The following is a 121,896-nucleotide window of genomic DNA, read 5'->3' as shown; positions in this document are numbered from 1 at the left end:
AGTCACATTTGGATCAGATTAAAAGAGCAGCTTAAAGTCAATTCATCCAGACAGTTTAAACATCACTCATGTTTAAGGGCTACAAATACCTAAAGTTGATCTGCAATGCAACATGTCTAACACTAGAGGGACACCTCTTCCTATATTATTTCGGCTTGTCAAACTGTGGTCCACAAAGCCTCTGCAGCTGGGGTGTGGATAATACAGGAACAATTGTTTTGTTTTAATAAACAAACAACTGACTTTTTTGTTTTACTAAAATTCACTGTGGAGTTTGGGTGGGTGTTTTGCTTAAACTGTTCAAATAAATACAGGTTTTAAATCTTTTTAAGCTTTTTAAATGATTAATCCTGGAAAAGGTTCAAGAATCACTGAATTAGTCAGGGGTGCTGAAGGAGAATTCTTTATTGTCTTTATTATTCTGCTCTTTTGTGACTAATTTGACTATTTAAAAAAGGGAAATAGTCTTTTGCACTATACCGACAGTCACATATAAATTAATCCCAATGACTCGATGACCAGCGAGAATTTCTAAAGTAATTATGAAACAGCTTACTGGAAACTTTGTGAAGTAGAGTTTCTTGAACAGATCTTGATTCTGCCATAAAAACAATGCTGCCCCAGGTGGTAAAGGCAATCTTAAAGAAGAAGTACAAAATTAATTCAGATAATTGTATGAAAAAGTCCGATTCATGAAAGCTTCTATATAGCAACACAGATAAATTACCTAGATAAATTAATGATTTATTGTTTAAACTCAGAGAGTCAGTGTATCCAACGTTAAAGGGCAGTAAAGGGCTCGTCCTACAATAAAACTCAGCGTTTGTTTAAAAGGAGACAGGAAAGACCCAGTTCTTGAGCAAATGGCCCAATTTCCCAGGTTTTAAACTAAACAACCCTCTGCATGGGTTTATTCACTACAAGCAGAACATTTAAATTTATGCAACAATCCTGTAACAAACAAATTCCATTATGGTGTCTAAAGAATTTACATTTTACAGATTTTTAATAACATTTTAAACAACAGTAAGTCAGCCAATCACATAGTAGAAACTCAGAGGATTTAGGCATGCAGACATGGTCAGCACAATCTGCCGAAATTCAAAGAGAGTCTTAAAATAGTGAAGAAAAGTGGCTTTGAATGTGGCATGGTTGTTGCTGCCAACATGGCTCTGCTGCAACATTTAGATGGATGGGTGGAAATTTAGTTTAAACAACAAGCACAAAAGCGTGGATCCATCCTGTTGTGTATCAATGATTCAGGTCGACGCTGATGGTGTAATGATGTTAGGGATCTTTTCTTGGCACACTTTGAACCCTTTAGTACCATTTGAGCATTATTTAAATGTCACAGCCTACCTGAGTACTTATGCTGACTGTGTCCGTCCCATTATCGCCACAGTCTAACCATTTTCTGATGGCTGATGCAGGATAACGTGCTGCATCACAAAGCTTAAATTATCTCAAACTGATTTAGTATGCATGACAATAAGTTCAATGTACTCAAATGGCCTCCACAGTCACCAGATCTCAGTACGATAGAGCACTTTTAGTATTTGTTGGAATGGGATATATGGATGTGCAGCCAACAAATCAGCAGCAACTGTGAGATGCTATCGTACCAATATGGACTAAAATCTCTGAGGAATGTTTCCAGGACATTACTGAATCGATGCCATGAAGAATGAAGAGTTAAGGCAGTTTTTAATGCAGACGGGGGGGGGGGGGGGGGGGGGGGTACAACCCAGTAACACAAGGTGTACCTAATATAGTGAGCAGTGAGAGTGCATTCCATGTCAACTCATGTGAGTTCTAAATCTAAAGGCCTGATTCTTCGAAGACGTAGTCTAAATCTGATTAATGTATTCTATTAAGCTACTTTTAAATTGTTATTGACGAAAAAAGGGGGGGTTTTTGCCTCTAATTTTGGGTTCATGTTACCAAATCATGGTGGATGCAGTCACCATGCATGATTAAAATGTGTAAGGAGGCTAAAAAGAAACCTGCAGCCACTTTGTTTATTTAATCTGTTCATGTTTTTGGTGGCTAAGAGCTGTAACACATCTCTTAGCCACATCACACATTTCACAGACTCTCCCTCCTGTCTGTAAGCTTACTCTGTAAATATTCACACAACTTTATGAAGCTGTTTGAGTTTTGGCTGGCACAGACTTTCTGGATACAACAAGCAAGTACAATAGCACAGCTGTTCCTGTCTGAGTGTAGCTCTGCCTATCATTATCTCAGGATGCACTGTAGCATGGAGTCCTTGGAAGTCCCCCTTAGCACTGAGTCAATACCAGCAATTACAAAGAACAAGGGAGTGAAGTGATAACAGATAGGTAGAAGTCTGGAAGATACGCCTGCAAAGCGAGTCATAGCTTCCTGATGAAGTCCACTTAACACAGGTAACTCTCTTTCACGAACATGCGCATGTACACCCTGCCTTCCCAACTCCAGCAATAGAAGTGAGTGCTATTTATAGTCATATGCTTGTTTTTCAAAAGTGAATAATTACCCTTAATGACTAAAAGATTCAAAGTCCACATTTCACTTGTGTACAAAGAGCAAATATATAATATCTTTAATGTCCGTGTCCAAGAGGCCCAGAAGAAAGAAAGATGAAGCGATAACTAAGCCACTCACGTTGCTGTGAACATATGCACCTGGCTTACCTCACCACAATATTTCCCAGGCTTCTTGGCTTCACCTCCTGCATGTTATCATCGATCACTGTGACTAGAGGAAAGGGAAAAGAGTGCATTTCAAATTCAGAGGTGGTTCTATCCCCCCGCTGGCAAACTGGAAGCGCAAAAAGCTTAAACGTAAGACAGGGAATTACAATCAGAAGACACACTTTTGCCCTGATATCCCTCACGCTGTAATCGTGGGGGTAACACACTGAATACAAAGAGGTCATTTCTTACCATTGTAACCTGGAACCGGTTTGCCAGCTTGGCCTGCAGGTGGCGTGAGTGAGTTTCCCAGACCGATACAACTGGAAGTAATAGCTGAGCCAGTTTCTAACAGGATACAAAGAAACACAAGGATTCATGAAAAATTCATTAGTGAGGCACAAAGTTTTAGCCAAACCACAAGAGTTCTGGATATGTGGTGTAATGTAACTGTTTTACTGTCCTATATGAAAACCCTTTCATGGGGCACTGATCAAAAGAGTCCGTGTGGCGTTGTGTTGCCTCTGTGAGCAGCGTTAACCTACATTGAACTAAAGTATGACAGCTCCTATGGGCTCTCCCCGACTCCACCACACAACTATGCTCCATTAACGGCAAAGACTTGCCTGGCAGGCCTGTTAGCCCACCCACCGAAGGAATAACAGAATCAATCCAGCTCAGTGGGGAAGATTACATCAGAAATCACACAGCAGCAGGCAAGCCCAGCATCTTTGCAGAAATAGTCCTCCCTTTTAAGTTGGTGGTTGAACATCAGTCTCCCGGCATAAATACGAGAACAAAGTCCGCCTTCGTGTCTTCATTCTCACTGGCAGAGAATTTGCTTAAGTTCAGCTCGTGTTTCAGTAAAAATGCACACAACAGGTAACAGACAACACAGTTATTTCTATCATTTTCATCCGTCCATGTAAATGTTTTTTATTTTTATTTTATCTCTTTATACATGCTGTTTGCACAAAGGGCAAGAATAATCTTACAGAAGTTTAAGGAACTTATTATATTTTCTCTTTTTCCCCCCGGTCATACAGGCAGACACACACACACTTAGAGTTTTGGAAAATGTTCTACATAGTTTTTTCATACACTTCCAACTGCAAATCTGTTTGTGAGGGGCAGCCAATCAGAACAAAGTTTGCTAGTGCTATAGTCACACAAGGGAATATAGTGGCTGGAGACTGCAGCGTGACCATTTGCGATCAGGACAGTAATTTAACGACAAAATTACATTAGCACTCGGAAATCTTGCACAATACTTCCATTTGAGTCAAGTCCAATTTTTCCATGAAGCAGACTGCAGATGAGTTGCACTCATCAGTACCGACTGCACAGACTGATTGTAATGTGTTGGGAATCTGCCAGCATTTATAAATAAGATGGAGATTATTTGCAAACCCTCCCTAATCTCGAACCGCAACCTGTGCAGTCACCACGCTATTGAAAGTGATTGCCCAGGAGCTTTTGGGTGCTGCATGCTCAACATCTTGGTGACCAATCACCAGCCAACCAACAATTTTGCCTAGCCACAAGGAGGTTGGCTTTCTACATCGATTGAGCAGCTAAAAGGAAAGGACCTCAAACCGCTTCGTCTGACAGTGGATGGAGCTGCGGACAGTACCAAAGCCCAGTATTATTTAAACAGTTAATCAAGCAAAGCTACTCTAGTAGAGTCCAAGAATATATTAGGTCCCATTTAAATTTGGCATTTTAGTGCCAACCAGAGCCTGGGCTTATTGGACCACTTTACAAATAAGGGGTTGCTAAAATGCCTCATATTTCCCATGACGAATATGTAAATGGTTGCACAAGCTGCTTCACAAGGTAATGAGCCTACTCTATAGGAAGTGCACGTGGTATAAATATGATGCTTGTATCATACATATTTGATGGTCGTTAACATGCAAATGAATGCAGACAGGTACTGTAAAACCAAATCGGATCATGTCTTGAGCGGGGGAGGAGGGTAGAGCTGGTGGCAGAAATGTCTCGTCTTCTGAGGGAGCAAAAGGAAAATGGCAAAATATTCAAATCTGCAGGCCCGCTATGCAAATGACAAAATCAGACACACCCCCTCATTAAAGCCAGAGGGAAAACTACATTAACAGAGGACTTCGCATGGGTTACACATAGGGCTGCTCGATTATGGCAAAAATGATAATCACGATTATTTTCACTGAAATTGAGATCTCGATTATTTGACGATATTTATTTAACCCTTTAAGACCTACTATAGAACCAAGTCCACCAGAGCTTATATTATTTTTTTACATGTTGTAGTGCCATTTGTGGGAGTATTTCAAGTTGCTAAATAACTGTTATAGCCCATATTTTAATAATATGTATGCATTAAGTCCATAGTAACTACATTAATTGCAAAAAAGTGCAATAAACTACAAAAAAATTGAAAATCGTTTTTGTTTTGTTTACATATATTTCTACTTGGAGAAATTTAAGAGGTTTATCCCTCAAAACTTTAAATACAAAAAAGTTGCAAAAAATAGTTTACAACAACAGGAAACTTATTGTGAGTGTCTTCATAGTTTTATTTTGGAGATACAGCAATTTTTATATACTGCAGGAAAAACAAAAAAAAACAATCCTATGATGCAAATTTGCAAAGAAAACAGCAGGTGCATCAAAATAAACTATTTCCAGCAGTGCAATTCGAGTTCTAAGCATCCCAGAAACTATTCAGAAAAGTCAAATATGACCAGTATAGGCTTTTAAGGCCTACAAGTAAAAAACTACATTTCCGCGAAAATGACGTCACTTCCGGTTTCGGCCAGGAAATGGCGGACATGCGACAGTTCGCGCTGACGTCTGTTTCACTGTGCGAAGTGTTACGAACAGCTGATCGGATCGGCAAAGCCTGTTTCTGGAATATTATGTTTTTGTTCCTGCAAGCGCTTTTTATGCAATTTTTGCAAAGCTTTATGTGGAAGGAAACCGTGACCGAGGACAAGCTGATGGCATCAGATGTAAGTACAACTCCTCCGGTTTCATATGCAAAACAAATTATTGCGCTAGCTTACACGGTTCAGGTTCTACAGGGATTTAAAAATAGTTACGCAAAACGGAGCGTGCTGCTCTGACTGGCTTTAAAGGGTTAACAATGACTTTAAAAAATAATATAAAATAGTGTGCAACACCACTGAAGTTTTTTTTACCTCTTTTCAACCAGCGGCAGTCACTCTCCTCTCCAAATAACTTCTGCTTAGCTTTCCGAGCTTCCCTCGGGTCCTCTTAATCAGCGGTCTCCAACCTTTTTTGCGCCACGGATGGTTTATGCCCGACAATATTTTCATGGACCGGCCTTTAAGGTGTCGCGGATAAATGAGGGAGTGGCTAATAATCGGCTCAGTCATTTTTAATGATCGTTGAAAGCCCAGATCGTAATCGTGATTAAAATTAGATTAATTGAGCAGCCCTAGTTACACACCTGTGTGAATGAACATGAAAGACTGGGCGGGAGCGGGAACCTCTTCGCCAAAATGACTTTACATCCAGAGGTAATGGTGCCCTGTGGTGTTTTCTTGTAAACAAGCAAAATTCTGTTTACATTCAGCACATCTCATCAAAATGCACCGTGTGACTCTATGACATGTGAACAACAAGACTGAGCATGCAAAAGCTGCATTCATGTTCATGTTTACATGACACCAGTCACATAACCTTGGCTAGGGTCCTGCAGCAAGTCTTACATTACAGTCAGCTGTTCATCGTTGGAATAATGTGAATCATCTCACAAGACGTTCAGAGAGATAGAAGTAAATATGTTGGCATGCACATCCCCAAAGATCTCAATTGGTCTGCCATCACCTGCTCCCCCCTAAAGACAATACAATGCCTGCATTTCCTACGGAGACTGAGAGCCACCAATCCTTACCACTGCAGCTTTACCAGATCACTGCAAGGTCTGGGTTCGCAAGGTCAGCAGAAAAGAAAACCTTACATGTGGTTTTACAAGTGTCCACAAACCCCATCAACTCCAAACACAGGCTGTTGACCCTAATTGCTTCAGATGGAAGCTTCTGCAGCTCATCTGAATCCCTGAACCCGTTTTTTCACATCACAACGTAGCTCTAGAAGATCTTGGGGGAATGTTGAAACATGACACACTGGCATGGATCAGGACAAAAGTAGCTCTGTATCTTTCTGAGATGTGAATTTGATCTAGTATATAATAAAGTTCCCTCTGCTACTAATCGAAACAGGTGCAGGCAGACAGAGCCGCTTCCAACATCCAGCACAGCAGGTTTCAAAGGGAGGAGGCTGCAGTTGGTTGAGAGGGGGGGATTAAGTTAGCAAATTATGATGGAGCAAAGGAGGGGGAGGGTGTCGGGGGATCTTTGGCGGAACACATAACACAACCCCTGTGGCCTCTGAACTGGCAACCTCGCTCATCAGTGACAAGTTAGCCACTCTCTGCAGGGTTCAAAACCCATCACTGACAGCGGGTAACAGCACTCACTGCCAATGATTTATTTTTTTTAAGTATTACACCTTACAGGGGGGGATTCAGGTTGACCCACCTGGTAACTGATTTTAACGTGTTAGCATTTATAAATCAGATGGCAGTTATTTAAACACCTTTCCCAACATGTCTGAGAGTGACTGCTGTCATCGTTTGGAGACAACGACGGCACAATAGAGAACAGCTACAATAGTGTGATGAGACATCACCTGTTGACCAGTCAACCCCATTTGATTTCTCTTCAGTTCTGCTGACCGTTACACCTTGCACTGCAAAATCCACACACTTTTAATCGGACTAAGAGATGAGAGTATGCACCATTTGGTGTTTCAAGATCCGTGCTGATACTCTTCTAATGCTCTAATGTTTTATGTCATTTAGTATGTTGTGAAAAACAGAAGTTAACTTTTCTGTGCAAAATAAATAAATAATTGAACAGAAACGCAGAATTATTACAAAGTTAGATGATAAAAAACAGCTGATCGCATGTAATCATAATAGATTCCAATAATATTCTTTTCGCTTTGAATATTAAACCAATACTGACAATCAGCCAATATCAGAATTTCAGTCTGAACCAGGAGGATGCAGTAAGGGTCGTTTACAAGCTCTACTGGATTGCACGTCGATTAGGGCTCGACACAGCTACTGAACCATGTCAGCTTGAGTGGAGTGTTTAAACCTGGCTGTTTACAGCAGGAGCCAGAGCTCGCTGGCGGCGATCCAGGCACAGCCAGTAAATTCAACACTCAAATGAAAAGAGACATTATAATTGGACCTCAGCATTAAACAAGCCATACAGGAAATCAGAAGTGGCTGTGCCGCTTTCAGCCGTGAAATCAAAGATTTATAAAGCAAAGATTTCTCAATAATTGCTTCCATCACTAAAACACGGGTGCTTGTATTTCCACGTGAGGCAAGATGAGAAATTTTCCAACAGCTGATTCAGAGCTTTACTAAAATCTCCAAGGTTTTCTTCATCCTTCAGATCTCAGTGGTCTGCTATATGTGAAAAAACCCTTCTGAAACCTTGACCGGAGCACTTTGACTTACAAAAGCTGGATATATTTTGAGGATACTGCATGCTACTCCAGACGCTAAACTGTTTCACCTAACATTACTCACACTCATTTTTCAACCCATTAATATCTGATGCAATAGGAAAGAAAGATATACTTCCTTTCAAAGTACAAAAGCTGCAATCAAGTAAGTGTTGTGGATGTACTTACAATGTATTTTTTATGACTACCCTGATAAAATCATCTAGGTCGAATTGCTAGAGCACCAACTTCTTCACACTTTGTGCTCCTCTCTGAAGCTGGGAAGGAGGATGTGTACTCACTATTGTGAATGAAGTTGGGCCGATAGTATCTTTGCTTTGCAGTAGACACTGTATGTAATTAAAACTTTGCTTTGGTCTGCAGACAACATAAGACAAAGGTTTTAATTCCATGCTTTATCATCTATTTGACTCCAAATACACCATGATGTACAAAACGAACACCGTGTTTTATTTAATGGCTGAAACTAGCAACTGAAACTGTAAAACTCATTTCAAATGTGTTTACTGAGGTGTTACATGAGCCTTAGTGTGCCTGCACTAATATCCAGTTATGTTTTTTCTTTTTTTTCCTGTCATCCTTATTAACCTGCTCCCTGCATGCGTATAAACCCAGAGAAACATGGAGGCTCTCTCTTAAGTTTCCAAGCACGTCCACATTAGTTTCACTTTTCAGAAACAGAAGTTGCGTCTACTGTTACAGTATGTACAGTCTGCAGGGTTAAAAGCACAGGCAGATGTGTCTGTGTGACGGCAACAAGTGAAATTATAAATGTTCAAATTATAAATGTTCAAATAACCCACCACCAGTGCAGAAGGACAACTCTCTTCCTCCACCAGTGAGGAAGAGAGTGCAGACAGGGTGGAGACAAGTGTCAAGGGGGGGATTTGTGACGGTGGGTGTGGAAGGATAGTAGAGAGACCTGCGACGTACAGCTTGAGACAGTGGCACTGACAGAAAGACAGGAGGTGGAGCTGAAGATGTTCAAGCTTTCATTGAGAGTTAACAGACGGGACAAGATTTGAAATGAGTATATCAGCGGGACGGCTCAGGGTGAGCGGTCCGGAGACACAGTTAGAGGAGAGGCAGGGCTGAGGTGCTTTGGACTTGTGCAGAGAAAGGATGCTGAAGATGGAGCTGCCAGGCAGGATGGTAAGTGGAATGGTTCTTATATCGTGCTTTTCTACTCTAACTCAGCACTCAAAGCATGTTGAGCACATTTTCTTAACTACAAGGTTAATTCAGCCAATCACACACATTCTATACCTAAACACTTTGTTTAACATTCACACTTCAATGGATGCATCAGGGGAAACTCTGGGTATTATGTATGGGTAGTGTGTTGTCCAGGGATAATTCGGCATGCAGACTAGCGGTGCTGGGAAGTGAACCACCAACCTTCCTACTTCCCGAGTACCAAGAAAAGAGGAAGTTCATGGATGCAGTTAAGGACTGCATTCAGAGGGCTAGTGTGACAGAAGAGGATGCTAAGTATAGGGCAAGATGGAGGCAGATGATCTGCTATGGCGACCCCTAAAAGGAAACACACGAACAGAGACGAAGAGCAACACAGCACCAGTAGGTTTCTGTAAGTTTTGGGAGCTAAAATACTTTCCTGAGAACTTTTTTTGTGGAGAAACACAGAGTTCTTTCAAAGGTTTTCAGTCCCCAGGGAAAGTTCCTGAGGTGTGGAAACACAACACAGCAAAAGATATCCACTTACACCTCTATACCCTGTGGCTCACCCAAACAAAAATGATTAAAACATCTATCCTGCTTACCTAAAAAAATATTTTTGACAGCCTGACATTTTCACAGCATGCATCACATTCGAGGCGTTTTATTGAATACTTCAGGAGACAGCCATTACCCCAAAAACTTGACTGCACGCACGCACGCACGCACGCACGCACGCACGCACGCACGCACGCACGCACGCACCTTCAAAAGGGTCACCATTTCATCCCGTAAGGTAACATGTCCAAAATGTTCGGCTCAAGACATCTTTATTGAGCTCAAACTGACAAAATACTGGCATTGCTATTATTCTAGTCACATTGTGCGGGGGAGTTTAAATATGCTGCATTCGAAAGGTAGACAGCATGGGCTGAGGCTGAGTAAATGCTAGAAGAAGTTAAAACATCTGGGGGCTGGAGCTGAGCACACGCACACATACACATACATACATACTGATACTGCTGGGCTGTCTATGTGCTTGTCTGACACAGCTTGGCATCAGTCTATCTCAGCTCCCACCTCAGTCTTTTCCTTTTCACTATCCCTCTGTACACAAACAAATCAATCTTCTTTCGACCTGTTGGAGATGAGCTCCGCCAGTGAGAGAGCCATTTTCAGTGTGATGAATGGGCTGAGGGAGGGGGAGGGATGCTGGAGGACACGTTGGTAGAGCGGAATGGGAGATTTGGTGGCGCCATTTCAGCTGAGAAGGTGCAATCGAAGTGCCGAGCTCATTACCAGCAGCTTGGAGAGAAACTGCTGTTCAGGAAAAACAAAGATGATCCTGCACTCCGTTTCGTCTCTGTAACTACTCGAGTGGCATATTAGTTTGCAAAAACAAAGGATATAACACCCTTCTCCATGCTTCTACTCTGTCTTTAGGGCTTACATGGAAAACAGGCAACAAGGACTTGAGTGAAACAAAAGGATGGGTGGCAGTGTCTAGTCTGATGTTACAATATGAAACCTGAAAACCCAGGGGAGACCAAAACACTCGTAACTCAAGTGCAATCTTGTAGCATTAATGAAAATAGATGAAATGCTGATTTAATAAATCTAAAATAAAACTACATGGGAGGTGAGTATACCTCAGAGGGGGCAACTGTTGGCAGGAAAACCGCTCTAAAAAGTCTCCCTATACACCATCTGCTCAGCAGCAAATGACAGCACAGGCAAAGGTGAGTAAATATAGTGGGGCATGTGAACACACTTCTACAGGGGGGAAAAAATGCAAAACAAAAAAAAACAAAAAAAAAAAAACACACTCATTTAAAATTTAAAATTTGGCTACTCTCTTTGTAATTGTTCTCACTACTTTAGATCACTTCCATAGAAAGCATAAAAAATGAAAACAGTTTCTAGATCACAAAAACTGAAAGTGTAGAAGTGTCTTAAGCCTGCCTATTTTAATGACCAGCAGGGGGCGCCGGCACAGGGCTACAATGACTACTATTGGAAAATGGCGATCAGCTTCCTCACTCTCTGGACTCAGTTAACACCTTCCTGAGTGTTTTATGGGCTTGTCATTTCAGGTTATATTGAAAAAACTTTAAGCTACCTTTAATTACTCTTTACTGTAATTATGTTCATTATTAGTGTCAGAAAGTTACATTATCTCAGGGTATTCTCGTTGACTGGTAGCTTGTCAATGACAAGTCGACAACCAGGAAGGAGCAGCAGCAGATGGCTACTCCTCCCTCGGCCTGGTTCCACCACAGGTTTCTTCCTGTTAAAAGGGAGTTTTTCCATCCCACTGTCGCAAAGAGCTTGCTCAAAAGGAGTATTTTGATTGTTGGGTTATTGTAGGGTCTATACCTTAAATTATAAGGCATCTTGAGGCAACTGTTGTTGTGATTTGGCACTATGTAAATAAAACTGAATTGAAATTGTTCTGCTCTAGAGTCCATCCAGAAGAGGACAGACTCACTGGAGAGGCAGCTGAATATTATTACTCTGTTATTTATTCATTACAAACTACTTTTCAAAAATATATGTATTTACAGAGAAAAACCTTATGAATGCCATCAAATCTTTTGAAACTCATGTGCCAACACCACCCGGCATAATTAGAACCTCAATCTCAAGAAAACACAGCACACTGAAAGAGATCCACCATGCATTAGAAATACACAAGTTTGCTTCTTATTTATTTATTTATTAATTGGAAGATTTACAGAACTTTGCTTGGGTCTCCATCAATTTGAGGTGCAGAGTTAATAAGAAAGCGAATAGTAATCTTCAAATAAACTGTGACAACCATTATTAGTCATTATTATTCTCTTTCAATGCCCTAAAAGTTCCCAAAAGGATTATATAAATCAGGTAAAAAGCTTACATATTTGCTGATATACTGTGATGGTAAAATCAAGTTTGAGGGAAGCCAATTAACTGCACTTGTGACTTCAGATGCACCTGATGCCAATTAACCTTCTTCATTATAAATGCTAAACTTAGATACTGGCACAAGTAAACAATAAAACAGTGAAAAGTAATTAAGTAACAGTATGTTCCTTCATTTGTCAGACATTTGTGAAAGGTATGTAAGGAGATCAAATCTTACTTACAGCCCTACAGCAGCAGCTGTAACATGTAAATAAGCACTGCATGAGTCATGTGCAGTAAACAGCAATCCTGAGAGACAAAGCTCAGAGAGTGCTTTCTGTACAACAACACATATGCACAGTCATATTTGAAGTTGTCCTGTTCCTGTGTTGTTGCTGGGGTAACTTAGTTGAGAGCTTAAAAAAAGGCGACCCAAGGTCAATGTAAAAGAGGCTGATGTGTAGGAGCATGAGAACAGAGAGAAAGAAAATAGATTGCAAGCTCCTTCGCCAGACAATGAAATACGCCCTTTTTTCCCCACATCGTTTTTCTTCATAATAAATGTTTCAGCTCTTCCTACACAAAGTCAAGAATCTATCTACCTTGTAAAAAAACGGTTGTGAAAGAGAAACACCATGAAATTTCACGAATAATGCTTTTGAGGGAGACTGCAGAGATGCACGCGCTGATACGAAATGGGTGCAGTTGTAAAAGACGTGGCAGCATTTGCTCTCAGAACGAGTGCAAAACAAGTCTTGCTACAAAGCGGTGGGATTAGTTCTGCTGTGGTGGACAGTGCAGACTTTACTGGTCAGACACACCATCACTGGCAACTGAAGAGTAAAGTACAGGCAGTTAGCATAGGCTTTGTTAGCTAAGCCTTTTGGGTTGAGCTGAAAGTTGAAATTATAGGTGAATGAAGAAAAGTTAAGAAAGGAAGCAAAATGCATGAGGAAGAGCATGCTGCAGGAGCTGCAAAAGCTTGCTGAGCTGCATACAAAAGACATGCATGAAAACCAGGATGAGAAATTGCAAACAGCATGCACACATCTCATTTACAGCTCTTCAAGGGGCAATTTCATCTCATCAGCTAAAAACACTGCCTCCCTTATCACTTCTCAGACAGCGCGGCTCGTTCGCTCAGAGCTAAGTTTATGCATACAAATGCACTACTTAACTTGCTAATGAAAGACCCCCATCTTGTGCCTTAAAAACCTCAGCAGACAACAATGCTTTGGAATGAATGCCAAGCGAATTCCCGGGTTGGAGAGCTGATGACAGCGGCTTCCGGTAAACAACGAGGTAACACAAACGTGGCACCTCAGCTCTCTGAGATGTAATTACAGGAGCCACGACATCTGCGCTACTGTCTCTGCTGCACTGTAATGAGACCAAGTGAGCGACAGTGGGAAGGGGGGGGGGGGGGGGGGGGGCTTGCTTGTTGTTGAATGACATGAGGTACAAAGCTAAGGCTTTCCATGCTTTTCCCAAAGGAGGGCAAGAGCAGGATGACATGATTCAGGAACAATTTACTGAAAAGAAATGTATTCTTATTTAGGATACAAGAAGACACTGAGGGACTGGCCTATCTGCAAGAGGTATGGGGAGGAATATCAACCGTGTGAGGCAAAGGGATGGCGCTGTTTTGCAATTCCAGTTTTCATCGGGCTGGCCAAAATGAAGCGTCACAGATGTAGCGCTCCATGGATTTTACAAGTAAAGCTAATTTTCTCAAATGTGGCATAGCAAAAGCTTTAAATAATTACCAAAATATATGTTGTGCTTTAAAGAGCAATTGGGAACTATGTAGAAAAATGGCTGTAATTCTTAAACAGTTTTAATATTTTTGTTAAATCCAGTGAATTAAGGCTGAAAGTCTGCACACATCATGAGTCTGATTTAACATTCTTGATGATGTGCAGAGGCAATGTTGAAAAACACTTCTGCAGTGCTGAAGTCAGTTTTCAGATCCCTGCCACCAATTAGCCAATCCAAAGCTGAAGTGTGGAACACTCGAGGGAAATGTGTTGAAGGAAGAACTTTGGATTGATCCATTAATAAATCCCCAAAGCTTTGAAACTGTGCGTCATGCAAATTCAAATTCAAATTTTATTTGTCACGTACACAGTCATACACAGTACGATATGTAGTGAAATGCTTGGACAACTGCTCGTGACCTAAAGAAAACAAAAAAGGAAAAGGCTATGAATAAGATAGGAAATAAATATGAAAAATTAAAAAGGGTAAATTTAACTAGGAAGGAATAAAATATAAATTAAGGTTAAAAATGAAATAACTGTACAACACAAATTAGAATGAAGGGTAAATTTAACTGGGAAAGAATAAGATAAAATATATAAATTAAAGTTGAAAATAAAATAACTGTACAACAAAATACACAATACACAATATAGAACTATATAAGAATGTATGAAGAAATCTAAATATAAATAAATATATACACAATAACAGCAGCTAGGGCTGCTCGATTATGGCAAAAATGATAATCACGATTATTTTCACTGAAATTGAGATCACGATTATTTGACGATATTTATTTAACCCTTTAAGACCTACTATAGAACCAAGTCCACCAGAGCTTATATTATTTATTTTTTTTTACATGCTGTAGTGCCATTTGTGGGAGCATTTCAAGTTGCTATACATCAATACAACTGTTATAGCCCATATTTTAATAATATGTATGCATTAAGTCCATAGTAATTACATAAATTGCAAAAAAGTGCAATAAACTACAAAAAAAAATTGAAAATCGCTTTTGTTTTGTTTACATATATTTCTACTTGGAGAAGTTTAAGAGGTTTATCCCTCAAAACTTTACAATAAAGTTGCAAAAAATAGTTTCCCACCACAGGAAATTTATTTTGAGTGTCTTCATAGTTTTATTTTGGAGATACAGCAATTTTTATATACTGCAGGAAAAACAAAAAATCCTATGATGCAAATTTGCAAAGAAAACAGCAGGTGCATCATTTTACTGTGGGAAGTGTTACGAACAGCTGATAGGAACGGCAAAGCGTGTTTCTGGAATATTATGTTTTTGTTCCTGCAAGCGCTTTTTATGCAGTTTTTGCAAAGCTATATGTGGAAGGAAACCGTGACCGAGGACAAGCTGATGGCATAAGATGTAAGCACAACTCCTCCGGTTTCATATGCAAAACAAATTATTGCGCTAGCTTACACGGTTCAGGTTCTACAGGGATTTAAAAATAGTTACGCAAAACGGAGCGTGCTGCTCTGACCGGCTTTAAAGGGTTAACAATGACTTTAAAAAAATAATATAAAATAGTGTGCAACACCACTGAAGTTTTTTTTTTTTAACTCTCTTTTCAACCAACGGCAGTCACTCTCCAAATAACTTCTGCTTAGCTTTCCGAGCTTCCCTCGGGTCCTCTTAATCAGCGGTCTCCAACCTTTTTTGCGCCACGGACGGTTTATGCCCGACAATATTTTCACAGACCGGCCTTTAAGGTGTCGCGGATAAATGAGGGAGGGGCTAATAATCGGCTCAGTCATTTTTAATGATCGTTGAAAGCCCAGATTGTAATCGTGATTAAAATTCGATTAATTGAGCGGCCCTAACAGCAGCTGTACAAGTATTAACCGGAAATGAAGAATATAGTGACCAGTGTTGTGCAAAAACAATGTCCAGAATGTCCAGTGTGTGTGTAAGAACCATATGTGTGGGTCAGTACTGTGTGGTGGTGTGATTGAGAGACCGTATCGCCTGCGGGAAGAAGCTCCTCCTCAGTCTCTCTGTGTTGGTCTTCAGGGAGCGGAATCGCTTTCCTGACCTCAACAGAGAGAACAGTCTGTTGTTGGGAGGCTGAGGTCCTTCACGATCTTCCTGGCCTTGGTCCAGCACCGCCTGCTGTAGATTGAGTGCAGGTCAGGGAGCTCGGAGCGGATGGTGCGCTCAGCTGATCGCACAACCCTCTGTAGAGCTCGTCTGTCCTGCATGGTGCTGTTCCCGAACCAGGTTAAGATGTTTCCCGCCAGGATGCTCTCTATGGTGCACGAGTAAAAGTTCCTGAGCACCTTGGAGGGCAGTTGGAAGTCTCTCAAGCGTCTGAGGTGGTAGAGACGCTGTCGGGCCTTTTCACCACGGTGTTGATGTGACAGGACCATGACAGGTCCTGCGTGATGTGAACTCCGAGGTATTTGAAGCTGTCCACTCTCTCCACTGGGCACTCGTTGATGACGGGGGTCTGGTAGTTCCTCTCCTGCTTAGTGCTGAAGTCCACTATCAGCTCCTTTGTCTTACTGACGTTTAGAAGGAGGTTGTTCCTCTAGCACCAGTTCTCTAGATTCCTAATCTCCTTCAGGTAGGCCGTCTCGTTGTTATCAGAGATCAGGCCCACCACGACGGTGTCGTCAGCAAACTTGATGATGGTGGTGGAGCTGGTAGTGGCCACACAGTCATATGTGTACAAAGAGTACAGCAGGGGGCTCAGAACACACCCCTGGGGGGCTCCAGTGCTGAGAGTGGTGGAGGCTGAGACATGTCCGCCCATCCTTACTGCCTGTGGTCTGCCAGTTAGGAAGTTGGAGATCCACTGACACATAGATGAGCTGAGTCCCAGATGCTCCAGCTTGGTGGTGAGTGTGGAGGGAATTATGGTGTTAAATGCAGAGCTGTAGTCTATGAAGAGCATTTTAACATAATTCCCCCTTCTAGTGTCCAAGTGAGTGAGTGATGTGTGGAGGAGATGAGAGATGGCATCGTCTGTGGAACGATTTGGACGGTAAGCGAACTGTAGTGGGTCCAGTGTGTCTGGTAGTGAAGAAATGATGAAGTCTCTGACCAGGCGTTCAAAGCACTTCATCACTACTGAGGTGAGGGCTACAGGGCGATAGTCATTGAGAGAAGCAGGGTGGGGTTTCTTCGGGACAGGAACAATGATGGACTCTTTGAAGCATGTGGGGATCACCGACTGAGATAAAGAGATGTTGAATATCTCAGTGAACACAGGAGCTAGCTGGTATGCGCAGTCTCTGAGGATACGACCTGGGATGCCGTCTGGTCCTGCTGCTTTCCTGGTGTTCACTCTTTTGAAGGCTCTCCTTACTTCATGCTCGGAGATGACGAGCACGTTTCCGGTGCTGGCAGTATCTTCCTGTCTGCAGCCATTACCGCCGCTAACACTAGCATTGTTGGAGACCTTAGCTGCAGCCTCGAAGCGAGCATAGAAAGTGTTCAGCTCGTCTGCCGGAGTCACGGCCGCGTTCGTCATACCGGTTGTTGGTGCTTTATAGTCCGTTATTGTCCTTAGTCCCCGCCACAGGCTCCTAGAGTCACTCTGTTGGAGTTGTGACTCTAGTTTCCTCCCGTAGCGCTGCTTCGCCTCTTTCACCGCCCTCCGCACGTTATATGACGCGGCTTTGTACGGGTCCATGTCCCCCGTCATGAGTCCCGTGTTGTAGGCAGCGGTGCGGGATCTCAGAGCGTTGCGGATGGTTTTATCCACCCACGGCTTCGTCGGAGCTGTTTCTGAACATGCCCCAGTCTGCGTCATCGAGTGCGTCCTGTAACGCGGCCACCGATTGATCCGTCCAGCGCGCGACCTTCCTCTGAACCGGAACTTCCTGTTTCAGCCTTTGTTTGTATTTTGGCATGAGGAAGATGGCGGCGTGATCAGATTTGCCAAACGGAGGGCGGGATTGTGCCTTGTAGCCGTCCTTGACCGTAGTGTAGCAGTGGTCCAGTGTCCTTTCACCCCTGGTGGGGCAGGTGATGTGTTGATAAAAGTTCGGCGCTGCGCGTTTGAGGTTGGCGCTATTAAAGTCCCCCGTCACAATAAGCGCAGCGTCCCGGTGTTGTGTCTGGTGCTGTGTGAGTGCCTCATGCAGCTCGCATAAGGCGGTGACCGTGTCCGCTTGTGGTGGAATATAAACGGCACTTACAATGGCCGATGTAAATTCCCGAGGTAGATAAAAAGGACGACACATGATGGGCACGGCCAAAGTGTAGTGGAGGGGGGGGGAAAAAAAAAAACTGTTTAAACTTCATTTTGGACCAAATTTCCAAATGTTCAGATTTTACTGATGGTTGTATACATGCATTTTTACTGTTAATAACCACTGATATTAAAGGTATTACTCTCTTCCTATCATTTAAGACAGAAGATTCAAAGTAACCACCTAAATAATTGTGGTTAATTGTCTTAATTTCTCATTTCCCCGCCATATTAACTTGGGCCCATGAGTTAATAATCTCATCATCTGCTCTATTCCAGGATAAACCCCTTCAGATGCACCATCTCATTTACATGTGGTGCTCAAAACTGACTAATCTGTGGCTATGCAATAACATCTCCCACCAGGGTCGTGAGAAGAACTTGCAAGAAATTAATAAGAGCACAGATATTGGTTTAGCCTGGCTATTAAAACATATTAAAGACAAGCTTTTGCATAATTTATGGAAACTTATGAATCTATGTGAACACCCCATATGTGATTGTTAAACATCCAACTCAAAAACTTTGGACATAGCTACAGTCAAATGTCCTGCAATTTAAGAAAACACCAGCAAATAGACCATGCAAAACAAACAAACACACAAACAAAAACAAAAAAAATGGGAAAAAAATGATGTAAATAGAAAAAAAATGTTGCCAAAAAAAAAAAAAAAAAGCCAGGTATCACCAACTCACTCAATGAATGTCAAATCTTCTACAAAGCAGTGAAGAAAACTTGTTAAAATAATTGTAGTAAAACATTCAACACCCCAAGCTATCATTCTATTATATTCTCATACCATTTCAAACCTATTACAGGCTAATGCATGGGTGTCAAACAGAGCCCACTGGTCAGAACTGGCCAGTCAGGTGCAATGGCTTTGTACAAAAGTGTGAACATTTCAAAGGAGGATGAGGGGTCTTTTTTTTCCTCTTACTGTCTTCTTACTGAAAAACACATTACCGACAGCCTGCCTTACTACTAGGCAGCAGCAACATGGTTAACGGAACCGGCATGGTTCAATTCAATTAAATTTCATGGTTGTGTGTTGGTCCTTTGCAGAGCCTGCGCACAGCTTTGCAGACTGTCATCTAGGCGTTTACCGTCGCTAGCATGTAACAACCAACCAGTCTGTGGACCACTCTTGCTTTTGCTGTTGCTGCTTCCACTGCAGAGAAGACCAGAGTTATAACATAAAAAAGAGCAGAAGTGAAACTGAATGTTTAAAACAATGAAAACTGTCCACTGGGGCCACCGTCCAAGTGTCTCAGGCTGCTTTTTTCATCCCTGATGCTTTTTTTTTTTTTTTTTTTTTTTTTTTTAAATAAATGTCATCTCAGGCTGTTCTGCAAGTGGATCGCTCACTAAATGTGAACTATGAACTACTGATATGTTCTTAACAGTAAAAGGTTATTATTCAGAGGTTTTACTGGTCCAGCCTACGTGATATTTAACTGAGTTGTATACAGACCATAAACATAAATGAGTAATATGTGCCACAAAAAGGTTACAAACCACTCTAATAATAAAATATCCATGAAGACTCTCAGATATCCTGATTTAAATTAACACAGCAGAGTAAAATATCCCTGTTGAACCGTTAGGTAAAGATTCTTTATTAACCTTTGATCCAGCCGAGCACTCTTTCTCTTTTCCAACAGCAAGTGCTGGCATGCTAAAAGCTTATTTTATTATGCGTTTTCAATAAGGTTGCCTAAAACTGCCCTTCGCTATCTTACTGAGAAGAGGAGGATGTTTAGAGTCCACTGCTGTGCCAGCAAAGCATTCGGCAAAAGCCGTGGGGAGACATTTCTCAATTCTACAAATTTATTTGACATGACAGATACTTTGAGGAGGTCCAGTTCACTTTTGAGATAATTTCATTCTGTTTGCGAAAGCATCTGCCGTCTGTCAGACTGAGTCGAAGAAACAAAGACAAACAGAGAGAGAAAGCCAGACAGAGTCAGGACAATCTAAAAACACCACTACTGTGGGTCCATCCGTCACCACTCACTGGTGAAGCAGCCAAAACCTGCCAACTGGAAACACATATTTGTTGCCAGGCAACACCAGTGACATCAGCAACCTCCATCATCAACTCCCTCCACCCTCACCAATGGCACTTGGGTCTTAAAATAGCACTTAGATTATTATCAGGCTTCAAAATGGCAGACATTTGCTCATATGAACATAAGGAGAAGTGAGCTGGGGTTGCCAGCCGCGTCAGATGGCCTAAACTATGATATACATTAGGTGGGTGGGGGTGAGTAAGGGGTGTTCATTCATTTTCCAATATCTGTATATATGTGAAAGCAGCATAAAAACAACCAAAATAAAGGTTAGGTGTTAAAAAAAAAAAAAAGCAGCGTGGTGCCATGTCTGGTTGAAACAGGATGAGTCAGCGCATGACAGAGGGAGGCTGAAAAATAATTGAGTCCACTGCAAATGATTCAGAAAACTAATCTCATCTGCACTATAAGTACTCCAGAGAGAAAAGTAATCACAAGGTCAAATTAGTCAAACTCGAGCTTGTTAGCACAATTAGATATTCGCAGCAAAGAAGATTTAAATTTAGTGTTGCATGCAAGTCCGGAGAAAATGTCTGAGATAAAGTCCTGCTTGTAAAAGTTTTTAAATCCAGAGGCCGCAGACGTGTCTTAAACATGCTACATCCAGCATTTTTAAAGCATCATCGGCTTCCAAGGAGCCAGACTTTCTTGTAAAGTGGTCTTGAGCAACAATTCTCCACGCTTACTGACGGGCTTTCAAAGCTTTTCACTGGCTGCTTTTTTACTCGTTTTCAGTCCAGTCCTTGTACCTGACCATTTCACAGGAAGATTTTTTTGTTAAGCCACTTAACACTGACCCATATAACATTTAAACATCAAAAAGGTCTGCCCAAGGCAAGTGTCTTGCCCAAGGACACATCGACCGAGACTGTCGGAGTCGGGGCTCGAACCGGCAACCTTCCGATTACAAGACGAACGCCCAACTCTTGAGCCACGATCGCACCCAACTAAAGGTATAAACCACTGTTGTGTCTACAAATAACAAACAACTTAGCAAAGAACTCATTTTAAATTGTATCTTTAGACCTTTATTGCTAGCAGCCTATCACAAAAATTGACGTTTTCAATTCTTTAGTTGAAACTATGAAAAAATGTCAAAGATAACACAGTCTGACAAGTATAAAATAGTTTTGTGCCAATAAGGTAATTCCCACAGACATATTGGTTGAAAGACTTGGCATTTCTCAACATGGTGTGTAGTGTGTCCATAAAAAACTGAGATTAGATCAGTAGATTAGGTAAGTGGAGGACAAAGAAGTTGCAGTTTTTCAAGACACTGAGAAATTTAGTTCAGCTTTTGGCACAGCCCTCCACAACAGTCACAGTTTCTAATGTGGCCACCTTGGAAAAAGTATGAACCACTTTATTACCCTGAAAAGTATTACTCTCTCCACACAGAAAGGCCCCAGGTGGCTTTGAACCCAGAACCTTCTTGCTGTGATGTAACAGCACAAACCATGAGATCAGCGTATGTACAAATGATCCTTAGAAAAAGGTCCAAATCTAAGGTTCATTGGATAAAGGTTTAAAGGAGTTTGTGCCGATGACCAAGTTGTCCCCTTACTCCAGAGACTGTGATTTTATGAGTGGAACTCACCTAAACCCCAACTGGTCGCGGCAGATGACCACCCCGCCCTGAGGCTGGTTGTGAGGGAGGCTTCTTCCTGTTAAAAGAGAGTTTTTCCTTTCCACTGTTGCCAAAGCACTTGCTCATACGATTACTGGGGTTTTCTCGGTTTTCTTTATATTATTGTAGGCTCTATACCTTTCAATAAAAGGCGTCTTGAGGCAACTGTTGTTGTGATTTGCTGCTATATAAATAAAACTGAAAATGAATTGAAACTTTATCATAGTTAATCAACGTTTCTACTCTTAGCTTTGTGTGATGTCAGCAAGGACTGTCCTTAACCCTTTACTGGCCAAGCATCATTTAGGCCGCCTGGACATATTTGGTAATTTTGGCTGTAAAAGGGCCAAAAATCATATTATAAGTGAATTCTTTTGCCCCTTTTTTCAGAATAACCTCAGCTTTCAATATCTGGGAGTCATTTTACATTATTGTATTGTTGTGACAATGGAACAACAGTTAAAAGTGGAAAAAAATAAAAATCAGACTCTGTTTTTTCAGATTTATAACTAAGTGGAAACTGATATTCAACAGGAACAAAATGTAAAATAACATCAACTTTAAATATGAACTATACTAAATATGTACAATAAAGTTTTGGGGCCTTCTCCACGCCCATCAGTTTGCTCTGTGAGTTATTAATTCTTACATGTGATTGGACCCGTCGCAGTTCGTGCTTCCTAATGATGCACCGTAAAGTTTTGTAAAGCTCGTTTTCTCGTCTTTTAGTCACCATTTGAAATGTCTCTCTTGCCCAAATGGTCGAGGAGTTATGATAGTGCGAAGCGCACCTAAGTGGAATTGGCTTTTCTTTTTCCAGAGCAGTAGCTTGCAAACCCACTACCTTTGTGCTACCGTAATGCACCAAATATCCCTGTAAAGCGCAGCTTCTCTTCTTTCAGTAACTGGGTGAATTTTTTCTCTTGCTCAAATGGTCGATGAGTTACAGTAGTTCGAAGCGCACATGGTCAAACGTAGGCGGGGTCGTTTAAACAATCAGAAGAAGAAGGGGGGGGGGAAAAAAACGCAAAACTAAAACTGCAGGGCTAAGGCCCAAGGCCCAGTACAAGATTTAAAAAAAAATTGAGCCATGACTGACATAAAAAAAAAAAAGAAAAGAAAATTTTTAGATGTGAATCACACAAAGCCGCTGTAGTAGAGCCCATGCAGCTCATTGGGCTCTGCAAAGAGCTAATTTCAGCCAGAGCACAAGTAAGTCGCTTCCATGGTCAAGGATTAGATGAATGGAGAATATTTTGAATGGTTCACAGTTCACTAATGGATTAGAATAATTAAAATGTGGAGCTGGAAATGATAAGCTTCAGGTTATTATGCAGAGAATCTTTGACCTGTAATCTCTCTGTGGTATGTCATGTTACCCCCATCACTATGACACATCAATTTTTCCTCCAGGTCCCTCTGTAGAGCTTGCGAGATCTCTGCTTTCAAAACAGACTGATGCTAGCTCTTTTGTGTGACTGATTACCAATCAGCAGTGGCACATCTTTGGCTGAAAGGCAGGGAGAATCCTCCAGAGACAGATGTGAGAACGAACCGAACCCTGAGCCGTTTTTAATCTTTTCAGTGGTGTGCGGCTGCCACTGCTGATGAACCGCTGAACTGTCAAAGATACTGTCAAAGAAGAAATGAATTGGATGATGCATCTTTTAACAGGAGCTGGAAAACACACATTCTGTTTGATAAATAAAGAATGCTACAGTGATCATACAGCAGCTTTACACTGAGGAGCTTCAGAACAAGACAGCCCCCATCCTGGGAAGGGTTTCAAATGTATGTTATCAGCAAAAAGATACCGTGACAAATATTTAATTTCATTTAACATTGATTAAGGCTTCTCAGTTAAAACAGACTAGAATCAAGTGCTCGTTTCTTAGCTTGCAATGACAAAAATATTGAATTTAATTTACTTTAAATCCAGGTTATGTTGCTCATAAGCCTAAATTCATCCATATTATTCTACTAAACTTTGTCTGCTATTCTCTTCTGCTACTCGTCTCATCATTGCTCGGGGTACCAGTTTTCTCCTCATCGATTACAGCTTTCAACTGCTGAATATTACACTCCAGGATTAGAGGCTTGCAGCTGGGAAGATTTATGAGCAACAAGCACTGACGATTGATTTTGTTCAATTCTATCTGTTTTTCTGGTAACTACAAAAAGAGCACCATGCAAGTAGAGGGACAGATGCATCAATATTTATAGATGAAAGCCAACCCCCACCCACCTACCCACCAAAAGCAAAAACTGTCACCCATTTATTTTGAAGTTGAAAGCCAAATAAGCAAACAGATTTTGCTCTGTAGGTTTTTGACTGTAATGAGTTTCTCAAGGAGTCTGTGTCTTATTTCAGTGATTTATATTTTGGAGTAAATGAGCCTTGAAAACTAAACTGCTTTCCAATGACCAAGTTTCTTCTCTTCTGCTGAAGAAGAAGAAGGAGAGTTGTCAAGGTGCTGGCATTGCTAAAAGTTTGTTGATCGATGACCTGTGTTTATTATGACACTCCCAGATATAGGGCTGTTCGATATAACGCTATATATCGATGACGATATAAAAACGTCTATGTTTCATTTTACGCTATCCTTTGTTTCGTGGTGTCGCAAAATAAACTGTTTACGGCAATATTTGTTCATCGTTTTGATGGTCACTGTAGTGGCTATATTCAAGTTCTCTCTTTCTCTTACATTTAATATAACCACACTACAGACAGACAAGGGCTTGTTTTTATGCGTTGTCGTTAGCAACAACGACGGTAAAACCATCGCGTGTCCGCTTGTTCCACATAAACCTTTCACAATAAAGCTCAAGATCCTGTTGAGACTTTTCAAAATAAACTGAATCACGTGAAAGATGCAGAGTGTTTATGGATGAGAAGCAAAAAAGAGCCGTCAGGTGCTAAAAAATAAACCTTAGACTCAAACGTTAGAACAGGCTTTTCCCCGCAGCACGCCGTGTAATAAATACAAAGAAAACGGCGGCCGTTACAACTTATGTCTAAAAATGTATAGTTTCATGCATCAGTTAAAACACTGGACTCCAGGTACGCGACGCGCAGCTGGAAACACTTCACGCAAGTCAAGCTGCCCGAGATTCACAGAATTTACAGAAAATGTTACATTTTTGTGATTTATATCGTTATCGGACGAGAGATGTCTTAATATCGGGATATGAGATTTTGGTCATATCGCACAGCCCTACCCAGATAGTTCACTCACAAACTCATGCTGGAGGACACCATACAAACTTTTTTTTTTTTTTAAACATCATTTGCTTCTTACTTACACTTGAGAGTTCTGTGCCAACAGAAGTAAACAGTAAGACAGATAAAATAAACCTGTTCACAAATCCATATCCATTATTACAGAATCAAACAGCTACAATTTAATCAAGGCTCATTTGAGCAAGAAAATTAAAAGGGGCCAAGTATGCTTTTTCTAATTTTCTGTCATGTGAAACCCTTACCAGTTTCTCATAAATTATGAGAGCAAGTAGAAACCAGGAGCTGCTGATCAAAAACGCAAGATTGACTGATCATCAGCAAATGTGACCAACTCCATAAGCAGACCTGTTGGAAGTTTGTTCGATTGGAGCATTCAGGTCTGTGTTAACACAATTCAAAATTAGAAAAAGACTTAAAAAATGTCTTTGTGTGTGATTTTTGGAACAAGGTCCTTTGGGCAGACAAGGCAAAAGTCGAGATGTCTGGCCTTAGTGCACAGCACCACAGTCGGAGGAAACCAAACACAGCATATCAGCATAGGCACATCATAGCAACACTCAAGTGCTATGCTGGAGGCATGATGATTTGGGATTGTTTTACAGCCACAGCACTTGGGCACCTTGAGTCATTGAGTCAACTATGAACTCCTCTGCATAAGACTGAATCTAATGTGAGGCCATCTGTCCCACAGCTAAAGCTTGGTAGAAACTGGGTCATGCAGCAAGACAATGTTCCCAAACAGATTAGCAAATCTGTAACAGAATGTCTGAAAAAGAAAAAAAAGGTGTTGCAATAGCCCAGTGAAAGTCCAGACCTGAACCTGACTGAAATGCTGTGGCAGGACCTTAAGAGAGATGTGCATAAATGATTACACGCCAAACTCAATGAACTAAACCAACATTAGGCCAAAGAACGATGCGGATAAAGTCATACAGAAAATTACTGTTCAGTCCTGTGAGAAATGTTTTACATGACTGTACACACTTTTGGATTATTTCAAGTTGAACAAAAAGTTCAGGCTTCAGATTGGACTCTGACAGTTTTCTCTTATCTTTCCAGTGCCATCTCTTTGGTCATCTCAGACACACATCTCTGGATGCAAGCACATTAGTTCAAACCCACTTCTGTTCAAACCTTTTGTTTGCATGAGCCAGACTATCATAAGAAAGGAAGAGGTGCCAGTACAGCTCATTTCTGGTTGGAGACCAACTCGGGGGCACAAACATACATGTACAGTGGAACCTCGACTTACGAATACCCCGTTTCACGAAAAATTCAAGTTACAAAAGGCACTGAACGTCAATATTTCTGCCCGTGTTACGGCAAAATGCCCGAGTAACGAAATCCGCTGGCTCTGATTGGCTGAGCCTACAATGCCCAGAATGCCTTCTGAATCATGTGACAACCCCTTGGCTTCCGTACTTGCCCTTCGCTCTTCCACTTGAATGACGTATTGTTGTTCTAGTTAGCAATTAGCCTATAGCCTATCGTTCAGCATCGCCTCACTCAAAACGCGCAATGGGTGCTTCGACTTACGAAAATTTTTGACTTACGAAAAACCTTTGGGAACGAATTAATTTCGTAAGTCAGGGTTCCACTGTATATTATATTATATTAAATTATATTATATGTATATAGATTACATTATATATGTTGTATCAGGCTATGCAATACCCAAGTGTGTTAATATAATTGTTGGTTTTAATTTCTTCAGAGCAACTGCTGCTCAAATAAAAACTGAAAAGGTGTTCAGCTCAGACAGATAAAAAAATAAAAATAAATCAACTGCAGCCTCAAGACAAAATGACAAACTATGATGATTTAATGCATATGTATGTGATGGCAGTGTCTCTTTAACCCACACGCTTCTAGTCAAACAGTCCCTGGCACACAAAGAGAAAGAGGGTGAGACAGGGAGTGACCCACTCTACCGTGAAAAAGTGGAGAACACATTTGGATTGCAGTGCTGGCCACCAGCTGCCAGTTATTGAGTTTAGCAGGGGGTGAAGAATCCAATGGGATTTACACATCTAGACAGAAATCAAGAGGGCGCCAGAGGTTTTTCTCCAAACCCAATAAATCACCTGGCTCGGATAGCCACGGAGCGTGACAGGATTTTGTTTTGGTGCGTGCATGTGTGTGTGAGGGAGAGAAAAGGAAGTGGGATTTAAACTTGACTGATACAAACACCCTTTATGTTCAAGTGGAATGCAATGCTGTCTCTCAAGCACTAAGGCTACAGAGAGGAAGATGGAAATCAACAGCTCTGCACAACACATATTTGATAGTGGGTGTTTGTTTTGGTTCAACACTCTGCACTGCCAGTCAGAGATGGACCTATAGGTGGAAAGCAATAGGTTCTAATATACAAATAAAAGGGAAAGCAGCTACATAAGATGACAGCAGAATGCTCGTGAGCATCATGCTTGTGTTTGGCAGTGGATTACTGCTACTTCTTCGTTACCCTTCAACTCCCACACTGGCGATATGAACAATAAATGCTCATGCAAAGCTTTATGCAACAAAAATGTGAGTCTATGAGTGTTTAAACTAAGAACAGAAATACCATAGAGAAGGGATCCAGTACCGATGCAGCTCTTGTGCTAATCAATAACCGACAATATATGAAACTGTTGCCCAGTAGTGGGATCGGAAGGTCACCACCCAAGAGAGTACCCATCATTAAACCCAGTCTAGACTGAATGCAGGCTGCCTCCCCAAATCAAGCACGCTATCTGTACTGAGACAAAAAATACAGGCATATTTGAATGCTCCTCTGCCTAACAAAAGCAAAGGTGCCCCTAAAGGTTATCTTAAATTGCAGACAATCAATCACGGTGGTAAACAAAATTTACAGGGTGAGGTTTGGCAAGCAATGCACTGTTTGTATATAGAATGTTTTAAATAATGTAAATATATCTTTATGTGATAGACAAAGCTTCACTACATTATTAAACAGACATACTGTGGATTCCCAGCCAAGGCTTTCATTACTTAAATCCTAAAGTTGCTTTTGCCTTTAGGCAAGATGTTGTTCTACTCTTTATTCACCAGTTACCCATAGCCAGCACAGGCTGAATTACCTGGAAAGTTTGTTGTGAGGAGAGGTGTGTAAAGGCTCAAAATTCTTCTGGCAAGACACGACTGGTTTTTGGAAAGGAACAGCTATTCTGGGGGTGTTCAAAAGGTTTTGAAATGTGGGCATACCAGAATTCAACAATATGGACTCAAACTACAATTTGTGGAATCTATTCTGATCTTGGGCACAGTGGCAGCAGTTTAAGCAGACGTACTCAGACCTCCCAGTCAAAAGACACTGACTAACTGCACTTCTCATTCCATCACTATGGGTTAGCCCATGAACCCTTATGATCTTTTGGTCTCTTCATCATAATAGACCACTACTGAATCCATATCATTGTAATTATGGAAACAAAAAACAACAGCAAAAGGCCTGATATCTTAAACGTTTAATGTACCCCCCATTAGGAAACCCCAAGAACAAATGTGCCTTTTCCAAGTCCCAAAAACATGCTGAGTAGTTGGAGAAACTCCCATGACCTCAGTTTAATAGCTCACAATTCTATGACACAAAATGTAAAGCTCTTTATATTTCAATTCATGCTGGACAACACAATCAACCAAGCAGGCTAATCTGTTCTTAGATTGGAGTGCCCTGCATGTACCAACGCTGAAGGTCAATGGTTTCCCCACAGTTCAGCCACAGTATTTGATCCACAGCCGTTTGGTCTTCAAGAAAAGACCAAATGACGAAGTATAAATAGCAAACACCAACCCTAACTCCTAGAGTAGATATCCAAAATCAGTTGTTCAAAATACAGCATTATCAGCTTACACTGGGTATTGGTGCAGGTCATCCTCCTCTATCTGAAAGAGTCCATTATAGCTAATGTCCTCCTCGTAACAGTTAACGCAATGCTTTTGTTAAACTCCCTGAATAAAAGCTGTAACTCTAAACTTCAGTCAAACCTCATTGTGTGAGGCAAAATTACATCCATCCCAAAAACGTATTTACCTAATTGTAAATCAGAAAATCAGAGCAAGCTTAATTGGTCTCATTTAAGCGAATAGTTCGTGACACTTTTGCTGACAAAACCCATTCTTTTTCAACAGTTTTCCTTCTTTTCAGGACAGTGGAGGTGAAAGCTTGTTTATCTTCAGCATCTTCTCAAATCCCAGAGTTATTAGCCTCATGCTTTAAATGTCAAAGCCATCAACAGTGAATTCCACTTTTTCCTTCCCCTGAAACTCTGAAGCCTACCTACAGTCCTTCTGAGTTGCTCTTTTCCCCACCAAACCACATGCCCTCAATATGACCTTACAGACAGCAGCGATGAGCCCCTTAATCATGAAGTACCTAAAAAAAAACCAACAAACTCCTTCAAATCCAACCTGCCCTTAGACCCTTCTTGTTCATCTTCAGAATTCTGCTACTTTTTTTGGATAACTGATACTCCCCGAGTTCATGCCCTGCTAGTGAACCCAAACACTACAGTTTCTATCTTCAGTCTCTCTTATTTCTCCCCTGTTATCCACTCCTCCTGATGGCTGCTCATATTTATTTTCAAAGCGTTGTTACCTGGTCGCTAAAAGCTTTTAAGAACAACCCACCAACCCTAGGCTACATTTTAGGCACAGCAGTCATTGAAGAGGTAGTGTAGTGATCACTACTCTACCTCTTCAATGACTGCTGACTTTTTGTATTTATTACCACCTGTAATAGAGCTTCTTTTTGACTAACACTTATTTTCTCTGTATTATTGTGCGGTCTTTAACTTATAATATAAAGTGTGTCGATGTCGTTTTGATTTGGAGCTACATAAATAAAACTGAACTGAACTCTGGCATTGATGTAAACTTTTACACTGATATGTATTAAATCAGATCACGTCATGTTGTCAGGAGCACTACACTAACTTTGACTGCTTATGTGTGTGCCAAAAGAGCACTTTAAAGCAGCTATAACTGTAAGTGAAAACATTAGGGCGATACAAAAACATTAGGGCGATCACATCTATCTATGATGTGATTAACCTTGAAAGAATTACCCATCTATGGACCCTTACAGTTTTCCTCAATTTCTTTTCTCTTAGTAGCATTTGCAGCTACAACAGGAAGCTGATTTTTAGGGGGGAAAAACTCCTAAAAAAAAAACCAACCAGACAGTCGCTTTCCCAGCACAATGCAGCATACAGACAGAGTTAGCAGCAAGCTGGCGAACCTAGTTGAAGCATTTAGCAGCTAAAGAGCCAGATATTTCCCTCAGGAGTTAGTGGAGTCAATGGAGACAGGTTTGCCAGGTGGCCAGAAACACTTCAAAGAAATGATAATGTTGCTCCATAACACAAGGATGAGAATACTGCTACCAATGCAGCAATAAACAAAATAAATAAACAATCAAAAATGCAGATCTCAAGTTCATTGAGTCATAATATCATGCTGAGGATGAATAGCTTAAAATAGGGCTTAAACAAATAGAAAATATCAAATATGTCAAGGATCAAGCCACGGGACTTAACAATCATCAAACCATCCTTCAGCAGTCAGATTTTTTGTGCACAGGACTTGAGCTGAATTACATGAAATAAGTGAATAATTAGACTGTCCCTGTAGGGGCCTTATGTTCTAGCTGAAAGCAAGTCTATTCCCACCACCACATGTCTTGCTATTCAATTCAAAGGTGGTATTCAAGTTTTCTTTGAGGAGTTAACAGATTAAAGCAGACGATGTGACCTCGGAGACTGTGGTGGGAGGGTGATGATTTAGCTGTTGCCAAAGCAGCAAAGAAACCGTTTTAGACCTCAGTTTGAGTTAATCTAACCATCTGCGTTATGTTTTCAGTAAAATTGTACCAGTTGTGAAATTCTGGACAACCACTGGTGTTTAAAACAACACTGAAAAACAAAAACACATTTCCAGTTTATTTTGTGTTTCTGCATTTTGCGACTATCATTTCCTCTCCCACTGAGCGATTACAAATATAAAATCTTGACACGACACCATCACACAGTTGCTGCAGATTTCTGTACATGCATGATCCAAATCTGCTGTTTCGCCGCATCCCAAATGTGCTCTATTGGAGTGAGATAAGGTCACTGCGGAGGTCGTTTGAGTACGGTGAAATCATTGTCTGGTTCAAAATACTGTTTGAGATGCGCTGAATTTTGGGATATGGTGTAAGCTGTGATCATAAAGGGACAGACATAGTCAGCATGGTTGTGGTGTTTAAACTATGCTTAATGGGTACTAAGGGCTCAGAGTGCCAAGAATATATCCCACCTGAACTGTTCATACAAGGAAGGAAGGACGGATAGATGGAAGGATGAATGGATGGAAGGATGGATAGAAGGATGGTTGGATGGATCCATGCTTTCATGATGCCAAAACTGTGTCCCTGGTGTACTCTTCCACTTCTAGCCCATTTGCTTTAAGGTTTATCTTCTCCATACCTTAGCTGTGTCGAGTTGACTACCTAACACTTCAAAGAAGCCTGGCCCTTCTCCTCTGGCATCAAAAAGGCGTTTTCACCCAGAGAACTCTTGCTCACTGGATATTTTCTCTTTTCCAGACCAGTCTCAGTAAACCCTAGACATATTCGTGAGGGGAAATCCCAGTAGGTCAGTGGTTTCTAAAATACTTTTTCACCCATCTGGCACTAATAACCATGACATGTTCAAAGTCACTTATATCGCCTTTGTTTCCCATTTTGACGTCTGGTTTGATCTTCAGCAGGTCGCCTTGATCATGCGTACATTCCTAAACCCAATGAATTGCTCCCATGTTAATGGCTAATTAGTTATTTGCATGAACGACAATTTGAATAGGTGTACCTACTGAAATATCCAATCCATGTATGTTTCTATGTTAGGATAGTGATTGGCTCTTCAGTGGTAGGAGTGGGAAAGCTACCATCTTTAGTTTCACAAAACTGCCCCATAGATTCAGGATTGAAAGTGCTCTAATTTGTCAATCCAAACTATGAAGCAGGCTTCTGAATTGATTTATAATGACACAATATTGTGTTGCCTGTTCATTTGAATAATTTATTGAAGTTATAAGACTTACCATTTAGTTGGGGGGGGTTGCACTCAAGGAGTTGTACCTGATGAAGTAGCCACTGAATGCATGCTCTGAGTGGTAAGTTGACCCTCTTAAGGGCATCAACAGCTATTTATCTTGGCTATTTTGTAAAGATAAGGCTACAATACAGTTTGACCCTGAAGCAGACAGAGTAGGAAACATTCTTTGTTGTCAAGGTTGAGTTTTAGTTTACAAAGCGCAAATATGCTCCAAGCTTATTATGTGATATGAGAAACAGTTAATCAAAGGAAAATACACCTGAAGTGTGTGTTCTGTTTTGTGAACATGTTAACGTGCAGAGCTGCAACTGAACAATGCAGCAGTGTATCTGCATCATGTTATAATTAAACTGAAAGCTGAGCATTAAGGCAGGTGACCCTGAGCTATTACACTACGTGACTGTAGTTCTGATTTGGTGTTATATAAATAAATTTGAACTGCCCTATGATAGTACTGCTTAAGTATCAATCTAAAATAATGAAAGCTGAAATTTAATTGTAGAAGCAAATAGACATGAGGAGGTTTAGAAGTTAGATAATATTAATGGACAAACACAGGTAAGTTTAATAGACAGTCATAAGAAATCCAAGAAATCTTTAAAAATAAATAAATAGGTAACAGGTGACTCAGGAGGTAAAGTGGGTTGTCAGCTAATCAAAAGGTTGGTTCGATCCCTGTGTATGTCGAATTATCCTTGGGCAAGACTAAACCCTCTGAAGTCGTTTTTTTCTACTCCAGTTGTGTTTTATTTAACCCTTTCCCCTCATATTTTCTATGCTTTTGCAGTGTTTGTCGATTTGCTACTGCAAGTTTGGCCTCTTGTTATGGTCTCATCATTCAATACTGCCTATTGGATGAACAAATTCAATTAACCACCTGGGAATAGAGCTGAAATAACGATCTGAAAACTTAAAAAAAAAAAAAAAAAAAAAAAAAAAAAAAAAAGTATGGCTAGCAGTTAAGAGTTGGTCTAAATAACAGATAAGCAAAAGAAAATGTTAGCTAAATTTAATACACAATAGTTAAAACCAATAAAGCAAAAAACAAATAATTAGCTTTAGCTCTGATGAGCAGCTGTTACTGTTAGGTAACAATGTAAAATTAACAAATTAAATTGTTAGAAATATACTGAAAGAACACCTGAAATGTCTAGTTAAAGTTCTGTATGTAAAAAAAAAAAGCCAATTAATAGCTAAAAGCACAGTTAGCAGGTGTATTTTTTTTTTATTTAATATTTTTGGCCAAAAGAGTAGGTAAACAAATTAAACTATTGGCTGAATTAAATAGTTAATTAAAATTATTCCTAAAAGGAAAAATAGTCAACATCAAATGTAAAATTGGCTGAATTGAACACATTGGAACATGAAGTTTTGATGAAGCATTAGATAAAAAAAATGTTAGGAACCACTGATCTGTTTTAATAAAAGACAAACACACTGTAAACACTACCACCTTTAAAAAACACCAGATTTTACTATGTACTAAAAAGCACTATCCAATGGATAGTGGACTTTGTCACTTTTGGACAGTGAGGCTCTCAGCAATGACTTAGTTTTCTCCTGTTAAGATACTGGGGACAAAGAGGCAGGTCCTTTTTTCATACTACATTTATAGAGAGCGCTGCTGCCATTACAGCTTCAGACACCCTTGTAGACAGAGTTTCAATGCATTTTTCACGTCTATGGTAACAAATGATATTTCTCAAGCGCATTGACGAGGTGTGCTTGTGCATCTCAGAGTCAATTATCCACAGATGTACGAGGGGTATTTGAGGTTTCTCTGGCATGAAGCTATGCATTTGTAACAAAGTTACATGAGTTTTCTGAAAGGTTTTATTACTTCCATTAAAAAACATTTAAACCTAAAGTTACCACTGACATATCCTTCTGTATTTCACAGGACGGGGCTTTCATCATCTGCTATTATGATTATTGTTTGTTTTTAAGGACCTGAGTTCACGATGCAGGAGGCATAAAATCAACATTTTTTGCTGATAACCCAAAAGACACCCAGTCCAAAATCTTTGAATTCATGAAGGTATGATCAACAATAATCCAAACATTCAAAAAGTACTATGAAACAGAAACAAGAGGACTGTTGGACCAGAGATATACAGCATACTAGTACAACATAACTCTGAACAATGCAATGACAGGACTATTTATATACACAGACACAAATTTGAACACATGAGGAGGTTAAATCCCACACAACGAACAGCAGGTGAACACAAGCAAGAAATCACTGAAATTGGAAAGTAAAACTAAAATGGAACAAACCTACAAAGTGAAACAGGAAATAAAGGAGACCAATCCTAACCCCAAACACGAAGAACTGCACTATTCTCTAAAAAGACAAACTAAACAGAAATCAGGTCACAAGAGAATAACAAGAAGATAATAACAGAAATCCAAATTCAAATATAAGAACTGAAAAGTTGAGCAGGATCCCAAAAAACAAACAAGAAAAAAAAGAAAAAAAGAAAAATAATTTGCTATAAATTTAAAATAAAAAATGAGCCATAATAATCTTTCATAGTCTTAATCTTTATTCTACTAGAATAAAGACAAGACAAGAATCCTAGTTTCCAAGTTATATGGCTTTCTGTCCATTTTAACAAATAAATCATTAAGTTGACCTTGAACACTTTGGTCAATGCAAGCCAAATTTTAACAGATTGTTAACATGACCTCACTCTACACCCCCGTAAAGTTTAATCATTAAAAACAAAACTTTTCGAGCCATCTTATTTACTGACACAGTGATGACATACAGGCACACAATTGCTACCAGAAATATGACGTCCTTGCTGGAAGTAATGATGAAAATAAATAAACCAGAATAAAAGCAGAACCTTACATTGAAAATACACTAGAATAAAAATTCAAAGAACAGACTGAAGCATAATACAAAAGGACATGAGGAACCCAAAAGAACAAACAAAAAAAACACAAGCTACATGAAGCCAAATATAAATACTAAGCTAACAGAAATAAATGATTAGATTTCAACCACAACAACACGGCTCAAAAAAATACATCACAAAGCCCGTCCCAGGCATCGAGACAGGCATTTTGATGGGACAACATACACAGACTATTATGATATGCATGTAAGCCTAGAAAAATCAATCTGGGAACTCATGGATTATAGTTTAATGATTTCAGAGACAGCAGCCAATATTTCAGGGCTTCTAGTAGAGCCAAGACAACCAGATAATGAATAACAGATAGCTGATTAAAGACTGCCTGCACACTGTTTACAACTGCTGACAAATTTCAAGAAGCTGCGATTTCCTCAAATGTTTTGTGATCATTACTCAGATTACAAAAGATCATCTTGGTATCAAAAATCTTCCCTACAGATTCTGACTGTTTATATGCAGGATTGTGTTTATAATGACTGACGATAAGTGAAAAAATAGCTTTCCTTCTTTTTGTGTAGCAAATTAAGCACTCAAGACAGATTTGAACTGACACGTAAACTGTGATTAACAGCCTTCTACACTTAAAGCATTTTGAATTCACTGTATTAGCATCAAAAAGCCAGATTTGATTGGAATGAAAGCTCTTTTTTGGAACAATGACTGCACCACAAAGAAACCCTGTTTTAATGCTGCTTTTATAATGCAGCATGTGTATGATGGCAAATTGTCTTGCTCAAAACCAACGGGAATTGCAGCAATCTTTTACAAATGCGCTTCTGCCAAGGGGAAAAAATGCATTAAGAACAAGGAAGTGTACACGGGAACAGTTGCCTAAATGACTGATTGTGGCAGGGTCACAGCTGAGAGGAGAGATTTCAACAATATGTGAAGCAAAAAAAAAAATACAGCAGAAAAATCATCTCTGACTGCAGAAAGAGCTTTTAAAAAAGGTGCTATGCATTCAGCACAGGGAACAACAGGAGATCGTCGATTCAGCACACAATGCCAGAGTTACTGAATGATTCACTAGGGCCATAGGTCATTCCCACTTAGAACTGCTTTATGATTGTGTGCTAAGTGGTGTTTTCAGACTGCGGAACAGACTGACACAAACCCCCCGTACATTTTTACGCTCTGTGCCAAAGAATTAACAAAATCTCATGAAGCATTTAATCCAAGTTAAACTAATACCATGAAAAATGTTTGTTTTTAACTCGGAGCTACAGACGACCTTCACCTGATCACGCAGAGTGATTTAACACAGGTGAGCTGCAGTCAGTGAGATGCTGTTGCTTGTTATCTATCGTGATTAACACTCGAGCGGGTCGAGTTGAGGGTACAGACTGTGAGCAACAGAGGTGGGAGAGGGCTGTGCATCAGCAGATGGCCAGAGACTAACGAGAGGCTGCGCGGACAACCGTCAGCCATGAGATGCTTTAACAAGTCACTCCTGGCGTTTCAAAGTCCTCTGCCACTGACAGCTGATGGATATAGCTGCTGTTCTCTCACCCAGCAGGTTCGTCAGAGTCCCAAGATAATATGCAATTATCTCTCAGTTTCAGTCCATGTAGCCATCATAATAAGGGCAAAGATCATAGTCTTACAGGCTGAGGCTACGCTAAAAGAAAGAATCCCCAAAAACCTTTGCATGGGGTTCTTAGGCTTAAGGTTTTGGATCAACATTGGGGTTGAAAATGAAAAATAACTACAATCACAATCAAGTTGAAACCTCCAAGGCTGAAAAGTTATTGAGCTCTTCACATTCAACTTAACTCTTCCTTTAGTGCATTTATTAACCTTTTTAGGCCATTTCGTTTTGTGAAATTACCTTCATTGGATTAAATGAGGTTTTTCTCATTTGCTTGCTGTAACATGGTTATTTCACAGCGTTTCACATCCTGTGAAATTACACCAACTGAGAAATGTTGCAAACTGCAGGTCCTCAAAGAGCTATTATAGGTCATGGGACAAAAGGCAAGTACAGCCCGGACAGGTCGCCGGTCTGTTGCAGGACTAGATATGTACTGACAGTCTTTCCCTCTCACATTCTCGCCTCTCCCCAATTTAGTCCTGCCAGTCAACCTAACCATGTCTTTCGATTGTGCCGGAGTACCTGGATATGATCGCTATGTCTCAAAAACAAACAACCAAAAAAACTTTAAATTTTCAAAATGAGTCCATAAAAACCTACTACCATCTTCGGCATACAGTCTTCTGTATCAGACGGTGTATAACATGTCAGAAATAACTGCAGTCACGCAGTAACATCGCTACGCTGCTTTGCTTTGTTTTGCAAATACACATGAGAGAAACAATAAATTCTCACATAAGAAGGAAGAAAGGAATTTTATCTCAATTCCATATCCATCCATTTGTTGCTTTAGCACCAATCCCCACTGATTCAAAAACATTTATTTTGTTGCTCTGTACCTGGTCAGTGGATATTTTTTTCCAATTGTAGCTTGGGGGTCCTGCTGGCGGATAGCACGCATAGCAGTGGGCGCTGTGAACATTGAAGAGACTCCATGTTCAGACAAGACACGGAAGAAGGCCCCGGAGTCTGGAGTCCCTACAGGTTTTCCCTGGAATCACACAGTGCAGCAACAACTTGTTACTTTACAGCTTAATTAAGGCGTGTGTATCATCGGAATTTGAATAATGATAAGTAAACACCAGAGATTACACAGATTATTGTTATTGCCTAAAACCATTCCAGGAATATTTGTGCAAACTCCAAAACATGAATATTTATACAACAGCTGTTTAAAATAACAAGGCACACAGGAAGATTGACTATCCAGGCACATGGGCATGAAAACACAGTTGCACTACAGAAGTACTGTCTGTCTAGAATAAAAGATAAAGACACAAGAAGCCTGCAGGCAAAGGTCTCCAGCAGCAATTTCCACTCTTTTTTATTTTCTCCCTGGTATTCAACTAAGTGAGCTCAACAGTGAGAAGACAACTGCGGAAGAATAAGAATGGATAAAAGGAGCAGTGAGTCCTGGCTGTCATTTTCACTCCAAATAAAGGGTTTGAAGATAGATGGGCTGCTAGAAACAAGAACCATGTGGAGCAACCACCGTGACCGAAGTCAAACACTGATTTAAGGAACGGCCAATTAATTCATCGTCCAATAGCGCTGCTGCATCAAACTGGTGAGGGAATATCAGAGTGCAAATGTAATTGGTGGCCCTATACATAAGAACTACACTGAAAGACGCACGTCCTTCTTGATCCTTTGCTGAAGTATAAAAAGAAACAACTTCAGATTTCAAGCCAAAGAAAAGTGCAGAATCTCAGGAATTGATTTTAGGGACAATCTGGGCCTGGAAAAAAGCGCAGTCATCAATGCACTCTATGTAAACAGAACTCCATGTGATGCTTGCTTGTGACATTCACATGATGCATGCAGGGAGTCCAAAGAAGCCCATAATGAAGCACTAATACAACAGATCCTCTGTTTTAGGAGCTAAGCAAGAACACATGAAATAAGATAAAAAGAAATGCACAGATCATATGATCATGTGATATTACACTGATCATAAAGCCAACACTAATTACAAATTGCTATATGTTAATAAAAACCCTCTGTGTGAGCCATTTCGTCAAGGTTATAATTATATTATTAAAGTTCCTATTTTTCCATGACCAGTCCCTCCCACTGCAACCTTATCTCCCAGTTTCTCTATAATGAAAAGATGTTTTGCAAAAATTTAAGACCAAGAAGACAAGGATGGCTTATCTGCTTTGCAGTTTCTTGCGATCTAGTGGTGTTATTGAGCTTGGTTTTGGTAATGTAGCTCAAGTACAGCAAAAATATTAACCACAATCAATATGGTTAGCACATTTTGTTGTTATTGAACTTGAAAACATCTCCTTTTACAGGAGATTTCCTTGAACCAAAAGAATACATGAAAAAAAAAATAAAGGTAGTGGACAGTGGGTCACACAGGAGTTGGGCCCGGACTAAGGAGTGTGTTTTTGACCGCATAGCGTGTCGTGCAAAGGCAACTGTTAGTTCATGCTGGCCTGTCTAAACTGCAGAAAACCTGTGGGTGCAGAAGAGGCTGAAGATGGAGAGCCAAAGCCAGAGCTTTTTGTCATATTTCGCCAAAAGCAGACCGGGTGAGATCTGGAGACAAATAAAGTCACAGACAACCATTAATGATTCTTAGACAGAAACTATGCGACGTGCATTTCCTCCAGAAAGATCTTGTTGGCTCAAGGCTCTTGTTTAGTTCTCTTGTCTCAAACCGAAATAAACTGACTGAGTTTGAGGTTTTAGGAAAGTGCAAACACAGCCTGCTATAAAGTACAGGAGTGTGCATTGGAAAAAATAAAAAAATAAATGCAAAAGAGTAAATCCTTTTATCCCCAATATCTTGTTTTTCTATAGATGCCGGAAGGCAAAATTCTAAGATGTGATAACTTGCCCAGCCCTTTCATTGGCTGCTTCAATTAATGATGGCATAAACACGAGCATTGACAACCTGCTCTCCCACAACTTCAACACAGGAAATTTAAAGACTCAAGTCCAACAAATGCATCCTGCAAACTAAAAACTCTTTAATACCCGGGTTGGAAGGTGTAGACTATGTGCTGGTGTTCAACTGACTGGTACCAATAACCAAACAATAAAAGGAGCAAAAGTCTGGCACAGTCAGAGCTGCAGCTTCTCTGCAGCAGCTAGAGTCAAATATGGACACAGGTTCACACAGTTCACCACATCTTGAACTTCTTCAGTTTCACTCCACATAAACTGTAGTCTTTAACCAACAGTGGCTGGCTTCAGTTTGTCGAGCCAACAAAGGTGTAACTTATTTAGCTCTGAACATTGTTCATTTAAGGTTTTATTGCACATATTCTGGCACTTCCTGTTGTAATCTAACACCGCAGTAGTTAGTTTGAGATATTAAACTCGGAGGTACGTACCTCATAGAGAACAGTGCCGTTACCGTGTAGCAAAGGACCATAGCAGATATAAGAATGGCCAACCACCCAGCCTAGGTCTGAAGCTGCCCACCAAACCTGCCAAAAAGGGATCAATGTACCGAGTTGTCACAACAAAAATGCATGAAAAATTAAGTAAAAACTCATTTTACTTAAAGGCATAATAAATGTAAACAGAACAGCCAGTTGTATAGTGAAAATGAAATACCGCAAGTTGAGTGTAGGATTATTGTCTATTGTATGTTTAAATGGTAGTCAGAGGTCTTTTCAAGCAGAGAGCAGTCTGTCTCTGTATGCTCTTTGTTCTTAAGCATGGCACCACCTCAGAAGCGGATGCTTTATTGTCTTACTTCTCCGGGACTGAGTCCATAAATATTTGACATGGTCCATTTCAGCATCACAGCATAGCCTGCAGTGTCTCGCACAACACCCTGGGAGGGGGGAGATAAGAAAAACATTAAGACCGGTGGCAGGTACTGCACTAAGCAAAGAAGCATGGGTTTAATATCAATTTTAAACCAGCCACTTGGCGCTGCCTTTCCAAAGGGGATGGCAGCTTGTTTCTAGATGACTGCGTCTCAAACCGGCACCCACCTTTTATTAGTTAATAGCGCTGTCTAAACATTCCTGAGCAAAATAGTGTGTCCTAACATCCTCAGCTATTGAGTGTGCCTTCTCAAAGTTATGGTCTCCCTACAGCAATAACTGAGAAATTCATGGGAAATTGCACAGGAAAAAAAAAAAAAAAAAAAACTGGCAAAAACCGCACTATTAAGCCCAGGAACTAGCCAGCAGGAGGATATTTTATATCATCTGTTGGTCAAAGACAAAGCGATGCTATTTGAAAAGAGCCAGGGCTTTTTTTCCCCTCCATTTGAAATTGCCTGCAGGTAATTCCTCCTGCAAGAGGTTCAGCTCACACTCTGGAAAACTTCTGTCTTATTTATGTCATGTTGGGGGTGTTTAGATTGTGCCTGGACTGTTTTGCAGGCTCAAAGATCAGATGAGTCACACAGCTGCTGCATACAGAATGAGCAGCGTCTAGTCAAACACAGCTAAAAGTAAACCCTGTAACTCATCTGCATGTGAGTGTATGGTTATAGCTGCCAGTACCTTTGGCGTCCCAGTGGTCCCAGATGTATAGAGTACATACAACGGATGGTTGGAGGGCAAAGAGGCACAGTCATGTGGCCTAGCAGTGGCCATCTCTTCATCCCAGTCCAGGCTCAACTCGCGACTCATCGATACCCTTTCCTGAAATATAAAGAAAAATAGAGATGACATACAGTCTTCACCAGATCTAACGTACCTGGCAGCACACCCAGGTATAAATCACATGGATCTGAATGCACTCTGAAAAAGGGGAACTGTGTTAAAAATGGCTGTAATCCCTCAACGTTTAATCCAACTCTTGAATTCAAGCTGATTAACTGCACTTCAAATCATGTCACGACTGTTCGACTTAAAATCCACAGTAGCATTCTAAAGAGGCGAAAACACAAAAACTGTGCCGTCATCCAAGTATTTATGGATCTAACTGCATGCTGCATGCAGCCAAACATATTTTGCCATTTATTTTGATTCTTTCACATCTGCGAAGATAACGCGATTCATTTGCTCGGCGACAGCCTCCTCCTGCTCACTGTGGAAGTTCAGCCGCTGCTAATGACTCGTTTTACGATCGCCGCAGGATGAGACAGTCACTCGCGAAGCAGCCGATCATATCTCCCAGTTATTTATTTGTCACAAAGTGTCACATAGATGAGCTCTCGGAGTGTGAACTATGAGGATCAATTCAACTGACTCCGATGGTTTTGACCATCTTGCTTTATTTGCTTGCCTATGAAGTGAGTCAGTCTCACATGCTGAGTAAATATATATTCCTTTATTTATATTATGTTCCAACTCCCATCTGTCATCGCAATCTGGCAAGCAGCAATCATTTCAGGTCATAGATTATTGCCCCTTACATCTGCTGCCGCTGACATTTCTTCTCATTTCAAACACAGACGTCTCTTTGATACTGCCATTAACATTTAATCACTTTTGGAGGGATAAAGAAATCCTCAAATCTTTTTTTTCCCTCCCCTCCCTTGGCTTCCATAAAAGAGTGTCAAGATGAAGACATCATCAATATCACTCAGACTCTTGAGGCAAAGGCACATCTCCCACAGACATTTTAGCTCTCCTATGCGCATTACTTTTTACTCACTTCACTGAAAGCACAGACAGAGCACCATCTTGGCTGATTTAACAACGCTTACGGAACAGCTACCTCCAGCTTACCGAATGCAATAATTTGCAAAGCAGCTGCAACCATCTAAAGTAGTGGTTCACAGATTTTTATGGCACTGAGCTGCCCGTGAATTTCTTGTATACACATTCCCTGTGTCCGACATGTATATAATCTCCCAAAAATCCAAACGGGCGCTCTTAATTCACCGGATCCTTTCCTGACAGATAAGACCAGACAGGCGCAACAAGATAAAATAAACTGTGCAATGTTCATTTTATTTCACCACAGGGCTAGAGAGCAGTAGCTCAAACAGAGGCACGGATGGTAGCAATTCAGTTCGAGTAAAGAAACGACAATACTCCGCAATCTCCGTTAGAGGAAATGTTAAGTTCACCAAACATAACATTCAGCAGTGTTTAATTGACGTCTGTATAAAAGTGAAGCAGAACCAAACATCTGCTCGCCGTCACCGAGCAGCAGCTGAAAATGGCTCCAGGCTGAAGCCAGCACGGAAATACCTTTGAGTTCGAACCTGGCAACAGCCGAGAAGTGCAGGCTCCACAAAAATCCCTGCCTCCGACCGACACCTTCGATGATTTCAATGAGTCATTAAGTGTGCTGCTGCTTACTGTGGAAAAGGAAAATAACATTTTTGCTATGGTTTTTACCATGTTTGGCCTGTTGTAGATGAGGACTTTCGTGGGCCTGTGAGAGCTCCTCTCCAGGGCCTTCTTCACCAGAGGGATGTACTCCACTCTTCTGCCTGGCTCGATGCCAAATGAGGCTGTAACCAACAGCTTGGGCTGAAAAACAGATCATTTGGGAATTTAGGTTCAAGTGTAACAAGCTTATAGCTCACTCAGGTATGAATCAGTCATTTTTCTGCCTTTCTACCAAACGAGCCATTACAGGTTTAATCTCCTAGTACCTGGCGTCCACATATGTGGACATCACATTTTGGGTTATTTAGACCAAAATACTCAATTTTGCTCTACAAGGGCCTGATGTCCACTTACGAGGACATTATACTGCTACTGTTCTATCAAAATTTTTAACGAATATCCTCATATGTGGCTCTTATTTTTCATAAAAACAAAGGTTTTAAAAAAATAAAAATAAAAAAAAAATCTGGTAATTCTTTGTATTTACGTTCATCGGGCCCCAATATGCCCAAATATCAAAGAGAAATTAAAAATGCATGCCGTGGAAGAGTTCGGGTCTTAGGAGGTTAAGTCTGCTCTGGTGTCCTGTCAAATGTAGTTCACAAACTCAGGGTTCTGCACAAGATCTCAGTGTTCCTACCAATTCTTGGATTTGGAATGTACATGACCAAAACGGTAAAGGACACTTCTCCTATTTGGCAAACACATTTTGGTTCCAGTATTGGTTATATTCTCTTGAAAGCTTCTCTATGTTTCGTTAGGTTATGCAAAATTAATATTTCACAACAAATTTGTTCTGCAAAGCAACAGAATACACGGGGCGATCGTGGCTCAAGAGTTGGGAGTTCGCCTTGTAATCGGAAGGTTGCCGGTTCGAGCCCCGGCTTGGACAGTCTCAGTTGTTGTGTCCTTGGGGAAGACACTTCACCCGTTGCCTACTGGTGGTGGTCAGAGGGCCCGGTGGCACCAGTGTCCTGCAGCCTCGCCTCTGTCAGTGCGCCCCAGGGTGGCTGTGGCTACAGTGTAGCTTGCCATCACCAGTGTGTGAATGGGTGGATGACTGGATATGTAAAGCGCTTTGGGGTCCTTAGGGACTAGTAAAGCGCTATATAAATACAGGCCATTTTTTTACCATTTACATGCTTTATGCTAAACTGCATAAGCATTTATTTCTGTGTTAAAATGTCGTAGTTTACTCTTAATTGTCCCCTAAGAAAGAAAGCAAAGAAAGAAAGCAATGCTCACTGCAGTTCATTCACATTTGTAGTATAAAGACGTCTCTTCCACATTAATTTTTCTATTCTCATATTATTATTATTATTATAAAATCTCACTGGAGACGCCAGGGAAATCATTACCAGTGGTTCTGAAAGGAAAGGCGAGATCTTTGCACTGTAAATGAAAAAAGACACCTTTCTTCTGGCTCTAGTATTTAAGATGTCTTTAAGTATTTTAGCTAATGGCACATAAAAGTCAGAATTGTCCAATTACTGGTATTTGCAGTGATCCGCATCTGCTTACTTCATGTAAATACAGAAAATGAACAAAGACTTAGCCCAACTTCAGCCCGTCCCTGGTTTTTAATGAGTACGGATATAATACAGTTCATGCAGCCCTGTTGCTGAGGCTCAGAAAAAAGATCAATTTTAAGCACAAGGTGAAAAAGCAGCGCTTAACCTTAGCGTGATTGATGCGGACAGACAGCTCTTTAGAGGCGAAGCCGCCAAAAATGAGGCTGTGTGGGGCACCGATCCGTGCACAGGCCAACATGGTGAACATGGCCTGTGGCACCATGGGCATGTAGATGACAACAAGGTCTCCTTTCTGTACCCCATTCTTCACCAAGACTCCTGCTAACCTGGACACCTGGATTGCAGAGACACATGGAGACAAAGCACAGATTTTTTTCTAAGTTTCCAATCTTTTTTTCTTAAATTCCTGCATGAATTATTTTTAAATGTCTGCTCACAACAACCGTAACCAATATGCTAGCACAAAGCAGAGCTGATAACAAGGGTGGAATAGTCTTATGCATGCTGCATATGTTGTTGGATAATTAATGTAGAAAGAAATGCTTAATTTATCCATGGTCCAATTACTAATTAGCTTCAGTTGGAAACAATCTAGAAAGAAAGTCAGTATCTCTTAAATTTCATTAAATGTCATTAAGCCCTTGGGCCAAAAAGACCCTCAAAAAGACCCCCAAATAGTTTTTTTCATTTAAAAAAAGAAAGAAAAAAAGATTGAGTTGTTTTAACAGAATAATTGGTCCAAATGTCAATCGACTCAGTCATTTTCCCTTCTTTCTTCTCTTTTGTTTGCTATCTATATGCTAATTATGGTTCAAACCAGCCGTCATGCTACAAAACTCTTGGCCAACTCTTTGATATTTAATGTCCAGAGAGCATTACAGTTTCTACTTTAACATGCTCATAATCCCATAATTTGTTTCATGCTGCAAAATAATGTCATATCATACTGCCATCTATGTCCATGTGCTGTTCAATTCTGCAAGCTCGGTTTTTATTAAAACTATTTACCTGGTCCTGAAGTTCCCTGAAAGTGATGATCTGTTTAGTTCCGGTCACCGGGCTGTCGTATATGATCGCAGGCTGCTCTGCACGGCCGCCTTCTACGTGTCGATCGACGGCATTGTAGCACATGTTTAGCTTTCCGCCGACAAACCTGACAGAGACATACACCTTCAAACAACAAGTAACGGACACATGAACAGAGACGCATGTCAATACTATAGTTAGCAAACATATTTCAGGTGACCAGTCATGTGCCAGCATCTTTACCAGCATATAATGTGGGTTTTTGCCTGGTTTAGAGCTCATTTTTAAAAAAATAAAAAACCAGCCTGAGCCAAACATATGCAGCTGCTTTTGACAGTTGCACACAGTGAACCAATGTTCTTGATAAGGCAATCGTTTGAGCTCATTCTGGCACTGCGCATATGGATAAAGAGCAGCAGGCAGGTTGAGCAGATGGTGTCTGGGATCTGCTGTTTTGGAAGCCACATAGACATACAGACACGGTGGCCGTGTCCTTCATTTTCACTGCAGCACATTCAGACAGCTCTCTTTTCCTATGATACATGGTATAGCTGACAACTCCACCCACAAAACAAAAGAAAAAAGAAAGGAATTTCAGTTTATACTATTCTCAGTGCAGGCTGCTGTGCCACATGCTGTTTTGTTTTACAGCTACATTTTCTTTTTTCTTTTTCCTGTAAGCATCCTATATTTTACTTTCACATCTTTAACTGTGGATGCAGGTATAATTACCCTTTTTTAATTTATTTATCTTTTGCACATCGTAGGAAACTAACCACATTAATCACCTCACATCCTTTGATAGTTTTAATGGTTTCCAATTTTTTGTTTGTTTAATAAATGCCCTGAACATGTCAGGCCAAACCATAACATCTGTTCTGAAAATATTACTTTTAAATATTTAACAGAAAAAATATTGCTTTTAAAATCTGGGAATTTGACACTTTGTCATATCTAATTGTTGCTAGTTGGCTGCTTGGCCAAAACTAGTGGTGCTCTGAGACAATTTTTTTTTTCTACTAACCCTTTAAGGTGGCAGCAACCTGATGAAACGACTTGTGTTTTATTTCTTTGATAAAAAAAATATATATATTTATCCTACTTTTTGGAGCTTCGGGGGGAGGATAGTACTCAACTTTTGGAGTACTAGTGCAGTCTGGTACTCCATTACAATATCCTCTCCATGCCCCCAACATGCACACATATACAATCATCATCACCTACGTACACACAGTATTGTTTACCCAAACATATATCATACTTCTGACTCTTGACTGACCCTTGATTTCCTAATTATTCCTCAAGCCTCATCTTGGGGACCATCCTTCCTCACTGACATGCCCATTAAGTTAACTGTTCTCACTCTCACAGGGAACCGCCTTAAATGTTCAATCATATTCGTTCCCTCTGTAAAAAGGAAAGAATTGCATTTCAGTAACTCTCAAAAATGGTCCAAGGAAGACACAGTGGTGACCCAGTGACAGCATCATGAGTGGGCAAGGCTCAATGATGCACATGGGAGAAGAACGCTGTAGAATCAAATTGCCAAAAAAAATGTAATGCTAGTTCCCTTCTATGTTGTATTCTGTCACCATAGAAAAGTATCAGAATACACAGTGGATTGCCGTTTTTTTTTTTTAATATATGGCTGCATAAAACCAGTCAGTGTCCCCATGCTTACCCCCCAACCACTGCCGAAACCAAGAAGAAGGGGGACATGAGCATCAGAACTGGACAGCTGGACAACAGACTCTGATGAGTCACAATTTCTTTTACATCATATGGATGGCTGGGTGCTGTGCATTCTTTACCTGGTGAACAGCTGGCAGCAGAATGCACTATGAAAAGAATGCAAACCTACTGAGAGTCCATGCCTCCACATTTCTGTTTCGAAAGGGGGCTCCATAAAAAAAAAAAAAAAAAAAAGGAGGCAGGTGGTCATAATTTAATACCAGACAGATATACATCCCACCAATTAATGCTTTCAAAGTGTTACCATATAGGGGTTCTCCTGGGAACTTCCCTGCTCTAAATACCTGATTCAAATAATCATCTGGGTAGTGAACTTTGCAGCTGTCTGTTAACAGCACCCAGGATAGTGCAATAAGCAAAAATGTGGTTTGTTTTCTGGGGTCAACGCGATTCCATAGACTTTCCATCAACAGCAGAGCCGTTTGAAGTCCACACAGTTCCTGAGCGTCACCCATTGGCTCTCAGCAAAACTACCAATCACAGAAGAAATAGGCGTTCCTCCAGGGATCGCTAACAACTTAATAACCAATCTGACGTTTCCCCTTCCTAAACCAACCACTCACAACAGGACAACCCTCCAGGTTATCCAGTTGTTAATCGTACAGTCACGCGCATAAAAGAGTAAAATGAGGAAGCTATGTGTGCTGGATGAAGAGAAAATAAACCACAATATCGTGGTTTCTATGTGAGTTGTCCAAAAGTTATTCATTACTAAGCAAATAACACCTTCAGGGTAATGAGATTATTGAGGGCGTGTGTCCTCTCTATGGGATATTATCATACATGAGAGAACGCGTTGAGTTCACTCATGAAAGAGGTGGCGGTCACGCACAGGTTGTTTACCACGTTTCATTCCAACTCGCCCACACAACATTTAACACCAGCTGTTCTGCAGTTCACGTGTAGTTCACACTGAAACCTACCAGTTTGGGAACACCGGATCCTCAACGTGCAGAGTTTTACTCCACGGCTCAAACCAGTTTATGTCGCGCCCCACTTCAGCCCAAAACTTTTCAGGGTTGTCCCTGGCCGCCGCGAAGACTCGGCTGTACGCAGCATCAGACGCATGCTTTCTGCAGCACTGCGTGGGGAAGTGCGACTTAAAACTCCCAGATGCTTCACCTGCATTTCGCTTTGCTGCTGCACAGAGAGTCCAAGCAAACCTCCCGAGTGTCTTCTTCCGCAGGACAGGAGCGCAGTTATTCAGGCGCTGGACTGAGTGTTTTACCCTGAGAAGCATTGTTGCTGGGGGCGTTTTTTGAACTTCCACGCTGCTTTCCCGCGTCCCTCTTGTTTTTGTGTGCAGCTTTGGAGCCCGCTTCTAGAGTTCAATGCTAAGCGACGTCATCCGGGCCCGCTTAAAGGCAGAGGACTTCTGCAGAAATTCTTAACAAGTGCCTCAGGGAAGGCTGTGAACTATGAACTGGATGTAGTTGATGCTGCAGGAGGATTTTAAAACACAGTCAGCGTGATTACACAACACATAAGCTCCACCGCAGCTTTCTTAAACCAACTATTTTGGGTGGAAAATAATCCCAAGACATTTTTCTAACTTTAAGCAAGAATTCTGCCGTGCAGTGCAAAGAAGAGAGGAACATTGTTGATAGCAACTGTACCTCCTGTCCACCGGATTTACTTATTTATTTATTTTTGTTTACTTCCAGCATCATTAAATTTTAATTGTCCTCGAGGTAATATCAATACTCCCCCTTGAGTGGAAAAATGCAAATAGCCCCACATCTGCTAAAACTGATCATGGCGTGCATTCATTTGTTTGCTTGTGGGTATTAATGGGAATAATTACTCGTGTAGAGTCATTTAAAAGCCTTAAGAATATTTGCATCTTTCATTAAGCCGATTTTCCAATACAATCACAGCACATGAGCAGCGGCAGCAGCTCTTTGTCCTCTCAGATTGTGCCGCCTCATGCACTTCTTTCCCTATCACTGGTAAATACCCATAATACAGCTGACCCCTTGAAGAAGTGTGCCCCTCGTTAAATAACTCATCCATCTGATATTTCAGATCACCTGTTTATGTTTATATGTGCTGAGCAGTTGAACTGTCCAGTATAGGTGGTGCAATGATAGTTTCGTTATTGGTATCAGAACGATATCAGCATTATAAGATCGATACTTTCTTTAAATCCTGTGTGTTTAGTGTGTAGTCCACTGATGTCTTACATAGATTATTTTTGGTAATGAAAAAATATACCTCAAACGTGCGCTATGAAAAGTATCTGGACCTTCTTGTGTTGACTGTGACTTCTGTTTTATTTATAGCCTCCTACAGCACATTTAAACACAGAGAGATCCTTTAGAGACAGGAACATTTACATTGCTGTTTACATCTCAAAAAGCCCCATGGTATCAGATGGATACTAAAATTTGCACTGTGGCACAACACTACTTTCCACCAGAGGTGGCCAACTTGAGTTGGATTGCAGCTACTGGCTATATGACACTTGTCACCATTTCAGTAAAAGTGGGGGGGAATAAAAAGTTAAATCTTTATCCCAGCTGGCAAAAGATATCAGTAATCAGCAACTGATTGATGCCTTCTTACACCCATCACCTGCACGTCTTATCCTCCAGGTATTTGAGCATAACAGAACTATCATTTTCTTTCTTTTTCAGTTTTAAATTAAGTATTGATTCAAATCTCATCATATTTCAACCATGCTTTCTCCTCTCATGTTATAATTTGTTTGGCCAAAAGGTCTCACTAAATCACAGCAAGGAACTGCCATATATATATATTTTTATATATATATATATATATATATATATATATATATATATATATAAAAAAAAACACCCAGCACGCCCCTGCGGGCGGTTTATCCTTCAAGCTCGGGTCCTCTACCAGAGGCCTGGGAGCTTGAGAGTCCTGCGCAGTATCTTAGCTGTTCCCAGGACTGCGCTCTTCTGGACAGAGATCTCCGATGTTATTCCCGGGATCTGCTGGAGCCACTCGCCTAGCTTGGGAGTCACCGCACCTAGTGCTCCGATTACCACGGGGACCACCGTTACCTTCACCCTCCACATCCTCTCGAGCTCTTCTCTGAGCCCTTGGTATTTCTCCAGCTTCTCGTGTTCCTTCTTCCTGATATTGCTGTCATTCGGAACCGCTACATCGATCACTACGGCCGTCTTCTTCTGTTTGTCTACCACCACTATGTCCGGTTGGTTAGCCACCACCATTTTGTCCGTCTGTATCTGGAAGTCCCACAGGATCTTAGCTCGGTCATTCTCCACCACCCTTGGGGGCATCTCCCATTTTGACCTCGGGACTTCCAGGTTGTACTCAGCACAGATGTTCCTGTACACTATGCCGGCCACTTGGTTATGGCGTTCCATGTATGCCTTGCCTGCTAGCATCTTGCACCCTGCTGTTATGTGCTGGATTGTCTCTGGGGCATCTTTACACAGCCTGCACCTGGGGTCTTGCCTGGTGTGATAGACCCCAGCCTCTATGGATCTTGTGCTCAGAGCTTGTTCTTGTGCTGCCATGATTAGTGCCTCTGTGCTGTCTTTCAGTCCAGCTTTGTCCAGCCACTGGTAGGATTTCTGGATATCAGCCACCTCCTCTATCTGCCGGTGGTACATACCGTGCAGGGGCCTGTCCTTCCATGATGGTTCCTCGTCTCCATCCTCTTTCTTGGGTTTCTGCTGCCTGAGGTATTCACTGAGCACTCGGTCAGTTGGGGCCATCTTCCCAATGTATTCTTGGATGTTCCTTGTCTCATCCTGGACTGTGGTGCTGACACTCACCAGTCCCCGGCCCCCTACTACGCAAGTAACCCCGGCGGAAGGGGCTACATGAATAGGATGAGGGACCTATATATATATATATATATATATATATATATATATATATATATATATACATACATATATATATACATACATATATATATATATATATATATATATATATATATATATATATATATATATATATATATATATATATTAGAGTAGATGGTGTTGGCTGAATATGTATCATTCTCTCTGGCACCTTACGTGCATAGACCACTATCTATTAACCACTTTCACAGGCTAATCAGACCCTAAACTTTTCATAACTTTATATAAGCCCTCCGTCTTGATTTGATGTGATGAGTGTGAATGTTTTAAAGCAGAAATCAGCCGACTGCCCTTCAGAAACCGATGGAGAAATGATTCATCACTCTAGCCCGCAGTGTCAGTTTGAAAATCAAATTCGTTTGAAGATAATGATCGCTGTTTTACATTCTGAATGGGTTTTAGATGCAGTTGTCAGAAAGACTAACGAATGATTTCAGTCAATATCATTCATGGTTTTAAGTGAGTGATACTTCATAGCGGTTTATTAGAGCTGAGTGAATTTACTTTCAGCAATTGCTTCATATACAAAATACTAGAGGCACCCAGTCATTACAGGAAATAAATAAAGGTGAAAGCCATTACCCCTTGTTAATTATGCTCTTAGTGCATTCATGATAAAAGAGGAGATGAGATGAAGTTGGACTGAGGTATATTTCAAGGCTTTGACAAAGCTCAATATACATTGGGATGTATTCATGTTTTCAGTTTGCAGAAAGCATCAGGATGGAATTATGATGCCGTCACACAATCAGCCATTACTACTTGACAAAGTAAATTGGTGCTGTTTCCCTGAAGTCAGTAGTCTGTTAGAGCTTGGGTGCCAAATTTGTTTCTGTCCATGGGCCACCTACAGCTCAGTTTGAACTCTCAAGTGCACCGAGCACTTTATAATGTCCCTTCTTTCTCTTCTGTTTTCATCTTTCTGTCTCTGCAGAGCTGTCCACTGCAGTGGGCTTTTTAATGTGCAGATTATAGCTGACAGGCCATATGTTTCACACTCTGTATTAGAGGTTTAAATCCCATAGTGGTGCTGCCGAAGTGGGTCACAATCAGTGTGACAGGCTTTGTTCGATATAGTATTTGAAGGTGGGGTTCTCTGTGTGCTGGCCTGCCTGACTTCAGAAGGCCAATTACATTCACCTGCCATTTGATTAGTACACTTCATGAGTATCTGGATTCTTTCTGCCTTCAGAACTCTTGTCTTCATGGCATAGATTCAATATGAATAAACATTCATCAAAGATTTCGGTCCAGATAGCATGCCATCAGAAATTGTTTACACTATGATCATCAAGGGATGGAGATGGTCAGCAACAAAACTCAGGTAGGCTGTTATGTTAAAATGAAGCTCAGGTGGTACTAAGCAGCCCAAAGAGTGCTCAGAAAATATCCTCCACACCATCAGACGCAACCAAGAAGCTGAGCTATTGCAGGATGGATCCACGCTTTCTTGTTGTTTGCACCAAATTCTGATCCTACCATCTGAATGATGCAGCAGAAATCAAGGAAGGGGATGTAAGGGGAGAATCCCAGTAGATCAGCAGTTTCTGAAGTACTCCGACCAACGTCTGGTACAAGCTAGCATGCCACATTTAAAGTCACTTTAAATCACCTTTCTTGTCCATGCTTAGTTTGAACCTTGTCTTAACCTTGTCTGCATGCCTAAATGCAATAAGTTGCTGCCATATGATTGGCTTATTAGATATTTGTGTTAATGAGCTGTTGAATAGATGTACCTAATAAAGTGACCATTGAGTGTAAATGTCCCACAACTGTCTTTTTTTCTTAGCAGATATTAACAATAAAGAAGAAAGATGATTTTCTGTCATATGAACGGAAGAACAGCAGATTAACAAACTCTCGGTTATTTCAAAACAAGGATCAGTTTGGTACTCTACTTCCTCCCCCCCGGTTATCCACACATCCAAAGTTTGGCCAAACTTTGAGACCCACTCACAAAAGTGCATCTTGACTTGCCTTAAAACAAAACTTTAACTGTGAGATTCATAGTTTACACAACAGCCTGGAGAAGTGCATGCGCATCTCCATCCTTCACTTGGTTGTTCATACACAGGAAATTAGTTGCATCAACTTGTCTCGTTAAGGAATAAATACAATTTTAAAGAATTATCTGTCACACGTTTTTCAAGATGATGTTTTTTTCATTATCTGCCTGGCACCGTCTGATGGAGCAATATAAGCAACCCAGCTGCTGTGGAAAAGCAGCCTGTCATCCTAACACAAAATATCCAATAAATACTTTATTTTCGAGACGTTATCGCTCAACAGGAAATTTTCATCTTTTTTTTTTCCCACTGTGGCATGCCGGATGGATCACAGTCAGTGCGGCACAAGGATTGGAGTCGATGGTTGACAAATTTAATAATGGCCTGTTTTAATAAGCAGTTGTTACCTGGAAATGAAACCCATGTTATCATTTAGTGAAATACTTGTTTCCCTCACCGTAAAACCACAGTCGGATATATTCGAGCTACTGTTTTATAAAAGCTTTACTCTCTGTGTCAACCAAACAAAATCTAACCTTTATGGATTTTATTAGCCTTTTATCAAAGCCATGTGAGTGATATTGATCTTTTTTACGAATGTGTGGCAGGAAAAGGAATAAGGTTCCAATTTTTCCCCAAATGCCCATATGACCTTACCTGTTGAATTCAATTTGAATGGGTACTGATGGGAATTGAAGATACAAATAGAACTTGCACACTGGCTAATGCGCTGAGCTTTGATCTGCTAGGCAAACAGTCCAGCCGTCTGTATTTGCCCTGTCCACATGGCCTCTTGCATCTCCTTCCGTGGAAGTGGAGGCATTTCAGAAATCAATTCACTTGCAGCTTTGCGGCTTAAAGACCAGTGCAGCATAATCCCAACCTCGTAAAAAAAAAGCAGACCTGTATTCCAGCCCATATAGATGGAAGCCTGTAATCTCGCCGTGCCCTCTTTCTGTGTGCTCTCTAAGCCCTCGCCCTCTCAAACCGTCCTTGCAGCCTACCACTCACCACTATTTTGCATCTGCACACAGCTGTGTGGGACTGTTGGTGGATTGAACTTGCTTTTACTTAAGGACTATGTGTTTGTAAGAAGCGTGCAAGTTTAGAAACTGTTTAATTCAAATGCAGAGGAAGCTGTTAAATATTTAAAAGTGCTGAGAATGGAATTTAAATGATATACAACAGGGGTACGTTAAATTTATTTAATGTTTTAGATATAGCAGCCAATTTGAAGTGAAGTGAGGTAAAGAGGTGTGGTATTTGCCTCCCAGCTGGGTGTGGGCTAAAATATTTAGTGCAATGCATGACAAGATAAATGGGATTTAAGTAAAATATCTGTATTTATGAGCCTAGGTTTTGCTCTGAACAGCTGTGCACATATTAGTATAAGTGCTAGTCATTGCCTCAGGTGTGTATTCATGTTTACAACTTGCATTTGTCATGGCGAAGTCATGTTTTGTGAGCCATGTGACACGTCATGCTGCCTTAGCATCTCTCCAACCTGGGAATCTCTTCTTATTTCTGTTGAGCATGGCTTCTGTCAGCTGTAATGTCTGCCCATATATGAGACACGCCAAAGCAGCAGGCACCATTAGGCAACAGATCTACAGTAAATGAAGAGAACCAGCGGTTTGGCACCATTCTGTGGTAGCACATAAACATGAGGATTAATTCTTAAGCCCTCCAATTTAGGTTCACTACCGTCATTCGGTCCTTATCTGGCTGTATGCAGTGCATGTACCCAGGAGAGAAGATAACAGGCGGTATGCCTCAGTGGTTCACAATGAGCCTTCACGACAAGCTTGGTTGCAATCACCTGATCTCTGAAGTGCAAGGATTATAGCTGTGTAAGTGTTCATGTGTGCACAAAACACACATGTGAGCATCATTGTGAGATTCAGCATGCAATCCAGGTCGAGCTGGTTGACTGCAATATGGTGAAACTTTTCAAATACATTACTGTGACAGATGGAATACCAATTTTGACTGTTTTTCAACATATTATTAGCTTAATGACTAAGGTCCGCCATCCCTCTTCTTTTAAAAGGTATCTTATGTGTCCCATGAGAGCACTAGTCAGGCTACCTCTTGTTTTTATGAGCCTAAACTGAGTAACACTCCTGATGTCAGAATGCAGAGCTCTCTCGATATTCAGGAATATAAAGATCGAGTCAAGTAGACAGCACTGAATAGAAAATCATCTTGTAGTAACGGTGACTAGCTGTTAGTTCCGATTCTAGGGTTGAATCATGGCAAAGGTAACGCCCTTGTATGTGGTGTTTGGTTATTCTCCCCACACCTCCGTGGCCTCCAACTGCTCCAGTTTGTCCAACAATCAAAACATGCTGGGTTAATTTTCTTGTAATTGTGCCCTTGACCAAGGCACAGACTTGAAGTGTGGAGTTGATCCCACGAGCCCACTGCCTCAAACACTAAGGATGGGATAAATGCAGAGAATTGCTTTTCCTACAGGGAAATAAAGGGTCTCTCACTCTGTGAAGGCCATGAGAGGCTCCAGCCTCCCTGCAACCCTGAATAGGATAAGTGGAAGAAGATGGCTATGATAAACTGTAAAAAATAAACATGTTCAGTAATATGTGGACTTAAATCAATTCAAAGAAGAGGTGTGCTCTGGCAGTTTTACATTGTCTGTATTCACAAAGGCAGGTTCTTTAAGAAATGGCTCACCCTGTTTGGTATGCAAGAAGACAGAGTTGTGCACAGAGTCCTGACTGTAACTCTGTGCAACACTTTTGTGGTGAACTGGACTGTCTGGAAGCAGGACCAGTGCTTTTCACAAAACCTTTTGTGCCTACGTAAGAGTAGAACATTGCAATTAAGTTCCCAAACGCTGCTGAAAACCCATCAAGAAAAGGGAACTCTGATATCACAGCTGCGGCCTATATCCTGTTTTTTAAACAATATGTTCAACATTAAAACTTTGAATACAACACGGCCGCATTCTCTGTTGAACTTACCACATTACTCTTTCTCCTGAAAAGCTGGACGTCTTTTATTTATCGATTTCATTCATTGAGATAAGGTTACATTAACTCAGCTTTTCAAATTAAATGTAGCTTGCAAAACGAAATGAAATATATGATTGTCAGACTGCAGCGCTATACGATCAGACTTTTTGCCCCCTGTTAGCCATTAGAAAAACTGCAGAGTATGGCAAAGTTTTCACAAGTCCATCTTTTATATACAGCGCATGATTAATCCAAAGATTGTGTATTAAAGATAAATGTAGGCACTGTGACCTCTCAGAGCCCTGTTGTAAAGCATGAAGGTGCTTTGAAACCAGATGTGAGGAATCCCAAAAGGTTGATTCTGTTCATCTGGACCTAACGTTTTCATCCAGATGAACAGAATCAACCTTTTGGGATTTACTTACCTGGATGATTGAGCATGCATCAAGACATATGTGAGGAATATGTGACACTAAGAGACGTTGCATCCTCATAGGCAAGTGATTTGTAAATCATAGTAAAACATACTATGCTTTAGTCTACCTTTTTAATCTAAATAAGTCCGTAGTTATTCAATTAAACATTATGGTGTATTCAGTGAGGCCCAAAACTAGCATTTGCGACCATAAACTAATCGGGGAAACAGTTTCCTGAGATCATAAATTAAAGCCAAGGTATTGGTGCAACCATAAGAGTCTCCCCCTGCTGGCCATTAGAAAGAGTGCACTTTTAAAGCGCTTCCAACACTTTTTTGTAGACAGTATATTTTTGATCTAATGTAAAGAATTAAAAAAAATTAATGTATTTTTTGGTTTTTATATGTTATCAAATTCCTTTTCATCTTGAAAAATTCAAATGATTTTCTATTTAAAAAAAAAAAAAAAAAAAGCCAAATAAAACGTGAACACTATTTTTCATTAAGAGCGTAAACAGCAGCGCATAAAGTGCAAAACAGATAACAGCACCAGGTGACGGAGATGGATGGAGATAGTCTAATCCTCTCCCAGCCACTCCCAACCTCTCTCTCTCTCTCTCTCCCCCTGTGATGCTGCAGCTCCTGTAGGCTCTTCAGTCTCCAGTAAACAGCAGTCATGGCGACAGTGGTCCAACCGCTCACACTGGATCGAGGTAAGGCGCTCGGAGCTTTGCAGTCTGTGCATGTCACCGGAGAGATTATTTTCCCCCCCCAAAACTTGAGCGAGGATTTGGTTAGATTCTGATGTTTTTTGGTGTGTGTGTCCAGCTCGGATTTCCTACACATCGTCTGCGCGAGTCGCTATTTCAAGGCAATATGAGCTCTGGCTTTTCGAAATAAAAGCCCGTCGGTTCCGTCCGTGTATTTTTCCAGACCGGAGCGCTCAGTTCTTTCGTCAAACTACCGAGGGGGTTTCTGCGAGCACGAACATCTTGAAATTAATACCCTTAAACCACTTACAAGGCGTCCCGTTTAATTTCATCTGTATTATGTAACCCCTTTGGCAACATTGTCCCGTTAAAGCTCGCTTTTTGATCTTCATCTGACGGAGACAATAACGCTCAAATCCTAAAGCGCCTTGACACGAAAAATCTACTTTGTTAGACGGGAGATAACTTCTCAGGCTATCTGAACTGGACAGGTGCAAGACTGGCTGATTGGTTCCCTCATCAGGGTGTAGATGTTGTGTTTTGTACTTGTTGGAAGCGGTGTGCAAACAAACCGCAGTTGAGGGTTAATGTCCTGTGATGTTGCCTATAGCCTGTTTTGTTTTCATCTCAGTTAGCGTTCAGAGCTGTTAGTAATTACAGACTTTGTAACTTAGACACACATTAGTCCCCTGATCTCATTCATAAGATACAATAATAATGCATGCAGGCTGAAAAAATGTTCAGTTTCCCACCTAAAGATGCTGTACAGATATTTAAAATACACTAAGGTCTCTCGTAATATCATAGTAATTCCTCTGGGAGATTTGAGGAAGTACAAAATGTCCTGTACACTTGAGAAGATGCCCTTTACAACTCAACACTTTCATCTTAAAGGAGTCTATTTTTGAGGTCACTTTGAAAAATCCTCCCAGTCGCACATTCAGACCAAATGCAGATCCGCTGGTGAAATGTAATATTGCGCAAGCCTTGCATAGGGAATGGATACCGTCAAATATAGAGAAAGCAGACACCTTAACGCTTTACTCTGTGCCAAGTAAAGCCAGCGTCAGCTCTCCTCCCAAACCACATGAGGGAAGTATATAAATACTCTTTATTAATTATTCTGCAGGGATTAATCTGACTGATGTCACTTGTTATTGGTGATTTAAGTAATTAACCACATTAACATCTACTGCTAAAGTATACTATTTTTTCCCCTTCCGTATGTTCAATTTGTTCTTCAGTGAAATTTAATGTCTGAGGGCAGTGAAGCTTTACAGGTGCACAATCTGCTGGGAAGCTGCAGAAGTGCTGTACACGCAGAGTTAATGAAATGAGCCACAGATTGAATCCAGCAATGAGATAAACAATGCAACCTAAGCTTTTCCCACCCATGTCTCATAGTAGACTATAGATTTATTTTAAAAAAAGGAGGCTCTGCTAAGCTGATAAATAGATTTTTAAACAGCAAGGCAAGGAGCAATGTCCTGCAACTTGATAAATTGTCAGCATTCAGCCATGTCTGATCTTAGTCATTTGCTTGGGCAGTGACTCAGCTGTGACCTTCGTGTGTACACACGGGGCCTGATCCATACCCACAATCTGGAAAATGCAGCTGTAATGGCACAAACAGTAGTAATGATAGTTTCACGCAGGAGCTGTCAGAGCCAGGCAACATTATAGGCTTCCTGTCCTCGGATCCTGCCACTTTGGTGAAAACACTATAATTGCTAATGAAAAGGTGCACTCCTCTCGTTTTTGGGTGGAGGCTTTTGCTGCCGGGTTGCTGAGTTTGTCAAATGCACGCAGGGAGAAAAGGAACAGAGATGTTCATTTCGAGAGCTCCCACTTGGCTTGCAGGGTCACAGCAGGATGAAAAGATATTACATCATTGGCCTTCCTGTTATTGTCAAAGGAAATGACTGTGATAAGCAAGCACCGTAGAGAACAATGGATTTGAACTTCGCTGTATAATTTTTAAAAAAGCCTTTTATTCTCAGTAGATCTGGCATTTATGTAAGTGCAAACTGACACACACCGGAGATGAAAACCTTTCTGTATGAAACAGTGAGAGCAGAGGGCACTGTGACTGAAACTTCCAGAGATAAATTTAAACATCTATTAGGTACGGCTATGTTTCAGGACCCAAATGCAGGACCCAGAGACAATGGAATGAACTAAGTAAGGCAGCTTTATTGCTGTAGCTTGAAAGCTCAAAGAAAAAACAAGGATACAAAAAACCAGAAACTCCCACAAGGTTAAAACTAGAACCAACAGAACAGGAAACAAGGACCGCAAAGATAGCATGAGTGGACGATGCAACAATGAGCAGAGTAAGACTGAGGACTAAAATACACATAGGATAACAAGAGGATGGGCAACAGGTGGCAACATAGCTGGACCTAATGCAGACTAACGGGACAGGGGAAACGAAACTGAGTGCACTATACACTAGAGACGAGACTGTCAAAATAAAACAGGAAGTATGATAAACATGGAGATGAAGACTAATCACACAGGCTTGACTCGGGGACTGGGGAGAAACAGACGTGGGGAGATGACTGACTGAGGAGACAGAAAGGGAACATCAGACACAGAGACAAGAGAAAAACAAACATGAAAACGAGACTAAACACACGAGAAGACTAGACAATGCGGAAAAAACTCGAAAACCACACAGAACCAAAGCATACTTTATACATGACATAAATATAACTATGAACCTAAGAATCACATAGAATATTCAAAAAATAAACTGCATATTGTTCAGAAACTTAGTACCAGTACCATGACAACGCCGGCAAGCTGCATGTTTCCAGTGAAATGCTTACTCGCTGATGGCAGGATAATGCTGGCCACGTTCTCCATTTCAGTTTTGTGTGTTAATCTGTGTTACTTGTTAACTGGTTGTGTTTTTTTGTGTCATATTCATTATTTTATAATGGTCTGCCTGGTCCAGAATTCAGCTCAAAAAACATTGAACTAATAAAGCTCATTTGCTGAATTGTAGTCCTTCCTTTTAATTGCATTAAAGTCCTTCACTTTATAAAAAATGTCTGGAATGCCAGCAGGGTTGACCACTCTGTGTCTAAAACACTGCTTGTGTAGACATCTGTGAGATTACGGCCTCAGTAAACACTTTCCTGATGAGTTTCTGGACTCGGTTACTAATTTCAGGATGTATTGATTAAAACATGAAGTCAGTTTTGTACGATATTGTCATTATTACAGTCAGAGAGGGGGATTGTCTATACTCATTAGCTAATGACTTGTAATTTTAAGTTGCTATCCAGTGAGTATAAAGTGTTCTTAGTTTCACAGTAAGATCCTCTAATCACTGGTTACCTCTTGTTTTAAAACACAAAGATGGTGACGGTGACAAAGGATCCATCACCAATCCATGATGTAATGGCATCTACCGCTAACTTTCATTTAGAGTCTTTAATTGAGCAAAAAGTTGATGGAGATTTTCATCAGTTTAACCAGTGAATGATGTGCAGTAGACGCCTGGCATTATGTAGTTGGTGTTAACAATTGTAGAACAAGGAACGTGGTGTGGAAGTCTCCCCTCAAAAGCCCCCACTGTTTGCAGTTTTCCGAGCTAACAAGTTAACCCCGAACCTGTGGTTGGAAGATTAGATGTTTGTTCCTAGCTCTTCTGCACCACATGCTATGGGATGAAGACACTGATCGGTTCTTTATCCCCACCAGTCTGTTCATTTAGAAGCTGCAAAGCAATCTTTATTCGTCCCTCACTTTGCTGCCATTGTTCATTTCAACCCCAAACGAGTTGGTGATTACGCCTGGGCTTCACGCGCATTTCCACAAACCCAATTGTTGGATATTGCACTGACCATAGCTAGAAGGAAGATTTTAACTCTTTACACTCACTCTAATATCCATGCTGTATCTGTTTTAGTTAGTACAAATTCTCCATTCCCCCGAATACAAAAACATAGATGTAAAATTGTTGAATTTAGCTGCTTGTTACAGAGGTTTAGGGTGGCCGTGGATTAGAAGGTAGATTTAGAGAAGGTCATTTACCGATCAGAAGGTTAGTGGTTCGATCCATGGGTGCTCCTGCCAAAGTATCCTTGGGCAACAATCTGAACTCTGAGTCGTTCCCATTGTGAAAGTTAGATGAGACTAGATTACAAAAGTTAGATAAGATAAGTTAGATGGAAAGTGCTTAGACAGAGAAAAAAGTGTTTGTGTGAATGGGTAATGACACATGTTACACAAAGCATTCTGATTGGTCAAGCAGAGTAGAAAAAGTGCTATTTAGGAACTAGTCCATTTGCCATTTACAGGTTGAAACTGTGTTAGGGGTGAATGCATTGGTTTATCATTGTTAGAAGATTGCGGTTATGTTCCTTATACCTACAGCTGTACAGCATGTACAAGAAAGTGGTTTCTCAGCAGTGCATTTCTTCCTGCGAGGTCGTGATCAGTTCAAATGTCAACAGTAGAAGGAACCCGTTATGAATCATTTTGTTTTTCCTCACTGTGTTGCAGGGACCTTTGGAATAGAACATTCTTTTATACAGTTTATGTCTTCTTGTCTTAGCACAGTGAAATGAATAACTGCAAGATCTGAGAGATCGTTGTGAGTTCATCCATTTGCGGCTAGAACATATTTCCATCACATCCACTCATGCACATGGCTGTGTTTAAGGGATTAAGGAGGTGCTGACAAGCTGACGTCACTTATAGCTGTCTATATTTTAAGTGGCCTCCTGTTAATGCAGAAATAAAGGTTCTCTCAGTAATTGTCTTGGAGGGACATTGCCCAGTAATTACCCAGGATGAAGATGACAATAAGAGTGTGATGTTTTCTGGCTCTGTTTTCGCCACAGGCTCCTGCAGGAGCCATTACCCTTCTAGGAGTGATTTATTTCTTGTGGAATCGCTGCAGTTGGACAAATTAAAGCTTATTCTCTTGGCATGAGGAGAGAACTTGGTTGTCCCATTTTTTTGTATTCAGACTGTGATTTCTTTTGTTTTTATCACTGCCTTTAGCAGCAGAGTTGCCAAGGGCACCCAGGTCAAAGTGGCAGCGGCAGATGGCAAGGGCTTTTCAGGACAACTTACTCCCAGATGCATGACATCTGGATAGCATTTCTCAGGGTACAAAGGTGCGATTCCCGTCAGAGAAAGGTCATTAGAGACTTTTTCTGCCTGTCACCCTCCGAGATGGAAAGCAGCATTTCATTTAGAGTTAGTATTTGAAAAGAGGATCGCAGGTTTAAATCTCAGCGTTGCAGTTTAATAAACGCAGACAGACGCGGACGTGTTTATTTACATTGTTGCAGTTTTGTCAAACTGACACTTTTAATACTGAAAATGGATTAGGCTAAATTTTGTAAACTGCTATAAATGACTAATTATGTCAGGAAATGGGAACAGAGCCCAGTGCAAAAACATCCCCTCAACAGTGTTGTGGAGCGTTGAAGCCTTTATTACGTGTTACTGTGGCTTTGTTCAGCTCTGTGCCTTTTCTCTAATCAACAAATGATGAGGATGACCTTTTTTAGTCACAGCCTGATGTTTTCAGGGTATAATGCCACACAGACAGTGGCAGCTATATAATCATTTTATACCGCAATATTTGTTTTAGATACTTTTTTACATTGTAAAATTTAAAATGAGAAATATTGAACTACTGTTCTAGGAAAGGGATTACATCATGTGTTCTGTTCAATATATAAGTTGCTGGTTTGTCTAGAAGCTGCATTCATCTCCAATCAATACTCCAGATACTTGCTGATTGGTGACAGCATATTGATAAAATATTTCAAGAACTTCAGTCATCCAAAATAACTAGAGCTAGCAGAATTTGCCAAAAGGTAAGACACAGTATTTGTCAGAGAATTAAATCATTCAAATGCTCCAAAAGATGCTAACAACATAGACATGGTTAAGAGGTCCAATGTACACCTCTAGAAATAGCAATGTAAACAAGCAAGCTAGTAGTTAGCTTGCTAACTATTAGCTAGCTAATAGTTAGCTAGCTAATAGCTAGCTATTAGTTAGCTATTAGCTAGCTAATAGTTAGCTCTAGTCATTTTCTAATATTAGGCTGTTAGTTTATATAACCTCAATTCCCAAAAGTTGGGGCTTTATGGATTATAAATAAATACAGAATATCATAGAGTGAAAAATTAGCGATAGAAACCAAAACTGTTCTTTGTACCAGGCGCCTCTAAATGTGTTTATTTATGTTTAAAGTTGGGCATTGTAATAGGGAGTCTGTGGAGATTGACTCACTTATAGAGTTAGCCTAAAGTGGAAGTTAGAGGAACTGCAGTTTTGGTACTTATAATTTTTTTTCTCTTGTTTTCATCTTTGGAGTTCGGCACTTATAACACAATCTATCAACAAATCCTCAGCTGGGATCTCTTACAATGCTATAATCAGTTTCTTCCACTGATTATGTCCCTGTTCAGCAGTTTTCCTTATTCTCCTTCTCTATTTAATTTTAATTAGTTAGAAAGTCAAGAAAGATGAAGCTGAAAGAAAAAGTAATAGTGAAAGTCGATGAATTTACATGCCTGGGGTTAAATTCTCAAAGCAATGGATGGTTCACAAGAGCGGTGAAGAACAAAGTGGAGGCAGGGTGGAGTGGGTGGAGACGAGTGTCAGGGGTAATTTGTGGTAGAAGGATAGCACAAAGATTGAAAGGGAAGGTTTACAAGATGGTAGTGAGACCTGCGATGATGTGTGATTTAAAGATGGTGGCACTATCATAAAGACAGGAGGCGGAGCTGGAGGTGGCAGAGTTAAAGACGTTAAGATTATTATTGGGGGTGATGGGACGGGGAGGATTAAAAATGCATCAGAGGGACAGCTCAGGTTGAGCAGATTGGAGGGAAAGTAAGAGAGGCAAGGCTAAGATGGTGTGGACATGTAAAGAGGAGGGATAGTGGATATACTGGAAAACAGATGTTGAAGATGGAGCTGCCGGGCAGGAGGAAAAGAGAAAGACCACACAGGAGAAGAAGATGCTCAGGTGGAAGTAGATCATCTGCTGTGGTGACCCCTAAAGGGAGCAGCCTGAATAAGAAGAAAGAAAATCAAGAAAGAACAGCTAGATATGGCCAAGACTTTGTATTTGCCTTTGTAAAAAAATTAGTAATTTTCAAGTAGAACTGCTTGGCCAGGCTCAATTATATTCAACTTGATGTAACTTGAGGTAACAAGTTCAGCTACAATCAAGTTATCCATTTTTTTAAACAAATAAAAGCTTCCTTGGTACTTTTATATTATTAAAAATGTTTTTCTTTCAAATATGATTAAAAGCAGACCAAAAGTGAACATCATCACCAGTGACCCAGAGCGATAGGAAATTTCAATGTAAAGTTCAGATCTCAATTATCTCCCAGTCTCTTTGTGAATACAGCTGGCACACTTTGCTCAAAGTTTTCCGGTCACGTTCATGTAGGATCTCGCACTGAGATGTGAAAAGGAATACTACGTGAATCTCTCTGGATAGTGAAAAAGCCTTTGCCTGGGTATTTGAAGTCTGTTTGAAGCGCTAGACTCCCTTGAACTGATGATATCAGAGCATAAAAGCACAGGAAAGACTCGGTAATAAAATCTGTCTTGTGCAGTTGAAAATAATCCACATTTTAGTGGCTTTAATGCTGCAATTAATGTTGTTTTGGTGGGTTTTTTAGAGACCTTCATAAATGTTACTGCACAGAGTGAAAAAATTAGTTCTGAGAAAATTTAGTCTACTTATACTCCTGACAGCTACATAGCTAAAGAAAACTTGGGCTGGATGACTTTGGAGCCTTTGTTCAGTCAGTAACTCCTACAGCAATCAAGGTGGGGGCGAAAGTGTAAGAGAACAAATAATCCTGCCAGCCAAGAATCAAACTTGGGACTCGCTGCTCGGGGCATTTGAGGCCTACCCACTCAGCTATCAGGTCACCCAGAACTCGGCTCGTTTAATTAGTAAGTATCACTAATGAGAATGCCCTCATCCTTCGTATAGCAGAGGGAAATTAACTGCTGACGGGATCTCTCCTGGTGTCATCACTCTTTATAATATGGCAGCAGTACATTACACTGTAACTGCATCTTGATGCTCATTTACTCCGACCAATGTCACTACTCCTCATAGAGATGCTCTGTAATTACAACCCATGGTTTTCCTTTGCACTTCGGGACACCTTCTTGTTTTATTTTTCTGGCAGATAATTAGAGAGAAAGATACTTTTTCTTGTGTCATTATTCATAAGAAAAAATATCCTCATTTAGATACAGCAACATCAACACCCTTTCTTCTTACTTTGGAGAAGAATCTGTCAGAGTACACAGTGAGAATGACTTAATTGCATACCATCTGTTTGCCTCAGAGATATGCTAAATTTGACAGTCTTGCACGTCTCAACGAAGCAGAATTTTCATTGAAATGAGTGTAAAAAATTTTTTTACAGATGTTGAACACATCTGGGCACATTGAACCCCCCCCCCCCAAGCATAAATTTGTGGGGTTTTTTGGTTTGTTTCTTTTCTTAACTTTGGAGTAAAAGTCAGTAAAATCCAGAGTTGAATGGTGGTGAATTGCATTTTTAGGGAAAACACTCATTTGGGCCACGATCCCCGTGAAGTGTAGCGTTAGCAGATGTCTTTAAATGAACGAGAAGGAATGCAGAAATCAAAGGCAAGGGCTCACTGTGCTGATTTAATGTACAGGTAGAAAAGGCAAAGCATGTGGACACAAAGGCGAGAAAAGAGGCATGACGAGGCCGACAGGCAGAAACTAGAAGGCTGAGAGTTGTTGAGCGTGAAGGAAAGGATTGGTTGTCTCCACCAAATGGTTTAGAAGTGGACCAGGAACATGTATGTGCATGTGGGGGGTCAGGCTGATGATGAGAGATGAGTAATAGTTATTAGTTGTTATGTTTTTTTGTTTATTCCATTTTAGTTAATGCAATAGGGAGACATCCTTCGGTCCCCTATGAATCCCAGTTCCTCCCCTTTGTCCAAAGACACTCCTGTTAGGTTAACTGGTGTCTTTAAAATGGCTATAGGTATGAATGGTTGTCTGTCTTTCTGTATTAGTCCTACAACAGACTGATAACCTGTCCAGCGTGTACCTCTCACCCTATGACAGCCGGGATAGGCTCCAGCCTCAGCGCAACCCTGAAATGGATAAACAGAAAAAAAATGAACCAGATGCTAAAGCGGTGATTTTCTGGTCATTGTTTATTTTATTTTTCTGCTATGACTTTTAGTTATTAGACAAAAAACAATTCACAAAGTTCCCACATAAAAAGTCATCGACTCACAGTTTCTATAACCATGTGTGCCAGTGCGTTTTGACTGACAAAGACTAAAGCTTGAGACATTTCATTTACTTTAGTCAGCCTTCTAAGCATAACAGATTGTTTTTTCTTAAGCTTAGTTCTGACTTGATCGATCCACTCATCCTATACCTTTGGCTCTTCAGCTGGGTAAAATACACTTATAGGTTCTAGTCATCTGTTTGCAAACAGGCTTATTGCCTATCTTGACAGCTCTATGGAGACTTTATAGTTGCAAGATTGACTGTGTATGCCTGACGTGTGCACACACACCAGCACCCCCAACTTCAAAGCCCTTCCCTCAGATGTTAGTAAAACACGTTAAATCTGGTAGTTTTCATGTGTGTTGTTATTGTATAACCGTGGTGGTTAGTCAAGGATGGAATTGCATTTCCTATACTACCTCCAGCTGAAGTTTATTCATAGACCTTGCATGTAACAGGAATGCCATGTGGGCGTTGAGCGTATACTTGGTGTTATCTTGAACTATGCTTCATTTGTTTTGTCAGCCTTTTTTGCTCAGTTGCAAGTAAAACATTTGATAATTATGGTCTTTTGCCACTGTTATGTCACTGTTATAATAGAGGTCACTAAGCTGATTTGCCCCCCTCTGTTGCACTATTAGGTAATGTAATATGTCATTTCACTGCACATCTGATTTGGGAGTGATTTCCTGGTGATGTGACGTAACTATGATCCCCTGCGGTCATCTCAGCTGCTTTGTCATGGAAAAAAAAAAAATCACCCTTCAGTGCCTCCTCTCTGTGGGTTTCCTCTGATCCGTCACACAGCTCATCTAACGGGGCCCACTTTCACATTTAGCACACACAGAGCAGTGCACAGTGAAGCGTGACCGTGGGACATTTGTGCTTAAATATGTGTGGTTCATTTGAATCACAGTGGCTGAACTAAAGAAATAAACAAAGCGGGCAATGCGATCTGCAGGACATAATCCATCACACTGGTCCCACTAATTCACAGCACATATCACTGGAAGCATCAAAGAGGAAACGTGCCTGTGCAGTGCGAGCAGACATTTCGTTATCTCTGGTTTGAGGCGTGTGGCTATCATTTACGTTACATTCAGATTTGTATGTCCACCTGCAATTATATCATCTTGTAATGGCAGAAGATGAAGGGCATGGCAAACATGGACTCACAGTATTTCAGTTTTTACTCTCTAGAGCTTACATTGCACAATTTAATTGCATTTAAACTGTGGCAGCTTCTCTGTTTGATGCAGAGCTTCTGAAATTTAAAATACCCCCCCGATTCGAGCTGGAAAGATTATATCAGGAAATGGGAAGGCATCACTTGTGATCAACGAGATGAAAGCACTGGCAGAAATGTCTGCAACATCAATCTTTGAAGTCAAGTTCCGAATGCCTAGTGAAAGTATTTGATGCGGATAAGGAAAATGGTGCTAATGAGCATGTGGAAGTCAATAATGGCAGAGGGGGGGGGGATATCTGGATGGCCCTTGACCTGCATGTAATTAGAAAGAAATGCTCGTAAACCTCTGAGACCGTTGCCCTTGCTGCTTGGAAGTGTACCAAGTCATTATGAGCTATTCAGAATCAGTGTTTTGTTTTTTTTTATATTCAGGCGTACGAGTAACCGTTAGTATTCACCTTGATAAAATATATATATGTGTTAGTGCTGCATGCTTAAGAATGTATTGGCACTTTAAAAAGTGTTATATGGGTATAAACAAACTGCTTTTATACCTGTCGTTAAAGTTTTAAGGCAAAGTTTGCCGTATTTTAAGTAGTAATTCCCACTCCTGTTTTTCAAGGGAGACCTGACCATTGCAAGTTTAGCTGTAGGGAATTAAATTTTGAAAAAAGTTTCAGTGTTTGCAAAACACAAAAAAAGAATGTTTTATTCACCCCAGTGGTTTTTTTGGCAGGGTGGTTGGGCGTATTCGATAACAGGAGAGGTTAAATTGACCATGTGACGTACAAAACGATAAATCTCTCTCAGTAACACAGACTCATGCCAGCCCTGAGAGAGGACAGAAGAATTAAGAACAAAGTTTAATTAAGCGGGCGCAGGCTGGCGTCCAACCAAATCGTCGGCCAAGTACAAAAGGTCACAAACAAGCCGAAGTGTCCAAAAAAGGGCGAGAAGGGGTCCAAAAATAAACAGGGCAGGGCAGAAAACAGGCGTAAAGACCAGAATATCAATTAGAGATCGGACAGGTGACAGATTAAAGGAAAATAAACACCATCAGGTGTCTTGTTTCACCATGTGAGCACTCGGAATAACTTTGTATTGATATGCAGTGACCTTTTCGTGTAAGAGGACAGGAGGAACCTAAGCATGCCAGCACAATGTCCCTGAATGCATAACACCTCACAGCAGGAGTCAAGAATTCAGATTTTAGATAACATCCTGTTTTAAAGACCCGCAACTTCCACATCAGAGTGTTGTTTGTAACTTGGTTCCTCTTTTTTTTTTCCAACTGACTTTTATTTTTGGTTTTGAGTGACAGCCCTGTGTAACTAATGCCATAACCCGAAGTGTCACACACTGCTGCCAAAGGAAACCTTGTGCTTAACCGACACGTGCAAGAAACTTTGACAACGCTTCATTATTCCAGCAATAAGACACGTCCAACTGTTTTTAGTCCTTTTTTTTTTTTTTTTTTTTTTTTTTAAATAAAATCAGAAATATGGTGTTTGGAAACTGTGGGATCCCAACTAAAGCCCAGAGAGCTGCTAGGCTTCTAATACTGTAGCATAAACCCTCCATAAGTGTGTCGACTCAGCATGGACAACACTGAATAAGCGAAGCATTGAAGAAAGCACGAGATCCTCACTGCAGTGTATTTATTTTGCTCAACTGCTAACATGTGTCTCGTTAAATCTGTGTTTAACGCTTCTTAATTAGAGACGCTTCCGCTGTTGTTGTCATTTTATTTCTTATTATTTTCAGTTACATTTTTGTGCCGAATGAGAGAAAGAAGCTGCAGGCATAGGGGCAGTAACAGTAGGGGCTTGGTGTACAGTCCCTCTGGGGATGAGAAGCAGGTGTGAAGGTAAGTGCAGAGCTGAGGTGATTGGAACAGGCGGGAACATGCTGAAGGCTAACGGTGCTTGGACTGGGAGTGATAGAATCTTTAATGTTCGACAGACAAAACACACCAGGAAAAATAGCAAAAATGCAGCTGCTGTCTTTAAATGAAACTCTTGGTTATTAGATTAATGGCTAATTAGCACTTCCCTGAAAATTCACACCACTGTTTGCTCTAAATAAGCCCGTATTAAATGACTGGACTGTCGCTTGCATGCCTTGTTCTCGTGATGGGAACTGACCCCTGCAATTTCAAGAAAATCAATAAAATTCTCAGTGCTTTATTACAGAGTGCTTGAAATAGAAACAGGCAGAGGGGGTAGCCCTGACAGCCAATTGGCTATAGCTCATACCACATGGGCGGAAGTGCTTTGAGGAATGAGTCCCCGATTTGATTTACAGCCAGCTGGATTCTTACCATGTCTCTCCCCTGTTCTCTTTCCCCATAGTTCCTGTCCGTCTAATAACAGCACAATGCCCCCAAATGACCTTTTAAAGAAATAGAAACTGTACATTTCACATTACCTTATATAGTATTCGCAGGGGTCAGAGCTCAGTACTGCTTCTTTTCTTACCTCCCGCTGGCTTGCATGCAGCAAAAGCCTTTCAGTCTGTCATCTGCTTTGCTGAATTGCTCAATATTCCCAGAATTCAATACCAGTGTGTGTGTGTGTGTGTGCTGGTATTACTCATATAGTGGGGACATAAGGAGAATCTGTTAAGTACAAGTTAAACTTGTAGGGATCTGAGTCTCCTTTGGAAGCAAAAACCAAGCCCCCTTTATATGAATCATGAAATTTTAGGTTGAAGACGGAAACTGTTTTCACATGTGAGCTCAGGAAAATGTCAGGACATTTAGGTCAGGGATGTTAAACTCATTTTACATCATAGGCCACATACAGCCCACTTTAATCTTAAGTGGGCCGGACCAGTGAAACTCCCCTTTCTGTCAGTATAAAGGAGTTTAATTATACATTTAATCCTTGAGATATCTTAATATTAGAAAAAGGGGTGCAATTTCGAATGTATGTCTCAGTTTTTTTCAATATGGTAGAGAAATGCTGCTGCGGTAAATGTCAGAAATTTGTCACCAGGACTCTGAAATTGTAAGAAATAAACGTGTCAAATTACAAAAACGTGAATCCATGTGTACAGTGGATGGATACACAGTGTATTCTGTGTATCCGTTGTAAATAATAGAAATTATAAAGGAAGAAAAAAAACTTTTCCTTGGTTTTTTATGTATTACCCAGTTACTTTGGTGTAGCGCAGGGGTGCCCAATCCCGGTCCTCGAGAGCTACTATCCTGCAGCTTTTAGATGCATCCCTACTCCAACACAGCTGAATCAAATGGTTTGATCTCTTCAGCATGCCATCATGTTTGGCAAAGGCCTGATAACAAGCCATTCATTTGATTCAGGTGTGTGGGAACAAGGATGCATCTAAAAGCTGCAGGACGGTAGCTCTCGAGGACCGGGATTGGGCACCCCTGGTGTAGCGTGTGGGAGGTCTTTGTCAGTAAAGATAAAGCTGTAAAACATTACACCTTCCAATGATGTTCAATGGGGTCGGGCTGGAGTCTTCATCAGGACGTGTCTGGCCCCCCGGGCCTTATCTTTGACACCTCAGGTTTAGGTTGTGATACTGTCAGACTTTTTCTTTGTCACATGTTGATACTCTGTGTGGTTTTAGACAGGGGATCTGACTAGAGCTTGCAGGAAGCAGAAAGCAGGATGATTGGGAAGCCAACAAAATGAAGATGGTTCAGTGTGCAAAGCATCATGCATTTGTCTTCTGGCATTCAACTCAATATTAAGCTTAGGGCAATAGTGCATGTGTGTAAATGGCTATGGTTTTTTTTTTTAAGTGGTTTTTTATACCAAAGAAACCTGCATGGAGCTATAATACATAGTTGAGCCTTAAAATGAAGGGGACACAGCCTATTAAGTATAGAATAGTCTAAGTATATATTATTTACTTTACTACATATCACTGCTCAGTGGGTTATTTATGGTTCATTTATACTTAGAATTTCTGACTTTTTGCATTTTGCTAAATTATAATAGAGCACTTCACTCTCAGACTGCTCACAGACGGCTTACTTGTGATTCCTAGAGTTTTTCCTTCCTACTGTTGCCAAGCGCTCGCTTGCTGTCTCATTGTTGGGGTTTCTCTCTACACTGTATATATTATGGCCTTTACCTCACAAAATAAAGGGTCTCGAGGTAACTGTTTTTGTGATTTAGAGCCGTATAAATAAAACTGAATTGAATTGGATTTTCTCAGTCTCTCATATCATTGTGGAGGAATTTTGGTCCCACTCTTCTTTACAGCATTGCTTCAGTTCATTGACGTTCACAGGTCTATGCACAGCTCGATTAAGGGCCTGTCACGTCATTTCATTCAGGCTGAAGTCTGGACTTTGACTGGGCTGTTGCTGCACCTTGATTCTTTTCTTTTTCAGACATTCTGTTGTAGATTTGCTGCTGTGCTTGGGATCATTGTCCTGTTGCATGACCCAGTTAAAACTTTGCCTGTCAGGCAGATGGCTTCACATTTGACTGTAGAACACTTTGGTGTATAGAGGAGTTTGTGGTCGACTCAATGACTGCAAGGTGGCAACATCCTGTGGCTGCAAAACAAGCCCAAACAATCAGTCCTCCAGCACAGCGCTTGACAGTGGATATGAGGTGGCTGTGCCACAGTGCATTATGGGCAAACATCTGTCCAAAGGACATTGTTCTAGACGTGCTGTGCATTGTTCAGATGCAACTGTGTAAACCTAACCTGTCCTGCCATGTTCCTTTTAGAGAGAATAGACTTTCTCCCAGCAACCGTTCTACTGTCATGAACTTTAACATTTAACTTGCTGACTGAGGCCTGTAGAGTCTGCAGTATAGCCTTCGGGATTTTATTTTATTTTATTTTGCAGCCTCTCTAAGCATTACATGGTCTGACCTTGGGGTGATTTTGCTTGGTTCACCATTCCTGGAAAGATTGTGGCATTGGGTTATCACACACCTGAGTGCTCTTGACCAGCAAACTGCCAAAACCTCTGCTTTTATAGAGGTGCTCACACTTGCTGATACTGAATTATTCAAACGCATTTAGTTAGCAGCAGCTGGTTGCTGCTTAACTTTTTAATTGCTATGGAAGCAGTAAAGGCGTACTTATGTTTTCTATTTACATTACTTACCCTTTTTTTTTCTCTCTGTCCGTCTCTGTTACTTGTATCCATGTTTGTGAATCACTGATCTAAATTCTTGATTAATCAACAAAAATCAGCACAATTTGTTGTGTTTGATTGCATTACAGACTTCTGTGTCCCTGTTTTCCCAGTTTTTTCTCTGAACAAGCATATGTGGATACAGCAAAAAACCTAGAGAGTATATTTATGCGTCTGTGTGCTCGATCCCTGGTGGTCAGCATAGATGGAAGTGTGGCCCTGCCATATAACGTCATTAAATATGCAGCGTTTGCTTGTTGATATATCATGACCCTAAACCTGCAACTCAGCTAAACGTCTGTTGCCGCTGGTACGTTGTTTTAAATGAATAACATCAGTCGTTGATATATAATTGTAACCCACTGATAAATCAAGCGGCAGAAACATGTTGCGAGGCTCAAATCTTTTACACAGAAACACTTTTGAGCAGTGTGATATTGACGAAAACAAAGCTAATCACACTTGCTGACAAGAAATAATGTGACCCAGTTTTGAAGTTTATTCTGTAACGGGGCATATTTCAGCTCAATCTATGCTCATCTATTCAGATAAGGCTTTGGCAACTTTCTGATGTGTCCTCGAGAACAGATAAAAAAGACGCCACTCAGTCGCAGATTAAAAGAGACTAATCTCAGAGGCCGCTGGATCATTTATAGCCCTTGAGGCCTTACCAACACTGAGAGACCTACTAAACACAGTGTACACAACATCTACTCCAAGTCTGTCTAGCTGAGGAGAGGGATCCCGCTTCCTTTGTCTTCCTGAGTTTTCCTGCAGTTTAATTTTCTGTTTTTTGCATTTTAGGGATTTTTTTTTTCTTGTCTGAATTTCCTGTCTAATGTTGGAGGATGCTGTTTGCGTCACATTTGTGATATTGAGCAATACGGTTGCATTTTAATTCGGCTCTACGTGATAAATAATTAAATGCGTCTGAAAAAAATATTTGATAGTATTTACAAAACAAACTTTTGTGGTGTTCAGAAGCTAAATGTAATAAAACATGTATTCATTACGTGCTATACTGAAATTATGAATACTTTTTATTGTTTTATCCTTCTGAAGTTTTAACATATTTTGGGGAGTTAAGAGTACTACTAGTTTAAAGATGTGACCTGATTGGCTTAAAGAATGAATTAAATAATCAGTAATTAGTAGACAATGAATATAATCGTTACTTAAATGCCTTATTATGGGGTACTTGCAAAAAATAGCCTGTGTCCCCTTTGGGTTGAAACTAGAGCAGAGGGGGAACTTGAATTGTATGAACTGAAATGTTATTGCCGTCACCCCCTCTTGTGTGGTCACAGGTCTTAGGCATGAATAAAACATGATATTGACACAACAATCTAAGTCCAGTGATTGAGTACCAAATCACCCTTTCTACCTTTGTGAGTCTATTTGGCCTGCCAGTTTCAGAGGGTAAAAAATTAATCATCCAGGCTGTGGAACTTGTTCAGCAGAAGCTAATTAAGAGAAAAGAGCTCAGAAGACCCCAGAGTCACGGCCTCTACCTTAAGGCTTACGGTTTAGTGTAAACGCTTTGTAATGCCTACTCTTTCCAGGAAGTGTTACCTTTGAACAAATGAGTCCTTGACTTGTCACCCCGCTCCTTTATTCTCATGCTCAGAGATAAGCCAATGCAAACGATCCATGGATGGGATTGCTGTTCTATCGTCCTTGCAACTGCTGGCCTTGACTGAGTCTATTTCCATTATCCTGCCCATTGATTTGCTCTAGCGCCTTTGTCACAGCAGTGCTGTTAATGTAATTGAACGGGGCTTCTTTTTTTCCTCTTCCTCTGTCCCCTTGGCATGAGTACCCACACACATATACATATTTACTCACACCCATTCTCTCTCTCTCGCTTCCCAGATGTTGCCAGGGCTATTGAGCTGCTGGAGAAGCTGCAGGAGTCAGGCGATGTTCCCGGTCACAAGCTCCAATCTCTGAAGAAAGTCCTTCAGAGTGAGTTCTGCACAGCCATCAGAGAGGTGAGTCACTGCTGCTCTGTGAACACCAACAAGAATTTAGATTGTTTTTCTTGTGTGGGGCTCCTTTGTCATGACCTTTCCCATCTGTCTTCTGTACTGGACCTTTAGTAGAATTTGTGCATAATATGTTTTTGTAATTTAAAACAAAACAATACAAAAAGATAAAATGTGGGAACAATAAGCTGAACTCAGGCGTGACTTTTGCAATGGCTTTATCCATCTAACTCCATTTCTTATTCCACAGGGCTAATGACCCATAAGAGCTTGAAGCACCAAAGACAAGCATTATGTAGCTTTTCTTGAAAGGGCACATGGGCATTGTTAGGAATACCAGCAGTGCAGAGACCCATACGAATAATCTCAACATCTAAACCACAATGAGACAGGAATGTAATTCACTTTTAGATATACATAAAGGGGATAAATAAATATATTAAAAATAGGTTGTCTGGTTATACCCCACCATCCATCATGTGTCTGTGGATGTTGGTTTCTTGGATAACGTTTTAAAAAGAGCTACCTTTAAAAAAAAATAATTCTCAATACTATTACAAAGACTGACATTCAGCCTAATAATTCAACAATTCATGTTTACGTACTGAGTAATTTTTCTATGGGTTAGGGGTATAAAGGATGTCGAATTCCTGGTTTAATTTGGCTCAAAATGAAAGCTTAGAGGACGTCTTCAGTAAAACTGTCATTTTTTTTCAAGAATGCAAAAACTTGCATACAACACCATCTATTTCTCTTTTTCAAAATTTGCGTTAAACGCAGGCACACTTGCCAGTTTATTTAATATCAATCAGTATCAAACATCTGGTATATATTTGCTGACATTTTCTGCTGTGTAACAGACAGACAGGACCACTATTGGTATTTATTGATGATTGATGATAATGAAAGTTTAAATGAAAATTTAAAAAGTAAAGAAGAGACACCATTCATATGTTTCTACTGTTGACATTGCATAGTTTGCCCACCTGAGGGCACTGCAACTTCCGTTTTGGTAAAGCACGGCCAGCTAATGTGAGCAAAGTCAGGCAGAGAGTATAAGAGTAAACAAATAACTTTACAAAACAAAAGGTTATGGAGTTTTTCTTCCAGCTGTTGCCAACAATGTTTATGTATTTTGCATTTGAAAGAAAAAGATATCGATATTGGAAAATACTGAAATATCGGATTTTGAAATCACTAAATTTCGGTAGGAGGAGTGGTCTTAGAAATTCTGTCACTTGGGCCCTAAGTAGTTCATTTAAAAGAAATGCCACTGCGATTTGTTGGCTTACTTTGAAGATTATCTTGATGTGGTTACTTATAACTTTAAGCGTATTATTATCTGTGGTGCTTGAAAGGCTTGATAGTAGCAAGAGTACTGATTCTGAGTCCTGTAAGCTCCATCAGACCCAAGGAAATAAAAACAGCAGATAGTCACCTTGTGTTTTTCAAATGAATTTGACACCTGACTTGACATCCAAATCTCTAAACAGCTTTTCGCTCAACATATTTCATATCTTGGCCGAAGGTGAGAAGTAACATTACCTGATAGTTTTATATAATGCAGTGGTGCCAAACTGTGCTGTCAGGTCACTGTAAGTGCCTTGAAACTCAAACCCAAAGCCCACAGTAAGCCTGGAGCAACAACAAGAAAATCAGAGAGTGTAACTTTAAGGCATTGCTGAGCTGCATCAATCAACAAATGACTGCAGCATAATGAAAATGTCAGAGCTTATCGCGCTGCCTTATTACAGCTAGAGCTGAACAGCAGAAGTCAGAGGCACAGTGGGTTTTTGACTGCATAACCCCCCCCCCCCCCCCCCCACACACACACACACACACACACACACACACACACACACACACATTTAAATGTTCACAGGGCCAGAAAACATCATGAGCATTTCATTAAGTCTAAGGTTTGATAAGCTCGTTAAACTGAATTTTAATTAAGCGAATCCCTGTTAGGGATTGGTTTCAATCGTATTTTACGGGGATGAAGTAAAATGTGAATCGTGAAACTGAAGTTCTTGTTTTTCTCCTCTTGTTAAAATGCTTTCATTCTCATGCACGCAAAACAACCACCCACTGATCCGTCATCTTGAGATCATTCATCAAGACGGCGGGGGTAAGAAGCAAACAAGAGCGTTCGCTCTACGTGGCGCGGCTGCACAGGCTGATAACAACAGATCTTGTGTGTTTAGTGTTCTGTCTGTTGTGATATACTTTAGCACTACCCAGTGACATGGATTTGTTAAGTAAACAGCAGTTTGAAGAGCAGGGAAGCAGATGACAGAATGGCCTCTGTGCTGCAAGTTAATTGTGAACAAAGTGAACATGTAATTTGTTCTGGAATGAAAGACAATTAGCGGACTTCATCAGTATGTTGGGAAGAGCGCCGCTGTATTTTCTGAAGAGAATTGTGTTGTAAATTAAGTAGACATGCAATAAGATTTTACTGCTGCAGGGCAAAAAATAACCATAATATGTTTTGGAAAATCAGTGATATGGGGAATTGTAAGCCAGCTGCTGTAATTCGCACTTTATAAAACTTACTTTCTCAGCTTGTACTTGTTACTTAGAAGTATATATGGGGTAAACAAAATAATAAAGAAGGTCTTAAAATCTGAAGATAAATAATTGCATAAAATATTTTGTCATTTGTTTAAAAGATGAAGAAAACGATGAGTATGACACTTCTGTATTTAACAGGATCTCACCATTTCTTTTACTTTAACAGAGCATAATTAAATGCCATTTCATGCATTAACTGCCATTAGGGTACTGTGATTGATTTAGAAAAAAAAAAAAAAAAAAAAAGCTGGTCCGATGTATTATAACATACATAATTTATTTAATCAATTTTTTTAAATATAACATAACTTTTGTCAAAGATGCCTCATATTTTCAGACTCTTACAGTTGTCCCATCCACTTTCTGTAACCACCTGTAGGTAAAGCAGCTTTCTTCTGAATGGCTGTGCTTCGTAAGCTGAATGTTTCAGGATCACTTGGGTGGGGCTTCTGTGCTAACATCCAGAGCTGTGTGCATGAGATGACCATGATATTTAGCCTTACTGACATCATACTGATCTAAGAGTAGAAAAAACTGTCTAGATCAAAGTGGTTACAGCACTCTGATGGCTAAGTGTCTACACGTGTTGATAGAATGTACTGTGCAAACACTGTGAGACACCTACCAGTTCTTTATATTTAGCTTACAAGAACGCTGGCTTTGTTCTATTTTTTAAAACGCCCTGGAGCTATAGTTGTTCAGGCTTTCTGAAGCACTTTTAAAGTTTTTATCTACAGCAGATGAACAGTATCTGAAAGTCGTGCCTGATGCATGGCCTGAAAGATGCATCTAGCCCTTCAATTTGTCCTTCTACTGTCAGAAATGGTCTCAGCGGCTACCAGGAAAGAAGAGAAACGGGGAGAAAAGGCTGAGGTATGCCAAAGAACTGGACTGAAAAAATCAGTGTGAACGCGTTTTTTGAAATGTCTGATTCGGATTGATGTCATTATAGACAGAGGAGATCAGGACAGAGTCAGCAGTGAGTGCAACATGGTGGAGGCTCAGTCATGTTGTGGGGCTGTATTTCAGTCAGTGGTGTTGGGGATCTTGGAAAAACTGATGGAATTATGATCCCAAACACACTGCCAACGCAATAAAAACATACCTGGATAGAAAAACACACAATGGGAAACTATCAGTCATTGCCTGGCTTCCCCAGAGCCTGGACTGAACATTTTTGTAGTGTGGGATCATGTAGAAAAGACTTCCAAAGAATGTCCTTCAAGAACCCAGAGGAGCTGTTCCTGAAGATGAATTCAAGATATGACAAGAACACCTGGCTAAGACAGTTCAGGTTGTGTTGAAGACTAAAGGGAGTCATACTGAATATTGGCTCGTTAGACTTGTACAAACTTTGTATTTGCCTTACATACCGCATATCCATCTATGTTTGCACATGTTTTGATAAATCACTGCCACTTTTCCCATTTTATATAACAAAATATAAAGAAATTAGGGGAGGCTGAAGACTTTTGTACTGCACTATATGTGTGACAGAAAATAAGGTAAAGCACGAAAGGTCCCTTTTAGATCAAGGAAACACATCAAAAAGGAGTGTCATGCAGAGTCTGTAGAGGATGATAAAATGTGATATTTGACAAGACATCCAATTTGAACGCCCTTTATAGTCGCAGTTTAATCAGTGAATGCTGGAGATCATTAATTTTTCAGCTTTTGTCTAGACAAATAGAAAAGTAGAAAGTTCGCCAACACCAGCAATGACACCAATGATCAGAAATTAATTCTGATCAAATGTTACGTAAAACCCATGAAAACATGCAACAGAAGGGATGGGGAATAGTCTTCTGTTCTGCTCTGCTCTGGCCAGCTTGGGGAAGCCTGGCACGTCCTGGCACCAACTGCCCGTCTGGCAACCAGCTGACTGATCCCAGTGCCAGTCACTGGAGTGCAATGACAGTGATTCTCAAAAACCTCATAAAAAAAAGAGCGCGGCAGCAGCAGTAGTTGCTGTTTGCCAAGAGCCAAAGATGCGAAGCACTTCACCCACAAAGAGCTGGCTAAACACAGTCACCAGGGAAACCATCAGAGATGCTGTGGGATTAGTGGGCTGCAGCGAGGACGACTGTGGCTTATAGTCAATGACACATTTGGAAAACCGACGCACTACAACAGCATCTCTCTGTAGTGCTGAGCCAGCTGGAGGACCATTTATAAGTGGTGGTTGTTGCATACTGTAGATTATTACCATTATTATGCGGCGCATTAAATGAGGTCATGTAGTGGAATATCACAGCTCTCAACAGCTGTGTCCTCTGATGCTCTGTTTGCATCAGGAGCAGTTAGCAGAGACAATCTTTGAGTGAAAGGGAATCTCAGTGGGAAAGTAGCAGTTAGGCTGGATTTAATGGTCTGAAATACTAACGCTTTTTTTGATATGTTTGTTTGTGACAAGAGAAAGCAGCTACAGCCACAGGGTTCATTTTTTCTGTCTGGTGATGTCTTCTTCTCACACACAGCCTGCCTTTATTTCAGTCTGTCAATAGGTATTGAAAAATGTTTTTTTTTATAATTATTTGAACCAGTAGCTTGTACATAAAGGAAGAATGTAGGCCCTGTAACCCTCTGTAACAGGCCCTGCTACTATCATGACACTTAACTCCTGTGTCCTTGGGCAAGACACTTCAACCGTTGCCTACTGGTGGTGGTCAGAGGGCCTGGTGGCGCCAGTGTCCAGCAGCCTCGCCTCTGTCAGTGTCAGTTTGATTCCATAAAAAGTGACAAAAACATTAGCGTCCGTTGCTCACATGGGAAGAAAACTTCTTTTTACAGTGGAAAAAAACCCATAAACTTCCCAGCAAGCACCGAACCACGTAATTGGAAATTCACTGAGAAACTCGCAGATTCTTCCACTGACCGCTGCAGCACACCTGCACCAGGGCAAACCTCCGCCTACCCCACTCCTGCTTTACAGGTGAAAATAGAGCAACAGGACCGCTGAGTCTTTGACTTTATTTATTTCCTGCTGTGTTTTACTTGCATCTATTTGAAAGAGTGAGTGTAAACACAAAAAATATTTTATTTTATGTGCTGGAATGTGTAGAAAAAAGGTTTAAATGTTAAACTAATTTCTTCAAGTCAGAGAATGTTGCATATAATTAAATTTTTGCTTGATGCATAAAGTTAAAAGATTAAAACTAATAAAACAAGTTTTAAAAAGAGACTTGTCCATTTGATTACATTTTCTATGATGGATTATGCAGAAAAAGTAGAATTGGGCTGAAAGATCTATCGCTTTGTTACCTATTCAGGTTGTAAATCGTGTTTTTAAAAAGTCACTAAGAAATTAATTACTTTTGAAAATAAGTAATCAGTAAAGTAACGGGATTACCTTTTGGGGAAAGTAATCAGTAATTAGTTACTGATTACTTTTTTCAAGTAACTTGACCAACACTGATTACCATTAACTGAAACATTAAAAGCAAACCTGAAAAAAAAAATACAAAATCCCCACTGCTTTAATTTATTTGTCTATTTCTTGTCTTTCTTTGCTTCTTGATTTTTATCTCTAATATCTCAGATGTCTGAATATTACAGAGGAAGAAATAAATCAGTACTTTCAGCCACAAAATGATACCATAATGCAGACAACAAATGCTCATTGTCATGGAATACCTATCTAAAGTGATTGTGAAATCTCGGGAAGTAGCTTTTTACGCTGAAATGGCAGTAATTTCAACTCACTGCTGCTTAAAAGGGAAAAAATATCTTTGTAATTCTAAGAAAAACCCACTGCTTTTTAATCCAAAGGAAAATATACTCAGAATTGGTTTTTAACTAGATCAGTTTTTCACTTTGGAGCTGTTTAAAAATTCCTCTCTGTAATCATATTCTAATTCATTTTCACTCACCATAAAACGCAGGTTAAAATAGCTCAACCCTCGCCTTGTACATTTTGATCACGCTCACCTTGTGGGATTTCATTATCACAGATGACCTTTCTTTCCAGTACAAACTTTATCCTGTAATCTATGATATGATTCCTTTTCTTACACACATATTTGAGTTGGTTCATTTCAGAGACAGGGGAGGGGACACTAATCTTGTCTATGGAGTATAAACCTGACTTCCTACTATATGTCTGCGTCAAGAGAATTTGCAAAACATGAATCAGCCTTGTTAGTGGATGACAAGGTAACTGTCAATATGAAGAATGGACGGCAGGGAAAAGAGCCAGTTCAGCAGTGTTAGAGATAAATGACAACGAGACAGAGTTTGATGAGCTGGTTGTCTTCCCCTCGCCACGTTCATCGATGGTGTGGGGGAGAGTCTTGTGTCGCAGCATTAGTTTCACTGCAACACCCTGAATGAGTTGTCCGGGTCAATCAGCCTTGCAAATGGGAAAGGAAGGACACAAGATGAGATGACTGGAAGAGCTAACCAGCTGGAAATGATGGAAGGGAGTGATGTGCGGGATATTGGGTTAGACGGAGCCACGTGACCAATACAGGAAGTGCAATAAGCAGGCTCAGAGCGGCCACGTTTTTCATCAGCTTTGAAATTGCAGTTGATTTTCCACTTCAGCAGAGATTTTCAGTCAGCATAATTGACTGGGATTTGTGTTGATTCCGTCACAATGCCTCCGACTCCCACATCACATTAAGTTAAAGGATGAAAGGTACATTAAGTCAGTCTGTTCGAGCTCTATATTTTCCCTCGGTGTCATGGTTTGCACCACTGAGACGCTAACTATAATGGTTTTCATCCTTAACAAAACTACATTAACCAGACTAAGACCTCCTTTTTCCCCACCCCCCGTCCACCCTCTCCATCTCTCACTAGACAAAACAAGAAGCCGTGTTCCTAAGAAGCACTGCATCAATATTCCCTGTAGGCATCCCTTCCGAGATGGGCTTTGTGATGCTGGTATTCTTTTAGAAAGAATGTGTTTGTGTCCACTTCACCATTAAAACCAGGAATGTGTGGCAAACTAAGCAGAATGGAGCCATGTAGGGGAGGATGGAGTGGCTGTATTGATGTTGTTGGAAGGACAGTGAAGACATTTGGTTAAAGGAAAGGGGAATTGACAAGATGCCTGCAGGAAAGCTGGCCTTTTTAGAGCAAAGTGCACCCACCACAAGAGGAGGCTGACATTCAAAAGCACAAAGCTGTTAGTCCCATTTTTGGCTCTCTGCAGGGCACTGCAACCAATCAGGTTAAATATGAAGGGAGATATCAACTGTGGATCTTCAGAGCACTGTTATTTAAATATGACGAATAAATAAGCCAGGACATATTATATATTAATATTTTTTTATAGAAAAATCAGTGAACTTGGGAATGGGCTTATATAGTTCAAAGTCAACAAGCTTGTCTTTAGACTGGAGGAAGAAGTCTGAGTACCTGGAGGAAATCCACACAGACACAGGGAGGGCATGCAGACTCCTCATGGAAAGATATTGACCATGTAACAATTGGGCTAACCACTGCAACGCCTTGCTGCTTGTGGTATGGATATATTAGTCATTGTTTATAAGAAAATAAAACATTTAGGGTCAAGATGCCCTGCATGAGCTCTGCTGCTCAACTCGTGAAACAGCAAGGGAGGAACTAGGAAATAATCGAACCATCAGCCAGTTCAGAAGGCTTTTTTAAAATTATCTGTTCAGTCAGAGTGGACACTCAATGTTCCACTGTTCCAAAAAAGAAATTATGCAAATGGTCGTCCTTATTTAATTTAAATCTTCAGCTGATATCCATCCACTTATTTTCCCAAATTACAGCACAGGCTAAATAATTCAGCACTCTTCTTCTCTTTCCTCACACCAGAAGTGTTGTATCTGAAGTTCCCAGAGTTGCAGTTACTTTGGCACACCGTATGTGGTATTGCTATGAACATTAAGCAGTAGAAGTAACAGTGAAAGATGGACATGATTTCGAGTCATATTGGATAAAACATTAAGTCCATTTTGTAAATTTTAGTTACGTAGGAGTCAGAAAAGAGGAAAAACACTTTTCGAGGCTTCAAAATGGCACCTTGGTGTCTATCTTTTATACTGTCGATAGATATTATAGGTGTTTTGCCTGTAAATGACTAGTGGGTGAGCAAAGTGACGTATTTAACTAAAACAAACTCTTAGGTTTTTCCAAAGAAAAGTGGACATTACCCTTATATTGGCCAAAAGAAAAGTTGAATCCAGTTGCTGCTCCTCATTACTTGGATGTGTGTTTCAAACCAGTTCTTGGCATCTACGTCTGCGTATCTTTGAGCACTGGTCCGTGTTAAGTTGATTTTGACATTTTTCCAAACTAGTATTTTGCAATTGTCCTCTGAGTCAGTGTTTCCCATCCACTCTGCCGGCCCACATAGGTGTGGCGTGGAAGATTATCTGGCTCCACCTGATTAATACCCTAAGCGACCGGCGTGAGTAACGGGCAGAACAATTACATTATCCTCCCCTAGAGGGCGGTACAACTACCTGCTCTAATTAAATGGGTTGCCAACCGCCAGTAAAACAGTAGAAGACGCAGAAGAAATTACATCATAGTCATGCTGTGAGTGAGACAACGAAGCCCGTAATAGCAATGGATAAATATTTGAAAAGAAAAAGTAGTCAATCTGACCTGGGTCCTAGAAAAAATACAGACTGGGGAAAAATTATCAGTACGCTTTTTGTGACATTTTTGTTTGATGGTGTGCCGTGTGATTTTTCTAGTGTGAAATATGTGCCGTGGCTCCAAAAGGTTGGGAAACACTGCCCTGAGTAATTTAACTAAAGCTTTCACCACACCACCAGGGGGCAGGATTACCAGAGGGCGTGGCGTGCGTTTTTCCACTCTTGCCTTCTGTTTTTGATTGTTTTCTGTGATTTTATTCTTCTTTGTGTGTGCTGACATTTACCTCGTTTTCTTAAGAGGCTTTGCCTTTTGTCAGGCTACAATTCTAAGCAGAAATAGTGCTTAATGAATTACAAGGGTAAATACTTTACTGCGTTCTCTTGTGGTATAAACTGGTATTACATGAAAGCGCAGCACAACCCTACTTCATCTTCAATCTTCATATCTTGTCAACACAATACACAGATAAATGGATCATATATTCATGGAAGCTGTTTCTTCACATTTAATTACACATAACAATTAAACTATATTACACTCATGAATTTACAATAAGCACTTTAAAAATACTTTTTAAGTGCATTATTTTAGTCAACCCTTCTGAGACTTTATCTGTGAAATAGTTCACTGTTTGTTTGTTTTTTATCCATTGTTGAGGATCAGGGGATCCAAAAGTGAGATGTTGGCCACCCTTATGCTCACCTTGGCCATTTTGATGCATCAGCGATATATACTGAGAGAAACCTGAGAGTTTTTTATTTTCTGGGTATCATTATTTTTCGGCTCACTGCTGTGCCGCCTTCTCAGAATATGCCAAGTATTTCATACGCATTGCAGTGCTATCTGTAACGTCGTGTTTGAATAGGGCCATTACTAAACATTTACATAACAGAGACCATGTTTTAAGGACCAAAATGCTTTACTTTCACAGACAGATAAAGGCCATTTTTCCTACAGACTTCTTGTCTTATAGGTGCTAAGAGAGAGCATTAGAGACTGTTATGGACTGAATAAATAGCTGTAATTAGGACTTGCTGTAGTGTTTTTCTAACAAAGGGATAAAAGAGAGAAATGAAGCTACTGTGTAGTAAGATAGAGGCAAGAAAAACCTTTTGTGGCATTTATAAAGCTGTGCTAAGCCTCAAAAAGTGCAAAGGTGGAAGAAGTCCTCAGGAAAAGGTGTCATTTGGGAGTGGTGTGTGTGTGTGTGGGGGGGGACTGCAGGCTCCTCTTATCAAAATGCATCAGCGGCACCATGAATCTACAAAAACATGTTGCGCTCTGAAGTGCACCCTCAAAAGCTAGTCATTTGGTCTTTGAGATTCATGAGCAAACAAGCCGACAGGAGCTCAGGGATATTTTTTTCCATGCTCTTGAGATCTCTACATACAAATATCTGAAGGTTTGCATCCTATGAGTATACACCCTTTTGACGATACAGAAAAGCAAGGCCCTTGTAATGTTTTTGCAGGGATACGTCAGAGCTGCCTGCCACATTCGCCTCCAACAAGCTGCTCTGCTGCAATGAGAGATGTGACGTCATCCAGGAAGTGGAATCATTATTTTATTTCTGAGCCATAATATCCAACATAGCATACACATTCATTCCAAGTCTGCTTTGCATTGAGAAGCTGTTGTTTTTCTGCTGAGAAACATTCGTCAGTTCCATTAAAACGCAGTCACTTATTCGTTGAGTTAATTGCAGATGCCATAAATGTGAGATTAAAACAGCTAGATGATAGTTAGAGAATCTTTCCACTGAAATCAATGCTGCCATTACGGTATTTAATCGAGTCATTTGCAAAAGCAGGCCTTGTGTTACGGGGTGGCAGTCACACCTCAAGGCAATGTTTGGAAAGTGCACTGGCAAGTTGCTGCTTTCTGAAAAATATCTTACAAACAATGCACACAAACTTGACTGATGTTAAACTCCTGATTTCTCTCTGTGCAGGTAATGGGTATGTCTGGTTCAGACGTTCTCTTTAATGTAAAGAAAAAAGTAGGAGGCAGTGAGCAACATTGCAGGCAGAAAAATGGGACTGTTTGTCATCAGCCAAAAAGATTTCAGTCATTATTTTATGACCTTTATTTTGAGGTCCATATTTTTATTCGTAGACTCTAGCAGGGGCAGCACAATGGTGCGCTGCTTAGATCCGAGAGAAGAAAAACTCCCTAAAATCAAGGATTTAGAGCAGACTGAAGTCTGAGCTTTACTTCAACATATCCCGATCTCATCATCATTAGAAACTATGCCCATCGTTAATATGAGCATACACAGCTGAATTAGTTTACATGTAACATATCCTTGGATTATATTTCTTATTATGTGACAGTAGCACTGGGTCAGATTTCTGACTACTCTATAGCTGCAAAACATACACAAATTAGATCAGGCTGTTTGTTTTAGTGTGTGAATTGGTACTCCTCTAGTATATCTTCAGTTACCGCATGTTACCCACGAGTCAACATTGGCCATGGTCTCCTCTTTTATAGTCTCCGAACAAGTCTGCTTGTAAGGTTTTCTTAAAAGCCACATCTAAACAGGAAAGGTCAGCTGTCTGCACTTATTCTGTCTGCTTCAGCAAATAGAAAACTTTTTTTTTACCCAGATGGACATGCTCACTAACCCGTGTTTTAGCACCGGCTCAGTCCCGGCAGAATCTGTTACTTCTTGTTCTGTTGACTTTTTATGCTGTCTGTAACACCACAATATGCCTCGTTTGTCAACATGAAAGTTTAAAGGAGACAGAGTAAGTAATCCCTGTAACCCCAAAGCTCAGGCTTTAGACAGTTTTCAGACAGAGCCTCTGTTTCAGACAGTTCTGATCTACCTTTTAGGTCAGTGAGAGGGGATATTCCTAATATGGTCATCTCAGGAAAACCGGTCTGGCCAGGTGCACAGAATTCCCACCCATTTGTTGTTCAAACTCTCTGTTAATAAGGGACAGGAAGAAAACTTGCTTAAAGAGAGGGGATTGGGAGCTAAAAGGATGGATGAACTTGGGGTTATTTTGAATCGTGAATCATGCAGACCTACTCTGGTAGAGTCCAGAGTCTCCCCTTTAATATACATTAACGAAAAAAGAACATCTGACTTTTTCTACAGTAACAGAAATTCTTCTCTGTCTGCATGAACGCAAAATTCTCTCTCCCTTATCTGTCTAGCTGCTGATAACACCAGCGTGTTTGCAGAAAGTCATCGTGCCGGATCGTAATAGGATTTTCTGTTACAAGATGTTATTAGATACAAAGGCTTGAGCGAGGCCCTATCACTTGAGGGTTACTTTGAAATACTAGGAGCAATATTACTGCTCATAGATTAGGGATCAGTCTATGCCATGTGCTTCCTGAGAGTTTGCTATTGTACACATGCAAGTGTGCACAGCCTTCTGTGGAAGGAAACCATTATTTGACTATGAAAAGAAGAGTTTGAGCTCATGTGCAAGTTGGTGGATTCAGATTTCAACCACGTGCATCTCTGTCTTCATTTCTTTCAGGTGTACCAGTATATGCACGAAACAATTACAGTGAATGGCTGTCCAGAGTATCAGGCCAGGGCCACGGCTAAGGTAAGAACTGTGTTGGAAATTTGGCTCAGCAATAAAATCATAATATATAATTACTGAAAGCTGTAACTAATGACTCGGGAGCTGTCTTTTAATCACTTTACCCAGTGATTTCATTCTCATCATTTCATTTCATTTGGCCAAAGCTGCCTGAAATCAGCAAACTACATCCTTTGATAATGGCCCTCATTAAGAGTGTGTGGGTCATCAAGCAATGACACACGAGTGCCAGTTTTCCAAGAATAAAACCAAAGCGTCGCTGTTAGTCTCATCTGCTAAAAGACTGTCTAACAGATTCACATTTATGACATTTCATTTCTTTATCTATTGAGAGAGCACACACATAAAAGGCAAACAAGTTTGTGTTTACACGGGATGGGAACAACTAACATATTTTACATCCTTTTTTTCAAACCATTTTCTTTAACTTCAAGTTTACACGTATATTTGACCACAGACAAAATGTGCAGATGGACAGGCAACTAGCTGTAGACCAGAGTTATCTCATTGATATAAATTACGAACATTTTATTAATTTGTTTGTTTGGAAAGGTCTAAGATTCTTCTTTAACCTGATATACACTGACTGGCTACTTTGTTAGGTGCTCATTAATGAAAACATCTAATCAGCCAATCATGGCAACAACTTGGTGTGCTTAGGCATGCTCTAAGCCACCTGCTGCAGTCCAAACAGAGCATCAGAATAGAGACAAAAAGTGATTTAAGTGAGTTTGAAAGTGACATGGTTGTTTTTGATCTGAGCAGTTCATGAACTGCTGAGCTACTGGGATTTTCCCACAAAATCACCCCTCAGGTTTACGGAAAACAGTCCAAAAGAGGGAACGAGAAAAATCCAGTAAGCAGCAGTTCTCTGGGACAAAATGCCTTGTTGATGCCAAAGGTCAGGGGAGAATAGCCAGACTGCTTCAAGCTGACAGGAAAGCAACAGTAACTCAAATACAACAAAAGTATTCAAGTATCTTCCCTTCTATCAATGATTCAGGCTGCTGGTGGTGGTGGAGAATGGTGTGGGGCATATTTAGCACAATTTGGGCCCTGTGGTACCAACTAAACACTGAATAAATGAGTTCATTGTACTCAAACGGCCTCCACACTCACCAGATCTCAATCCAATAGATGTGATGGATGTGACGCAATTGGAGATTCTCACCCTGGATGCGCAGCCGATAAATCTTTATCTGCAACGGCGTGATGCTATCACGTCAATATGGAACAAAATCGCTGAGCAATGTTTCCAGCACCTTGTTGAATCTTTGCAATGAAGACAAAACAGGAGTTTGCATTTCAAGGTAGAGGTGTCAAAAGGTTGAAAATACTGTTGGTCAAAATGCTGTTAGTCAGTTTTTAAATTGCGATTTAAGAACTGACACTATGTTCATGTAGGAAAAAGGTATATGTTAAGGCGTTGTATATGGAGAGTGTTGGCAGTGCTCACCTCAAAAATAATTTGCAGTATAATTAGAGCTGGGCGATATGAGATTTTTTCATATCACGATATGTTTTTTTCATTTCAGGCGATAACGATATCTATCACGATATAAGCCAAATAACTATATTTGTAAGATTTAAATGTGCCGTTGCTCACAAGTAAAATGTGAAATAATCAGCAGCTTGTTTTTATTTAAACATTTATTTCCCATAATAAGTTCAACAGGGTAGATGTACTTAAGGAACATGAGACTTTTTCAGATAAATAAAGGCAAATATTGCAAACTACACAAAAGGCAGCCGCTAAAGCGTTTAAGTTTCAAAATAGAACAAACGAAACAGACTAAACTGTCAATTCCACTTAGAAACAAAATATTAATTCTAAAAATAAATCTTAGTTTGTTTTACAGAAGAACAGACAAAACTGACTAACTTTTGTCAATATCAAATAAACTGAGAACTAAAAGGAAATTCTCAATCTCTCCTTGTTGTATATCTTAGCTTTTCAAACAGTTTTAACAGTTACTTTAGTCTGACAAAAGCCGAATGATGAATTAGCGCTTCCAGTCAGAGACTGAGGCTACGTCCACACGTACACGGGTATTTTTGAAAACGGAGATTTTCCGTTTTCGTTTTAAAAAAGAATCCCGTCCACACATAAAGGCAGAAATGAAGGAAAACGCTGCTATGAACATGCCAAAGCAGCAGGTGGAGCTAGATTCCTAACCGTGCAGAAATGTTGGCCAATCAGAAGTCTAGAAGCCTCGGTGGGAAAAAGTAAACAAAGCTGGGGCATAGAAGCAGAACCGAGTCGTATGTGTGGAGGGACAGTAACTGTGTGTATATGTAAGCATTTAAACACTGCAGAGAGTAGAATTAACAGTAACAGTATTGTAGAAATTCATTTCACCGAAACAATAACGTGGCGCACAGTGTGACGCATGCACCAGTTTATTGTATTTCCAGACTTGTTTTCGGCACAATTTACAGTGCACGCTACTCTGTTTTTTGTCAGACTTGAAATAGCCGAAATACCTTCACACTACGGAGCTTCTATGGCTCTTCCGTTCGACAATCTCCGGCATTGGAACCATCATCTGTTTTCTCTTCGGTCACGCTCGGTTGATTTTTCTAGTCGGCACACTCATTTCCTCCATTACGCGCTGGCTCCATTACCCGCTGGCTGCTTCCCAAACAAACACACGTGCGGCTTGGCACTTGTGCTGTACGTAACAAGTCACGCGACGTGACGCTGCGGCTGTGATTGGTTCGGCTCTGCGCTACTTAATTTGGCTGACCTTTTTTTTCTTTTTCTTTTTTTTTTTTTAAGAGGACAAGAGCGGCGAGGTCTATCGCGATAGCTTAATTTCTCTATCGAGTAAAAGTTATATCGCGATACATATCGTTATCGTTCTATCGCCCAGCTCTAAGTATAATCGATCATTTCTGCGTAGGGACTGTCAGAAGGTGGTGCTGGTGTATTTAAGCGGCTGCTGTAGAGTTGTTGTTTGAGGGAAAATAGCACGACTCATAAGGTCAAACAAAGTTGGAATCAATACTGTCAGAGTACACTTTACCAGAAGAAAGACAGGCATTACAGACCAGAACGAGCTAAATGTTTATCTCAAAGGCTGAAGTAGAAGCTCTTCATCCTTGACTCAACAGTCATCAGTTACTTAATGTCTTTCATTCGAGCTGTAAATCGGTCTTTAATTATGTCTAATAGTCCTCAAGACTCTTCCAATCAGCAGCTGCTGGATTCTCTTCAACTCATTCAACTTATTTCTCTTATGGAAACACAGTTGTCTTGACTTTACCTTCTGAATGTTTGCATTCACGAGCTTTCATTTATTTACAATTCAGCACTCAGAACAAACAGAGCTTTTGATTGAGAGGTCATAAATGTCATGGATGCAAATAATTGTTAAAAAAACCCCATCTTTTTTATGCTTTGGTTTATCCCACCTGATTATTTAAGATGTCCAACGATTTTTTTTCTTCTGCTGGCTATTTAGAAAAGGTCCCATCCATATCACAGGTGAAAGAGGTGCACTGCGTGAGTGGAATAAGCAGATTGTGGTATTCAAAAGAGATGAGCTTGACCCGCTTGACTGAAGCAGGACGTTTCATCAGCACATCACAAGCAAGAGACACAAGCTTTCATGAAAGAAGATAAAGAGAGGGAGAGATTGCCTGATTTAAAGTGCAGAGGAGGAAGAGAAGGGTGGGATGCGATGAGGAGCACTCATAGAGCATGTCCTTCATTGGTTCAGTGTAGAGTCCACTCCTCTCATCGCCGCGAGTGGGTGGAGGACGAGAACAGAAAAGGATGACATAAACAAAGGGATACAAGTCTTTGTGTATGAACACAGAGAGGCTTCAAACGATGAGAGCTGCTTGCCAGTCCTTTTCTCATTTTGTTTGGCTCCACTAACGCTACACCTCCAGAATAGTCCTGCAGAGTTTGGTAAAATACAATTCAATATCTGTTAAAAGGAATCACTCAATATTTTAAGAATTACATCTTTTCACTGTTTTACTTTGAGTTAGATAAAGAGATCAAATCCTCATGCCTGCTGTTAACTATTGAGCTAGAGCTGGGAGGTGGTTAGCAGAGGGAAACAGCTAACTTAACATTCAGAGTTCAAAAATTCTCCTTCCAGCACCTGTCAGTCACTAATACTGTACATGTTGCATGTGTCAATCTATATAGAAAGACAGACATTTGTGGGAGGCATCTTTTAAAATGAAAGGATTATGTCTGCTATAGCTGGAATGCTCTCATGAGAGGAAAACCAGGCTATTGGGGGCCCCCAATTTTACAGTGACAGGGGTCTCCAACTTAAATGAGCTGTAGGCTACTGCTGGCACTGTCATCTCATGTGAGGGCCACTTTAGTGTTCAATGAGTACAAAACAAACATGAAAACACCCACAAATGTTTCAGAAAATGTAGTGTTGAATTTTTAATATTATATAACAAGACAAAACTGCAAATGTGAACGCAATTTTTTAACTAACTGAAGCCTTTCATTGAACTACAAACTGGTACTCACTTTCTGGCCCGACATGTGGCATCACAGTTTTGTTCGTATTTAACAAAATAAAAATGCAGACATAAGTGTGCACATTAGTTTTTGACTGCTAGCGAAAATTGTTTTTTTTTACAAATAACTCTCACTGAACTAACACAGCCAATCCCTCAACATGGTTTTACTTTCTGCTCATATTGCCTTCATATTAAGTCATTTTTTGCTTTTTAAAGAACTTATTTTAACATTGCACTCAACAACAAACAAATCCTCCCTAACAAAAAAGTAACTTCACGGGCCAAATTGCATTCTATTTCTTCACGTCAGTATAGCAAGTAGGGGTGACGTGGGCCGCAAGTGGCCCTGGGGCTACGAGTTTGAGACCCCTGATTTAAACAGACTTCCATAAATAGACTGTACAGAGCATTAAAGATATCCTATCATCCCCCAAGTGGAGCTAGGTGTGGCTGTAGAAGGGGTTACAAAGGGGTGCCTCTTCTAGTATAATCTTCTTTTGTGTTTGTGGCTCATGTAAACTGCAGGGAGACCTCAGGGAGACTAGCCATGTGACTGAAGTGGAAAGTAACTGAAATACAGTCTTTTGGTGCGGTACAGCAAAAGACACCAAACAGTTTGGTGAACAAAGTGAAATAAACTAAGGAAAAAAAGAGAAACTTCACTAGAGTAGCTATTACTGCTAAGCTATTCAGATACATTTAGGGAGTAAAGAGCGAACTTTTTCAGGTCTCTTATGTAGTCAGCAGTTGTCTGGACCGTGAATTCCTGTTCCATTCATTGGTAATTATTTTCAAATCTGTTGAATTTAAGGAAATTGAAACCAGACTGAAATTGTCAGTGTGGTTTTAACATATGCAACCCCTCTTTTATTTTCTAAAAGAAGCATTTATCAACATGCAACCAGCACCTCCTTAAGGATGATCCTTCACTTCCGTTTATTCCATTACGGTAATAACATCCTCGATTTAGCGTCTTAACGTGCCAGAGCTGCCAGGAGTTCACAACAAATTTTCTTCCATTGCATTCAGTCTTGTGCCATTTCACTCACTTTCTCTACATGGAAGCTGTCGGTAGTGGTGCAAGGCAATAATTTCCTTTTCCAATAATTTCCTTAAATATAAAATGTGATGTTGGTTAAAATGTCTGATCCTTGAGAAAGTTCCCCATACTCCCAATAGGCCCTTTAAGGCTTTCCAGTCTAATCTTGTAGTCGTCTGACTCCATAGGTTTCTCGTCTAAATTGTGGCAAGAGTAGGTGTATTTCCCAACCTGTCAAAATATTTTTAAACAGGATGCACTAAATATGACACATTTTTAAACAAACTCTGTTCAGGGTTTTATTTTTTCTTCTCTCAGAGGGAAGGATTCTCTGTCAACAAAGACAATCGTGTCATCTTCTGAAGTATCCTGAAGTTTCTCGAGTGGGTTCCATTGTCTGATCTTAAAAATAACATCTCATTAATGATTAGAAGAGATGTTATTTTTAAGTCTTTTTCTATGTCCCTTTTTTCTCTTAAGAACAAAGCATTTCAAACTCTCTCCCTCACACATTTAAAAGTTACTTCTTCTAAATCTGTAATAAAAATGCACAAATTCATTGGGCAATTAAGCACACAGCTAAGGGTTTGAAGTGGCTTAGCTGTGGGGATCTTCCCAACTGGGAACACTGGATATTTTTGAAAGTGCTTTACTCCCTGCAGAGATATCCACAAGGACCACAATTGCACATAATCAGCATCAACATATGGGGAAAGACATTCATACTGTATTGCAGTGAGAATGAACTGCAACAGTGATGAAATACATGACAGAGTTTCGGTTTATCTCGAGTGCTTTAGTTGGTGAGAGAAAAATCTGCAGACATCCAAGATTTGAGTTTCACTTGAACAACTCAATTCACTTTGATCGCATTGTTAATTTAATCAATTCAGCCTCTAATATCTGGCCCGAGGTTTTTATTACTGATCTTAAAGGAGGCGGAGATTATCAGAGCAGCCGGGGGGGGGGAAGCAAAAAAAACAGGGAGGTGATGCTAAAATGACTTTAAATACTTTAAGCCAGACTTTTACAGTGTTGTGTGTCTACCGAGTATCCTCCAGCAAGTGTTTCATTTAAAATGCCCCCCGTGCGTGAGAGGCACCGGCCATCTGCCAGATTGTTTTTCATTCACAGAAAGCCCGATAAAGTTGTGAAGGTCGATGAGCTGCGAGGCCCGGGTGGCGACGGTATGCATGCTGAGGAGCTGCTGCTTATTTTAACAGCAGGCCAGGGAGGGTGAGTGGGAGCAGCAGAAGAAGAAAGGCGAAGGACAGAGCGAGAGAAGGAAGGAGAAGGGGGGAGTTGTCATAATGCAATAAGCAGATTAATAGGCAGCGGGAGGGGAGAGAGAAATGAGGAGTAATAAATGTGGATCTGAAGATGCATATGAATATGGAAGAGATTGCAGATGCGGGGATGATGCCTGGAGGGAGCCTCAAAGACCTCCAGTTGCCAAGCTCCTCGTCTGCTGCTGGGAATTTCGATTCACATCTGCAAAATCAAAACAGAACTCACTCCACCCGTACTTTCTTATCCTTCCTTTCCCCCATCTCGCACACCATAAATGATGCTGACTTGACAGCGAGGAACCTGTGGCATCGCATCTGTGGATCTTTGGGCACAGGCTCTCTGTTCACCTGCCACGAGCTTTCCCAGCTCGGCTAACAAGCTCCTCGGTGCTTTGTTCTAAATGTACAAGGAGTGTGCAGCTTGGCTTGTGATTCAAAGGAACTTCACCCAGCTGGAAGGGATACACAGGGTGGAAGTGAGATGTGTTAATCCGTGTGCTTGGAAAGACCAGAGAACTTCTCATGTGGAGTCTAAATCCCAAGCCCAGACCAAATCCTGACGCTTTGTTACGGCCGTCGTCGCTTAAATGAGAAGGTGCGTCAGAGGTTCGCGAGCAGCTTTGCAGTCTCTTTGTAATACTTCTAAAATGTGTTCTTCCTTTGCTTTTATTTTCACACTACAGAAGAGAATGAGAAGCTAGTGTAAGCTGCAGAGCTTTCAAAAAGAATTGCTGATTTGATTGAAGATGTGGTTTGCAAAAGCTGCAAATCAGATTTCAGACGAATATCTTTGCGCCGTCTATAATGAGGGCACTATTTAAGAAGCTGCTGTGTGCCTCTGCCTTCTTTCTCATCTTGGTTATGTTTTTCTCTCCACTGTTTAACTAAAAGGAGAAGAAATAACTCACTTCTTGCCCTAATACTTGATTTACTCATAGAATGAGACATTTACTAAAGTTTTTTTGCATTTCTTGGGAAACTGACCTGGCACAGTTCAGGCATTCGTTCCACTTTTTTAATGTGCACTAATATCTTTAGTATCATACGCATAATGCGGAACATTAGATTGTATATAAAAGGACTGGTATTACGCTGCGAATGTAATTATTCATTGTGAAATAATAATACAATAATGTGCCATCAAATCTCTTGTAGTAATTTTAGATATATCGTACTCCCCTTCAAATGGTTCACAATGGTTTGGTCCACACCTGTACTTTTCAGAGGTGAATGTAAAATAAAGGATGTGTGAGAGACCTTGTTCTTTAGAATAAAACTTATTTATGATTTCTCGTGAGTTCCCCTTAGGTGCTTCTTGGTCTCCCCCCCTCATTAAAAAATCCTGGAAACTCCTTTTGCTTTAAGGCACTTTCACATTTTAGAACCTAAGGCTACATCTATCATTTTTGTACAGTCTATGATTAACCCATGGATATTTGCATATTGCATAATATATATAATATTACTTTTTTGCACACACAAAGTTGAACCTTGTATTAAATCTTGTGTGTCAAAAAAATATACGTAGAAGTGTATTTTTGTCAGAATTCATGTCTAATTAACCGTCTAATTCATTGGAATAACTAATAAGCCCTTTACCTTTTTTTCTCTTCCTTCAGGCCACAGTTGCGGCCTTCGCAGCCAGTGAAGGTCACTCTCACCCGCGGGTGGTGGAGCTACCGAAGACGGACGAAGGGCTGGGCTTCAATGTGATGGGCGGCAAAGAGCAAAACTCACCTATCTATATCTCCCGCATCATTCCTGGAGGCGTAGCTGAGAGGCATGGCGGCTTAAAGCGAGGGGACCAGCTCCTGTCTGTGAATGGAGTGGTGGGTCTCGCCAGACTAACGTTCTGATCCAGCATGTGGGAAAAGAAGATCAATGGATTGAAAGTAGAGTGTAGATAAGCTTGTCAACCCCTGTTTAAGCTTGTTTCCAAAAATATATTTTTAGCAGCTTCCTGCCATGTATATGATTTCTAGTTTGATATGTGAGCCAACAATCACAGGAGTTATTGAGGTCGCAAGGTTGCATGTTGTGAATAAGTAGCAGAAATTTCTTCAGCTGCTGGAGAGATATGAGCATCATACACTGTAAGCTAAGCCTTCTCATTTCACTTGATCGTGAGGTAATAATAGTGGAGAAAATATTCTTTTTTTTCTTTGAAGGGTTACTATTTTTAAAAATATATATATATTAAAATCAGCCCCCTTTAATATTCTACTCTTTCCGCGGCTCTGAAACCCCTGCAGAGTGTAGAGGGAGAGCACCACGAGAAAGCGGTGGAGCTACTGAAGGCAGCCAAGGACAGCGTGAAGCTGGTGGTTCGCTACACCCCCAAAGTGCTGGAGGAGATGGAGGCCCGCTTCGAGAAGCTGCGTACGGCCCGGCGGCGTCAGCAGCAGCAGCTCCTCATGCAGCAGCAGCAACAGCAGAATCTGGCCTCTCAGCAGAACCACATGTCGTAGGTGAGGCGCTTCATTGCTTTAAGGGTGAGGGGTGGGGGGAGGTGGATGCCAACAAAGGAAAAGGAAACACTACCTCTGAGAACTTTACTTTAAAAAGTTGTGTTTATGCATGTTGATGAAGATTATGGAAGGAAATTGTCCCGCTGGAAAGAACTGAAATGTAACAGAATGAGGAGTGTTGCAGCCTAGGTTGAGGTCGAAACGCCACTAATAGCTCGTCAGGATCGCCAAGCTCATCATTCGGGCACAATGCCATCAACTTTGCTTTGAATATAAATCCACAATACAGTAGTTGGTCCACCAACTGGACTTCATTTAGAGTTAAAGTGAAAAGCTACCAAATACAATTTCAACACATAGAATAAACTGCAGATCTTTTACCTGGTTAATTTGTAATGAAATAACAAAGTAACAGGCCTCACCTGGCCATGACTCTGCATTTAAGATGCAACTGACACACCATGAAAAGGATTTTAAATCAAACAGAGGCAAAGTTATAAAAACTAAAACTAAAAAATAATAAATGTACCATTCTCTATAAACTTCTGGACCCTCTGTTGACCTGTTTCAACATATTTTTTTTTAAACTGTGGCAGAGTTTAGGATCAAAAGTATGTGCTGTTTTTTTGGACTTGCAGGCACTAAAAGAAATCAAAGGTGGGTAGGGAATGCAGATGTGCACAGAGAGTACACCTTTTATCATTTCCTGTATGAGCATAAGCAGAGCCTCAGGCTTGGGCCTCCCAGCTGTTCTTGTTTCAAGGTGACCGAGCTTTTATTGTCGCAAAATCTTTCTAGATGAATTATTCATCTTTCCAGACATCATACTTTTACTCGAAATAGTTTTTACCACGATTTGCTTCATTCCTTGGTTGTTGGCTTCATTTATATATTTATTTAATGTCAAGTATATAATAAAAACTTTCTGCTGAATGTTCTGGTGCAAGAAAGTTAAAACATTTTGCAGATAAACAATAAAAGAATTGAGATGGAGAACTGAATTTTATTCACCGTACTCTGTTTTGCCCATGTAAGCACATCTTTCAGCTTGTGTGCAGGTATAGCAGACATATACATCCCAGCACAGAGTCGAAAAGCTCAGTAGTATATTTTGCAAACTGAGCAGCCAGTATCCTCTGTGCAAACATTACTGATTCTTCTTCTGTGCTGCCAGTGATTCTGTTGTAAGGGTTGTAAATTATTCAAGCTTAAACCGATTACATCTGTGGTTCATGCTCTGCAGGTACGCAGGTGCAGCCTGGAGTGTTGTTACTTGTAAGCTAAAGCTGGATGGAGGCTCTACCCCTGACTCGCTTTAGATCATTTTTTCTTACGGTGCCAAATTAGAAGAAGGCTGTGCACTGCCAAGCAAACTAAAGCTCACTCTTGCCTGCTGTAGTGAAAAACACTCAATTTAAAATCAAAAAGAAAGTGCAGACACTATTCAGACCATGAAACCAAGTCATATCATGCGGTCCCTATTTTTGCCCAAACGTCTCAAATTATTTGCCTGACGTGTTAGAGGCATGTGTCCAAGATCTCTTTGGCTTTGATGCTAAATCCCCCAAGCATATCTCTTGTCCTGGACTTGGCACACCACAGCCTGGAATGGTTCTTAGGAGCTTGTAACAGCGTGTTGTGGTGGAGCCACAGAAAGCAAACTGAGCAGGGATCATGTTATATCAATTCCGGCATGCTGACCGCAGTGATCTGCTTTGGGATCCAAGAAGCTGCTGACCAAGTGACAAGAGTGCATTATAAGCCATTCTGTCACATTTTCTGAGTTTCTCTGCTCTCTGTTAACCAGCATAAACTGTATGTAAAGGTCAGAGCCAGATGTAAGTTAAAGAGATGCATTCATAAGTGATACTGGTGCACCTCCTCATCTCACACACACACACACACACACACACACACACACACACACACACACACATATATATATATATATATATATATATATATATATATATATATATATATATATATATTTATTTATTTATTTATTTATTTATTTATTTATTTATTTATTAGGGGTGCAACGATATTCGTATCGATATTGAACCGTTCGATACAGTGCTTTCGGTTCGGTACGCATATGTATCGAACAATACAACATTTGTAATTTATTTTATCAATTTTCCTTCTGATGATGCTGTCTGTGTGGAGCGCTCAGTGAATCTGTGTTCGACTACTCCGCCTAGGCTGCACTGTCGAGCGCAGATCCACTGAGCGCTCCACACAGACAGCATAGTCAGAAGGAAGAGCACAGGGCAAGCTAGCGAGACAGAAGTTAAGCTCTCCTTGCAACAGGCAAATTGAACCTCATTCAGATCTGGCGTTTGGAATTATTTTGGTTTTCATGTGACGTATGACCCTGAAGGTAAGCGAGTCATGGACTAAAGTAAAACAGTATGTTGGATGTGCCACGCAATGCTCAATTACATTGGTGTGAACTAGTGTGTTAGCGCAGTTAGCTCGTTAACGTGTTGGCCGTCTAGCCCCATGCACGGAGCGATCGGCGGTAGCTCGTTAACGGAGATTTGCCGTGTTGTGGCGTTAAGGTCATTTCAACGAGATTAACCTGAAAGCACTAGTGGGAACACAACGAATATGACTGCACATTTACACCGACATCATCCTAGTGCAAAGACAAAAACAACAAGCATGCTACTAACTTTAGCCGAGTCATTTAGACAGCTGTTAGCACATGATTCTCCTTATGCTGCTGAGAATATAGCCCAGAAGAAGCGGATAGTATAGCTTTTATTTTGGAAAGAGACATTTCTCTGTAATAAACTCTCTTTTCCAAAGATGAGTGATTCCTCAATCAGATACAGGGCTTGCAATATCGCTAGCCCGACGTCCCGGAGCTAGCGATTTTTTCAGTCGGGCTACAAAAATCTCTCTGCCCTGCCCGTCGGGCTATTGTAGGAAAAATAAAGGTCAATGCTTTTGCATTCTTTCAGAAATGTAGCTGGGTAATTATGTCATTGGCATTGGTGAGCCACTGTCAATATGTGACATATTGAAGTCGCGTTTGAATTTGCGCTTGTTTTTTTGCTTTCACTTTGCAATCGTGCGAACTGTGTATAGAGAGCGACAGCACTGATCTGTGAGTGATGATAATTTGTGCACCAATTCCTCTGACATCGTCTTATTAATCGTTAGCTTACTATGCAAACATGACAAGTGAAATCTCCTGCAGCAAGCTTAAACATGTGAGAGGTTGATCGCGCAGAGAATCGCTGAGCTTATGTGAGTCCGTGTGTAAAAGCATTTCAGTTCTGCTGAGCCAAATAAGACAGGTCAGGGTGAAGAAGTGACAGCCAGAGAAAAGCTTACCACAAAACGGAGAAGTTATGACAAATCAGACTATAAGGCAAAAAGAAAGTGCAGCTTTATGGTTTCATGGACAAAATAATTTCTGTGGCTGCAATATGACAAGCTAAATAACCAGGGCTGCACATAAGTGGTCCGCAGGTGCACATTCGCTGTCAAAATAAAAAACGCGCACAAGGGTTAGGGTTAGGGTTAAATTTAAAAACTGTACTTTTGAGTTAAAATATATATTTATAATTTTAATAAATGACAAATTAAAAATGCATGAACATTTTTTTTGTATCGAAAAAATATCGAACCGTGACACCAAAGTATCGAACCGAACCGAACCGTGAATTTTGTGTATCGTTGCGCGATCAACCTCTCACATGTGTAAGCTGCGGGAGATTTCACTTGTCATGTTTGCATAGTAAGCTAACGATTAATAAGACGATGTCAGAGGAATTGGTGCACAAATTATCATCACTCACAGATCAGTGCTGTCGCTCTCTATACACAGTTCGCACGATTGCAAAGTGAAAGCAAAAAAAACAAGCGCAAATTCAAACGCGACTTCAATATGTCACATATTGACAGTGGCTCACCGATGCCAATGACATAATTACCCAGCTACATTTCTGAAAGAATGCAAAAGCATTGACCTTTATTTTTCCTACAATAGCCCGACGGGCAGGGAAGAGATAGATTTTGGTAGCCCGACTGAAAAAATCGCTAGCTCCGGGACGTTGGGCTAGCGATATTGCAAGCCCTGTATCTGATTGAGGAATCACTCATCTTTGGAAAAGAGAGTTTATTACAGAGAAATGGCTCTTTCCAAAATAAAAGCTATACTATCCGCTTCTTCTGGGCTATATTCTCAGCAGCATAAGGAGAATCATGTGCTAACAGCTGTCTAAATGACACGGCTAAAGTTAGTAGCACGCTTGTTGTTTTTGTCTTTGCACTAGGATGATGTCGGTGTAAATGTGCAGTCATATTCGTTGTGTTCCCACTAGTGCTTTCAGGTTAATCTCGTTGAAATGACCTTAACGCCACAACACGGCAAATCTCCGTTAACGAGCTACCGCCGATCGCTCCGTGCATGGGGCTAGACGGCCAACACGTTAACGAGCTAACTGCGCTAAAACACTAGTTCACACCAATGTAATTGAGCATTGCATGGCACATCCAACATACTGTTTTACTTTAGTCCATGACTCGCTTACCTTCAGGGTCATACGTCACATGAAAACCAAAATAATTCCAAACGCCAGATCTGAATGAGGGTCAATTTGCCTGTTGCAAGGAGAGCTTAACTTCTGTCTCGCTAGCTTGTCCTGTGCTCTTCCTTCTGACTATGCTGTCTGTGTTGAGCGCTCAGTGGATCTGCGCTCGACAGTGCAGCCTAGGCAGAGTAGTCGAACACAGATTCACTGAGCGCTCCACACAGACAGCATCGTCAGAAGGAAAATTGATAAAATAAATTACAAATGTTGTATTGTTCGATACATATGCGTACCGAACCGAAAGCACTGTATCGAACGGTTCAATATCGATACGAATATCGTTGCACCCCTAATATATATATATATATATATATAAAAGAAGTGACGGCTCTTCAACTTTTTCCTTTCAGTTAATATTTTATCTTCTCAGACTTTTTTGAGTTGTCTTATTTTGTACAGCTGAACTCTTCAACAGTTAAACAACAGTTGATCTTTTTTTTTTATATATAGAGCACTCGTATATGTAGACCGGATCCCTTTCAAGAATCTAATTCAGGCTTCAATTTAATATTTAGATGTTCTCTAATAAGCATTGGTGATGAATAAGCTAGTGATGGTAAATTTGATTCTTTTTACTGAATCGAGTTTTAATGAGTCACTCACCAAAGTGAATTGTGTTTTTTTGAGTCATTTGATTCACTGAGTCAGTTGACCAGAGAGTGCAAAAAATTTACATTTTCACTTAAACTTAATTTGTTTCTCTTTTCATGTAAATCCTGCTGCTAAGATGAATGATTCTCAAAGAAAACAACTATTTTATAGAACAAAAAAGAGCAAAAACATTTCTAAAATTAAGCAATTTCCTATCAAAATTGCTTAATAAACATTTATTTTGTTTATTTTTATTTTATTAGTATTTTCCTTAAATGTGTCAAATATATATTTTCTCATCTAAATGTCCACTGAGCTGTGAGCCAGGGGGCGGTAATGCGCCTTAACATTGGTTGCCAACCAAGAAGAAGAAGAAGCTGTGAGCTAGGAGGGAGGGGTTAGTGAGTCCTGAGTGATTCGCTTACGATTCAGCACAGGAGGGAGGGGGTGAGTAGATCAAATGTACTGTTAGCATGTTAGCAGAGCGATGCTACTGTGAACCTGATGTGAGCTTCTACTCAGGGTTTTTTCTTCCAGTTCAGAGCAGAAATTTTTTTCTTAAGATACCAGATGTGTTTTTCTCCACAATTTTAATTATAAGCTAGAAATATTGCTGCTAACAGCAACAGGGATGAGTCAGTGAGTCAGTTGAGGTTGTGAATCATGATTCAGGAGTCAGTAAAGTGATTCTCGAGTATTGAATCGCGATTGATGCGCGAATCATGAACGAATCGTTCATGATTCACGGCTGCCCCTTGCTGAGCCTGGTTCTGGTGGAGGTTGCTTCCTGTTAAAAGGGAGTTTTTTCTTCCTTCTGTCACTAAGTGCTTGCTCATTGCTAATTGCTGGGGTTTTCTCTCTATTATTGTAGGGTCTTTACCTTACAATATACTGAGGGGACTGTAGTTGTGATTTGTTGCTAAATAAATTGAACTGAAGTTAACTGAAGTGAATTGAATCTATCCTGTAACTTCAGTTAATTTTAACACAAAAAAACCTCATCTCCAATCTTCTCCTCACCAAAAAATATCCTCCCTCTGTGTTTTTAATTTCAGAGTGTAGATCAAAATTAAGCCCTCTGATATCATCTTTGTCACAATCAGTCTGCAATTATGAGAACATTTTGATTAAAACCCATCCTTTTGAGTTTAACATAAAAATCTGAGAGGTGTGTCTTTTGAAGAAAAAAAAAATCCCTGCTTTGTCCCTTGTCATTTTAGTCAAATGTTTGGATTGCCAAACTAGCGAGATCCCTCTATTCTGGCATGAAAAGAGCCTCGGGATACCTCCAGAACATCTTAAGGAGGTGGATGGGTAAAGGGAGGTCTGGGCATGTCTGCAAACTGGATAAGGAGCAAAAACTGGATTGACAAATGCATTGGGATGGATGGATGGATGGATGGACCCTAAAAGTATATGGTGTCATACTGGGTTGTTTTTTTTTTTTAAGATTAAATGTTTGTCTTGTTGCTAATTTATCCTTTTACCACACCATGTGACATTTTTCAGAAAACAGAAAAAAATTAAACTCAGCATGACTTCATTTAGTGCAGCTGTGTTTCACGGCATTGCTCTCAGCCTGTTTTTCTTGTCTTTGTGATCTCCAGGCTGTTCCAAAAGAAGAAGAAGTGAAGAAGTGTGTGGATCTTTAAGGCCATCTGTTTGTGTTGAGGATCCCAAAGGCGTCTCTCCATCATGGAGCAAAACCGACCGAAAGTAGAAGACTCTTTCACTCTCTCCCTTCCAGTGTACCACCGATTACTGAGCAAAAACGAAGAGAGCGTTTGTCCTGAATTTGGTGCTTCGAAAAACAAGTATGAGGGAGGCTAACACTGAAAGTTTTGACTTTATAGTCCCTTTTCTAGGTTCTACACCCCAGTCGTGACTTGAATACTCCCTTTCTTGTGTTTGTAGTTTGGTTTATTTTATCCACTTGGTTTGCTTTCATCCATTTCGCAGTGGATCCTTCGCCATTTTTCCATAGATATCATTTGTACAGTGGTGTTTCTATTGATTCCTCTACTGGTGCTTGTGTCTCTGTATGAAAGACCATTGATTTCCTTTTTCTGTGTCCTGTTTTTGATGAACTCTTTTTTACCTTCTATATTGTAGCAAGAAAAGATTTTGTATCTCGTAGGTTTAGCAATAACACACTTTTGTTTTGTTTTTTTTGTTTTTACATTTTAAAATGAAATTCATCACCGTACATATACAGAGTTTAGGTGCAAATGTAAATCACCGTAAAGCAAATTGCATCTTATTCACTGTAAGGCAGCTCCTGAGTCCAAATCGGTCTTCGGTGCCATTTAAAGAGATTTACAGACGGCGCATAGAGTTAATGTGCAATAACTGCGATTCATAAAAAGAACTTATAAGCTACTCCCAACTGAAATTAATCTAGAAAATATATGTTACAAGGAGGTTCACTTTAATCCTCAGAAATCTTAAATGTTCCCGACAGATTACCAGAATGTCATCACTTTTGATTTTAACAGAATTAAATGAATATTATGTTTATTTTTCCAGATCTGTCTATTTTATAGTTTACGAGATCAGAGATTTAACACAAAGTTTTAATGTTCATTTAAAATATTATGTATTCTTTCTATGATGTGCAGATTGTTTAAAATCTATTCATTGCATTATGGCTAAATACTAGCACATAGTTCACGTGGATGTGTTACCTGCATTTTGTGTTATGAGTGGAGTGTTTTGGTTTGGGTTTTTTTCCCCAGTGGATCTGTGAGAGAAATCATTTTCTTTGTCACCCAAGTAGCTGAACTCCAGAGTCAAAGTGGTAATCTGCCAAATCTGTGTTTACGTTGTCTCCATCTTTGGTGAGCTTCTTGTTGTGGTTTTCTGCTCCGTCGTTCCCAGAGATGACTTATTTATAAGTCTTTTTAACTCTTTTTTTTTTTTTTTTTTTTTTGTTTACTGTTGATTTTCTTTACATTTTCAGTAGCTGGCTTTTACTCTTTTATTTATCCCAGGCATTAAACATCACTTCCTCAATGCGAGACTCTGTAAACACCTGTATGCTGAAAGCAGCTGGCGTAAAAGCTGATGATGTTACAGAGATTTTATTTAAAACTGCAGTGAGTGATGATTTCATCAGCTTTAACCCCTAAGCCCAAATGAACAGCAGCCTACATTAATGTGTCCCACACTGCCACATTTGACTATTTCCCAAAAAAACTGTTTCCTCTAAGGTCTACTTAATGTCAAAATATTGTGATTAGGTGACCTTAATGTCCAGGTTTTATATGATTTACAACCATTTCTGACTCTCACAGTACATCTTAATAAGACAGATCCCTTTTTGTACCTTTAATTTATCGGTACTCTTTCTTAATTGACTTGCATTTTTGAAGCGAATGGTCCTGTATTTAACGTAAAGATAAAAAAAAAATAGATAACAAACTCTTGATATGCAATTGTTATACATACTATATTTGTATAAATAAATCTATGTGCTTGTGTACAGTGATGAACTTGTGCAGTTTTCCTTTGTATCGCATGCATGCATTTTATGGTATTCTAGCACATTGGCCCAATTCCAGTCTGGGTCCTAAAAACTTCACAATTATGGCTGTTGAAGGGTCTCTTTACTTCTGTCAGGGGTGGCCAACTCCAGGCCTCAAGGGCCGATGTCCTGCAGGTTTTAGATGTGTCCTTGATCCAACACAGCTGATTTAAATGGCTCTATTACCTCCTCAACATGTTTTGAAGTTCTCCAGAGGCCTGGTAATGAACTAATCATTTGATTCAGGTGTGCTGACCCAGGGCGATATCTAAAACCTGCAGGACAGCGGTCCTTGAGGCCTGGAGTTGGACACGCTTGACTTAAGGGGAAGAGTAGAATTTTAGCTGCAGCTTTGGGGCGACTGATTTCTTTAACAGACACGTGTACTTTTGATTTATACCACTACCAATTGATCTATTAAGATCATAAATATCACTTACATAACAATATACCTATTCAGTTTAATGTAGCAGACCCTCCACAGTGAAAGTGTGTCAGGGTTGGGTTGGGACTGGACCTCATTATTCAAGTGTCTGTGAGCACCAGAGAGAGGGTTTTTTGTTTTTGTTTTTTTTATAAAGTATTTTATAGATGTGTATCAGATATATATTTAGATTCTTTGATTAGGTTTTATGGAAGCCGTTTTTAACCTCTTCAATCATGCATTTAGGCCCTATGTGGAAATAATTTTAGCTTTGCTGCTACCCTTGTGCTATATTTGCAGTTTAAGGGGAAGCTGGTAAACTGACCCAAATGCAAACCACCACAGGGGCAGACAGGCAGGATCTAAAGTGAAAAGCAATTTCAGTGCTGCATAAGAGGTATCTTCAGTAAAGTTCAGTAAAGGATTCCATAAAACTATGAAAGAGAGACAAAAAGAAGGAGCAGGATCATGAACTCACAAACACACAGAGACAAATTGCTTTAGACACACACACACAGAGGACAACCTGGGCTCATGTGTAAACAGTTAGAGCAGGCAGATGATTAAATGTGGGAATCAAGACAAAGACGGGAAGTAAAACACACAAGATACACAAAACAAGAAATACTGTCAAAATAATACAGATCCTCCTCCCTGTGCCAAAGAGCTCAAACTCTTAACAACACCAGACACCATGACGCACCTGCTTGTGTGTTGAAAGGGGGAATTATGATGTGATGCAAAAACGTGCTTCGTTCTTTAACGTAATCATACACCAACAGCCTTGTTTTCCCCCTTTCTCTGTAGATTAGGAAGAGTAATGCAAGAATGAATTTGCAAACTGATGCAAATTGTCACTGGGTAGCTCAAATACCTCCAATAGAGGTGAAAATGCACTCATGTAACTTCACAGTATTTTAGTTTGTCAAAATTGAATTGCAAAAGCATAATAGCTGAGATATTCCCATAGATGCCAGCAACAATTATTAATCAAAAGTCCAGCTTATATCACCATTGGCTGGAAGTTTATGATTCAACTTCACTTATGTATGTAGACAGAGATTTTAAAAGAGAACAGGGATAGGAGAAAAATAAAACTGTAGGATTTTCTGGTACGTCCTGAAAAAATGTTGCTGTATTGCTTGATTTCACTTATCAGTTGTACTCCTCATTATAGCTGTTAGGAGCGAGTACTTGTGAGTTGTGAAATGGCTCATAAACACTTCAGCAAGGTGAAATTTCACTTTCATTCTGTCTGAACACACCACCTGAAAGAGCTGTTTCTGCTTTACACCTTGTTGGTTTGTCAGACCAGCAAAGGCACCGCCAACCTCTTCGATTCCAAGCTAGCAACTGCTTTGCAGTCTGCAGTGGATCTATATTGTAGAGGTTTACACATTTATTAAAGAGGTAAAAGAAAATCACCTGTTCAGTCTTGGGTGGAAGCACAAATCCCTTTGGGATTGTGTAGGTCTGGTTAAAAATGTGCCAAATTAAATAGTATGAGGGAGCAAAGATGCTGTTAGAAAGATGTGATTCAGTTTAAAACAATGCTTTTTAAATAAAAGTTATTTTTCAATGCTTGAAAAATCACTGCCCAAATATGTGCCCACAGCTGTTTTAACATGTCAAAGCTTCCTTTTATAAGGACTTTGGTGTTATAAATGAAAATCCAATGCGCAAGAGCTGAATAATTAACCCAGACTCCAGTTCCCCTACTGGCAACTTGAGAGTCAATCCCCATAGACTGCCATGTTATAGTGCCAAGTTTACAGCATAATAAAGCATGTTTGCAGTCTGGTGCAAAACAGTTTTGGCCTATACTGTCCAGCTATTTTCATAAGAAAGGAGGTGAATTGTTTTATAAAGCGTCCACTAGGATAGTTGAGTCCAAATTTGATATTTGAGTCATTAAACTCTCATCACTGTGTGTGTGTGTTCCTGTCTAGCTATCTTTGTGAGGACTGAAATCTGCATTCTACAGTCACTTGTGAGGACACACTCACCGGTCCTTACAAGTTTGAAGGCCTTTTTGAGGCTCAAAATGTGGTTTTAGTGTCAGGGTTACAATTAGGTTATGGTTAGGGTCAGGGTTAGGCATTTATTTTTAATGGTTAGGGTTAGGGTAAGGGGCTAGGGAAACCATTATGTCAATGAAGGTCCTCACTAAGATAGCTGAACGGGGTTGTGTGTGTGTGTGTGTGTGTGTGTGTGTGTGTGTGTGTGTGTGTGTGTGTGTGTGTGTGTGTGTGTGTGTGTGTGTGTGTGTGTGTGTGTGGCGGGAATGTCTTCTTCTAATCTTATGGCTTGTTGTGCAATGCTACCATCTCAGACATTTGTGCTTCAGTTTTAGTGAGTACAGTTCTAGTGTGTTAGTAGGAATGTAGGTTGAGACAACAACAAAAAAACAACGCCACAGTCAGTCAATGTTTCCAGAACCAACAGGTGACGTCACAGTGGCCATTTCCACCTTTTATACTGTCTCTGGTAAAAACACTGCCCGGTTTGCTGGATTGAGGGTGCCCAGGAGCAACTGCATTTAAGGTTACAGACACCAAAACAGCCTGTTTGAAGCAGAATAAAAAAACAGGAATAGAAAATTTGGAGACACATTAGATAGACATAGGCCTTTGAATACTGCAGTCTTTTCAGTAACTGGTTGCTGAGTGTAACCTTTGATTTGGAGACAAAAGTTACATCAGGTGCCTACTCGATTACAGCAGCACGGGTCTGATTGCCTTTCAGTGATCGAAGTGCAGCTGCTAAAAGGTGATTACACCTTGTGTACTGAGTTGTGCCTCTGAAGTCTCATCCAGGTCTTTAGCCTTGGAATAGTAAGTCATCAGCCTTTTGCTGGATCAATACAAAGAGCAGACTCTGAAACTAATAAAGAGACCCTTGTAAGTAGAAGGTGCTAAACTCAAACGGTGACAGCAAAAGTACAAAGCAATGTGTTGTTCATTGTGTTTCATGCAATAAACACTCTGTTAGTGCCACTCTCCATCACCCATCCAGTGTTGCAGTACATGACTGAAGCCTGAAGTGATTAAACTGATGAAGGTGACATATTCCTCACCCACGTCTGCAGATGGTAAAGAGAGCTTGAATGCAACACCTTCTCAAAAGGCTCACATCTGTGGCTGTGAGACACAACAAAGATGATACAACGATCGAAAAATTCCCAGCGGTTTCTTTAGTTTTACCTTTAACTCGTGATCTCTTTTGTAAACTTCTATCAAGGCTAGACTAGGTTTACTGCACAGCTGTCGGGCATTTAGATGTATCTCTTTTAGATTTAATATAGACAGATTTTTTGTTTTACATCACCGAAGGCTCTGTGGTATTTTAACAAATAAAACCTTTCACCAAGCTTGCACACAGAGGCACATTTTGCAGTATAAACGAATTGTTTCCAAATGAAAGTGTGTCCCTATTTAAATGGAGATATATCACCTTGATATTCTTAAACTTCCTCCAAACAAAATAATTCCTCCCAGAGAGAAAAAGAGAAAACTAAATAAAAGAAAGCAGAACTGAAGAAACTTTATTAAAGAGGAAAGAAATCAAACAATAGATATTATAAACAGTACGGAAGTGTTACGAAAGATAGGAATACCTTACCTCTCTCCTAAACACTTTTGCTACAAAGATATTTGTTATTTCATTGTTTCTTTATTTCTTTATTTATCTGTTTTAACATGCCCGTTGTTAGTCACACCTTGCTGCTGCCAGGTTAGACCCCCGTTTGCCTTTAGAACTGTGTTAATTCTTTGTGGCACACATTCAACAAGATCCTGGAAATTATTCTTGGAAATTTTGGTCCATATTGACACGATAGCACCAAGCAGTTGCTGCACATCCATGATTATAATTCCTGTTCCACCACATGCAAAAGGTGTGCTATTGAACTGAGATCTGCTGACTACAGAGGCCATTTACCTCATATTGAACATCACTAAGACAAAGGATAGTAGTAGATTCCCAAAGATTCAGGCCTCCTCTCCAGCCTCAGAAGGTTTGTGGGGTGGACATTGAGGTGATACCAAAATAGATAACAAAGTAGACGAGTTCCAGAATACAGACAGACTATTCAAAAATGGGCAGTTGCCTCTATTTGTTAAGGAAACCAAGATCTCTTGACATCTGAGTAACTTGCTGCAGATGTACTACCAGTCTGTGGTGGCAAGTGTGCTTTTCTGTGCTGCAGTGTGCTGGGGAGGCAGCATCAGAAACAAGGATGCAAGGAGACTGGACAAACTGGTGAAGAAAGATGGCTCTGTAATTGGAGCCAGACTGGACGTGTTGAGGGTGGCGGGGGAAAGATGCACACTAAAGACATCAGAAGCCATCCTGGATAACTCTGACCACCACTTTTTAAAATCTTCATGGAACAAAAAAACATCAGTACCGGAAGACTGCTCTCTATCTGTTGTAAGATGGAGAGATGCAGAAAATAATTTGGACCCAGAGAAATCAGGATTTTTAATTCTCATCCAAATAGCAGATGAACTATGTGAAACATGAATTTCCCTTTTGGATCAAAAAAGCTATTATTGGTCATAAAGGAACAGACATGCTCAGCAACAAGACTCAGGTAGGCTGTGGGGTTGAAATAATTCTCCCTTGTTAATGAGGAACCTGATGAATGCCAAGAAAGTTATTCCACCAGAAGCTTGAGGCAAAAGCCAGATTCTGACCCTGCCGGCTGAATGTTGCAGCAGAAATCTAGAGTTATCAGACCAGGGAACATTTTCAGTCAGTATGAAGTGCAGCCTCAGCTTCCTGTTCTGGGCAGACAGGAGTGTCACCCGGTGTGGTTTTCTCCTGCTGTGCCCATCTGCCTCAAAGTGCAACATGTCTTGCATTCAGAAATGCTCTTCTGCATACCTTGGTGTAATAAGTGGCTATTTGGGTCACTGTTGATTTCCTATCAGTTGCAAGCAGTCCAGCCATTCTCCAGTGAGGTAGGAACCCAGAAACATAGGGATGCATCTACAGGAAAATCCTACTAACTCAACAGTTTCTGAAACATTCAGCAGAGGCCGTGCGGCCAACCATGTCATGTTCAAAGTCACTTAAATCATGTTTCGACTCTATTCTGATGCTCAAACTTCAGCAGGTCATCTTGACCATGCTTATATGCCTGTACATTTACATTACAGAGCAATTAAACAGGTGTACCTAATAAAGTGGCCAGTTAGCTTAACATCCAGGTGTGTTTTCGCCATATTCCATCCTACTCACTTCTATCTTTATCTGTTTAACAGGATGGATGGATTAGTAGTAGCAGTAGTATGATCGAAACGTCAGGTTTAAACGTTTCTTATATTGCAGCGTTGCTCACAGTTCAGAAGTGTGCTCAAATTCATCTCCTCTCCCTTTTCTGCCTTTGCAGTTCCTCACTTAGAGAGCAGCATCACAGATTTTGCCAGAGGGCAGATTGAATTCTCCAAAGACCTCCACAGTTAAAGTTTCATTATGAGATCAGAATTTCCCTCAAAGATGAGAGAATATATGAATTACCCAACAGAAACACTATGAAGAGGATCATTTAGAGACTACATAAATACAACCTGCGGCATATAAAATCTGCTCTTAAATAATGATCAATAAACTCATGAATATGGCCTCTCACATGTTGGAGAAATACAAGAAACACCTCTCTCTTGTGGTCTTGCACAGTACTACAAGAATGACTGTGCTGGCCTCTGAGTGATGTTATTACACTTATAATAAAAACAGGTCCCTGTATAACTTACACGTTTTAAATAAAGCTCAATCCCAACAACCTTCGTGTAAACTGCTGGCACGTTGTGGTGTGGACGCCGTGTGGGGTTGGTGAGGGTGAGATTCATGAATCACAGGTAGCCACGGAAAATTACATAAGCGACATTTGCAGTGTAGGCTGCAGCTGACAGCAGAGGTTAGTGAAATACAAGCCACTGCTAGAATGTTTCATTGCATTGTAGCCATAGCTGGACTGGCCATCGGGCATACCGGGCATTTGCCCGGTGGGCCGCTGGCGATTTTTTGTTTTTATGGGCCGATCGATTTTTTTTTTTTTTTTGGAAGGGTATAAATAATGAAAGGTGTTGGATTGGCCAGTTGGTCATGATTGACTCTGGGCTGGACCAATTACAGCCGAGGAGGTCGGATGCACCCTCCCCCTTGTTTAGCAATCTTATAGACGAACTAAAGAAAATGGAGAACAAAAAAAGGAAAGAAGGTGCAGAAAAAATTAGGACCAAAAAGAAACGAGCCCTTCAGGCAGACGCTGCCAAATGTGTAAAAATAACTGAATTGTTTGGCGGTAGCTATGGCATAGCTTCCACAGATTTAGCAACATCAGCAAGTGGTGGAGGCCAGCAGGTGGATAAGGGAAAGGGGAGGCAAGAGGAGGAGAGACCGAGGCGGCCGCCGGTCATAGTGGCAGAGGAACTGAACTTCAGGCAAGAAGTTATGACCTGCTGTCTGTGTCAGATATAAACCAAGTTTAGTTGTAGTTTGTTTTCGTTGTGCTGACTTTTTACAGGCGCTTAGAATAACTGGTACTGCGTACTAGCTAGCATGATGGAGTTTATATACGGCTGGGCGGGTGCTATGAAGTTACTGATAGTAAATTTTATTTTATGCTTCAGGTTAGTTTCTCAAACTCCTCAAAATCTTAACAAATTGTGCCAATCCTTACATGTTGCACCAGGCTGATTTATCATCTAAAGTGGAGAAGTCTGTGACAGAGGAGACAGAAGAGCAGCAGAGAGAGATGGAGAGATGACTTCATGTCATCCATGAGGGATGCATTTGACATATGTTTCACATATTATAGCCCAACAAGTTACTCATAGCAATTTAAATACCAGCAATCAGTTTTTGGCAGACTTTTTGGCACAACACCGGCTATTGCAGTTAATAATACAACAGCTTCTTGCCATTTTTTGTGTTTCTTTTTATCGCTGTGTAACTGAGCTCAATTGAAAGCCTGCATGCGCTAGTACCTCTTGCCACAAGTTCCCAGAATCCTTTGCGGTTTTACCCCTGAATGAGGTCACATTTTTGGTGGGCCGGTCTCTAGTCAAAATGCCCGGGCCGATTTTTTGTCCCAGTCCAGCCCTGATTGTAGCTGAGACAGACACACTGTTTAACTGCTGGGATTTGCTTTTGGAGGGTGCTACACTGCAACTATCTCTTCAGTGGCAGGTGAAGAGACTTCTTGGACTGTACATCTGGATAAATACTGGTGGTACTTGGACAGTTATCATATTTCTTGTATTTCTTTTAATGCTACTTTGTTTCTTTAAAGATCATTAACACCATTGCTGCATAAAAAGTGGCTATCATAACGTTTGCTGGTATTCTAAAATGATCTAATAGACATCAGCATGAAACCATGAAACCACCAAATTGAATTACTTACATTCAAAGTATTGTTTTTAGTATGAGGAGTCCGCTATAATATTTAAGGTTAAATATGCAAATTGGATGTTATATATCTAAATATATGCTAATAAAGTCAAGTTAAAAATTCTTGTTTCATTTTGCTGACATGATAGAGGAAATACAGTCACGGAAGGGCCTTTAAATTCTCTTTAATTGCTGAATAAATTACAAAATGAAATTTTTGTGAGGAATGAAATGTTCTGTAAATGCTACTCTGGACAATGCATTAACAAACCCTTTGGCACAGGGAGGACATTTTTGAGCGTGGAGACTGCAAGAGATAATCAAGTGGAGACTTCTCGTTCAGAGTATTAGAAAAAAACAGAGAACAAAACCACACAAAACAAAAAATGAATTTTGATCATAAATATCGATTATTTATTGACAAACACAATTTATTTTCCCAAAATGTTTGCATGATGCAATTACTGAAATTTATGCATATTAACTATTTAATCTAATCACAGCTCTAAATTAGTTTTTATAATCAAAATGCTGTAAAATCTTTTAAAAAAAAGAAGAAAAGAAAACATTGTCAACAATGGCTTGCCCTTTAAAATATGGCTACTGTCAGAAATATGTTATTATCTCTCCTAAACATATTTGACTTTCATGAATTTTCTGAGCTTTTCTTTTGTTACCTCTTGCTCACATGCAGCCTAACATTAGACCCTTATGATGAGATGCAATCAGGCGATTTAAATTCTGGGTAAGAAGCCAATGCAATGTGCTATGTTAAGTGTGATAATTATTTATTTATTTATTTTTTGCTGAGACGAAATTAACATACAGATGCTTACATAAGCAGCACGTAGGTGCTCAGTGATTCCTCTTGAAATCTTGGATTCAGTAACACATGAACGTTTAGCTAAATCCTCAAACAGCATCTTCTGTTCGAGTTATCAACATGTGTCATTTCTTCTTCTCCTGCAGACCTTGGACCCAGATTGGGATGATACCTAAATTAAAAGTGTAATCAGTCATGTGGTTATGAATACTCTGCTATCTCTTGTTTTATGTTATTTCATTATGCTTGAGCCCTGTGCTCTTTTGTCTCCCTATACTTTTATACTGTTTTGTGGGTAGGGTGGTATTTTATCAATTGTCTATGTTATTGTTGTCTATGATTTTTTAATACCTGCTTTAGTGGCCTCAGGACTTTTTACATTACAGAGTATCTTGGGGTTAGTATCTTGCCAAAGGCATATAGACTGGAAGCCAGAGATCCACCTACCTTCCTAAAACCAGATGACCCGCTCTACCTCCTGAGCTACAGACATCCCAAGCCACCCATTATTTGGTTCTCCTGGCCTCGTTGGGCAGTGACCTCAAGCGTGTACTATGGTGATTTGCATCAGAGCGTGGAGAATCAGCACCTTTAAGACCATGGTCCTCGGCCGGAAAAAGGGTGAAGTGCTCACCTCTTTTCGGTGAGCGGAGAGAGGACCACAAAATTTACAGATGGATTCACACAATGTCTGCAGTGATGGAGAAGGTCCCGGGGCTGACCCGAGAGATGCCAGAGAGATTATGTCTCTCTCTGGCATCTCTCAGGTCCCAGGCTGGGAGGTCTGGGTGTCTCTACTGAAACTGCTGCTCCCTGCAACTCGAACCTGGATAAGCAGCAGTAAATGAATGTGTTGTTTAGCAAGATTAATGTAACATAACAACAACAAAAAAGAATAAAATAAAAAATTTCTACAAACATCATTATAACTGATGCATTTATATGAAAGCAGCATGGTAATACTTTAGACGATCCATGTGGAGCTGTGTCAGATTTGTGTGGTTTACATTAGATTCTGCTTTTTTGTGATAATATGTTTTCGAAATTCGTACCTTTCTGACAAATGCACTGACACGGTATTACAGCTTTCCAACTCATCCGTTGAAAACAAGCTTTCTTAGTGCATGATCAAAGACATGACGGAGTATAACACATATGTGACCCCCTCCCCCTCCGCCGCCTCCTCCTCTTCAGTCACACAATACATGCAATTAGAGGCCATTTGTTCTTAACTCTTGTGTTGATGGTGTAATCAAGGGTGTTAATGATGACTCACATTTGGTAGGAAGGAACAAACAGGTACACACACACACACACACAGAGTGCAGCTTTACACTTCACGAGTACAGAGACACAAAAATGAGTTTAGAGATGTTTTGAATTTTTTCCTTTATTTACACAGTTGTCGGTTTTTATTGAATCATTTCTGTGATCCAGGAAAGACACCACGAATTTGGCTTTTACACTGCTGTACTGACTCATCAGCAAACAGGCGACATGAATGATTATGGCAGGGTAAAAATGATAAACGATATCAGATGACCTCTATCAGTGATCCTGACACCTTGTTAGCTGAAGAAAACTCCAAGACGTCTGGGACACACCACATGTGAGGCACATAATAAATAACTTGGCCTTTTATTTTGACAGTTTTTTGGACTCCTAATCATGATTCTGCAAATGAATATAAATCTGCCATCGTAAGGAAAAATTGACCTGTTCTAGAAACAATATTTTTTTTAAATCTTCAAAAAGCCAAAGAGATCAAAAGATAAAAACTGAAATGGCAGCAGCCGCTTTCAGCATCGGTGAACTGTTCATAATTAATTAACTTTTGCTGAAAAGCTCTATTAAAGTGAGTGAGATTCATGCTAATTAGGATTTTCAACTTTTTTTTGCAGACATTTTATTTTTCGGTCTCCAAACTTTCAGCGTAGCATCTGATTAACTAGAAAAAAACTGGTTTCTAAATGCAAAAAAAGTAGAAAAAAGACCAAAGAACAAAACAGGGGATGTAACAGTGTAGCACAACACTCCTTCAATTCAGTTCACTTTTTATTCATGTATATATAGTGCCAATAAAAGCAACATTAGTCATTTCATGACACTTTACAATAAAAAAATAAAAAAGTGGGGATAAAAAAAACCTCCCTTTTAACAGGACAAAACCTGCTAAAACTCACACTCACCTGAACTGAACTGCTTAAATACCATTTCTTTTTTTGAATAATGCAACATTACATCAGCTGTTATAATTAAATATGTCTCAGTGGGGATAATAGAAAGTATAGAATAAATGGGCATTTACATTACATATTTACAATCTCATGTACAGTACAAAAGCTGGCCACCGCGCGTCCCTCAGGTTCTGCTGGGTTTTCCTCCCACTTGCCCAAAACTAGTTCTTATCGCTTTTGGTTGCAAATGCAGCTGGTGTTGGGTAAAAGCACGGCGCCCGCCTGAGGCAATATATATTCACATCAAAGCAAGGTTTGCTTCACAGGACGTGGTAGACGGGCCTGGATCCGGGGCTCTCCGGTGTGCAGGGCTGTGAGTCAGAGCTGCCGGGGGAGAAGCTGGATGTGTTTCTAAGGCCAGCCGGCCCACAGCTACTGGACTCCACCGAGGACAGGCGGTCCACGATACTGGACAGGCACTCCAGACTGGACGCTCCGGCTGCTTTATCATCCACGCTATCTGATGAAGAGGATCCCAAATTCAAATTAGCCAAATTTGGATCTTACAGCTCGGCATGTTATATAAGCTGACTTTAGAGATGGAAACGTAATAAAATAAAGTCTAAATATAACATAATCTGCTGTTCAGGTATTCGTTTTTTAAAGCCTTGCAGGCAAGAATTCACATTATATTCATATCAAACTGCTGCTTAAGTTAAAAGGTCTTACTGTTCTTTGCATATGAATAGCCGTTGCTGTAGTTTGCATTCAGCTGTTGCCACACTGGACTGTTGCTGTCAGCCTGAAAGGAAATGTGAAATTGAATTTACCCTTGAATTCCTTCAAATACTTGCAAACAGACAGATATGATAAGCTGCTTGTTTAAACCGCTGTGTTATACTGGATAGGAAGAAAACACCCAGTGCAGTGCCCGCCATGATATTTCGGACAGGCTAATAAATCCTGAATTCCAAAGTTATTGGCTTCTTTATTTCACATGCACCTTAAAGCCAAAGTGGTTTTTTGTGCTCTCCCCTCCCCGGCCCGACTCCGAGTGTAGCGAATCGATTGTATCAGTGGAAGCAACACCAGTTTGTGCAAGATGACACTTTCTCCTAGTAAATCTGCAGAAAATCCTGGCAGTGGTGCAGAACATGCAGTCAGGATGGAATGCAGAAAAGCGCCCAGTTTTGCCTGCCAGACTTCAGTAAGGTGGATTTAGGTTGGTTTAATGGGGCTATAAAGTGTCCGGTGGTGGGAAAGCCATTAGTCCAATCCAGCCTTATAAGTTGTTTTTGTATTATTTGATGCAAAGTCACCTTCAAACAGAGATTCAATATAACCTGTAATAATAAGCATCACAAGCAGAGGACGGAGATTCTTGTAAGACAACATAATAGATGTTTGCATTAAGGAATTATGGGAGGTGTATGTCATGCATGGAAAACCATGATAATTATGGTCTTGAGGCAAAGCAAGCTCATTTGATTAACAGGTTGCTAAAGTGGAAATCAGGGTTCTGCATTGAAATAAAAAACTTGATGAGGTAAAGAGAACTGATAGAAGTGCTCTTGTTCAACACCGATGATGACTTTAGCAGTAAACAACAATAAAGACCTTTTCCGGGATTTGCTGTGCAGTGGTTCTAATTTCTTTGCTGCCAAAGACCCTGATAAAACCAGGCATTTGCATAAAGATGAGGATCAGCGGTCTTACCATGCCATCAGAGCAGCTGGACAGCGGGCTTCCAGGCTCAGAGCTGCTCTCTCCAGGTAGGCCATAAAAGTTTTCCACCTGTTCTCGTAGCAGCTCCTGCAGGCTCTCGATGTACTGGATGGCGTTGCGCAGGATCTCCACCTTGGGCAGGCGCTGGCTGGGGTTGGCCGAAGTGCAACGCCTCAAAGCCTCAAAAGCGTGGTTCACCTTCTTCAGCCGCCGGCGCTCGCGCATGGTGGCAGCCCGTCTGCGATCCACAAAGCTCGACTTGCGCTTGCAGGCCTTACAGGCCCACTGGAGGCAATGTCCTGGCTGGTGGGGGGCTCCTGGAACCCTGACGTGCTCGTCCTCCTCGGAGCCAGCAAGCTCCATGCCTGGGCCGAAATCCAGGCTGTCTGGAGAGGAAGCACATGCTCTGTCATAGTAGACCTGTGATGGCGAGAAGACATCCATGGCTTGTTGGATGGAGAAGGAGATGGCCGCAAAGGAAGTAAGGAAGAAGGGTAGTAGAGTTTGGGTGAAAGAGAAGAGACCTCTGAGTGATATGAGGGGTCTGTTGCCCCAGGCCCCCCTTATATGCCCCGAGGCCAAAGCCCAGGGCCCACATTGGCCAGATCTAATTACCATGGCCCATTGGCCCAGCCAGAAGGCAGGCAGGAGTCGGCTCTTCTCCCTCCCTGCCACATCCCAACTCGTTGCTTCTCACCCCCCAGTACCCTGTGGAGTTTCCCACATCTGCACTTACTGGTGTTTTCCCACTCATCAACACTCTTCTCTTACAAGTCCACAATTAATACAAGGCTTAGAGATGTTTAAGGGGAGTGCAGCTTTGACCGAAGCTGGCATGTTTTAAAGCGCTAATAAGTATTGTAATGTATTATTTATGCTGCATGTATCTGTAACCAGCCTTTAGGCATCATGTCATAGCGCACAGTGAAAGTGACACGTGGCTGTGAAGACATGAACATCGCAGTGTTTTTAGTTTAGTCAAATTCTGCTGAAAAAGAGGGTGACCACTTGTTGGAGTATGCAGGGCAATTTTTACGGTGAAGACAACAGCGTTGCAGATGCAGCCCAGCTGCAAAGGAAGGTGTAGCATTTCAAGCCCTGTGAATTCACATTAGTGCGGTAAGCCGCCCCCCCTTAAACACTCAAACTCATTACTTAAGGTGCTGTGAATGAGCCGATCCCTGTTTGCCAAAGCTCATTAAAACAGTAATTATTGCACTGACACCACTGCACAACTCCCTGCAACATTGAGGGACCAAATTTTAACCGTTAAAAGTTATTGACACGACTCAAGCACACAACAGATGGCCGTGATGGTGCAGAGGCTTTCATTCAAGGGGATGACTCAGGGATTACGGAGTGAGGATGTTTACAGTGAAGATAATTCAATATTTGTCCCTGTAGTGGCTCTCCAACATCTTTTTTTTCCGGACTGATAAACATTCAAGTCCCACATCCCGCAGTTTTTAATCCATCTTTAACAATAACAGAGGATCTGAGCTGAATTTTTGAAGGCCAACACTGCAGAATCAGCAAATCACATTCATTCTTATGTCCCTTCCTTGGGGTCCTCACCCCAATGTTTGAGGCTAATTTAACAGAATTAAAGTACACAGTGAAAACGATCCAAAGCCTTTTCTCAAATTGCTTTTTCCCCATATTTTAACATCCCTGTAGTTAGAAGATAAAGTGTCTCCATTTAAGATTTGCAGAAACATCTAAAGATTCTGAAATGATGCTTTTCACAGTTTGACCCAGTCCAGCTGGTTTAGGTAATGATGTTGGTGACAGCTTACAAGGATACAATGCGGATATTTCTCACAATGTGTCAAAGCGTTTGGCACGACCCCCACTCCCTCCAGCCCCATCACCACTTCTCTGGGAACTGCGCACACCTAAGAAAACACCAGTACCTGCTGCTGCCTCTGAATTGCCGTCGGAGTTTGGATTAGGCACAGCTGAAGAAGACATCGGCTCGCCTGAGCTTGTAGCTAGCTGCGAAGATCAAAGGCTGTTTAGACTGAGAACAACTCGGACAATGAGAAAACCTGGCATCAGCTTAATTGAGCCGGGGGGTTAGATTAGTGCAGCACATGGCGTAATGATGCGGGGAGACGATATTGCGCGCAGGCTGGAGATGTGATCTGCGCACTCGGCTCGTCTCTGGGGAGCTCTCCGAGGTTGCTTTTTTGTTGTTCTCAAGGGTCAAAGACAGAGTTAAGTGAGGGGCAGGAGGTGATCTTTTTATGTTTCATCTGCCTCACGTCTGAAAACCTTATTTCTTCTAAAGTGCCTCACGCTTTGACTTTATGCTGCTTGCTTGGTGCTGCACCATCCCCCAGATAGAGAGGCAGTGCATCGCTTACATTCCTCCTCCCATTTAGCAAAATTAACGGTTTTATGGAAATCTATAAATAAATGTATTTTTATTTAATAAATCCAAACTATCCAGAGTTATAGGATTTACGGTATATACTTGTCAGAACAGTAAAAGTACTGAGTGGCCACTTTGAATACCATCAAAAGTTGTCGGGATTAGAAAGTGGTTTAGCCGGTTTTGTGTGTTTGTGTGTGTGTGTGTGTGTGTGTGTGGGGGGGGGGGGGGGGGGGGTATTCCTTTTTATGACAGTCCCACTGAGGATGATTCATTAGTTTGTCTATGCATGGGCATGTCTGCTTTTTGTTTGTATTGTTAATAATACAAATGTCAAAACTTTTTAAAAGGACAAAACAGAAATAACAGCAAAATATTCTCTATATGTAAAAATATGTAAAATGTAAGTTGAGTAATTAAGTACGTGATTATGACGCAGGTAACAGTGTGAAAATTAAGTCAATCTTAAAATGCAAGTTTGTGTAAATTACAAGAATCCCATTGAGATTTATTGAACCTCTCGATGTGTTCACTTGACCCAGTGGTTCTCAGACTTTACCATGCCCCACTCCAGAGGCCAAACACAGCCCATGTCCCCTTTTCTGTCTTATTGACATTTAAGTTGAATTTTATTTAAAATAAAAAGATCAAATATATATTTATTCGAGTTAGGTTAACTTCATGGCACAGAAGGAGCAAGAGGAAGTCATGGAGAGGTGGGCAGGAAGTCAGAATATCTGATCAAAATATAAAAACAACAGCAGTTTGTGCTGTTTCATGTTTGTGAACATAAATATTCCCTTAAATAAAAAAGGTTCCTCTGCACGAATTTCCAACATTATTTTAAGTCCCTGAACACATTTGAAAATGGGAGGTGTGGTGGACTCCAAAGACCTAAGCTTAAAACATTGAGATCACAGTTGTTCACATATTTGTATGATTTTTAAATATGTTTTTAAGTAGGAATGTGTTACTTGGTGTGTTTAGAAAAAGTAATGGTTTGGGTTAGTGCAACTATTAAATATAAATATAATAAATAAATAAATAAATAAATAAATAAATAAATAAATAAATAAATAAATAAATAAAGTTTAACTTTATCAGTAAAAAAAAATGCATGCTGACATGAAAATGGTATTGCTGGGTGGGAAGACCCCTTCCAATGCCCAACAGTGGGCACTTCCCTGTTAAAATATCATACTGATTAGATGTTTAAAATGTTATAATCTGAAAGAAAAACTCTATTGCTCCTAACTGGGTCCTTACCTCAGTTTGCTCTACATGG

The 121,896-nt window shown here is 40.5% G+C and overlaps 3 protein-coding genes across 4 annotated transcripts; 1 reads left to right on the top strand and 2 right to left on the bottom strand.

The window, feature by feature from the left end:
- Window positions 1-576: 576 nt before the first annotated feature.
- On the bottom strand, window positions 577-49,360 carry acss3 (acyl-CoA synthetase short chain family member 3). Its single transcript, XM_026146552.1, has 11 exons — window positions 48,312-49,360; window positions 45,619-45,763; window positions 44,756-44,944; window positions 43,085-43,219; window positions 41,294-41,434; window positions 40,531-40,611; window positions 40,163-40,258; window positions 37,658-37,809; window positions 2,928-3,023; window positions 2,676-2,739; window positions 577-638 (listed from the first exon to the last, which is right to left on the bottom strand). Exons 1-10 carry the CDS (start codon window positions 48,626-48,628, stop codon window positions 2,724-2,726), a joined length of 1,368 nt encoding a protein of 455 aa, XP_026002337.1. The 5' UTR covers window positions 48,629-49,360; the 3' UTR covers window positions 577-638; window positions 2,676-2,723.
- A 7,911-nt stretch (window positions 49,361-57,271) lies between these two features.
- On the top strand, window positions 57,272-105,063 carry lin7a (lin-7 homolog A (C. elegans)). Of its 2 annotated transcripts, none has more exons than XM_026147065.1 (6): window positions 57,272-57,363; window positions 74,845-74,963; window positions 87,605-87,676; window positions 96,118-96,327; window positions 96,751-96,962; window positions 103,772-105,063. In XM_026147065.1, exons 1-6 carry the CDS (start codon window positions 57,327-57,329, stop codon window positions 103,794-103,796), a joined length of 675 nt encoding a protein of 224 aa, XP_026002850.1. In that variant the 5' UTR covers window positions 57,272-57,326; the 3' UTR covers window positions 103,797-105,063. The 2 variants fall into 2 exon arrangements, with proteins under 2 accessions (XP_026002850.1, XP_026002851.1); XM_026147066.1 differs by having other exon boundaries at window positions 57,273-57,363; window positions 96,751-96,966.
- Window positions 105,064-115,728: 10,665 nt separating this feature from the next.
- Window positions 115,729-118,775, bottom strand: myf5 (myogenic factor 5). Its single transcript, XM_026147597.1, has 3 exons — window positions 118,229-118,775; window positions 117,242-117,314; window positions 115,729-117,032 (listed from the first exon to the last, which is right to left on the bottom strand). The coding sequence occupies exons 1-3, from the start codon at window positions 118,679-118,681 to the stop codon at window positions 116,833-116,835; spliced, it is 726 nt and encodes a 241-aa protein (XP_026003382.1). The 5' UTR covers window positions 118,682-118,775; the 3' UTR covers window positions 115,729-116,832.
- Window positions 118,776-121,896: the final 3,121 nt, after the last annotated feature.

Source organism: Astatotilapia calliptera, chromosome 17 (genome assembly GCF_900246225.1).
Source record: "Astatotilapia calliptera chromosome 17, fAstCal1.2, whole genome shotgun sequence".
In the NCBI taxonomy this organism is placed as follows: domain Eukaryota; kingdom Metazoa; phylum Chordata; class Actinopteri; order Cichliformes; family Cichlidae; genus Astatotilapia; species Astatotilapia calliptera.
The sequence above is the reverse complement of the archived record's forward strand: the minus strand, read 5'-3'. Positions and strand labels throughout refer to the sequence as shown.

Coding starts and splice junctions, on each gene's coding strand:
- acss3 (XM_026146552.1), bottom strand. CDS start 48,628: ATGCTTCTCAGGGTAAAACACTCAGTCCAGCGCCTGAATAACTGCGCT. Junction 43,220..44,755: donor TCCGCATCAATCACGCTAAG/GTTAAGCGCTGC, acceptor TCTGTTTTTCAG/CCCAAGCTGTTGGTTACAGC. Junction 41,435..43,084: donor TCTACAACAGGCCAAACATG/GTAAAAACCATA, acceptor TTTATATTTCAG/GAAAGGGTATCGATGAGTCG.
- lin7a (XM_026147065.1), top strand. CDS start 57,327: ATGGCGACAGTGGTCCAACCGCTCACACTGGATCGAG. Junction 74,964..87,604: donor TCTGCACAGCCATCAGAGAG/GTGAGTCACTGC, acceptor CATTTCTTTCAG/GTGTACCAGTATATGCACGA. Junction 96,328..96,750: donor TCCTGTCTGTGAATGGAGTG/GTGGGTCTCGCC, acceptor AAACCCCTGCAG/AGTGTAGAGGGAGAGCACCA.
- myf5 (XM_026147597.1), bottom strand. CDS start 118,681: ATGGATGTCTTCTCGCCATCACAGGTCTACTATGACAGAGCATGTGCT. Junction 117,315..118,228: donor CCAGCTGCTCTGATGGCATG/GTAAGACCGCTG, acceptor ATTTCCTTTCAG/GCTGACAGCAACAGTCCAGT. Junction 117,033..117,241: donor CTATTCATATGCAAAGAACA/GTAAGACCTTTT, acceptor CCTCTTCATCAG/ATAGCGTGGATGATAAAGCA.